General features: G+C 44.2%; 1 protein-coding gene across 1 annotated transcript; it reads right to left on the bottom strand.

The window, feature by feature from the left end:
* Positions 1-41,178: 41,178 nt before the first annotated feature.
* Positions 41,179-97,583, bottom strand: LOC147748246 (aquaporin-5-like). Its single transcript, XM_086959212.1, has 4 exons — positions 97,101-97,583; positions 95,473-95,637; positions 70,201-70,281; positions 41,179-45,527 (listed from the first exon to the last, which is right to left on the bottom strand). The coding sequence occupies exons 1-4, from the start codon at positions 97,461-97,463 to the stop codon at positions 45,345-45,347; spliced, it is 792 nt and encodes a 263-aa protein (XP_086815338.1). The 5' UTR covers positions 97,464-97,583; the 3' UTR covers positions 41,179-45,344.
* Between the last annotated feature and the right edge of the window lie 46,596 nt (positions 97,584-144,179).

The following is a 144,179-nucleotide window of genomic DNA, read 5'->3' as shown; positions in this document are numbered from 1 at the left end:
CAATGTGTTAAAACAAGTGCACTAACTGATTTTTCAGAAGCTTGCCCTAGTTGTTCGTATTGGCTACAAGCTACTCTTGTCTTGCCTGAAATGTTTGTGTCTAAATGTAATTGTTCTATGTTTGTGTAGGTTGCAGGACTGGACATCTTAAATATAGGGCTGATTCTAGTCTATATTTATCATACCTCTATTGTGTTTTGTAAGTAGCCCTCTGGGCAGGGAGCTGTGTAATTAAAAGGCAGAAAGAGTGGCTAGCCAGACTGCTTTGATTTACAATTAGAACCCACACAGCCAATGAGTGCTGCGTGACCAGGCCATTTGTTTAGCAAAACATTTATTTTTTGGTTCAAAATCAAGTTTTCAAAGTTCATAAAAATATGACATCAAAGGAGGCAAGTCAAAAGCAAAAACAAACAATTGTGTGCACCATGAATACGAAATATACAGACATGACTACTAAATATTCAAACATTAACAAGACACCAAAATACAACTTAGAATCCAATACATACGATCCAAATCAATTGTAAATAAAAAACATATAACATGAAAAGGCAAAGAAAGACCAGTCCATTAACTAAAATACCAGTGGACAGGCGGAATTCAGGGTGGAAAACAACTGCCTGCCTGTCACACAAGACCTGTGACTAAATATTCTGTCTGGTTGCACACAAGGGCCCACGCCAGTGGGGTAAATTGATCCCAAGTTGCACACTTCTTTCTTATCACAGGCTGGGGGTCAACGCGTTTCGAACCAACATAATTCAAGGTTCTCCTCAGGACAGGGACTGGGTACAGTATTCACTGTGGAAAAAATTTGAAAGGGGTGGTGTCAAACTAGTAGTGTCACAATTTAAGAGGCCTCTCTGTCTCACCATAAATGCATTAAGGGTGGGCGGCCCGCTACGCTCCGTGCACGGAGTGCGCTCCGTGCCGTCTCCTACGCATTTTGCGTAGCGGGCGTAGCCAGGCGGAACTACGCGCGCTCCGCAGACGGTGCGTAGCCGGCCGCCACCCACCTCCCTCCCGCCCTCCCTAAATACTTAAATAAAAGGATAGAAAGCTTTTAAAAACACTTACCTTGTCCGCCGCGTCCCCGGGCTCCCTCTCGCCGTCCCTGGATACGCGCCGCCCTTTCGGATACTAATGCGCATGCGCGGGCGACCACGCATGCGCATTTTTCACGAGAAATGCGCATGCGCGTGCACCCGCGCATGTGCATTAGTATCTGAATCGGTGGCGGCGCGAATCGCGGGACGGCGAGAGGGAGCCCCGGGGACGCGGCGGACAAGGTAAGTGTTTTTAAAAGCTTTCTATCCTTTTATTTAAGTATTTAGGGAGGGCGGGAGGGAGGTGGGCGGCGCGTAGTGGGGCTACGCGGAGTGCGCGGGTGGGCGTAGTTTTGTGCCCACATCGCGTAGCTCCGCGTAGCCCCACTCCGCACACTACGCCCAGGGTTAAAATGCATAAACGGAAAAAGTTACCTGCAACTCGTGCACAATGGGTTGCAGGGGGGAGGGAAAACTGTAAAGCAGGACATTTACCCTATAAGAGAAAATGAATGAAAGGAATAGCAGTCAGGGCGGAGGGATTGCAAACTAGGGCACACTCACCGAGTTTGTGGGTAAATAATAAAGCTCAATTACCTGAACGGAGTTATTAGGTGTCAGAAGTTCAGGGGGCCCGCCCAGCTGTGCGCTGTTGAAGGATGTGCCAAAATTCACATTCTTTTTATGTACTGGGGAAGGAAAGTGATAAGAATCGTAAGAGCCCGCATCAATCGGCGGACACCAGAAGGGCGGACACAAAACAATGCACTCGTGTGCGGCGCTTCGCCTACCTGTACGCCGTATGACAACGTAAACGGCTTCGGGAGTTCGGTATCGGGTTGGGCGGGAATTAATCTGCCGCACGGGGCCGCTGCAAAAGGCACAAACAAGGCACATTAGATATTGCCTAAAGGAGCGGGTGCTTACTCTGCAGGAGTCGGTTAAGGGTTTCGGGAATGCGACTTACATGCGCAGTGAAGATCGAATCAGCTACTGAAGGCGTTCAAGGAGTCCTTGACGCGGGCCCGGTAGCCGGATACTAAATGCTCACTCAGTCGCACCCACAAAAAGCGAGAAAGGACACCGCTGGGGTCCGAGGCTGCTTGTACTTGAAGTCCAGCCGATCAAGCTATTAAGTCCGAACCATAGAATGTTTAGTCAGGCAAATGCTGCGGGCATGACCTCAGTGTGATGAACATGGGCGGATGTGTTTTTGTACAATCGAACTTGAATATTCTGACATTACGTTAACATTGAATCAAAACCACGCTTTGTCATTATCCAGCACGAACTGCGGGCATAACCTCAGTGTGTAAAACGTTGAACGATGTAATTTTCAATGCAACATAATTTACATATTCTGACATATCATTTGTGTACATTGGAGATGCGGTCTCAAATACATCTATACATCAACCATTATCAATGATGCTTGTATAAAGCCTGTGACATAGCAACTGGCACATAAGTAGTAACGATTCCCAAATCAATTAAAAAATTATCATATATCTAGCAGACATTGCATCAGTGCATGGGACATGAAATAGCGTGTTTTGTACAGTAGAAAATGATTTAGATACTCTAACATTTCCTTAACATGAATAGACTGCTACCATTGAATGCAGTTTCAAATCAAAGTTAAAAGAAACATCTACCATTCTGGATAGTATATATGTGCACACATTTATATGGTTTCAATGTACTGGGACATCATCAGAATAATGCACACAATTAGGACTAGGCATCACCACTGCTAACGGAGAAACCACTTCCCAAAACTAAAAATTAGTGTCATGATAGGTGTTTTGAGGAAGAGCGCAAGGTTATGGAAATAGAACAATTCTGATTCATATTCCAAGCAGCACGGCTAGAGCTAGATGCAGAAAGAAAATGGAATTACAGATTGCCAAGTTCAGACATTTCATTCAGCCCGGAGTTTGAGGTATCAAATTTCAGAATGAGATAAGCCTCTTTCTGAGAGAGGCGTACGTCAGGGTCTCCACTGCCACCTCTGATGACCGCAAGCACGGTCCATCTTATATCATTGGCTGAGTGTTTGTGTTGTATAAAGTGAGAAACAAGGGGAGGTGTCAGAGTCTTATTATTTATTCTGGATCGATGTTGAATGATTCGTTGACGAACCTCCTGAGTGGTCTTCCCAATGTACACCTTTTTACAAGGACATTGGATGGCGTACACTATGTTTTTGGTTTTACAGTTCGTATGTTCGTCGTGTCTCCAAAATTTGTTGCCATCTGTAAAGAGAGATCCCTCCATAGTGAGGTCACAGACTGTGCATGTCCCACATTTCCGGTGCCCCTTGACAGGGTTGGACCCGAAGATGGTACTCTGGGGATCTCTTTTGGTAGGAGGCTGTGTCGATGTAATCATCTGGCCGATGCTCCAGTTCTTTTTGAGAGCAAACAACGGAGCTCCCACGTCTGGTAGCACTTCCTCCACCAGGTGCCAGCAACTCTTGATGATTTTTTGGAGCAGGTTGGTATGGGGCCCAAACGTGGATACGCACACCATCCTTTGGGTTGCGGAACTGGATCTTTTTTCTAAGAGGTGCTCCCTGGGCGTCCATCTTACTCTTTTCATCGAATGCTTCAACAGCTTGTGGGGATAGCCTCTTTCCTGTAGTTTGTTTGCGAGTGCTTGGCCATGGAGATCAAACTGCTGGGTGGACGAACAATTCCGACTAACCCGGAGGAATTGTCCGTATGGGAGGTTATCCCTCAGACTCCGGGGATGGTAGCTCCTGTAATGAAGTGCGTTGTTCTTATCAGTTTTCCTCTGATACAGGGAGCATGTGAGTCCATCTGTCTTAGCTGACACCTCCACATCAAGAAAAGGTAATGACTTGGAATCATAGCTCAGACTGAATTCAATGTCAGGGCTTCTATTGTTCAGCCATGTGTAAAATTCTTCAAGTAGAGCAGGGGACCTATTCCAGACACACCAGACATCGTCTATATATCTGAGTCATTGCTCAATATGGTCTCTATAGGGGTTATTGGTGTACAGTTTGGTTTGCCCTGTTCCCATCATGCACTGGGACAGGAACAGACTAATTTGCATGTAGCCAGGTTCTGAGCTGGGATGGTGCAGTGAGCTAAAAAACGGTGATGGATCAAGCCCTGATCTTTGGACTGGGTAAGAGTGGTCTGCTTAATTCAGACACTCTGTTCATCACCACCCCCTTTTCTGAATCATTTTGTCCACCATAAGCGTGGAAGGGTATACTCAGATGTGAGTCCCTTGCTCATTGCACCATCAGGATTCAAACAAGCCGGGCCGACGACGGCTGAAATGCCAGAAACCGGTCCCCGGAAGCTTGTTTCCTTCCCAGTATAAGAATTGGCTTGGTAGTTTGGTTTGCCCTGTTCCCATCATGCACTGGCACAGGAACAGACTAATTTGCATGTAGCCAGGTTCTGAGCTGGGATGGTGCAGTGAGCTAAAAAATGGTGATGGATCAAGCCCTGATCTTTGGACTGGGTAAGAGCGGTCTGCTTAATTCAGACACTCTGTTCATCACCACCCCCTTTTCTGAATCATTTTGTCCACCATAAGCGTGGAAGGGTATACTCAGATGTGAGTCCCTTGCTCATTGCACCATCAGGATTCAAGCAAGCCGGGCCGTCGACGGCTGAAATGCCAGAAACCGGTCCCCGGAAGCTTGTTTCCTTTCCAGTATAAGAATTGGCTTGGTAGTTTGGTTTGCCCTGTTCCCATCATGCACTGGGACAGGAACAGACTAATTTGCATGTAGCCAGGTTCTGAGCTGGGATGGTGCAGTGAGCTAAAAAACGGTGATGGATCAAGCCCTGATCTTTGGACTGGGTAAGAGTGGTCTGCTTAATTCAGACACTCTGTTCATCACCACCCCCTTTTCTGAATCAATGGTTAGAGAGGCAGACCCTGATGCAAAGGTCTGGCCCGGGACCAGGGTTCAATTCCCCGCCTCGGTGGGTCTTGGGTAAGTATGGGCGAATTTTGCGAATCTCGCGTTCGCGAATTTTGCGGATTTGCGAACTCGCAATCCGCAAAATCCGCGAATTCCTGCGAATTTGCAGATTTCTTTTTTTTTATGTTCGCACGGGTTTCTGCAAGTTTGCGAGGGTTTTGTACAATTTCGCAAATTGCGAAATTGTACAAAACGCGTGCGAACTTGAAGAAACCCATGCGAACACAATGTGCCCAGTAGGGTATGTGCCTCTTGTGTGAATAAAAGGTCAGAGAAAGATCAGTTCAGCAGATGAAGAGAAAGAAGCTCCTGGTCACAGGAACAGCACGGGTATTGCGCTCGTGAAAGTCAAGGATGCAAAGCCTATCCAGCATCACAGCTGATTTTCCACGGTAGATTTGGGAAGAAGGCACACCTGTCCAGCCTCGACGACGCTCACGATTGTTTTTGGGCTAATGAATGAGTCACTGAATTTGAGCATCAACTAGTTCGAGCGACCATGTGTGTGTTACTATGCAATCGCCCCGAAGGGCGCAGGGGTCCCTTGAGTGAGCTACAGACCTGTGCCCAGCCATGCAACTATTTTACAATGGCACCAGCAAGCTGCCAGCGCCGTTGTAAAATAGTTACAAAGTTAGCTTGCACAGGAAGCACTTAGATAAAATAAAGCAGCACCTGCTTCGTTTTATCTAGTGGTTCCTGTGCAAGCTAACTTTGTAACTATTTTACAACGGCGCTGGCAGCTTGCTGGCGCCATTGTAAAATAGTTGCATGAGTGGGGGTTCAACTTTTGAACCTGTTACGTTCGCGGATTTTGTTTTGCGGATTTTGCGGGAAATCCGCAAAATTCGCGGATTGCGGATTTCCCAAAAATCCGCAAAATCTGCGAGCGTAACGGATTTCCCGCTCACACCTAGTCTTGGGCTCAAAATTCCACGGACCTGATAATTCTCGCCTCGGTGCCTATTCCAACCATGGAGTCCCACTCTGCAACTCTGGGCAATAGCTTGCTTAATCTCCACAACGGCCCCCACAACGCTAAGGATGCCTGGCCTTCACCTTGGGAGTGCCCAGGAGTGGACACCTCACAGGGAAGTCAGGATGGGTTCCACAGCGGTATTCGTACAAGCGCCTTGAGACCCTTGTGGGTGAGTAGTGCGCTATACAAGTATCAATGTACATTTTACATTTACATAATATTCAAACTTGAAAAGTTGTATGTGCCAATTCGCTTAATGCAAAGAAGTTGAAGTTGTTTTCAAGTCCGTTTGTGGCCTAAGGCCCTGGGCTATACACACCCACGGGGTGGTTTTATGGTAGAAGACACTGTGGGAGATATTCTCAAGATCGTGGGATAATTATCGCAAAGTAAGCTTAAAGCAACTCTTCACATCGCAGTCTATCGTGGGAAAATAACGCTGTGTTAACGTTGTATTCTCAACACGGCGGTACCATGCGATAGTCTCACGATAATGCGTCAAATGTCCGTGATAAAGTCACCGGGATGGCGATAAAAAAGTAAACCCCAACGCGAAAAAAGCTGTGATTGACCCAACCGCGTTAAAAAATCAGTGGTAATCATCCCCAGTCCTGCAATTCACACACGTCAGGCGGGAAAAATCACTTTAAAAGTAGAAAAAAAGCATACAAACAAAAGCCAAACAAAAGCGAAGCACAATGGAGGTAACCGGAGCAAGTACAGAGGACAACCAGAACCCCACAAGCCCCCAGGAGGACCAGCTTGGGAACTCCTGGTCAGGGAAGGGCAAGGACAAGAAGAGTAGGAAGAAGTGGTTCAGTAAGCAGGAAAGCAGGATCTTGATAACAGAGGTGGCAGAACACCATCAACTACTGTTCATCACCTCCACTGTGTCATTGGCAAAAAAATGGAATATGGCAGGTCATTGTGGACAAGGTGAATGCAGTTGGGGTGCTGAAGAAGACAATGGAAGAGGTCAAGAGGTGCTGGAGTGATGTGAAGCGCAAAACCAAGCAGAAACTCGCCAACACCTGGAAAGCAGCAATGCAGACTGTAGGTGGGAGTCCTGGGCCACAGGAGGACCTGGACGAGATGGAGAAAATGGTGTCCACAGTCATTAGTGCGCAGACGGTGGCAAGAGTTGGGGGACCGGACACTGCTTAACATGATCGGACACAACAGCACCATGGTGAGTAACGACCAGGGACTGGGGGGACGGGGGAGATGGGCACAATGACACACATGCACAATTAAGTAGAGCACATCAGCAGACAAACAATGCCCCCGACCCCCAACTCCCACAAGAGACCAAGGTACTCAAGTATGCAACATCTCAGCACTAAGCATGGCCGTAAAATCTGTTCCGCTCGCGGATTTCGCGGATTTTCGGTAAATTCGCAATCCGCGAACTCTCGCAAATTTGCTGAAAATCCGCAAATTCACACGCGGCTGATTTTTTTGCTTGGTGATACAATATTGAGGCGCGGGGCGTTCACTTACCGTCATTCAGGGTTTGCCGAGTTGTTTTTCTCGATATTTTGCGAGTGCTGCGCCATTTTGGATCTTACTGCGGGATTCCGCGGGAGTTTGGTGACCACGATTATGACAGCGAGTACGCCGTGATCACGTATCGCAGGAGTTCGCAATTGCGAACATGTAAATGCGGCGGGCAGCAACAATCTCGCACTCGCGAAAATTACAAAATTTGCAATTCTGCACAAGAAATCCACCAGCAAGCAGCATAAACCTTCTGAAAATGATGATTTTTATCAGAACTCCTCAGGTTGACATTTGCCTGCACTTTTTTGGATTTGAGGCCTTTTTGACTTTCTTTGGATCACTTTTGGATTAGAAATCAACTTTCACAAGTAAGTTTGTTTGGGGAATTACAGTTGCTGTTCTGCAGAAAAACGAGTTTTGTAAAACTGAAAGCACTCAGCAGGTGCAAAAGTTCAAACTCATCATTAGTAACCATTCCCTGTAGTGCTTCCTGAGGGGCCGCTCCAGAGTTTAGTTGCCTACTTGCAACTATTCTATGACCCTGCTCTGACCCTAACAGCAGGCTCATAGAATAGCTACAAGTAGGCCACAAAGGTCCTGGGGAAAAAAATTGCACTGCAACAGAAAGCAAATTACAGATAAGGAAGAAGGTGCCAGACTAGAAGTTTAAATTCAGTAACACATTAATAAATCAACCATAAATTAATTCATGTCAGTTGAAGCAACGCAGGTGTGCTTGCTTTCCCCCCCCCCATAATCTACAGTGATGAAGCAGAGGGTGGCAGTGATGTACCAGAGGGTGGCATGGGTGAACCAGAGGGTGGCAGTGTTGATACAGAGGGTGCTGTGAACCTGTGATGATGAACCAGACGTAGAAACAACATAGTCGCGACAGTTGTGAGCCGACAAGTAAGTTCGCAATTGCGAACTGGTACAAAACCCTCGCGAACTGGCAGAAACCCTTGCGAACACAAAAAAAACAAAAAATCAGCAAATTTGCGAGAGTTTGCGGATTTTGCGGATTGCGAATTTGCGAATACGCAAATTCGCGAACGCCAGATTCGCAAAATTCGCCCATGCTTACTCAGCACTGTATTTGCACAGAAGTCAAAGGCACACCGCATGAAAGGGATAAGGGGCAGCAAAATAAGAGCTGAAGGGACGACTCACCAAAAATGCTGCACACACACACAACAGGCAGAGCACATCAACATTGACAACAATGTGGTACAAACCGCAACACGTCCCTAACAGGACAGAGGACACAACTGCTGCCGCTTGTGTATAGAAACTGGCCAATGACATTTGGCATTGCAGGGAAAGGTGAGATGATGATGTACAAATACAAACACACATTTGTGATGGTGTCGAAATGCCCACTATCCGGCATCAAATAGACAGCTCCTCCCAAACAGTCACAATGTACAATGTCATGCAGTCTGAATGTAAACATGTACACTGCGTCAACATACATGTGAACACAATGTTAAAATGCATCTCCCCTTCATATTGCAGAGGGAAATCCAACCCCTCCTGCAGAGCAGGCCGAACCTCTCTTCTCTGATGACGAAGAGGACCACCACACCTTCGACCCTGAAATCCTCCAACAGCTCGTGGACAGTTTCTGCACCCCACCTCCAGGAGCAGCGCAGCCAAGCTGCTACAAGGAGACCCCACCTGCACAGACCACACAGCAGGCAGCACCCACCACCATGGCTGCCTCCCAGGACCCCAACAAATACCAAATGGCCTTCCAACGCCATGTGTTGGGGTGCCAGGAGCAGCTGGCTGAACAGGTGTGGGTGGGGTTCGACCACATGGCACCCAAACTAGATGCCATACATGGGTGTCTAAGTCCAATCAGGGACCACTCACAGTCCCTAACGGACACTCCCAGTCTGCTCGATGCTCTCCAACGAACCATGGCTGACATCGCTTGAGTTCTGACTCAGAGAAAAGAAGTCTAGTCAGAGTGGCTCCAGCGATGTCAACCGGGAGTTCGGCCACATGTGGAGGATCATGGAGACTATGGAGCAGATGCAGGTGGAAAGGGCGGCTGCCACGGCAGCACACCAGCAAGAAGTAGCTGGGTTCCTCAATGCCCGAAAGACCCTCCTTATGGCATAGCTGCCGCAAGGCCTGGCGCTGATAAATGCTGCTGCTACCACTACATCCACATCTCCGCCCCTTGAGGTGTCAGAGCCACACAGTGCTGGAGACAGAACACCACCGCCCACACGTGAGGCACATGAAACAGCTGAGGAAGAAGATGCGTATGAATCTGCTTTACTGGTAAGAAGAAAACTGTAGCATTCATCTCCGCCATATGGCCTGTTTCTGTTTGGTTCTGCCATCTGCATCATCACCTTCCACTGTCCTCCGATACACTCTGCAACATTCACCTTGAACCTCGACATGGACTGCCATATTCTGTTTGGCACCAATGACACAACATTCAGAGTACGGACTGTGCTCTTTCACTTCTGTTGAACTTGTCATTCCCTGAAGGACTCTGGCTGGCCCTCTATGGGCCAATAATGTAAAGTGGGCTTTGCATAGCCCTGAACTGCACCAGCTACAACTCTCCACTGAATGTGCATTAAACATTCATATTCACACAGATGTGTCATGTCTATTATCTTTCTAGTGTGGAAGTATGGATGAATGTAGGGTCAGTGATTCCACCTTACGTCTATGTTGCTCATGTTGTGGGACTTGGGTCACAGGGTGCCACATATCTGATTGCGGTCTGGGTGGTGCCAGCACTACAACAGGGACACCATTAGTTACTGCCTTGTCCAGCCCAGGACGGAACCCCGTCCAGAGCCCTATGGTCATTGTTCACACCCTTACGCTGTACTGGCATACGCCAGGCCAGCCCACTCCGCTTACATTTACAGGGGTGGATGACAACCCTACATATCCCAGGTCTTCCCTTTAGTAATCTGCTGATCAGAGGTCTAGTTGTCAGCATGCCACAGCCACTCCCTCACGTCTGATTTACACCCACACCACTCACATCCAGTACACTCATCACAGGACATGTGACCCTGCCAATAAAAAGTGCCGAGCACACATGCTGGACGACATTTCCACTCTCTATCTGGGAATATTTGTCAATCAATCAATCAACCATTTGTAGAGCGAGCTACATACCCGTGAGGGTCTCAAGGCGCTGGGGAGGGGAGGGGCAGGGTGACTGTTCTTCTTGTATCTGTTGGTATCCACCTGTAGATCTTGCGGAGCATGCAGAGTGTGTTGAAGCAGGAGAAGGAGTCGGCGTTGACTTGCTTGGTAATGGATAGCATTCAAGGATGATTCCCTGATTGCGTGCATGGTCGGTGGGTGTCGGGGCTGCCCCTAGTGCAGTCGGTCACCAAGAGTCTTCCCAGGATGATGGGTTGGAGGCGAGGATGAAGATCTCCATTTTGTCCGAGTTCAGCTTCAGTCGGCTGATCTTCATCCAGTCGGCGACGGCCTTCATTCCTTCATGGGGGTTGGCTTTGGTGGTGATGGGGTCCTTGGCGAGGGAGAGGATCAGTTGAGTGTCGTCGGCGTAGGAGATTATGTTGAGGTTGTGCTGTCGGGGGACGTGTGCGAGTGGGGCCATGTAAATGTTGAACTGTGCCGGGCTGAGGGAGGATCCCTGGTGTATGCCGCAGATGATCTTGGAGGCTTTGGAACAGAAAGGCGGGAGGCGGACACTCTGGGTTCTGCTGGAGAGGAAGGAGGTGGTCCATTCCAGGGCTTTGTCTTAGATTCCTACGGCATGCAGGCGTGCACGCAGTGTGCGGTGGCAGATGGTGTCGAAGGTGGTAGAGAGGTTCAGGAGGATGAGGGCTGCGGTCTCACCGTTGTCCAGCATGGTCCTGATGTTGTCAGTGGTGGCGATGAGGGCGGTTTCTGTTCTGTGGTTGCTGCGGAACCCTGACTGGGAAGGGTCCAGGATTCTTTTTTCTTCAAGGTATCAGGTTAGCTGTCTGTTGACGATCTTCTCGATGACCTTGGCTGGGAACGGGAGCAGAGAGATGGGCCGGAAGTTCTTGAGGTCTCTAGGGTCTGCTTTGGGTTTTTTGAGTAGGGCGTTGATCTTGGCTTGTTTCCATCTTTGTGGGTAGGTCGCGGTCTCGAGGGAGAGATTGTTGACGTTGCGCAGGAGGGGTGCGATGGAGCTGCTGGCTTTGTTGAAGATGTGGTGCAAGAATGGGTCTGACGGGGAGCCGGAGTGGACTGTGCTCATGGTCTTGATGGTGTCATCGATGCTCAAGCTGGTCCACGCTAGCAGGGAGTCGTGGTCGATGGTGTACGGAGGGTCTGTTGTGTTGCTGTCTGTTGGGGCTGTCTGGGTGATGAAGCTGTTGTGGATGTCTGCTATCTTGCGGTGGAAAAAAATGGCGAGGGAGTCGCACAGGGCTTGCGACGGTGGGCTGTAGTTGGTTTTGGAGCTGGGGTTGGAGAGTTCTTTCACAATGTTGAAGAGCTCCTTGCCGTTGTGTGCATTGTTGTCGAGTCGGTCTTTGAAGGATGTCCTCTTGGTAGTCCTGATGAGGTGATGGTGGTTGCGGGTGGCGTCCTCGTGGGCTGCGTGGCTGTCCGGAGTCTGTTAGCTGTGCCATTTCTCCTCTAGTTTTTAGCAGGCTCACTTGGAGGCTAGGAGTTCTGGGGTGAACCAGCTGGCCCTCTTGCTGCTGTCTCTGTGGGGGGGGGGTTCAGCAGGGCCAGGGTGTTGGCACAGTCGTTGATCCAGCGTGTGAGGCTGTGGGCAGCATCGTCGTGTTAGAGGGTTCGATGGGTGGGCTGAGAGCGAGTTTTGCGTGTAGTTGGTCTTTGGTGATTTTTCTCCAGTTGGGCCGAGGGATCTGTTGGGTGCAGTGGTGTGTGGTTGGTTTCTTTAAGGAGAACTGGTTGCAGCGGTGGTCAGTCCTGAGGAGTTCAGTGGCTGAAGGAGACGTGGGGGCTAGCAGAGAAGATGGGGTCAAGCGTGTGGCCGGCGGAGTGGGTGGGTGTTGTGACAAGTTGCCTCAGTCCGAGTTTGGCGAGGTTATCGATCAGGGTTGTCGAGTTGCTGTCATTTTTGTTCTCAAGATGAAAGTTCTGTGTGGTTATTATTTATGTATAAGGGCCTAGGTCCCTGCCATATCACATTCCCCAGTGCTGGAGGTGACATGATGGTGTCCGCACCACAAAACTCAATCATAAAGGGTCCATGACTTGCGGGGCACAGACTTGGTGGGAACGCATACACTGCGCCCGGCACAGGCACACCACCAAGGGACGGTGATTTTCGGTGCACTGAGGTAGGGGCACCTTAAGTGCTGAGCGGGTGTGCAGCCTGCGATGATGCCCCATCCTGGTGGTCCGGACTGGTAAGGATTTGTGTGAGCCCCGCTGGACCGCAGTGTAAGCCTGAGCCAGCGGGCAGTGCTGGCCAACCGGCAGGTGGCCTTGCCTCGCAGGTCACAGAGTTAGTGGCACCTAAAGGGCTGAGTGGGTGTGCAGCCTGCGATGATGCCGTGTGCACTGATATGAACTCTGCCATAGTGAAATCAAGACCCAGAATCAAGTTTGTGACCTGGTGGCCCATGGAGCGGGGCTGCATGATGTGGAGGGTGCCATGTTAGCAGGCCCCGGGCTTGGGGCTTGCCCCGGCACGTGGTGGGCCCTCTTGAGGACATGCCAGTGGTGGAAGGTGATCATTGAGGCCTGAGTGCGCAGGGGCGGGCGGTCACTGCTGGACGGAGGGAGGGGCTTGGGTGCAGCAGCCTGGGTGCGCAGGGGTGGGCAGTCACCGCTGGGCAATGGGAGGGGCTGGGGTGCTGCAGCCTGGGTGTGCAGTGGTGGGCAGTTACCGCTGGCCAGTGGGTGGGGCTGGGGTGCTGCAGCCTGGGTGCCCAGTGGCGGGCAAGCAATGATGGCATGTGCAATGGTATGTACTCTGCCATTCATAAATCTAGACTCTGTTTCAGATAAGGGACCTGGTGGACTGCAATGTAAACCGGTACGTGGTTGGAGACACACCGGTGGCAGCAGGTGAGCAGTTTGGCCTGGGTCCGCAGTGTCGGCACTCCCTCTCCCTCTCTTCTTTTCACTGTCTCTATCTCTCCCTTTCTTTCTCTCTCTGTCCCTCTCTTTCTCTCTCTCTCTCTCCCTCTCTTTCTATCTCTCTTACTCTCTTTCTCTCTTCCTGTCTTTCTGTCTCTCTCCCTCTCCTTATCTGTCTCTTTCTCTCCCCCTCTTTCTCTCTCTCTCTCTCCCTCTCTTTCTCTCCCCCTCTCTTTCTTTATCTCCTTCTGTTCCTCTCTCTCCCTCTCTTTCCCTCTCCCTTTCTTTCTCTCTCCCTCTCTTTCTCTCTCTCCCTCATTCTCTCTCTCTCTCCCTCTCCCTCTCTTTCTCTCTCTTTCTCCTTCTCTTTCTCTCTCTCTCTCTGTCGCTCTCTCTCTCTGTCCTTTGATGAGCGCATGACACACCTTATTATCCAGAATTTTGTCTTGCAGGCTGTGACCTACAGATTGACTTGAGAGGACCCGCCATGAACCTTTATAATAGTTGTTTTGAGTTTATTGGAATAAAATATTTTTGTTCCGTGAATGAAAGATGAATGTGTCATTCTCTTTTTTCTGTCCACACATGCATGTTAAGTGTTGTGATTGTGCGACATCAGGCACATTTTTTGTTCATGGTTTCGTGAGGCTGATGTAACATATTTTTGCCCGGGGGGGGGGGGGTCGGGCGACCTGGGGTAGGGCCTATGGGGGGAGGGGGGATGTCCTGGGGGTGGTGGTGGGTGTTGTGGCCCCCTTGGGTGTCTGCGCTGCATGATCAGTAGTTCCATGGCATCTGCTGTTCTTCAGGTGTGGCTCTGGGCCCTTTGATGGTGCAGGTTGTCGTCCGACTTTACACTACGTAAGAGCAGATGTTAAATTCCTGCTGCTAACAGACCTTTTCGCCAGTTTTGGGATCTTATCGCCGATCTGGCTGGTCGTTGAGAATGTTGCAGAGTGGTGTTGTTGCGCCTTTTTGTACGGGAACGCCTACTCTGCATCTCATTAGCGATAGTTGCCCGGGTCATCTGTGGCGATGCTTTTTGCAGCTGCTATCGCAGGTAAACTGGTGATATGGGCTATTTGCAAAAGCTTATGAATAGGGCAAAAACTTTATCGCCACTTTGGCTGTGATAAAGTGCAGATAACTTGTCGATGTGTCCTTGACTATATGCCCCAGAGTACGATTTCTTCGATGCTGTGGTGTTTGTCATGAGGTGTTGTTGCCAACATCTTATGCATAGGGGATTTCTTACTTATGCTAGTGGTAAGCAATTGGTCTATTTGATCTCAGGTGCAAAGGCAATAACTACATCAATTCAGGTGAAATCCAGCAGGTCAAGATTTAATTTGAAGTGAATGATAAAGATAGGTATAGAAATAGGATTAATATATATTTCCTTTTGAATGGGAGACATCTGTTTCCTTTAGAGGAGCAGACAGTTTGATCTTTAAAATGCATGCATATTTTTCCTTGTGTATTTGCTCAGAAAACGCGCTGAAGAAAATTGTAAAGGAGGGTGAGCTGCTGCAAGGAGCGAGATTGAAGTCACTGTGAGTCGCACTATGATTGGTTGATTGGTGTAAAGCTGCGCTGAGAGCTATGATTGGTTAACAATGTCATAACTGTTGCGCTGTTATTGGTTATGATTGCTGATTAAGAGAATTGTGAGAGAATTTTATTTCCTGGGTTTTGTGGAAAATATTTGTGAAATACAAAATTGAATAAAAAGTTTTTCAAAGCTTTAATGAAAAAGAAGATGTGAGCATTACTGTTAGAGTAGGAGACGACATACCACCTGAGGGTACCCTGTATTCATGGGTAAAGGATTTTATCAATGTATTTAGCTTGAAAAATGGCACAAAATTAAAGTGAAAGAAGAGGTTTTGCAGTTTCCTCAATATGAGACATTTAATTTGAGAACATTGAGAAGGAAATTATATTAAATGAGACAACCTACCAGATCTGCTCAATTTGAGGCATTAAATACTTGGGAAGACATAGCTAATCAAAAAGAGAAAGAATAGCATCAGGGAAAAAATGGAAGAACCATAGATCAGTATGCAAAAGATAGATGGGATACACAACAGAAAGTGCGGAGAGCAGATGTTATTCAGGGAACAAGCATGTACTCGTTGATACCTGTCAAAGGAGAGATTAGATGAAAATGAAAAGAGAAAAGGAAGCATATCGAAGCAGAACAAAGTGATTCTGAAACAGACGGAGAAAGTAGTTATGTGGATGATGATTAAATGGCATATTGAGGATTCGGCTACCACCATAAAATGAATCTCACAGTGAAAGCAAGACAAACAGAAATAGAGCTGAGATTCCAAATGCCCCTGTTTTGTTGGAATTACCAAATGAAGCTACACTGATTTCACCTGTAAGGGAGGACAGAAGTACCAGATCCATTGACGCCATTTGAATTGAATGTTCCAGATGCTTTAAGTGTTCCTGTTACTATTGGTCCTGTAGTACCTCTTTATAAATCTAGGCCACAGATAAATCCTGTCCATGCTCTGACTATACCTGCAGGAGTAAATGCTGCAGCTAGTAATCCACTAGATTTGCCCACTATATATTTGCTTCAGACACTAATGGTTCAGACTCAAAGTAATATTAATGGTACTAACAGAACACTTTCCATTTTAAATACACTATATGATTCTAGAAGCAGAATGGTTCAGAGGTAACTACCTTTCTGTGTCCCCAGAACAAGTGAGCGTCCCGAAATAAATCACCATGCTATTGAAATGACTACCACAATGAGAATTTCAGTTCCTGATGCATCCGCATCAAACATGCAACCGGGAATATGTGGATATTTAGCAAATGGAAATGAATTGTAGCACATGAAGAGATGGGTATGGCCTATCTCTCTGATACACTGGCTTATCATCCCCATTTGCTGAGGATGAAGATTTGGTTTGGCAAGGAGAATACATTAAGTCAAGAGATTTTAAAAGAATGTCTGACCCTCGACCATTTTAATTATATCTCCTTATTAAATACATTAGGGAGTGCTTAATACGCTTAGGAAGGGCAGACCTATGTAATAATCCAGAACTAATATGTTGGAAGGATTTTGGTTGGGGGAAAAATGGTGACTGCTAGCTAGTAGCAGTCACAGGCTCGGCAGTCTATCCAGGGAATGCACTATAGGATTTGAATAAGGATGAAAGGATGAAAAGTTACGGAGGGCAAGAACAAAAGATCGCTGAACATTGAAGAAGGACCGAATTGCTCCGACTCACCATGTCTCTTGTTGGCTGAGGCGCCGGCGTGCTCAGGGACCGGGAGAGGAGTCAGGGTCAGCATAGGCACCCGGGGGCTGCCTGGGCCATCCGGTATGGCGGGCATCTGTGCGGGGGCCGGAGTGAGGTGAGCAGCCACTCGCGAGTGCCGGTAATTGTGTTTGTTGCCAGCGGCGAAGACTTTCACTTCCCACATTACCTGCTGTTTCTCTGCTGGTTTTCGCCGCAGCGTCTTGGGGCCCCTGGGGAAAGCAGGTTGGCAGACCAGTCTTTTCCCCGGGGTATTCGCGCGATAGGACGGGCGGGCAGGAAATTAGGTAAGGGGTGGGATTAGGGGGTGGGGGGTTTAGGAGGTTACTTAAGGGGACAGGAAGGGAAGGACTTCCTCTTCCTGTCCCCAGTGCCTCAGGGATTAGGTTAGTTTGTGGGTGCAGCGTTGTATGGTAGTTAGTGTAGGCGGGGAGTAATTAACGGAGGAGCACGTCGCCACTAGTGCCCTGGTGTGCGGCTTGTACAAGCCCCATTTAGAGCGTCAGAGAGTCGGAGTGTGTAGGCATGGCAACGCCCGATGCTGAGGCGGTGCGGGCGGCCTTACAGGTACTCGGCTGGGCTGGGAGGGCCGACCTCCTCCAGCCCGACGTTTTGGAGCAGGCATGGGTCGGGATGACCCGACCTCATACGGCTGCTTCAGCGGGGGTTTTCGCCGCCTTCGCTGCTTGCTTAGATGAGCCCTTGGGGGCTCGAGGGGGTGTAGCAGGGCGGGGGAGGGTCAAGAAAGAGCAGGATGGCCCCAAACGCGGAGGGAGGCAGCTGAGCCTCCCTGCTCGCGATGCTGACGGTAGTGTGGTGCTGGGTGGGGAGGGTGGCCCTGGGGAGGGGCTCACGGCCCACGGGCAGCCTGTGGGGGACACCCTTATGGACTTGGTCCCATTGCCTCCTCTGGTTGGGGGGTCAGGAGGGGGGGCCAGCTAGTGGAATATGGGGAGAGCAGTGAGGGCAGTGGGGAGGAGGACCTGGGAGACGGGGAGCAGGTGGCTGGAGAGGATTTCGCCCTCATGCTGACAGAAGGGGAGTCTGGGGAGGAGGGAGGGGGCCCTGCCGGGGGACAGCCAGTGCAGCCAGTGGGTCTTTCAAAGGGTAAGAAGGGAGTGGTCAAGGCGCAGGGGTCCAAGGGCAAGGGCCCACGGAAGGCACAAAAGTCAGGGGGTTTGGGGTCTGGGAAAGGGGCCCCCACGGCGCCCCCATCAGGGAAGAGTCCCTTTGGGGACATGGAGAGGCAAGGGTCCTGGTACAGTAGGTGGGAGCTCATGTCTGCGGAGGAGCGGATTCACGACCAGCGTAGCATTATTGAAGAGGCAGAGAGTGAATGGCAGCGCTTATGTGCTGCCAGGGAGGCGAAGGCGGGTGGGGTGCCCGGGGGCAATGGGACCCCGGCACCTGCGCGAGGTGGGAGGTCTGACACTGGCCTGGAGGTAAGGGTTCCTGGGACTGTTGGGGAGTGGGTCTGGGTAGAGGGGTAAGGGACTGCCTTGGTGGCGCAGAGACCTGGTGGCACTGGGGCCTCCCCGGGCGCATACGGCTCGGGGGGTGGGTACAGGCCAGCAGGTGCAGCTGGCAGAGGCCGGGGTGGGCCAGCGGGGCGCAAGACGGCCTCCAAATGCTGGGACGAAGCAGCAGGGGGGTCCACGGCGGTCTGCCCTCCACCGAGGGAGCGGGCACCGGCGATGTTGGAGTGCGAGTTTGTGCCTGGAGTGAAAGGAAAGGTGCGAAGAGGGTGGTGACTGAGGTGCGTGAGTTGATGGAGGATGAGGTGTTGGACTATGAGGATGAAGAGGATGAGTTGGAGGAAGGCGAGGTGCGAGTGGCTGTGAGTTGGGGGAAGGATAGAGTGGCAATGGATAAGCCGGGAGTTTTCCCGGAGACACAGGCTGGCACCAGTCGGGCTAGCAGAGGGACTGTGAAGCCGGCGGACGCACGGAGGATGGAACGGGAAGCCCCTGCAACTTTATCAGGTGAGGGCGCTTGGTGGGACGCTTGGGGAGATGGGGCGAAAGAAGGGAGGAAGAAGGCCTGCTGGTCGGTGGTTGTGGGGGACGGGTCTGTGTGGGATGTGGGGGCCTCACGTGGAGCGGGGCCGGCTACAATGGATGGTAAAAAGCAGGTCGTGACGGCCAGTGCACAGACGGATAAGACAGAGGACAATGGGGGAAAGGATGATGGGGTTGAGAAGGCACGGAAGAAGTCACCGTACATGGGTATGGCTAGGCCTCTCGGGTCTCATTTATCTGAGAAGACGAAGGAGCGAATTTGGAAACATGAATATGTTGATGTTTTTAAACTCTTGCACAGAGAGATTCAGGCGAAGGAAGGGTCTAAGGAGGAGGAGTGGGAGTTGACCAGGCGGCCGAGAGTGCCGGTGACGATTGAGAATTGGACGTCGGCCTTTTTGATCTATGCGAGTATCTATTGTGAGAAGCACGCAGATAGGGCGATTGCGCTGTTTAAGTATATGGACGTGATTCGGAAGGTGCAGCTGCATTTTGGGGGTTTTGCCTGGTTGAGCTATGACGAGGAGTTCAGGGCCAGGATTAGTGTTAACCCGGACAAGCCGTGGGGGGACGTTGACCAGGAACTCTGCGTTTAGTGGATGTCATCGACGCAGGCGGCGGCTTTTACGCATACGGCCAGTGGTCTTCCGGTTACCTATCGGTCTTTTCAGTCGTGCCCCGCCCAATCTGGGGGACACGGAGCTCAGGCAGTTTCTTTTTACAGCATGGTCTATATGGGTTTTGATCCAGCTAGGACGGATCTGCTGAGTCGTATGTTGAAAGGTTGGGGACGTGTGAGGGTGGAGGGGGGAAGGGGGGAGTTGCGTCGTGAGGCGATTACGTTTGAATTGTTGGGGGAGTTGCTGTTTTGCTGTTATGACAGGGATGAAGTGGCGTTGTTCTGTTTATGCATGGTGTGGATATTTTTTGGGGCGTTTCGGGTATCAGAGTTGTTGGGGGCGCCGGGGCGGGTGTTTGCAGATGTACGGTTGGATGGGGCCCGGCTGGGCATTTGGTTGGAACGTTCCAAGACGGACCAGGTTGTTCATGGTAAATGGGTGTGGTTGGCAGAGAGCGGTTGTGTGGACGTGTGCCCGTATGTGAGTGGCGTGGTTTCTGTGGACGAGTGCAGAGGTCGGATGGTGAGATCTTTGTGCGTACTTTCATGAAATGAAATTGGGTTTTATAAAGCGCGTTACTACCTGGAGGCCTCGTAGCGCTGTGGGACAGTAGGTTTTTTGGAGATTGCTATCTGGCTTTAATGGAAAAGAAATGTTTTCAAGCTTTTCCTAAATTTTTGTAAGTCGGGCTCGCTGCGCAGTGTGGAAGGCAGGGAGTTCCAGACTGAGGCCGCATTCTGAGAGAAGGAGCGTCCACCCCATCTGGCCCGTTTGATTTTCTTGGTTGTGGCCAGAGAGGCTGTTTGACATCCTTTCAGTTGCTGGCGGCGTTGAGGTTGGCTTGAGGTTGGCTTTGCGGAGGCTTGGCAGGGATCCGGCGCGTTTTGGCACACACTCGTTTCGAATTGGGGCAGCCACGGCCGCGGCGGGGTTAGGTTTGTCGTGGGAGGAGATTTGGCGGATTGGTCGTTGGCGGTCTCGTTGCTGTGAACGCTATGTGCGCAAGTAGAGAGGGGGCATGGGCTAGCCTTGGCGGCTGTGGTAGTTGTTTTCAGCTTGTTTTTACTGTGGTACTAATCTCTTTCTCTTTGTAGGTTGCGTTCGGGGGCCAGGGGCCAAGACGGTCACCTGGATCGTGGGACACTCTTTTGTACACTGGGCCTCGAAATATGCGGACAGGTAGGTATATGGTCGTACCCTGGGCCTGAGGAGCAGTCATCACGAGGTCCAATGGTGGGGTAAGAGTGGAATGAAATGGGACGAATTGTTGCCATGGCTTACGAAGAAAGTATCACAGCTGGGCTGCCCGGACATGCTGGTTCTCCACTTGGGGGAAAATGACTTAGTGAAACAGTCGGGGGTGTCTTTGTTAAACCTGATGCAGAGGGACTTGGAGGCAATGAGGAGCAATCTGGCTGGCGCCTGTATTGTTTGGACTGAGTTCATACCACGATGGATATGGAGGGGTGCTCCTAAGCCTGCTGCAGTTGAAAGGGCCCGCAGGAAATTGAACAGGGCCATGAGACTCTTTTGTGCTGATCATGGGGTTAAAGTGCTGGCTCATGTCGGGCTCAGGCTGGAGGAGCCCCTTCTCTTTCGCGATGATGGCGTGAACCTTTCGCACATGGGAAATGCGTACTATCTTATGGAACTACAGGACCTGATCAGTTTTCTGTGGAATGAGCCGATATGGTGTAGGCGTGACTGAGTGCAAAAGGTGCACAATTGGTGGGGCAGGTAACCGCCCTCCGGGGGTTCCCTGGGTGGCGGGACCTGGGAGGGGTGGGGAGCCCATAACGGGTAGAATTACCCTTCCGGGGAGAGGGTTACAGGTACAGGATGGGAGTGTGGTAGACGGAGTGCGATGAATGGAGATGATGGAGGAGTTTGGAAGTGAAAGGGGGAAGTGAATGGTATACGTGAAGAGGTCGTGGTGTGAATTGGGAGTGGCTATTGGAGTACATGAGTGGATGATGGTTGAGAGGCAGGATGTTTGGGGGGATTGTTAATTGTTAAGGACGTTATGGTAATTTTGGCTGTCATGCCTGTCCTAATAAAATGGTCTTTTATGCTAACTGATGCGTGGAGTGTTTATTGCGTGATGCGGCCCTCGGGGAAAGCAGGCCGGCAGACCAGTCTTTTCCCCGGGGTATTCGCGCAATATGACGGGCGGGCATGAAGTTAGGTAAGGGGTGGGATAAGGGGTGGGGGGTTTAGGAGGTTACTTAAGGGGACAGGAGGGGAAGGACTTCCTCTTCCTGTCCCCTGTGCCTCAGGGATTAGGTTAGTTTGTCCGCCCACCCACCCTACAAGGTTGAAAGGAGTGGAGATATGGGGCGTTTTTTGGTACGACAAAGTTGTGAGGCAAGCCAGTTTAGGACAGGATGGCCCGGGGAGTGTTTGCAGGACCTGGGAGGGGTGGGGACTCCATGACGGACAGAATCACCCTTCCGGGGAAGGGGTTACAGGTGCAGGATGGGGGTGTGGTAGACGGGAGTGCGATGGATGGAGATAATGGAGGAGTTTGGAAGTGAAAGGGGAAAGTGAATGGTATACGTGAAGAGGTCGTGGTGTGAATTGGGAGTGGCTATTGGAGTACGTGAGTGGTTGATGGTTGAGAGGCAGGATGTTTGGGGGGATTGTTAATTGTTAATGACGTTATGTTAATTTTGGTTGTCATGCCTGTCCTAATAAAATGGCCTTTTATGCTAACTGATGCGTGGAGTGGTTATTGCACGATTGTCGGAGCCGGCGTGTTGGGGGCTTAGCAGAGTGCGATGAGGCTCGGTACTGGCTGCTTGCCTGTTTGTCTTCGTAGCCTCTCGGCTGACTGGGTTCAGGGCTCACTTGCTGACTGTGTTGACCACCCTGCGCTGATCATATCACCGCATCCTGTGGTGCTGGTTCCTGCGGCTCCTCTGGAGTTTTGGGGAGGGGGAGCGAGGACACATTGCATAATTGGGTGCTGGGTGCTTGACGCCCAGCTCAATGCCCGGTGTGGAGAGGTGGCGGCGGGGAAAGAATTGGCTCCCGGCGGAGAACGATGGTCCGAGGCAGCTGCGAGGATCGCAATTAGAAGAGGAGTTTCGGCCAGAGTAGAACTGCGAACTAGCTCAGCACATGCTAGTGTGGCATTGCTCTCTTCAGTAAACAGCATTAACAAAAATAGGTCCTCCTTGAATCTGCAGGAGAAAGATCACCGCGTTTACTTGGATTTAAGTGTCAAGAAAGGCAGAGAGCAGGAGGCCGAACCGAGTGTATGGCGGACTTCATTTACTACAGTAAGACAAAAGAGGAGATACTGGGAGTCAAAACTACACTATGAGAGGGAGGCTGGAATACAGGAAAATCAAGCTAGAAACCTACTGACGGAGGAAGACAAAGGTAAATTAAATAGGTACACCCTTAGGAGTAGAGAGATTTGGGGGGGCGGAGAACTCTTCCTACGAGTCAGTAGGCATAGAAAACACACCTACGTTAGGAGAACTATCAACAGCAAAAGAGGTAAAAGAGGTGTAAGCTCCTAAAGTGACTAACTCTATCAGGAAAGCAAAAACAAAAGCTGCAAGCACTAACATTTATACCCCCCAAAAAAGAACGAAAAAACCTCTCTAAAAATAAAAAGAGGAGTATAAGAGTCACTCCATCATTAAGCTCTTTCTTCAAGGTCCAGAACATACTATAGCAGTAAGGGACACGGCAGTTGAAAATAACATGGTTGAATTTAAACACACTCAACCAAGTTGTGTTAATTAGGGGGTGATGGAGCCTCTGCCTCTAGAGAATAGGTATGAACCTCTGAGGCAAGAACAGAATGGAGATACAGAAGACTTGATACCTGCTCCACTACCTGTATTGACCCCGCCTAATATAAAAAAAAACACCACGAGTGAAAAGGGAGCTCTAGTAGTCTAATTAAATCCATTAAGCGCCAAAAATACAGTAAAGGACAAGGAGGCGACTTCACTAACTGAGGGACTTTTAAGTACACTGCTCACGAATATCAGGGTCAAGTTTGCAGTCTCGGAAAATAATCAGCTTGTGAAATCCTTGAAACTAAGATGAATGCAATCTCCGACAGAGTTGGCGCCATGGAAGTAGTTGTTGACAGTCTAACAAAACAAGTGGAAAAAAATACGCAAGAAATAGGGGCAATAAGAGGTGAGGATAGAACCCCAAAAGAAAAGCTGGAAAGTTTATTAAATGCTGCAAGAAGAAATAACATCAGACTTTTAAATAAACCGGAAGATGCAGAAGGTGAGGATATAAGATCTTTCACTATTAACCTCCTGCTAGAGTTACATCCTGATATTGATAAGAAGACTCTGGCGGAAGATATACAGATATACAGAGAGTAAACCGAGATCCCTACTTGAAAAATCCTGGGAAGAAAAACCTAGGAAGATCTTGGTTAACTTTAAGTCATACATGTCAAAGGAGAAGATCCTGGCAGGTGGTTTGAAGGCAGCGGTCTACTAGAGACCTGCCTGGTCATTTTGTATCAGATTAGATTAGATATATCCCATATAACCCAAGAAAAGCAATGGGAGTTAGGGAAGTCCATGCAGGAACTAAAAAAGCTAAGTGCATCAGCAAATTTACATTTCCCTGCATCCCTTAAGTCATGTGGAATAATAAAATGTACACCTTTAAAGACCCGGACGAAGCGAATACCCTGATAAATCAAATTAAGTGTGCTTCATCCAAATAGGTGCTTTTGAAAAAAAACCTGGATAGAAACAGAGCCTGAAACCGGAGGCTTCCTCTAATAGTAGAAAGGGAGGTTTTCTCGCGTGGTGGTGGAAGGTTTCTCTTTCTAAAAAGTAAACATGTCTCTTTTTTAGCTTTACACAGGATGCGGAGCATGTGTGAGAATTTTTTTTTAAAAATGTCCTCATTTGAAGATGTAAGAAAACTCTCTGGCCTTTTTAATAAACATAGTTCACAAAAAACTATTAATTCTCTATGTCTAACGTCAGAGTAAATGACCTAAAAGAAATAAGATTCTGGAATATTTGAGACTATCAGAGAGTAAGATCTTCCTTATTCAAGAATCGCATTTACTAGCGGAGCTTCGCGCGCATCCAAGATGGCGGCGTGAGCAAGGGGCTCCCAAGACCCTCGTACCCTCCCGCATATATCCTGTCACTGATCCTGTCAGCTGTCGACATCTCTGGGTAGATGGACCACAGGAGACCTGAAAGCTGAAAACTATGTCCCAATCGGACCCCGGAGACCGGAGTTGTGATGTGGTGAAGTTTGCGGCCTGTATCTCCTGGAGACCCGGTGCTAGAGTTGGCATGGTGCCCGGGGTGTAATTGAACAACAGCGGCAAGGCTCAGCGCGGGGAGCCCGGTCCGGGTACACTTTCACTTTCGATGTTGGCACTTGGACCATTCTAGACTCGGAAGACGCTTCATTGTTGCTGCGGCTCTCGCCCCTGGGCGGTGTCTACGTGTCCTGGACAATATACAACGTTTCGTGCATCAGCCTTGGGGACACTTCTGCCTGGGCTGATTTGAGTGTATCGCTCGGAGGTCATTTCATACTCTTGGTCCCTTACAACTGGGCAAATAAGAGACATTGGAAGCCAGCCTGGCATAAAGTCCTTATCTATTGCCTGCAGTATCGGAGACCAGCTCTCCCGGCTTGGACACCGACCATTGAGTGCTTTGAAATGGTGAGCAAACCGGAGAGAGACAAGCAGAAGTTTTAAAACCACCAGGAGGGGTGGGTATACCCAGTCCAATGTCATGGACCAATATGCCCAGGTTAAGGGGTCGCCCAGCGGATTTGGCAAGTCGCAGGAGGAAGCGAAGGATTCCTCGGCTCCAGCGACTGAGTTGACTCTGCAGGATGTTATAACCGCCATTGACGGTATCAGGTCGTCCCTTGGTAAGCAGATGGAGACCCTGGCGCATAAATTGGATACGGTGGCTATTGATGTCAATCTTATCCACACGGACCTTGCAAAGACAAACGAGAAGGTCAAATCGTTATAAATTAAGACATCGAGTCTAACTGATGACGTCCTCGAATTACAGACATAGGTGTGGAACTTGAGGGCCTCGAACGACTCTGTTGTCCGCTGCCTTGAGGACTTTGAAGGGAGGGCCCGAAGGAACAATGTCCGTGTAATCAGTGTTCCGGAAAAGGCGGAGGAGCAAACAGCTGATCTTTTCATTGAAAACCTGATCATGAACCATCTAAAACCCAAGGGCCGGAGTAAGTTCTTCACTGTGGAAAGAGCACACAGAGTGCCTGGTGGAAGACCGAAAGTGGGCGCCCCGCCGAGGCCTATTATAGCACAGATTTTTAATTTCAGAGATAGAGATGCTATCCTCCTGACATCTCGAGCAAGTGGACCCCTGAAGTTTGAGAATTCAACTATCAGCTTTTATCCGGACTTTACACAGGGGGTTCAAAAGCAAAGACGTTTTCTGGGGGTGAAAGGGAGACTGCGGGACATGGGCCTCAGATAAGCTATGCTTTTTCCGGCCAAGCTGAGGATTGAACATAAAGAAAGGACCTACTTCTTAGATAAACCCGAAGTGGAGGCCGACTGGTTAGACACTTTGCCGGCCCAGCAAGAGTCGGGAGGCCCATCTGGTGGGGCTGATGGCTCAGGAATGAATATCAAATGTCTTGTCCACGGGGTTGACAGGGTCTCTTCGAATTGTATGGTTCTGAACCAGAGTGTAGTTTTGTGCTGACTGTATATGGGAGTGGTTGGGTTACTGGAGGGTCTTTCTCTTCCATATCTTTCTTTTTGTAGATGTGGGGGTGACAGGCACACTGCAAGTTGGGGTGGCTTTATGGTCGTAATCAGGGGTGCAGGGTGGGGGGTGTTGTAACGGGGTGTTTGGGGAGGGGAGGTGGGGGGTGTTGTTTTTCAGTTTCGTGTTCCAGCAAGGCACTATATTGCAAGACATTTTCATGGATGTGAAGGACTGGGGGGATGGGTTTTCATACTGTTTCATGATGGGGGGTAGGGGGCTGAGGTTGATGAGTTGGAATGTGAATGGGCTGGGGGACAAGATCAAACGTGGAGTGGTGTTGCAACTCTTGAAGCGACACTCTCCGGATGTAGTTCTGCTTCACGAAACTCATTTAGTGGGTAATACATGTCAAGCCATGAATAGAAAGGGATACCGTCTGGTGGCCCATGCGGGATTCTCGTCTGGGTCCCGGGAGTTGGAATTCTCCTTAAGAACTCCTTTCCATTTGAAGTAGAATCCTCGGTCTTCGATGAGAGGGGCAGCTATGCTGCGGTTTCCGGAAGATGGGAGGGCCGTGTGCTTTCCCTTGTGTCTGTGTATGTTCCTCCTGGCCTGCAATCTACGACTTTTGCTGATCTGGGAAGGGCTCTATTAGATCTAACGGGAGGGTTTCTGATTCTGGGGGGTGACTTCAATGCGGTGTTATCTGGAGAATTAGACAGGCACCCACCTCGGGCTCGACCTTGCCCCGTAACTGTCCTATTCAAATAGCACAGGAGGGATTTAGATATCTGGGAATCTATATTTCCATTGACCCTATGATTCGGTACGAGAGGAATCTTCTCCCTCCCTTGATTTGGTTAAAGCGAGACATTGAGGGTTGGCGAAAACGTCCATTATCCATGCATGGACGGGCGGCTCTTTTTAAAATGATGTCGCTTCCTCGCTTTCTGTACGCCCTCCAGAACACGCTAGATATTGTTCTGTCTAGATACTTTAGTTTGGTGGAGGATTTGCAGAGGAAATTATTATGGGAAGGTAGACCGCGTATTGCACTAGCTAAATTAACGCTCCCATGGTATGATGGGGGCATTGCCCTCCCTGATATCAAGAGATATTTTTGGGCGTCACAATTGGCAGCCATCAACCACGGTATGTATGGACCCGTGTTGAATCCTGGTTTTGCCATGGATAGGTGGTTACTACCTGGTGGCAATTACTATAGAGCGCTATATTCTAAATCAGTGATGAAGACCTTGATGGGTCCAACTAGAACTACGGTGCGGGTCTGGCGTGATGCTACCAGTTTCTTAGGGTGGAGGGACCGCTTAACTTGGGCTACTCCACTTTTCAGCTCTGATCGGTTTGGCAAACTGTGGAACACTATAGGGTTCGGCAAGTGGGATCTTATTGGTATCTCCAGGGTCGGAGACATATGGGTGAAAGGACAGGTTAAATCATTTGCGGCCCTGCAGACAGAGTATGAATTGGGAGGGGTGGAATACTGCATGTGTTATTGTCCATGGTCTATGATTAGAATCATGGAGTTACAGAGTCGACCAGGAAATTGCATCATTTAATCCCAGTTGGTCACGTTTGAGTCTAAATACCCATTTTTATTCTTTTAACAAGAGAAATTTAGAAATGTCTGAGACTTGTTGTTGGATGAATGTTTGTTCTAGAATGGTCCAAGCCGAGATGGACCATGGACAATAACACATGGTGTATTATATTTGACTGGGATCGCCACCCCCTTTGAGGGTGGGGAACCATGAGGTTAAATTCACTCCATCTTTTCTAGTATACAGCACTTGTTCGAAATAACTATGTATGATCTTTGAGTTAGTTCAAGTCTATAGGTCACACATGACTTGGTACTGAGTTAGTTCAAGTCTATAGGTCACATATGACTTGGTACTGGACTTGTAATTATCTATAAATAAGCGCTAGTATGTCCTGTCCATTGCGTATCAGACCACATTCCCTAGCCTCCCATTTGCTTTTATTAACTGCGCGTTCTTGTTTTACCAGAATGCATAACACAAGGTGTATTTTGGCCTCGTAAAATATAAATTATTTACGAGTGGCCGCTGCTGTCGCTCCCACTGGTTGATTAAAGTTCATCCAACGCGAGAAATGTACGAATAAACTACAAATCCCTTAAGTCTGGGGTGGTTTTGTAGTTCTCGACGTGTTCTCGTGTGACTACAATCGTAGTCTCGCGAGATTGTCAAGTTTACGCGGAAGCAATCTGGAGTCCCGGTGATAATCCGAGGCTTCATATAAACAACAGAGACACCTCCGGGTGGTACCTCCCCGACGGCTGAGATGCACGCCTGAGGTACTGACGGTTAGGTGAGTAGAAAATCATATTTTTAAAGGGGTTTTGCTTGGCATGGTTGTTCGGTAACAAGGAACATTACAGCATTGTGACATCGTCATGCAAGCACCACTGCTTGGCAATATACATGGGCCAGATTGTATATTCATCAACAATCATGAATATGCAATCGAATAGCATTTGGAGATGTACACCAATGGACTTTAGGACATCCTGGCGTTTTGATATACCAGTACTATGACAACATATGTAGTATAAAGATCTATCTGTTTCAAAACATTTGGATTTCGGCCATCAATTAGTTGACTATAGATTCCTATCAAGGAACAACTTGTTTGACAGTATCGTTTTACCATGATGACATATGACCATATTATTTGAAGTGGTCAATCCATTGGTTTAGGAATGAGAGGTATTTTGGTCAGGAAAGGGTTGGGCAGTGGTTGTGTTTTTAACATGTAGAAGAGTGAAGTAGGACTAGTTGTTTTGTCTCTTTTAGAGCGGTGCCTCCTTTGGTCCTGAGCTGTTGCCAGGTGGGGTGAGGTTTTTTCTCCAATCTCTTGAGGTAAGACTTTATTGGAGTGGTTTGCGGATTTTCTGCACACGTACGATGGCTATTTTATGCTACATGTATTGATTTAAGACAATTATAGACTGTGCTCCTAAACTGTTTATATGCACCTCTTATATTTCTTTTAGATTTGTCCAAGAGGCGCGAGGAACGGAATCTGTGAAAAATCAAGCTCGCAGTGTATCCTTTCACTTTTTATTTTTATCACATCACTTGATTGCAGTAGCATTTTATATCCAAGAGGTCCTGATGAAAGCACTAGGTTATTTCTTTACCTGTAGGTGCTGAAACATGTCGACCTATTCTTGTTAATGGACGATTATTTGTTGAAATTCGTCCCTGCCCTGTTTTTAATATTTTTTCAGGGTCAGGCAAGAATAAAATCACAGTCTGATTCTGCTTCAATTTTAAATTCACATCACATATTTTTTGCACTGCACTAATTTCCCATACCTGTTGTTTACTATACTCGCTCACATCTGTAAGATACTTTACCTCAAAAAAACATTCTTGGGCTCCTCCATCATTAGGGTGGAGTTGTAGCATGTCACCGGGCTCGGTGAGGGATGGGAATCCGCACAAATGTTGCGTATTTTTGGCCTATCAGTACATGGATCTACACGGTCTCTTTTTTGTCTTGTTAATTGCAGTAAGCTCCTCGCCTGGAAAACAAAGACAGAACAGATGAGAAACTGGATAAAATATATACGACTTCCTAATAATGGTAGTATAGTCCCAGAAAACGACGAAATTGAAGAAGCTTTCGTCCAGTTTTTGAAAATCTATATACAAAGGATGAGATAATTGACGAAGCTTGCATGTAAGAATTTTTTTATCAGAAATAGATCTTAACACTCTCCGACAAGAAGATAGAGAACTTATAAATGGTCCTATACTACTAGAGGAAATATTTCAAGTAATTAAGTCCTTAAAAAAGGGAAAAGCTGCGGGCCCAGACTCTATTCCAAATGAAATCTACAGCACCTTTAAAGACGAATTAACACCCTTTCTACTACAATTATTTAACTCCTCTTTCACAGAAGTTAATAGTCCCCCAACATCCTGGGAAGAAGCAACTATTACAATCCTTTTAAAACCTAATAAAAACCAGCGAGACTGTGAGTCTTATTGCCCAATCTCACTTTTAAACTGCGACCATAAAATCTATACACAGATTATACCCAGAAGATTGGACAAAGTACTAGGCGCACTTATTCATCCAGACCAAAAAGGATTTATGAAGGGGAGACAATTAAGTGAGTGGACTCATGATCTTATTGGAGCCATAGATATGGCTCAGACGTACAAGTCTCCCTTGGCGGTAATGACATTCGATGCCGCCAAGGCTTTCAACCGAGTTAATTGGAACTTACTATTTAAAGTAATACAACATTTTGACCTGGGTGGAAAATGCTTAGCAGCAATTAAAAACATCTATAAAAATCCTTCTGCTAAAATCCTGGTTAATGGAAATCTGACAAGAGCGATACAGATCAAAAGAGGGACGAGACAAGGGTGCCCCCTTTCTCCAATAATCTTTAACATGTATATTGAGCTCCTAGCCTTGAAATTAAGAGTGTCACAGAAAATTATCCCTTTTAAATACAACGGATGGGAGAAAAAAATAGGTCTGTATGCCGACGATCTTGTCGTGTACACAGGGAATGTAGAAAAATCTTACCCAGAAATATGGCTAGAAATAGAGAATTTCGGAAAAGTTTCAGGGTACCATATTAACCAACAAAAACAGAGTTAATGAAGTGTAATACAGACTTTGAGAGTATCTATGAAAAGAAAGAGATAAGATACTTGGGAATTCAAATAGTCCATAATATCAACAAAAATGAATAAGTTAATTTTGATAAGGTAATAAAAGAAGTAAGCTCCCACTTACAATCTTGGGGGGCTATATCTCTTTCCTTCTTGGGTAAATCCAATTTAATAAAAATGGTGCTTCTTCCTAAACTCACCTTTTTATTTAATACTATTCCTTTGGAGTTTCCAAAAATTTGGTTCAGGAAGGCGCAGGGGCTTTTTACAAGGTTTATATGGGGAAATAAGTGCCCTAGGATTGCCCAGAAAAAACTTAGAAAGAAAAAGGAATATGGTGGGATCGCTAGTCCGGATCTTGACTTGTATATGTGTGCATTTCAGTTAAAAAAATTCCAACAATTGATGCTGGAAGACTGTATGTTCTCACCCCTCTTTAAAGCTCTTACATATGGTTCTTCCCAACAAGCCGGGGGTTTTCTTTTAAAATTTGGTAACCCTAAATTTAAAAAAAAAGTTACATTGAAGATTCTGCTAGCATCAGTAACACTCTGGTCACAAGTGCACCTTCTTCTAAATATTCCGTATTATAACAACATTACCCCGATCTGGGACTCTCCTGGGACACCATTATGCTTGACAGATGCATTGGCGCTACCCCTGAGAAAATGTGGAATAATCTCCTGGGGGCAACTGGTAATTGAGGGAGACCTCATCTCCTGGCCGCACTTATTAGCCATAACTGGGAACTTGATTTCAAAGTTTAAATACTATCAACTAATAAGTTTGACAAAAGCATTGAAAAAGAACTGAAAGGAAATTCGAATTTAGCACTGAAGATCTGTTTTGGCGGCACTAAGGAAAAAGAGGTGTCGATCTGGTACTGGTTACTTGCACAAAATGGAGAAGCGGAGCAGGCCTCATTTATGGAGATATGGAAGAAGGACCTGCCAGATGAAGAGCTCTAAACTATTGAGCAAGTGTCAATGTCACTTCTTTAGTCTTGTATAATTGCTGCACCATTTAAAAAGAATCACCTTTTACAGCTCATAAGGCCTATTGGACCCCCCAGAAAATCTCGAAGATGGGAAAAGGGGAGAACAAGAAATGTCCCAAATGTGGAGAAGATAGTGCTAATGAGGTTCACATGTTCTGGAGCTGTCCGGTAATTTCCAAATATTGGAACAAAGTGGGTAAGACCATATCAGATGTTATGGGGATAGAAATTAAACTAACTACTATATCCGTAATTGTTGGGTTACCTTCTAGTGAAGTGGGTGTACGAGAACTAACAAAGAATCACAAAACTCTATTCTTTACCTTGATTCTCCTAGCCCGTAGGGAACTCTATTAAATGAATATTATCATGTCCCCCCATGGACAATGAATGGAATCACTGCATTCAGAGGGTAGCACGGTAGGATCAAGCAGGCAATTTCACAAAAAAGTCTAAATATTGGGACATTTGGGATCATTGGGTCAAGACAGGGGTACGTCATATATAATGTATGTCATGGGTTTTAAATCTCCTAGTTTATGGTTTATGGTTTCTGATTTTTAAGTAGATTCATATGTTTCTGGGTCATGTGATTAATTATATGCTTTAGACATAGTCCTGGGGACTGGTCTAATTTGGCCACTCCTTTGAAAGTGGGACTACATTGGCCGTCTGCTTTTCAAGATTGAGGTTGAATGCCCATAAAAGTAGTCAAAGGTCTGGTTCTGGAGATACAAAGTATCCTTTCTCCTCTGTGGGGGTGAAACCGGACCGGTAATCTAATTCTATCCTTCAGACACTTGAAGGGTCAGAAAAAGCTTCTCTATTGAGCTTTTTGGAGCCTATTATCTTTAAATGAAGACAAAAAAAATAAAAGAAAGAAAGAAAAAAAAGGAAGGATTTTGGTTGGGTAAAGGAGACCTTTGTAAGAAAGCAGACGTTGGATAGGGAAGAGGTGGCATTAAGGAAGCCTAGTGCCCTTAGGTACATCATATTGAAAATGGTGTAATCAAACGATCTGTATCTTTTATGGATCATAAGTTTTTTGCTGACCAGGTTCCATTTACATCTCTTCCATCTTCTTCTCACCCATCCACGTGGGCAGTATAAGGGACAGAGGGGCAGATTTACAAGGAACTGACGCATCTGGATAGATGCATCAGTTTCCTTGCGTCACCTTCAAATGTCCTTGCACCACCATGGATGCGCTGTATTTACAAGACAGTGCACCATGGCGCAAGGAATTACAGAGCATCAGAAATTCTTACGCATCTGTTGGAGGAAAAGTGACGCATTGTTGGAGTTTGTCACAAAACTGACGCAACTCCAGCAATGCGCCAGAAAACATAGGTAGGTCCCATGTAAAATGCCCTGCGTCAATCCTTACGCCTGGTCTGAGCAGGCGCATGGATTTTGACACAGTGAAGGCGTAGAGTGACGCAGTGAAATCTTGTAAATTTCACTGTGCCAGTTCTACGTGGCTTTTTGCATGGGAACACCTACCCGGGTGCAAGTATAATGTGATGCAGGACTTTATAACGTGACGCATCTCCCTAGATGCGGCACGTTGTAAATGGGCCGCAACTTTTACACCGCCACTGCGTCACAAAAGTGACACAACGGCGGCGCAAAAGTGATGCAAGGGGCTTGTAAATCTGCCCCAGAGTCTTTTGCCCTAGGGCTGCGACAGAAAGTCTGCACAGGACATGCTCCATTTTTTTATGGTTTGTAGTTTTTATGTGGTACCTAGGAAGTCATATATTATCTCCTTTTAAAAGAGGCAAATTTTAGGCATGTTTTAACTAGCCTTTATATTCTTACAAATTAGCTTTGAGGATTGACATCGATCTGTGGTATGGTATTGAAGTCCATTAAATTTACTTGGATGTGACTTATGTGCAAGCTTAAATGTTCAGTCTATTGAACTCCAAAAGGTATTGAATTTCATACAAATGTTGAAGGTGTTGTTTTAAAACTTGTCCGACAGAGATCTAGCATGAGAATGTATCCCCTTCTGATCAAGGAGCATCCTCTAGTTCTGGTCCCTTGATATACCTTCATAAAAAAATAGTTGTTCAGCGCTTTTCAATTTTGATTTGTGTTTTAGTATCATTAGAGAAGTCATTTAGCTTGGGTAGACATTGCTAATCCGGGCTGGATTTTTCTGGACATCATTTTTTTTAAATGGCACTTGTGTTGCAGTGATAATGTAACATATCAGGAACCATGAGACCTGTACACTTTCATATTGATGGCAAAGCATAGGTTTTTGGGGTTAAACAGTCTGATAGAGACAGAAAATAACACCTCAGAGCAACCCTTCTGCCTTTTTTCCAAAATGGCGGCTCTATAATAATGCATTTTAGCCATCATATTGGTAATTTAATATTTCTTTTGTAAACATGAGGTAGGCAGGTGGTAATAGAGGATCTTTACCTCCTGACAGAGTGTTGCAAACTACAAAATCTGAGCACTCCTTCAACAAAGAAGAATGTGTCATATGCCAAATTAATCCAAAAGAAAAGCTAACCCACTGTGCTGGACAGAAGAGAGTGTGTGATGCTGCAGCAATACGGCAAGACAAAGTTCACAAAAGATTTGAACTGATGGGTGAAGAGATGAAATATTTTATCATTTTAACAACAAGTCATATGCAATAGAAAAAATAGCAGAAACCAGTGAATCACAACAAGCATCCGAGTCTTGTGAGAAAGTGATGACAACCAAACCCAATGCCCATCCACTTAGAAGATCGGTGGCTACCCCTCATCCACCTCCAACAACTGATCAAAAAGCGGAGGATCATCAATGTGTTATCTGTGGTTTAGCCAGAACAAGAGTAAAAAAGATTGACAAAAGAGCAAAGTGCAGAAAATGTGAGTCTCCAAGGGCGAACATGTTTTTATCTGCAGCTAGTTTCTTCCAAGATTAAGTTTTCAGCCGAGCAGCTGATATAAACAGGGAGGGGAATGTATTTGAAATGGATTTGTGTGCCCACCCGAACTGCGTGCGTGCATACATTAAAAAATATGAATGTACAACGAGTTCCCAGCAGCAACATAACTGCAAGTCTTCAGTTAAGTTTGCACTCGTTGTAAATGCAAATCAATTTTTAAAGCCACTCTTGAGTGCTGGCTATGGGTTCAAAATCAAAGAGATCAGAGAAATAATGGTCAACATTGATGAAACTGTATGGATCAATAATAATGAAATTAATCTGGTGAGAATGTACAATGACAAGATTAGTTTTATCAGCCTAACAAAAAGAATGAGCCATTAACCCTTTCGATGATGATGACGAGCTGGGCTCGTCATGGTGCACAGTGGTCGTGTGCTGATGACGAGCCCAGCTCGTCATGAACAATGGGAATCAAGAAAAGTCAGCATCCTGGAGGATTAGCTTTAGCATTCAAGGTGTTAATGATGTTCACAGCTGATTTGACTCCTGAAGTTCTTGCTGCAAAATAAGATCACAGGAGGCAGTAAAATCAGTAGGAACCATTTTAAGAAATGTTCTGAAAGAATTAGATTTTGGACTTAATGACAAATTTTGTGATGTCCCAGAGCGATGCAAATCATGGTAGTCAACAAGAATGTCTGGTGTTGTCTTAACACTTTTTACATCATTGTTTAACATCAGCACAGCAAAACTGTTACATATTAAAGTTCTTGAGTTTGGATTAGAAGTTGTCAATGCCAATATTGATGATGGCTTCGAGGACATAAGCAAAGAATTTCAGAAACAATCCCATGACCCGCCAGGCTTGTGCTGTGCAAATGTACTGTATTATTCCAAATCATGTTTCATGAATTACACCACAGTAAACAGAAAACTTCACTGCACATGATGGCTGTCCACGCAATCTATTACAAGTGGAAAAGTAGAGAACTAATCACTTCAATGAATAGGATTGGTGTATCAACAAGTTATAATGACATAGTACGGAGCAGGAACTGTTTAGCAGCTCATGCTGTAAAATATTGTGAATCCGATAGCACACAACTTCCAAGTCACTTTACCAAGAAAGGATTTACAATTGCTGCTCTTGATAATTTTAATTTTAAAAACAGCTCTTCCATGTCAGGAACATTCAGCACACATGACACTGCCATAGTACTTCTTTAAGTGTATACCAATGAAGTAGCTGCTGGAAAACAAGCTGTATCAGAGAATTATGGCCGATACCATAAATAGCATAAAACTTATAAGCTGGAATGTTAACGGGTTAAGGGACAGGTCTAAAGCAAGAAGGGTTATAGATTTTTTGTTCAGATCAGGGGCACATATTTGTTTATTAGAAGAGACGCATGTAGAGAGGGAAGAATGTAGTCAAATATTCGGGAGATGTGGATGGGTCCAGGATATCATTTCCTCGGGTCAGAGCGGCAGTACGCGGGGGGTGGCCGTGATTATTAGAGCAGGCTCAGGGATCAGGCTGATAAAACACGACACGGACATTTCAGGCAGATGGTTGATAGCCTCTCTGATGGTGGGAGGTTCCCCTTTGGTCTGCGCAGTATACTATGGCCCGAATCTAGATGCCCCGGGGGCTTTGATAAAACTCAAAACTAACTTAATAGAGACAACTGGCCCTATAATTGTAGGGGGAGATTTTAATCTTATTTTTGATAGAGATCTGGATAGAACATCGAGGGTGAAGTTTCCCCCCCCAAAAAAAAATAGCTTAGAACTTAAGAACATCATGAGGGATTTTAATTTGATGGACATTTGGAGATTTAAAAACCCAGGGGGAAGAGATTACTCTTTCTATAGTAGAAGATATGGGCACCATTCGAGGATAGACTTTTTCCTGGTAGATAAGAACCTCTCATCGGCAGTCGACTCTGTATCCTATGTCCCTGCAATTCTGTCAGACCACTCAATGGTGGAAATGGTAGTCAACATGACACAGAAAAAACTTTATAGGAGATGGACACTGGATCGGACGTTGCTGCTGGATGAAGGAGTGCGACAGGATTTAGTTACCCAGTCTGAAGAATTTTTCAGGGTCAATATAGGGTCAGCAAATAACCAAATTGTCTGGGAATCCTATAAAGCTTTCTCCCGAGGCTTATTAACAACCCGGATGATCAGGAGGAATAGACTGAGGAAAGAAAGAAGGGAAGCAAGGATCTCAAGAATCAAGCTTAAGGAACTGGAGTTACAGAGCGCATCGGCAGAGGAGTCGGACAATAGGCAAATACTTCAGAGAGAGCTCGATTGTCTCCGAGCAGAATTTCAAGCAGAGTTGGACAAAGATCTAAAGGAAAAGTGGGACACTAGTAAATTACAACAGTTTGCTTATGGCGAGAAGTGTGGACGTCTCCTGGCCTGGAAGGCCCGAGCCGACAGAACAAGAAACCAGATAGAAAGCTTGGTTTTATCGGGTACAGGGGAAAAAACTAACAAGGATGACTGTATCAGAGAAGAAGCAAAGAGATATATGCAGTCTCTTTATGGATCTAACTCCTCTGGGGATAAGCAACAAGCAGAATCCTGGTTTGCAAATGTCCAGCTCCCTAAGTTATCTGAAACTGACTGTTCTTATCTTGGCTCAGAAATCAAAGAAGGGGAAGTCAGGGCTCAGGTGTCAAAAATGGCTAAGGGCAAAGCCGCAGGCCCAGACGGGCTCCCAGTGGAGCTGTTTAAGACCGTTTTAGAGCAGATCATAGGGATTCTGACCTTATTATTTAACGAAGTCCTACTCAGGGGAGGACAGGTCCCCAGGTCATGGGCGGAGGCAACGGTTACATTATTGTTGAAGCCAAATAAGGATCCGAGCAGGATTGAGTCATACAGGTCCATTTCACTTCTTAATGTTGATTATAAAATATTCGCGGGGGTACTGGCCACGAGATTAGCAAAGGTAGTAAAAACTGTAGTACATTGTGACCAAAGGGGCTTCATCCCAGATAGGCAGCTCAATGAATTGACCTTTCAAGTGGTGGCTGCAATCGATGTAGCTCAAGAAAAAAAACTGCCTCTGACCATAGTAGCTGTAGACGCGGCGAAGGCATTCAACCAAGTTGACTGGAACTATTTGTGGTTGGCGATGGAAAAATTCGGCTTTCCGACGAACTATATAACAGCTATTAAGCATTTATACTCAGACCCAACAGTAAAGGTCCTAGTAAATGGTTCTTTGTCAGAGCAGTTTCATATTTCCCGAGGCACTCGTCAGGGATGTCCCTTATCCCCCCTTTTGTTTGACTTGTATATAGAGCCTTTCGTTTGTTTATTAAGAGCCGATCCTATAATTAAACCTTTTAAGATTGCGGAAGTGGAGTTTAAGTTAGCTTTGTACGCAGATGACCTGTTAATGTACACTATAAATCCGGATGTGGCAATCCCTAGACTATTAGATCTTGCAATGGGGTTTGGTAACATTTCGGGGTACGCTATCAATGCTGAAAAGACGGAAATAATGGAATGGAACCAGCAGTCTAGCTCGTTAGGGAAGAAGAATAAAATGAGGTACCTGGGAATCCACTTGGTTAATGAGATAGATGAAATCCCCAAAACTAATCTAGAAAGGATCATCAAGGATACAATTGCTTTATTGCAACGCTGGTCGTCTCTGCCTTTAAACATATACGGGAGAGTGAATCTCCTGAAAATGATAGTGCTCCCTAAGGTCACTTTTCTATTTAATGCCATCCCATTATCCTTTCCAGCACCCTTAATTAAAAAATTACAGGGAAAACTGGGCTCATTCATTTGGAATGCCAAAGGCCCTCGCATAGCGTGGAAGAAATTAAGAAGGGGTCTCAAGACGGGAGGACTCGCCTTTCCAGATTTAATGCTGTATTGCCACGCTTTTCATTTTAAGCATTTTAGAATTATGGCGGGTCATATGGACCAATCATCAATGGGGCTGCTATTTTCTGTTCTGTTAAAGGAGGTTCCTCAGGGTTCCAGTTTTTTTCTTTATAAGTTTGGAGACCCAAAATCTTTTAAAAAAGTGAGGTTGAAGATCTTAAGGTCAGCCTTGAAAAATTGGGTATTCGTAAGGACTAAATTAAACATCACCTATTACGCACCACAGGCACCCATATGGGACTCACCAGGCCTCCCAGCCTGCCTTAATGATCAACTGTCACTACCTTTGAAACAGGCAGGGCTGCAGAGGTGGGGAGATCTGCAGGGAGATGGCCAACTCTTAAGCTGGGACGCATTGTACAATCTAACTAGGGGGGCCCTGACGCGGTTTAAATACTATCAATTGTCAGGCTGGTGGACAACGAGATCTTGGACACCTAATGATAATAACCCCCCTAACCCTAAATTTGAGGCGGTAGCTAGAAGGGGTAAGTGGAAAAGCCAAATATCTTTTTGGTATTCGGCTATGTTAGAAGGGGATGATGTGACGGAGATTGAAATCAGTAAATTATGGTGTAACACTCTCACCCCGACTAATGGGCCTCTTTTGGATTCTTGGCGCGATTCCTTCAGGGTGTTGAATGCCATAATTAAGCCGGCTGCGTTGAAAAGGAATCATCTATTCACAATGTACAGGGTCTATATAACTCCGAAGAAATTGGTAAAATTTTCAAATATGAACTACAACTGCCCAAGGTGTGGCCTCTTGAAGGCCGACGATGTTCATATGTTTATGGATTGTCCTGATTTAACGGAATATTGGGGGAAGATAAAGGAATTTCTGGAAGAAGTCCTCTTAATGCCTATAGCACTCCCAAGGTTCACAGTCATGTTTGGGCTAGTGATGAACTATCAAGTTAATGATCTCTCCACCAAATTTGTATTTTTCATCATCCTTTTAGCAAGGCGCGAGATTTGCAGGGCTTGGAAAGATCCGATTCCCCCAACCTTTGCTAATTGCCTGAAGCAGATTATGTTGACTTGTAAATCAGATGTGGCATGCGATCCCAGAAGCTTGACGAATGTGTGGGCAGCCTTGGTGGCATGGCAAGATCGATGATTGGTTTTCCAATGATTTGTCTAGAGCCCTGCTGGTTCCCCGTACTCCTAAGTAGCAAAGGGCGCACACGGATCGGCGAAAGAAAAGGAGTTTGGAGGGGAAGGGAGTGGCTACTTGAGGGTGCGGGCAAACCAACTTGCATCAGGCCAAAACCAACGAGGGTCAGTACAGAACGGCCAGCAGTGCATGGAGGAGCCAGTGTCCCATCAAGAGTTCCATCTGTGATATATGAGGATTACCAAAAAAAAAAAAAAAAAAAAAAAAAAAAAAAAAAGAAGTTGTCAATGCCAATATTGATGATGGCTTCGAGGACATAAGCAAAGAATTTCAGAAACAATCCCATGACCCGCCAGGCTTGTGCTGTGCAAATGTACTGTATTATTCCAAATCATGTTTCATGAATTACACCACAGTAAACAGAAAACTTCACTGCACATGATGGCTGTCCACGCAATCTATTACAAGTGGAAAAGTAGAGAACTAATCACTTCAATGAATAGGATTGGTGTATCAACAAGTTATAATGACATAGTACGGAGCAGGAACTGTTTAGCAGCTCATGCTGTAAAATATTGTGAATCCGACAGCACACAACTTCCAAGTCACTTTACCAAGAAAGGATTTACAATTGCTGCTCTTGATAATTTTAATTTTAAAAACAGCTCTTCCATGTCAGGAACATTCAGCACACATGACACTGCCATAGTACTTCTTTAAGTGTATACCAATGAAGTAGCTGCTGGAAAACAAGCTGTATCAGCTGAATGCATAAACAAACACAGCTGCAAAATTATAATCCAACTGCATTGCCAACGTGTGCAAAATCACTGCAAGCCATCAACACAGCCCAGTCTATCACTTATTTGGTGTGGACTGAAGGATGAAGAACAGTAGTTTTCTCCATGGGCTAGAATTCATGCTCTGATCTCTCAGAGTACCTTTCCACTGACGGTTGGGTTTTTACCAGTAATGCCATCTCCAGTCACAAATTACACAGCAGTATACACAGCTCTAAAAAATGTCCAAAATGTGCATGATCAGCTTGAAGACCAGCCTATCCTGTCAATTTTCTGTGATTAAGGTATTTTCTGTATTGTAGTTGACATTTTTATGAACAATCTAGCAGAATTTGAGGATCTTTATCCAATGATGGCCATTTTCCCATGACAAAAGTTGCATTTTGGTGTGCAGGAAGTTATCTCAGTGGATGTGGCATACATAATGCACTTATTGAGGCTGAAATCTTTGAAAGCAAAACTGTCCAGGCAATATTGAGTGGAATGCATTATGTTCATTCATGTATGCTCATCATATCTGAGGCTATATAAACATTGTGTTGGACTGCTTTCTGGAACCAGAATGACAAATTTAGTTTTGCAAATTTTATTTCAGAAATCAGTTCAAAATCAGAAAACCAAGTTCACAGAATTTGTCACAGAATGTGAAAATTAATCAAAGTCAAAGTGTTTTTATTGTATGATTAATTAAAATCTTTACAATTAATCATAACTTTGCAGGTGCTGGGGAAATGTTTTACACATGATAGCTCTAGTGAAAAACTTGAGATATGCTGATCGGGGAGGTGATTGGGAGTGGCATGTGAAGACTGTGGAGTCACTGATTATTGTGTTTTGCAAATTCATATGTATAAACTAACTGAGATATTCGTCATGGTATTTGGAAAGAGTGAAGAAGCTAGAAGTAGAAACAATACCTCTACAGAAAATTCATCCAAAGACATTTTCTGGTGAAAGACAAAGAGGAAAGGTTCAATGCTGTGGCTTCAGATATGAAACTGGAACAGACGATCCAGTGATCACAGAAAAGCTCCAAGGGAATTGCTGGTCAGACACGTGAAAGTGAATATGTTGCTCAATGGCAGCTAGTTTGACATGAAGTCCTATCTATTTGCAATGTCAGAGAGATGACAAATTAAAAATAAATGTGCCATTGTGAAACTGTTCCTCACCACAAACTTGTGAGAAAGAGAGGGGAATGTTTTAATAAACATGTTGACAGCCTTCAACATTTCATGCAGCAGGAAACAAACCCCTTTGAAATGACTGAGCTTTTGCAACTACACAACTTGGTGACTAAACTATATGTGGATAACAATATCAAATCACTTTTCTAATGATCCAAAAACACAAATCAAAAATGAAATTCTCTAGAAAACAATTTTTTTATGGAGGTATTTCAGGGGCCCGGTATTATTTACTCTGTGCAAGCAGATTGAGCAGATTCTACCAAACAGAAGTTGCATCTAACAACAAAAATGTTATAGCACTGTACTTCTACAGTGAAAATAAAATTAATATTATCCTATTGTCCTTGTCTCTGTTTAATAACCAGTTCCTTTTTTTTCTCTCCTGCTGTACTTTGAAACCTTTCCTTCTATTATATCATTGAAGCAATGCAGTTGTATTGGAGACTAGGAATTAATAACTTGGAGTGTTACTTTCTAATGCTGAACAATGTGAGTTTGCTATAACAAACTCCATCACTTGCTGTAAAGATGATTATACAAAAATATCAGACGCTCATGTTTCTTCGATCCTAAATGGAGAGGAGGTGTGACAGCACAGAGCTTCCGCTCAGCCGTGCCAATGTCAAAAAACAGCCTGCCTCCATCTTGCATCCAAAAACCCACACACCTCTCTAAGCACTGTACATACCATATGTTATTATCATCCCCTTTATGCAAATCTCACTTAATTTTCACTACATTTGAAGGGATCCCGAGCAATGTTCCCTAATTTGTGTGGCAATGAAAGTCGTGTGTGCCTTATGCCAAGGATACACGCACTGAGGACATGCAGCAATTCTATATGCAGACAACAGCAGTGTCAATTTTCAAGATCAGCAGATTAGCTCACATGACAGGATGTTCCCAAACTCCCTTTCTTATTTTATCTAGTCTGCCTTACAATACTACACAGGTAATGGGGCAGGCAGTTTGGGCCTAGGCCCCTTCTCCCACCCCTGGCTGCCACCGAGAGGCCTGCATACACACCCCACTATTTGTGAGGGCTAGGAATGAGGAACACTGATTTGGTGTTCCGTTCTGTGTTTATATAGTACTTGATACGCTTGACAAAGCTGTGGATTATTCTCATTGCTATTCTGGGCACCATTGCGAACTGCATGGTTGAATAAGATGTTGGATGTAGTGTGGCATATATGGGAGGTTTATTTTCAAACATTGTGTGGTGAAAGTTACTTCACACAAGTATGAGGTGCTGCAGACAGTATGAGAATTGATGCAGTAATCTATACCTACCATGTTGTGTTTACACAGCCACCTTTTTGTTACGTCTGAAATTTGAGGTGATTGTAAATTTTTGTGATGGTGATTCAGGGCTATGCAAAAATTGTAAATAACTGACAGCTGTTAAGGTGGGTTCAGATGTTCTAAAAACCCTGAAAATGTCTGAAAAAAAGGAACGTCCTCAATTGTGGCAGCAAACCAATTTGTCTCACGATTCAGGACGCCTTCTCTATGGCTCTACTTTCAAATGGCCTTGCATTTGCTTACAATAGAATAAAAAAATCTTCCTAATAATCCTGACAAGTGCCCATTTAAAGAATTCCGCTGAACCAAAGCACCAAAGCTCCACTAGTGACTGTTTCTGCTCCTACATTTAAATCAACAGTTTTAGTATTTCAATTTCTTGAAAATCCATGTAGACTAGCCTTCCCAGTGGAGCTATAAACGTCTTTAGAAGTGGGATTTCACTTCAGGGGCAGTAAATCACTAAGGGCCTAATTTGGATGTCAGTCGGATTTGCCTCTGATTGACATCCCAGCGGTTTCGGAACCACCCAACCACGGGTCGGCGGTCTGAAAATGCAACTGCGATGTGACCACACATGGTGCGGTCGCAGACACCCATTTCTCCATAGGAGCTTGTGCGGCTTTCTGAAACTGCAGCACAAGCTCCAATAGAGAAAAGGGAATTACTGTAAATCCCACGGTGCATGCCACACAGTGCAGAGGTTTACAGGGGGGCAACATAGGTGCCCCGTTGCCACCAACCAGAGACCGCGGAAGAAGGGGGGCATGCTAGGTGCCCCCAAAGTCACTTTTCAAAAGACTTTCCATGTCGGAAAGCCCAACATGGAAAGCCTGTCAGAAACCAAAATCATAATCAAGACGGTGGAAACGCCATCTGTATGCGATTATGTGGTGATTCTGACTGGCCGATGGGCTCCTTGAGCCCATCAGTAGTCAGTTGGATTGACTGTCCCGTTTCAAATCCAATCACCCTCATTGAAATACGGTGGTCAGATTTGAAACCTTGGATGCAGTGGCTTTTTGACCGACATCTAAATTAGCCCCTAAATGTAATAATACAATGAAAACTGTCTGGTGCAACTGAGACCCAATGTTAAAATGGGCTGAGAATATGAGAAACGCTTTAACATTTATTTCTTCATGAGACAAGGGTTTGAAAGAGAAAAAACATAAAGGAATACAAATGAATGTTTTGTTTCCTTCAACAGCAGACTAAGATACAATACAAAGTATTTATTTCCATAACATTTCAGCAATTTAACCATTCATTAAGCATAATAATCCAGCTGAAAGCTTCATTACTGTTTGAAGGACAATCACAAGTATTTGTTTCTTTCTTACAGCACAGGGCCGGCCTCTAGCCTATCCAGACACTGACAAACACAATTTTCATTCCTAAATTAAAGGAAGTAGCAGTGTCTTCCTCTGTTTCCAACACAGCCTGCCACATATCAGAAGAGAAAGAGTAGTTTTCATGCCCATCGCATCTTATTAGGTCTGGAGTTACCCAAAAAAGTATGATTCTAGTAAAAATTCTTTCCATATAATACACTTACTTTCAGGAGCTTTTAGTCAGTCCTCTTCACCCATTGATCAGTTGTTGGGCCATGCACCTTTTTCCTCTACCCACCGTCCAGCATCAGGCAATGGGCCAGCCCACTTCACCCACTGTGAGTGACGGTATTCTACGCTATCACAAGCAGCACGGCTTCACACAGAGTAGCTCCTTTTAGTGCCAAGAACTACTATGGCATTGTTTGTTTTTTAATGGCCAAAAAACGTTTCATATTTTTATTTTGTTTAATACTGGCAAGGGCCAAGCAGCTCTCACAACAATGTTTTATGAAAACCATGACAAAACAAATTAAACATTGACAAAGCCAAAATAATTGGCAGCCAACACCAGACTGATTGGCTTTGCCAGTACTTGTTAAACTAGGGACAGGCAACAGTGAAATATCCCTTTGTTGTCTCTTTTGGTTCTGAGAGTGGTTAGCGTGCTCCCACAGAGACTGTGGGATCTGGGAAATAGAAGGCTGTACCCTCATGCAGCCTCCAGGAAACATACATCCCCAGTGTAAGAAGTAAATAAAGTCTTTTTTCTACATGTATGTCTCACACATTTACACGGTTGAGACCTTAAAATGTGGGCACAATGTAGACAATATGACCGGCTTAAACGTCTTAGATGGTTGGGTATGTTACTGGCCTACACTTTCTTAAACACTGTGAAAAACACTTTCATATCTAAGAGCATTCAATTGACTTCCTTCTTCGTTGGTCTTGACGTGATTCCCATTCCTCTTCTTCGTCATAAGTTCCTGTCAGAATTGCAATCTTTTGCGCGGCACTTCTCTTGGTTGGGTATAGAAGGTAGTTATAAACCAAAGCTGCCAGGATTCCCCCAACCAGTGGGCCCACCCAGAAAACCTATAGAAACAGAAACACAAAAATAGTGAGTCATGAGTAAAATGGCCTTGTCTGATTTTGTACACACTGATATGTGCTCCATTGTTCATACCTCTCCGACCCATACCCACCTCAAAGAAATCCATAAAGATTGCCAATTGTCCTTATCAATCAGTGGTCATGAAATCCCTCCGGCCATCCATCAATGTAATTAACCTCTCAAAATGTCCAGCAAACACTCAAACCATTCATAAAAATCACTACTCCTATCCGTGAAATGCTTCAACTATCCATCATCCACGCCACCTCTCACTCTGTCCAACAGACTCATTAATTATCCTTCAATCCCCACCACCTCTCTACCAGTCAAACCCCTCCTCCAGTTTCATGCAGATCGCATTCCTCTCCCATCTATCCATCGCTATTTATCCAAGTTATCCATCTCTCTATCTTTCCCTTTCTCAACCTACTTTCACCATCCATAAAAAGTAAAACATGGACTTCTTGTCTATCACATTTATCTAAATTAATCATTAATTACGTTTTTCAATTGTCAGCAAACCCTCCAATCATCCACCAAAATGTCCACCTTGCTAACCTTAAACACACTCCCCAACCACACCCCATATGTTCAAGCTCCTGCTGCTAAACTCTGCCAACTTTATCTTTTCCATCAGCCACCCATAGTACCTTTTTAAAAGCTCCAGTCTCCTTTAGTATATGTGATACAGTGACATCACCCATTAAAGATGCTAACTTCACTTGACTGTAAGGTAACCATATGCCTTGCTATGAATCCAAACCTTTTTGTAGTTTCTGTGCATACTGCTCTCCTTTACTTCTATTAAATTGATAAACACTCCCCCTAATTAGGTTGCACCTTTGTAGCAATGACAGACCAGCCCCCTCCTACCAATACCACCTCAAGCCTAATGCTAATTAAGTAAGGACTTTGGGCCTTATTTAGAGTTTTGCGGCTGGGTAGTCCTTCACCACATGGTGTATATCCAATCTCCTGTATTGCAGGTGCCATAGGCTATAATGCACTTGTAATGCAGCGGGCTGGGCATCGCCATGTTCGTGATGGAATATCCCTTCCTCCAAACTCTAAATATGTCCCTTTGTGTTTGGTGCATGAAAGATTATTGTTTCTGTACACCAGAATTCTACTTGTAGAACAATACACTAGAAACAAATGTAATTTCATTACAGTTTTAGACGGCGAGAACTGTATTTTAAAGATTTACGAGGTTTATGTAGGTTGCATGGATACTTTGCTATTCATTTTGCAGTTTTATATGTCTACATCGGTTTTCTTTTGTACTGGATTAGTTTATGGAATTCAGAAATCCAACTAAACCATTAGGGAATTCACGAACAGCTTTTAAAGGCTGCATGGCCTCCTCAATGAGAGATGAATAGAATTTAACATGCTGGTGAGTCTTCTGAAGACTACTTCACACTATTTATGCAGTTCAAGCCCTCTGTGACCCCCGACCCTGCTTGCTGGCCAGGTCGCTCCCCTACTGCTGCACAGCTCCATCTGTGTGTCTGCCCCCGCTGCACCTCCGAGCGCGAGTTTGCTCCTGCTGTGCCTCCTGCTCGCCTCTGTGCCCTTCTGTCCTGTTCCAGTTTTGTACTTTTGTTCCTGTATTTAGTGTATTTTGTGCTTTGTGCCATCAATGCCTTCGCTCTCTTGCCCAGCTCGCTCCCCCTCCACCTTTTCTATTTTGTACCCCGTTCTCCCGCCGCTGCCCCCTGCGGTCTGCCCCCTCACCGCCCAGCTCCCGCCTCCCAGCTGCTCCTCCCCCCTTCCCGCCTTAAATGGCGGCCGCTGCATGACAGTAGGAGTGACCCCTGACCCTGCTTGCAGGCCAGGTCGCTCCCCTAGAGCCGCACAGCTCCACCTGTGTGTCTGCCCCCGCTGCCACTCCGAGCGCGAGTCCGCTCCTGCTGTGCCCCATGCTCACCTCTGTGCCCTTCTGGTCTGTTCCAGTTTTGTACTTACTTTTATTCCTGTATTTAGTGTATTTTGTGCTTTGTGCCTGCCGGTGCCTTTGCTCTCTTGCCCAGCTCGCTCCCCCTCCCCCTTTACTATTTTGTACACCGTTCTCCCGCCGCTGCCATCAGCGGCCTCGCCCCCTCGCCGCCTCGCTCCTGCCTCCCAGCTGCTCTTTCCTCCCCCCCTCCCCGCCTTATATGGCCAGCGCCATAACCCCTGGACCCCGCGTACACCACCACGCCAGACTCCAATAGGACGCCAACACCCTTCACACTCTCAACACCGGCCAAGACCACCCCTGCTTCTAGGCCGCCCTGAAAAGCACCCACGGATGCTTCTCCTGCCACACCTGCAACTTCACCTGCGACAGAACCGCCAAACCCCCAAGGACTGGACCCAACCACCTCCACTGCATACTCCTCAACACCCGCTCCGCACGCAAACACGCCGTCAAGCTCTGTTGAACTCGTCACCTCCACCCCAGAAGTTGCCTTCCTGACCGAGACTTGGTGGAACGACTCCCCGGCACCCGACATCGCCATAGCAATCCTGGGTGAATACAAGATCCTCCGCAGGAATCGTACCAACGGAACTGGAAGGGGCCTAGCCATCGTCCACAAGTCCACCCTCCAGATCCACGCCCACGCTGACGACACCCTAAACACCGCCAAACACCTACACTTCCGGATCCACACCGACCCCAACACCACCCTCAGAGGAACACTTGTCTACAGACCCCCCAGACCTCGGACTCTGTTCAGCGACTCCATCGCTGACCTTGCCAGCACCCACGCACTCACCTCTATGGACTACATCCTCCTCGGGGACCTGAACTTCCACCTCGAGAACAACACCAACACCAACTCCACCACCCTGATTGACAACCTCACCAACCTCGGCCTCAAACAACTTGTCACGAAACCAACCCACGCCGCCGGTCACACGCTTGACCCTGTCTTCTCCACAAGCACCCACGCTGCCTTTAACCACACCACCGAACTCCACTGGACCGACCACCGCTGCATCCATTTCACCTTTAAGAAACCAATGACGCACCACTGCACCAAACAGCTGCCTCGCCGCTCCTGGAGCAAAGTCACCGAAGACCAGCTGACCTCCACCCTCGCCCAGATTCCACCCATCGACTCCACCGATCCAGATGCCGCCGCTCGCAACTTCAGACAGTGGATTGACGACTGCGCCAACACCCTTGCCCTGCTTAAGAAACTTTCCTTCAACCACACCAGCAAGAAAGCCACCTAGTTCACTGAAGAGCTCCAGACCTCCAAACGTACATGCCGGAAACTGGAGAAGAAATGGCTCCACGATCACACACCGGAAAGCCACGCAGCCCACAAGGACGCCACCCGCCGACATCACCAACTCATCAGAACAGCCAAGAGATCCTCCTTCAAAGCCCGCCTGGACAACAACGCACATGACAGCAAAGAGCTATTCAGCATAGTAAAGGAACTCTACAACCCCAGCTCTAACACCAACGACATAACGCCCTCGCAAGATCTGTGTGACTCACTGGCCACCTTCTTCCATCGCAAGATCGCTGGCATCCACGACAGCTTCAACACCCGACCACCCTGACCACGGCAAACTCTCCCCCCCCCCCACGGACACCACCTGCACCAACCGCCTGACCTCCCGGGCCTACGCCAACAACGACAAGACACGCAAAGTCATGAACTCCATCCACTCAGGATCACCGTCAGACCCCTGCCCATAACACGTATTTAACAAAGCAGACACAACCATTGCACCCCAACTATTGAAGATCATCAACATCTCCTTTGAGACAGCGACTTTCCGGAAAGCTGGAAACACGCAGAAATCAACGCCCTCCTCAAGAAGCCCAAGGCGGACCCCAAGGACCTCAAGAATTTCCGGCCCATCTCACTGCGCCCCTTCCCTGCGAAGGTCATCGAGAAAATCGCCAACATGCAACTAGCCCGCCACCTCGAGGACAACAACATCTTAGACCCGTCCCAGTCCAGATTCAGACAAAACCACAGCACCGAGACAGCCCTAATTGCCGCCACAGACGACATCGGGCGTCAACTAGACAACGGCAAAACATCAGCCCTTATCCTCCTGGACCTGTCAGCCGTCTTCGACACCGACATGGTCTGCTACCTCACACTAAGGACACGCCTCTAAGAAATCCACGAAAAGGCCATGGACTGGACCACGTCCTTCCTCTCCGGCAGAACCCAGAGAGTCCACCTCCCACCCTTCCGATCTGAGGCCACTGACATCATCTGCCGCGTACCCCAGGGCTCATCCCTCAACCCGACCCTGTTCAATGTCTACATGGCCCCCCTAGCACAAGTGGCCCACCAGCATGACCTGAACATCATCTCCTACCCCGACGACACCCAGCTCATCCTCTCCCTCACCAAGGACCAGCACATCGCCAAAACCAACCTCCACGAGGGAATGAAGGCCATCGCAGAATGGATGAGAAGCAGCTGTCTGAAACTGAACTTGGACAAGACGGAGGTCCTCATCTTCAGATCCACCCCCTCTGCCTGAGACGACTCCTGGTGGCCGACCACACTGGGAACAGCACCGACACCCACAGACCATGCACGCAACCTTGGATTCACCCTCGACTACTCCCTCTCCATGTCAAAACAGGTAAACACCATCTCCTCCTCCTGCTTCAACAACCTCCACATGCTCCTCAGGATCTACAAGTGGATCCCGACCGAAACCAGAAGAACGGTGACCCAAGCCCTTGTCAGCAGCAGGCTGGACTACAGCAACTCACTCTACGCAGGAATACAGGCCAAACACCTACGACGACTGCAACGCATCCAAAACGCCTCCGCCCGCCTGATCCTCAACATCCCTCGTCGCAGCCACATCCAGGCCCACCTAAGAAACCTGCACTGGCTCCCCGTCAACAAGAGGATCACCTTCAAGCTCCTCACCCAAGCACACAAAGCACTCCACAACACCGGCCCAGCCTACCTGAACAGCAGACTCAGCTTCTACACCCCCACCCGCCAACTCCAATCTGCCAGCCTCGCCCTCGCCGCCGTCCCCCGCATCCAACGAACGACCTCCGGTGGCAGATCCTTTTCCTTCCTAGCGGCTAAAACTTGGAACACCCTCCTGACCCTGCTGCGGCAGACCCAAGACCTGCTCACCATCAGAAGACTCGTCAAGACCTGGCTCTTCGAGCAGTAGCGGCACCCCTATGGATTGATTGATTGATAGTTCTTTACATGGTGGAGACCAACCCTCCTTGCTACTCAGCTACAACAGGAATCCGACTTCTTCTCAGCCTCACCACACTGGGGGGTCTTATTTATGAGGCCTTGCAGCATTTTTGTGCCTCCGTTGGGTAACTTTTTGTGACGCACCGGTGGCATAACAAATGCACCATGTTGCGCCCTATTTACAAAGTGACGCATCTAGATGCTATATTATACCTGCGTCAGGTATAATGTATGCAGGGTGGGCGTTATGTCATAGAAAAACCACGTGGAAGTGCGCAGTGAAATCTATCAGATTTCACTGCGCCACTTCTAGGACGCCACTGCGTCCAAATCTTATGCCTGCCTCACAGCAGGCGTAAGACTGACACAGGCACATTTAACATGGAACTTGCCCATGTGTAATGACCCATTGCTGAAGTTGCGTCACTTTCACAACACACTCCAGCAATGGGTTATTACTGCGCCTACAGATATGTCAGAAAAACTGAAGTATCTGTAACTCCTTGGACATGGAGTGCCGTACATTAACGTTGGCGCATCCATCGTGTCACAAGGAGAACTCAGTGATAATTGTTGCATTGTTGTTTTCACGCATTGATGAAACAATTTTCATAAATCAGGCCCTCGATCTTTATGAGGTACTGGAGAAATATTCTCATAGACAAAAAGGATCTCTAGCATAAATTGCGAGCTGCCCTCCTCCTTAAAATGACAGAAAAATACAGGTGAGAAGCTCCATTCAAGGAGCAGGGTGTGCAAACTTGTAGACAGGCAACAATATTGAGTCTAAACCCGTCAGGTCCTATGCTGAACTACCGGCATACAAAATGAGAAAAAATGATTAGCTGTACTGTAACATGAGAAATTGATCAGCGTCGCACATTAAGTTTAAATATTGGCACATTAGCTTTTTACATTTTTATTGTTTTTGCTAAACATTTTTTTTTAAATGATTTATTTATAGTTCCTTCACAAAATGTCATCTTTTTTAATAACTATGCATACATACAATTTACCCTACCTTAATGGTGAGATGTATGTGAAGACACTTCTCACCAGATGTTGCTGAGGTCACTTTGGTGTAAAGGTAGTGATAGATATGTATGCAATTCTCATTTTAAGTTTAGAAAATGCACCAACAGAAATCCACTTTCGTCTCTACAGTACCTTGCTCTGACCCACTGAGATTTTTAACTCCTTCGCTGCGGGGGTTATTCCCCCGCTGTGCTGGGGGGGAGGGGGCGCTCACAGCGCTCCCATGCTCATGACGAGCTGAGCTCGTCATGAGCTACGGCGCTCCTGTGCTCAGTCACAAGTGCATTGGCTCCAGTGGAACGCTCAGCAAAGCAGGGGAATTCTCTACGCACCTGAGCATTCCACGGGTCATGATGAGCTGAGCTCGTCATGAGCACCGGAGCGCCGTGGCTCATGACGAGCTGAGCTCGTCATGAGCACCGAAAAGGTTAAAGGTACCGTAACCTGAAATAACACCCAAACTTCCTGAGTGTTGCAGAAGCTTATTTCCCTCTACAAAAGGCCCTATTTGGACTGAGTCCTGTTTTCCAAAGTTAGACCAACCAACTCCCTATTGCACTGAAGGAGTTAGCGTGTCTGCATCCTTGCTCTGGTCGCCCGAAAAATGAAATTGCAGTGCTGGAAAAAAAGTGGTGGCTTTGTAGCTGGGAGACCCAAATGGTCTTGGAACCTGCATTAAATGCTTCTGAAGCTGGGGAGCTAGTTGGTGCTTCCTCCCTATTTCATGGTTGTGCATACACGAAGTAAATGATATGTGATTGGAAATGTCTATCCGCCAAACTTGTGATTCCCTTGTTCTCTTTAGAGTTGGAGAATCCCCACCAAATTTTCATCTTCAGAGCTATAATCACTCAGCTGGCGAAAACCTTTGACAGATGACCCCTCGGGTATTGGGCCACTGGTTAAAGTACCTCCACCTCCCTGCCCAATTTAGGGCAGATGGTCTGAAGTATTTTTTTCCTTTTCAGGACTGGCAGGAATATTCAATTCAATTTGTAATCTTTATTCGGTACTTAAAAAGACACCATAAAAGTACATATACAATATACACACAAATGTTATAAAAATGAGTTTCTGTTAAAAAAGAAGATAAAAGATGAGTTTAGCTAAAACCATAATTCATTAGGCTAATGGGGAAAGAAGTTCTTTTTTAAGGGGTCAGGTAATGTTAAAGTCCTATTTCTCTGGTGTTCCTTAGCCGCAGTGCTATCCGGATAAAGTTTATAGTGCAGAATAGAGTGTAAGCGTCTTCAGCTTCCTGTAGAAACTTCAGGGCCAATTTTGTTTGTCTAAACTTTGATTCTTTCAGAATCCCCACCAGGAACTTATGTCTTGTGACTGTATAAAATGGACACAATAAAACAAAGTGAAGGGTATCCTGCGGAGACCTGTTGTCGCAGCCGCAGGTACCCTTCTCCTCCACTGTGTGAGTGAACCCAGCCGGAACCGCGAATAGATGGTGGAGCATGTTAAGTCTGAAGTGAGTCATGAAATAACGATCCTGAGCATTATACTTGACCCTCAGGTATGGTTCCATTCCTTGCTTCGCTGTGAGTTTACAATAAGATAAAACAGTGGGTTTGTGACTTTCACTCTCTGCCCTAATTATCCGTAACCGTTCAGGAAAGAGTTTTTTTACCATTGTTTTACTCTTGACAGTTAGAGATTCTGGGGATGTGAAGAGGTTTATACAGTCAATCTCTGCTAGTGAGTTCTTAACGTACTTCAGCCAGGGTATATTGTGTCCTTTATCACGTTTGAGGCAATCCAATATAATTTGTCTTGTTAAAGCCGCCTCGGGGTTGGTCCATATTTTAACCCATGCCAGGAGAGGTTTAACTTTAATCCGGTCTTCTATAAAAGGTTCTCCCACTTCCTCATGGATAATGTAGGCCGGGAAACTCTGGGGCACTTTCAGGATTCTTCTCAGAAATGTATTTTCTTCTATCTGTATTTGCTGTGCTTTGTTGTCTATGAAACCCTATACTTCCGCCGCATAGGTTACCTTCGCACAGCAAATTGATCTATACAGGTTTAGTATTTGCTCTGGGGACCACCTTCCCAGTCTTTGGCCGTACCCCATGATGGCTCCTACTGACTAAGCATGGGCGAATTTTGCGAATCTCGCGTTCGCGAATTTTGCGGATTTGCGAACTCGCAATCCGCAAAATCCGCGAATACTCGCAAATTTGCGGATTTTTTTTTTTTTGTGTTCGCGCGGGTTCCTGCCAGTTCGCGAGGGTTTTGTACAATTTCGCAAAACGCGAACTTACCTGTCGGGTCGCAAGTTTCGCGAACTTGTTGTTTCTACGTGTCCAGCCTGTTTGGGACACTCTTCTTCATCACTGCCACTCTCTGTCACCACTGCCACTCTCTGACTACTCATGCCACCCTCTGGCCCACCCATGCCACCCTCTGTTTCATCACAGCACCCTCTGGTTGTCCAGTCAGTGTACATTATTGTGGCAAAGCAAGCACACCTTCCCTGCCTCAAGTGACCTGAATTAATTTGGGGCTGATTAATGTGTCACAGAATATTTTTTTAGCTGGCACCTGCTTCCTTAGTGCTTACTGATTAGTGATCTTTTGCACTTGCTAAGTGCTTTCATTGTTGCAAAATTAGTTACAACACCTGCCCTGCCCCAACTGACAATAATGAATTAGGGGCTGATTAATGGATTTGAACTTCCAGCCTGGCTCCTGCTTGTCTCCCTTAGCTGTAATTCAGGACCTTTGTGGCATATGTGTAACTATTCTGAGGTTCAGAGCAGGGTCACATAATAGTTGCAACTGGCAACTGAACTCTGGAGGGGCCCCTCAGGAAGCACTACAGGAAATGGCTACTAATGATGAGCCTGAACTTTTGAACCTGGTAAGTAGTTTCAGTTTTGCTAAGATCGTATTTCTGCAATTATGCGCTTATTCGCGGGGCGCGAAGTTGTACTGGGAAGCCGCGAACTCACGCGAACAGTGCGAGCAAGCCATAAAATCCGCTGCTCGCGGATTTGCGGATTTTGCGGGAGATTCGCGAATCTCGCGGATTGCGAATTTACCGAAAATCCGCAAAATCCGCGAGCGAAACGGATTTTCCGCCCATGCTTACTACTGACGCCGCCAGTTTCGTTGCGTGTTTCTCCGCCAAAGGTTTGAAATTAAGATGGTTATCGAACAGTACCCCCAGGTATGAAAAAGTCCTAACCTGATCAATTTTATGTGACCCAATATGGTAGGTAAAGTTCCCCTTTTTCATTGGCCCTGATGACATGATGTAGGATTTTTCCAGGTTTGTCGCTAAATCCAGCTTATCCATAAACTCGACAAAACCGTCAATCAGCTTTTGTAATCCTAGGGGGGTTCTGGCTAGCAGTACCGCGTCATCGGCGTAAAGTAGTACCGGCACTGCACGATGACCAATTTGGGGTGAGTCCACCTTTAGTTTCAGGAGATCTTTTTCCAGGGAGTTAATATATATGGAGAAAAGGAAGGGCGCAAGAATACAACCCTGCCTCACTCCACTGGTGCAAGCAAAGGGGTCGGTCTTATTTCCCTCTTGGTTATACCTCACACCTCAGGTATTGGGCCACTGGTTAAAGTACCTCCACCTCCCTGCCCAATTTAGGGCAGATGGTCTGAAGTATTTTTTTCCTTTTCAGGACTGGCAGGAATAACCTCGCGATCCGAAATGGGGAACCCAAGGAAATGCTCTAGACTGGCTGATATAAAACTCCCAGTATGTGAGAGATATTTTTTTTTTCTGTTTTCAGTAATATACTCCTGTTTTAGTAGTTAGAGTTTGAAGTAAGAAAATGCTTTGCTAAACAGCTTAACAAAACATGGCGTTTCAGTGCATTGAATGGGGCTGCCGCAAAAGCTGCTCTGCTTTAAGCACCAGCTGGTTGGCCCAAATGGCCGGTATAGGACAGAAAGCTTTCCATACATTTCTGATTCCAAGCACTCAGTGCTTGTCAACCACTGTGGAAAAGTTATTAGAATGAAGATCCACGTATAAATCTGTCTTTTCTGCTCTCATTAGTAGTACCTTAGGGAATGTGGGCGACAGTGGCATTTTTTAAAGCTGGTAGATATAAAGGTTCCAAAAAAGATCCATAAAAGGTGCCTAGATGTTAATTACTTATTTAGTACTTTTTTTAATTACTGTATCTTTCCCTGATAATGTTAAACTCTGAACAAGTAAGGGCAGGGAATCTAGTGGAAGGAACTGGAAGAGCAGTACTGAGATAGAGCATACATCTTCATGGATCAGGTGTAAGCCTACAGTAACTTCATCAAAATCACCCTTATTCTGACATTCTCTGCAGTAGTAAAAAGTTCTCAATTATTGTGGCTTTTACCAGAACTACATGAAATGACAGTGCTTTAAAACTGGAGCTTCTTCACTGTTCGGAATTAATAATTTTTTCTACTGTGAAACAACAATTCTGAAGGCAAGGTTTGGTGTTGTTGCCGCACATTGATGGGGCAATTCAGAAAGGTAACTTACACTTGTCATTTACTCTTACACTTTTGGGTAACTTTACTACTTAAGAGTTTTTATAAAATCCAAGTGTAAAGGTTCTCAAACGTGTAGACGTACACATCTCCACCATCTGAGAAAGGAGTTGGAGCCAGATTTAGTAGTGTAAGTTACTACTGACAAAAAAGAAACAGTAGTAAGCCCAGCATCCCAAATAGTCAACGACTGATATTACAGTTCTCCCCAAAATAAAATAATGGAGGTAGGGACTTAAAACAAAATTATATAGGATAAAAAGTAAATCCGATTAAATTATTTAAAATAGATACAAATATAACTCACATTTGTTAAAAATACTATTTAAAAATAATAATTTAATTATAAAATATTTTAGCAACATTTTAAAATGCATAAATTAATGTAGCAAGAATTTATGTTAGCATATAATATTACTTTTAGTTCATTCTATACACCACTTAACATTTAATAATGTGTTATTCGTTTTTTTTTCCGATAACTTTATTTCGATCACAATGGACCATAAAAGTACAGATAAAATACAGCATAAAAAACGGTAAAAATAGTTAAATAACATAGAACACTACAACACAATCAGAATCATATATATATACACATTATTCACAAAGATAAAACAGAGGAGTTATCCATCCTCATAAAAATGAATTAAACATTAGAATGGTTATCGTTTTTACTGCTGGTGGGAATTTATGTTTTTTTAAATTTCGTTTTAATCTAATAGATTTAAATTAGCTGACATTATAACTAAAAATTCATTTCATTGTGCAGTACCATATTTTATTTTGCTCTACATTTAAAATACATGTAAAAAGTTAATTTACATTAATGTTTAACATAAACTATTTTTACTAATTTAATATGGAGTTTAATAAACTTTTTAAAATGTTCCCTATACTTTGATATTGGAGAGATCTTCCTCTGAAAAGAGATAGGTAAAATAAATACGTTTCTTTAACATGAAAATAATTAGTAGAAATAAATTAATTTTAAATATTAATGCAAATACATTGTACATATTTATTTAAATGTAGAACACATTTTAAAAGAATGCTGCAGCATTTAACACTGTATGTTGAATTAAATTAAGTTTAAAATAAAAAAGTAAATTTCCTCCTACTTTAAATAAATACTTTCTTTAATATGCAATAATAATTACGAAAAGTGATGTAAAGAATTCATTAAAATTAATGTCATAATATTCTCATAAAAATAATTGTTACAATAATTTATGAATCCAGTCAAGTTTGTGAAATTATTTTGATAAATAAATTTGTACTATTTGGAAAATGGCCATTTGACTCTCCTCTTCACAAATTACAAAGGACAATGCACTTGCAAATGACAAGTGACGGCTACAATGGCCCCACCTCACACTTCAACAAGACACCCTAACTCTTATCCACTGAGACCTACAAGAGGCCATTAAGAACTTAAAAGGTATACAAGCAGGGATTGGAGACATAGAGAAAGCAATAATTATACATACTTGCCTCTTCGAGCACATTGCTCTGTATTTCCTAGAGCCTGCCACATCTGCCAAAAAGAATACCCGAAATCCCAAATTATGGTATAATGAGTGCATGACCCATAGAAATCAGCTGATCTTAGCAATAAGAACAAAATATGAGGGCCTAATAAGTGACGCAAGAAAGGTTTAACTGAAGATTCAGCTTAAGGCCAGAAGAGACTAGGATGAGGAGAGGTGGAGGGATCTTGTAGAAGCATGTTTCAATCAAGGACTCAAGCAAATTCTGGTCCTTAGTCAGTTGGGGGGGGTAACACCACAACCATTTAACCAACTAATCCTATCACATTGTCCGTCTGGACTGACCATTTTCAAAACATATAAAATGATACAATCCAGACTCCTGCACTGGGTCCCCCATCCCATTCTCAACATTTGGGCGGGCAGACCTGTTTGGCCTGAACACGAGCGCTGCGTCTTTGCTTGCAGAAATCTCCCGAGGCACAGCCGGGAGAAGGGACCCTCCACCACATTTTAACTAAATTGTGTGATTTACTGCTTTTAATAGTAACTGCCCCACCAAACACCTCGCACAGCGAAGAGAACGCTGACGAGGGCGGGGGTTTGTTTTGTGTTTGTGTTTGGTGAAGCGCGATTGGCCGGTACAGAACGGCACGCCCACCAGCCGTAGCCACGCCCCTTTCTCGCTATAGCGCGCGCTGAACACGAGCGCTGCGTCTTTGCTTGCAGAAATCTCCTGAGGCACAGCCGGGAGAAGGGACCCTCCACCACATTTTAACTAAATTGTGTGATTTACTGCTTTTAATAGTAACTGCCCCACCAAACACCTCGCACAGCGAAGAGAACGCTGACGAGGGCGGGGGTTTATGTTTGTGTTTGGTGAAGCGCGATTGGCCGGTCCAGAACGGCACGCCCACCAGCCGTAGCCACGCCCCTTTCTCGCTATAGCGCGCGCTGAACACGAGTGCTGCGTCTTTGCTTGCAGAAATCTCCCGAGGCACAGCCGGGAGAAGGGACCCTCCACCACATTTTAACTAAATTGTGTGATTTACTGCTTTTAATAGTAACTGCCCCACCAAACACCTCGCACAGCGAAGAGAACGCTGACGAGGGCGGGGTTTGTTTTGTGTTTGTGTTTGGTGAAGCGCGATTGGCCGGTACGGAACGGCACGCCCACCAGCCGTAGCCACGCCCCTTTCTTGCTATAGCGCGCGCTGAACACGAGCGCTGCGTCTTTGCTTGCAGAAATCTCCTGAGGCACAGCCGGTAGAAGGGACCCTCCACCACATTTTAACTAAATTGTGTGATTTACTGCTTTTAATAGTAACTGCCCCACCAAACACCTCGCACAACGAAGAGAACGCTGACGAGGGCGGGGGTTTGTTTTGTGTTTGTGTTTGGTGAAGCGCGATTGGCCGGTACAGAACGGCACGCCCACCAGCCGTAGCCACGCCCCTTTCTCGCTATAGCACGCGCTGAACACGAGCGCTGCGTCTTTGCTTGCAGAAATCTCCTGAGGCACAGCCGGGAGAAGGGACCCTCCACCACATTTTAACTAAATTGTGTGATTTACTGCTTTTAATAGTAACTGCCCCACCAAACACCTCGCATAGCGAAGAGAACGCTGACGAGGGCGGGGGTTTGTTTTGTGTTTGTGTTTGGTGAAGCGCGATTGGCCGGTACAGAACGGCACGCCCACCAGCCGTAGCCACGCCCCTCTCTACTCCCCATCCCACTCCTATGTAAGATGTGCCCCTACAGGAAGCGCAGCGGACGAGCGCAGCGGGCGCGACAAATGCGCGCCGAAGGCGCGCTTAAGGCAAGCTCGTCTGCGCTCGTCCGCGCCGAGTCCGGGCCTAGGGCATCCCCCCCTGCTCGAGCCCTCCCGCCCCACAAGGCAAATAGATATAGTAGAGAAACACTCATGCTACTAAACCCTCTGGCAGGCAGAGCTAGCTGCCCCCGCCTAACCCCTCACATTGAATCTGAGGTCAATAGTTCCTGTCCCAACTGCCTAGGGTGCCTGCCTCATATCAACCCCCTTCCACTTGATTCACAATTGAACCCTGATCAGACGTCAGGATATAGGCATATCCCGCCAACACACGCCGCCTCTAAACAGACCATTAAGGGAGAATTAGTCAGTGGTCTATTAAACGTCAGATCCCTGCCGAAACACGCCATCGAAATACAGTTATTGGTCGAGTCCAACAATTTGGACATTTTATTTCTGACCGAGACATGGACGGCTGCGGGAATGGAACTAGAGCTAGGGCCGGCCTGCCCACCAGGATACAAGATCATTCATAAGCCTAGGACCATAGGACGAGGATGAGGAATGGGGATCATCTTTAAAGAGGAGCTAAATATTGCAACCATAGATGTCGACACGGTTTCATGTGCTGAAATCCTCGGAATATCAATCAGACATGACTCAGGCCACTGCCTCACGAGCCTAATCTGCTATAGGACACCAGGACATATTAATGCAACACAACAGCAGGAATTGATTGCCGTTGTCAACAATATGTCAATCTCACATAGCAAACTACTGGTACTAGGAGACTTTAATCTATGGGATAATGACCAACTACACACAGCCTTCCACAATATCACCCATTCCTGGGAAAATTTAGGCCTGAAACAGTGGACAACTACCCCCACACACAAACAGGGAAATACATTGGATCTAATATTTGCTGCAGAGGATCTCATCACAATGAGAACAACGCTCCCAGTAGGTTGGTCAGACCACCACCTCCTACTATTCAACATCCACACCTTGATCAACACAGGACCTACTAATATACAGACTAGGTCCTTCATCGGACGCGATTGGAAAGGCCTGTTAAAAAGGAAAGAGAAAGGAAAGTTCAATTTCCGGCACGTCGGAGACTCATTTAACTTACAGAACGACATTACCACAAACTACCTCTCTCTCTGTAAAGAAGTAACTAGGAAGCTCGACGATACTGTTCCCTTGAAAGTAATCAGGAAAAGAGGAAGACCCTCCGCACCCTGGTATACGGATAACCTAAAGGCTTTGAAAAGGGCCTGTAAAAACGCAGAAAGGATCTCGAGAAAAAATTACTCGGAGCCGGAGAAACTGATATGGAGACAAACCATCGTACGGTATAAAAAAGACATCATCGCAGCTAAAGCTAACTATTTCGCCGACTTAATACTCCACAGCTCCAACAAGTCCCGCAACACCTTCAGGATAATCAGAGAGTTATCCAATCCGGATTGTGCTAATAGTCAAATCAAGCCCTCACAAGAACTATGCGATGACTTAGCATCCTTCTTTCAGGAAAAAATTACCAAAATCATTGAGGGAATGAAGGATGCCTTCATCCCCTCTGAGCAGGACATTAGTAACCCCGAGAATAGGGAGAAGAGCGAAGGCAATGTAGGACGACCCAACCCAAAGGTCACTTTAGAAAACTTTAAGGTCCTCACTGAACAAGACTTCATAAACACTGCTCTTAAAACAACTTCATGATCCCCTTTGGACCCTTTGCCTCACAAAATAGTAAAGGAGTTTAAGGGTGACCTTTTCCCTGTTCTACAACAGCTTTGCAATCAATCTCTCACTTCTGGCACAGTACCAAAAGACTGGAAACTGGCGGTTGTTACCCCCCTACTAAAGAAACCTAATCTAGACCCGAATTGCAATAAAAACTACCGTCCTATATCGCTCCTACCATACCCCATAAAGATCGTAGAGCGGTGGGTCAGCAGATCCCTTGCCCTCTTTCTAGAGACCAACAACATCCTAGAAGAGGAACAATTCGGTTTCAGACCAGCCCACGGAACCGAGTCAGCTCTGCTGACAGTCCTGGATGACCTACGAATGAGGGCGGACAGGGGGGAATTGGCAATCTTAATTCTGCTGGACCTGTCCGCCGCATTCGATACGGTGAGCCATGATATCCTGCTGACAAGATTAAAGAACATTGGAATCGGTGGAGTGGCGCTCAATTGGTTTCACTCCTACCTAAAGGACCGATGGCAGGCAGTAGCCATCCCCCCATATCAGTCGGAATTTGTTAAAGTCCCACATGTAGTCCCACAGGGGTCTGCAATCAGTCCGATACTTTTTAATATATATATGCAACCCCTGTTGGGCATTATCAAGGCCCACGGTATTAGCGTGATCAACTATGCGGACGACACGCAGCTGATGATTTCCATTGACGGTGCCCAGGCTAACTCACTTGAGACCTTCCATACCTGTATGGCAGAAATGACAATCTGGCTAAACCAGAACTCACTACAATTCAATAGTGATAAAACGGAAATAATGCACTGCGCAGTGGGCAGAATCACCAGAAGTCTACCCATCGATTTCTGGCCTTTAGACTCAGGGGAACCATTAACCCCAGTGAAATCGGTGAAGAATCTCGGAGTCAGCTTTAACGACAGTCTGAGTCTAGAGACCAATGTTAATAAGCAGGTGAGTAGCTGCTTTGCTTTAATGAGAGGACTGCGAAAACTACTACCCCTCCTACCAGCACAGGTCAGAACCACCATAGTTAGGAGCACCATTCTCAGCCGCCTGGACTACTGCAATGCTCTGCTTCTGGAATCCCCGGCCTATTTGATTTCCAGACTGCAAAGCATCCAGGCGGCAGCAGCGAAGCTGGCACTCTCCCGAGAGCGAAGATCCTTACCACCCTCGCTCTGGCCGACCTTCACTGGTTACCTGTACAACAAAGGATCTGTTTTAAATCCCTCTGCATTGTCTTTAGGGCAGTACACAGGATGGGCCCCCGGCCACTTCAAAAGAAATTCAAATGGTATACACCCACACGGTCCCTCCGATCCTCATCCTCCAATCTCATAAGCATACCCAGAATTAGGAAAGCCACTTATGGTGGTAGAGCCTTCAGCATAGCCGCAGCTCATCTGTGGAATAAAATGCCTATCGACATCAGGAAAACAGACGAACTGATGGCTTTCCGGAAAAAAGTGAAAACATGGCTCTTCCCCAAAGCGTAATCTCATCTGAACCTTGATACTTCTCCTCCCCTCCTCTGTTGCACAGCATTTCTCAGCAAATTGTACATAGCGCCAGGATGCCCGTAGGGTTGCAGATGCGCTTTACAAATGCTATAAATAAAATAAATAAATAAAATAAATTTCAACATCCATAGACACCATAGTATGTGGTAAAGGCCCAGGCCAGAACCAAATACCAGTGGATATATGTATTCATTAAAAAAAGATGGATCAAATATATACATATGCTGTCAAATGCAATAGCAAAGGGGGGGGGCAGCCCTGGATCCTGGGAAGGAGCTAAGGTGATCCCCATCCATAAGAAGGGTTACAGAAATGTACCCACCAACTACAAAGACATAAGCCTTATTGACTCTTTTCAAAAGGTATTCTGCCAGGTGATACTGTCCAAAACTCAAGAATGGATTGAGAAAAAAAAATCCCCTCCCCCGGCACAGGCTGGCTTCAGGAAAAAACGTAGCACAATAGATCAGGTGTTTTGGTCCCTTCTCTGTACCGGACAATAGTTTAAATCAACAGGGGTTCACTCTATGTTACCTGTGTTGATTTGGAATCAGCAATTGATTTGGTACCATGACAAAGGCTTTGGATCATTCTGCCAGATTTGGGAATGCCGCAGGAGATTCTGACTTTGGTCTTTTGCATCCATGAGAACAATTTAGCTAAAAACCGATGGGGGGAACAGGGGCAGCTCACAGATCAAATCTGAGTGAGCAAAGGTGCGCACTAGGGATACGTGCCTGGCTGACACAATTTTCCTTATCACTGAATGGATGTGTCCATTTTCTCTCCTGATGTCCCATGGATGTCCCCATTATCACTAAGGAAAAAGTATCCACACACCTCTTTACCGATGACACGTTGCTAGTATCTAAAACTCCAAGTGGCTTGCAACCCCTGATAAATTAGTTTGAAGACTTCTGCATTATACGTGGCTTAGAGATAAATACCACAAAGAATAAATAGATGGCCATATATCAGCATGAAACCTACGGGGAGAAGATCTATATGGTGGGGGCTTAACTTAACCCCTTGTGTGCTGCCGTCGGCCATTGGCGGACAGGAGCACTACCTCGCTAGTTCTGCCGTCGGCCAACGGCCAATGTGGCCCTCCCCATTTTGCGGAAGTGCTGCACTGCCGTGAAATGGCGGCTGCGGCAAATGGGTTAAAAGTGTGGAGGCCTTCAACTATTTGGGCGTCAAGTTTAGGGTCAACATATCTTGGAAGCCTCATGTTGACAAAATGGTTATGAAACACAGATAAGTCACATAGGTGCTCTACTGAAAGAGGATTGCTTATCTCACAGTAACCCAGTCAGAACTGCTTTAAAGATCTATGACACAAAAGAGGTGGTCACAGCATTATATGGAGCGGAGTTATGGGGATTTTTCAATACCATGGATCTAATCAGGTCAGAAAATAAGTACTTAAGGAAACTAGTTTTATTTCCATCTAGCACTCCGTTACACCCCATAAAGTAAGACATGGTTAGGAAACCAATCAAAGATAAAGCCAGGTTGTGACCACTCTTGTACAGCACAGAAATGTTCAAGGAATTAGTTAGTCTCAATACATCAAACAAAATAGCTTAGTTTGATAATATCAAAAAGTCCCTATCTGCCCTGGGCATGCAGGAGGCCTGGAATTCCTGGATTTCATTCCATCTAAAGCTAAATTGAAGAACACTTACTGGGCTTGGGTGAGCCCAAAATGATGAGCTGAACACACCACAAGAGTGGCACTGACAAGGGAGTTTATTGACTTCAAATCTACTAGTGTATACCAACAATATCTAGATATCTTAACAGACCTTATGGATAAGTAACTCTAAATCCAATTTAGGGTGGGATCACTGCCTTTGAAAACATTTACTGCCAAATGGAAAACATTGACAACCATAACATCCATCTGCCCATGCTGCAAAACCACTAATGATACTGTGGCACATGTTCTATTTGCCTGCAAGCTTACGCCCTCTCGCCATACACTTGGATCAAGCCGGTATGTAAACAATTTGACACCTATTATCATGATGTGGCCCTTAGAATACTGAGATCTGACCCAATCCCCTATATGCTTGTGCAGTTGTTAAATTTCTTGGCAGGATGTGGATCATATGGAGGAAGGCCCTATTGACTCTGTAACAAACCTGTGGGACATTGCCCCTTTAAATCACCACACTGAGTTGCACTTTGCTCCTTTTTTTCTTTTATTGACACCATCATCTGCATTGGCATTTTAATTGTCTTGGAAAGTTATAACACTCCATGAATTGAAGTGCTGGTAATTCAACATTCCCTTGTATAAACCATTTCAATGCCGATCAATATTCATTCCCAGATTCAACGATTCTCTGTGATGATGCTCATCTTACCATATTGGAACTCTATTGATTGTTCTACCTGAAAGATATGTTTTCAGTTTGTACTTTTTACATGCTCTGTCTGCCAAAAATTCCCCATGGCGAAATAATGCCCACCATCTTATCAAGCTGGCATATTTTAAACATTGTCCCAATGACACTATATTCCTGCCATCCTCACAGCAGACTCTGATATAGTAGGGTTCTTTTCCTAAGTGAAGCCAGATATTTAGATTAACCAATGTACTGATAGGAACACATAAAGGACCAAAACAAGGTTTTTTGTCCTCCTGTGTTTATTTTTACTTTTTTTTCTCGTTTGTGAGCTCCACTAGAATGCAACTGTTATTCAACCCCAATGGTTTGGGTTCATGTATGCCAATTTGCAGCAGTACTTTTACTTACTTTATGCCATTATCTACACATTTTAATCGTTTAGCCACAATGAGCCTTTTCTTATTGGAAAATCGAACATCTTCGTGCCCACACAGTGGTGACTGACTGACACAGCACCCCCTCCTAACACAGTGGATACTGTGAGGAACTTGGGATTTAGATTTTATACGGCACACTCTTTCCACCAGCAATCCCTCTCGGTGGCCGACACTTGCTTCCACATGATAAAAACCCTTAAAAAATGTTTTGGTCTACTTCCAGTTACAGCTAGAAAGACAGTTGCAGTTGCCTTAATCCTGCCTCGTCTTGATTACTGTAATAGCCTATACACAGGAGCTAAGAAGGCAGTCCTGAAAAAAACACAGATAGTCCAAAATGCTGCTGCCCGGCTGGTATTAAAACTTTCACGGGGTTCTCGGCTTCAGCAGCACTCAAAACCCTCCATTGGCCTCCCATACTTCAAAGGATTCTCTTCAAGATCCTAGCAATCATCTTGAGAACTCTCAGGTCAACGTGACCTAAATACCTCAAGGCCAGAATTAAACCCTATATCACCCAATGGCTTCTGAGATTATCCTCTGAAAACTTTCTAACACCTTCCTGCTTTCACCTGTCATCCAGAGGGAGAAAGTCAATAGCAGTCCTGGGAACAAAAACTTGGAATAGTTTGGCCACCCATCTGAGATTTGCGCAGTCAGAACCCATGTTGAAGAAACTTTTGAAAACCTGGATCAGACAATATAGTGCCCCAGACAATATAGTGTTGTCACTCATCTGATAATTTTTCCGACTGTGCCTATTTACCTTCATACCACGGACCCCCTGGTTTCAGCACCAAGATGCTCTGCGGAGTGAAAGCTGCGCTCTATAAATGCTCTCATTCATTCATTCTTATCTTAACGTGTGTTTTATTGAACTGTGGGCTTCATTTATGAAAAGTGATGCATCGCTGCGTGAAAACAGCGATACGTCACTTTTGATTGCGCCCTCCTTGTGACATGCTGGATCTGTCATATTTACAGTATGACGCATCATGTCGCAAGGAGTTAAAGATACGTCAGTATTTCTAACGTACCAGTAGGCGCAAAAATGACGCAGTGCTGGAGTGTGTCACAAAAGTGACGCAACTCCAGCAATGAGTCATTTCACATGGGCAAGTTCCATGTGAAATGTGCCTGCATCAGTCTTACGCCTGCCATGAGGCAGGCGTAAAATATTGACGCATTTGCGTCCTAGAAGTGGCGTAGGGAAATCTTATAGATTTCACTGTGTCACTTCTATGACCCTTTCTTGCGTTGGAACACCCCCCACATACATTACACCTAGCGCAGGTATAATGTGGCACAGAGGTTAACAAAGTGACACATCTATCTAGATGCATCAATTTGTAAATATGGTGCAACATGATGCATTTTTTACGAGCTGGTGCGTCACAAAAAGTGACGCACCGGCGGTGCAAAAGTGACGCAAGGGCTCATAAATAAACCCCTATTCAATGCTTTGAAAACACCTTCATGCGCTATTTGTTGGCAGTTCCTAGTTCTACCGCCACTTTTAGCTGTCAGAGGGAACTGGTCTCTCATATATTTCTGACATTATAAAGATCAATCCCCTTCTTTTATGGCATAAGGTATGGGTGTCTACAAAGACGGGTTTCAACAGAGACATAATCATGGATTGCCTCATGCTGGATAGGGTGGCGAATATGCTACGGATTAGCTATATAAAAAGAATGACACATGACATAGGCCACCTGGAATATTTTGATAAACCTAGTAGTTTGGAAACTGTATCCAGAAAATCTCTAAAGGCACACTGCCTGAACCATCTAGAGAATAAACGCTGGCTTATCAAGAGAGAAAAGAAATCGGTCATGGGCAATCCTTTGATGACCACGTGCATAGGCCTACAACACCACCTGGTATTAGTACAGAGTAGCTTTTCCCGCATGCTTTTGGCCCGTTTTTGTTGTGGGTCTTTTTTTAGATTGGTCACATTTCCTGAAACAAATGATTGGACAAAACATTCTACCAAATATGTCCATGTGAAGATATCTCAATACAAACAACTATGCACTGCATGCTATTCTGTAAATGCTATGTTGTACAGAGGAAAAGGTTTTTAATGCCTATTCTTAGAAGATGGAACCTAAGACAATGTAGAACAGCTTTTTTAAGATAACAAATGTTGGAAAATGAATATACCATCATGGTCATTTCTTCGTTCTTAAAGGCTGTTATCAGGTTCCGGAATACTATGTGAGGCTATTGTGAAAATCAGTGACTTTGTATCCATTTGTGTATATATATGGATTTTATCATGCCTCTTTTATATTATGCATCACAATTATGATTATATTGATTGCACTGCTTATTCCCCTGTATTTTGTAATATAATTCAGAATTTTTTTTCTTTTTTAACATTGTGCTTTTATGATTTTGCTGAACCAAAATCGAATAAAGCTGACTTGATTGATTGATTGATTAGGCCCCTAAGTTTTTAGGCCACTGGCATTTTATTGCCATTTGGGGCCATGTCACACATACTCATCTGAGTACTATTTGCTCCTACCTTTCAATGAATTTTTTCACCTATGTAATTTGCAGGTTCTACTCAACGTGATACTCAACGAGGATGCATACCTGCCTCCGAGTGATGTATCTTGTTTTCTTTTTTATGTTTCTACTTTTATGACCTAAAATACATTTTTACTACTACTCTACTACTTTATAACATTAAATTATATGTATTTATATTTAACCTATTTTAACTATTTTATTTTAATGTAACATTATTTAATGTGGGGATTTTATTTTCACTCACTACCTCCATTATTTTCCATGAGAGGAAGTTGCTGTATGAGTAGTTGGCCATGTGTAGGACTGGACTTACTTTACTTTCTAGATACAGTAATTTACTGCTGGTGTGGATCCTTTTTTAGCTGTAGGAACTTTAACAATGAAGATTATGAATAGCCTTTTTTTGGGTGGGTAAATATCCCGCCCTAACCTTTCCTAAACCCCTCTTGGATTTACCTAAACACCTCTCATTTAGTAGTAAGTATGCCCCTTTTTTCACCCCTCACCCTGGCCCCTCCACATTTACTGCCAAGTAATAACTCACATGTGTGAGGATCTCACCATAGAAAAACTAGGAGAGGTGGAGATTTACACTTGTAGGTTTTTCATCAGGATTTTGTAGTCGTTTAGTAGTACTATTTTAGTACTTCTAAACATAATAGAAAATGCAGTTTGTGAATAGTGCCCGGAGTATTCATTTAGCCCTCAGATTTTTTTTTCCTGTGCCTAAAGATGCATATTACCGTTTCTAGTTCCTTGGTTCGATGCTTTTCGTGCGGTTAAGTGAGCATGTTACTTTTATTTGTTTTCACAGTCCATAATTCTCAAGCTCGGGGCCTGTATCCAAGTACAGGTGTTATTTATTGCACCTGATAAATAACAATACCGCGGGGTACGTTATTTATCGGGTGAGATAAATAACAGCTATTTCAACTTGTTGGCCAATAACATGCGGATTTGGGGGCAGATTTATGTTAACTGGCGCATCCCGAGGGATGCGCCAGTTAACATGCGCCACAGTGCGCCACAGCTACGCCACCCATGGTGCGCCGCATTTATGATGCGGCGCACCATGGGGCAAAAACGGCACAGATGCGTGACGCATCTGTGCCGGAAATGTGGCGCATTGCTAGAGGTGCGTCGCAAGCGCGACGCAGCTCCAGCAATGCTCTGGGGGGGCCTATTCTTTCAATGTTGCCTCAAGCCTTACACCTGCTTCAAGCAGGCGCAGGGTTTTGACGCAGCATTGCCCTAAAAGTGACTGAGTGAAATCTCATAGATTTCACTCAGCCACTTTCAGGAGGCGTTCCTGCGCAGGAACGCCCCCCCTGCGCAGGAACGCCTCCTCATGGCGCAGTGCTGTACAACGTGACGCATCTCCTAGATGCGTCACGTTGTAAATAGGGCGCAGGGATGCGCCACGTTTCCATGCCGTTGCGTCACGCAACGGCGGCGTAAACGTGGCGCAAGCCCTTCATAAATCTGCCCCACGGTGTTTAACGCACCAAAATCCATGTGATACGGTAAGCACTGTTTGCTTTCCCCAGCTAAATTTCGGCAGGATTAACCTGTCAAAATTTAACGAAGGTTGAGGTATTTAACTCATCCAATAATAATCAGCTCCGTTAGATACCTAACAACTTGTAATTCCAACCCGTGCATAAACAGAAGTTTACGCATGGGTTCTAATATACAGACCAACACGTAATCATGATCTTAGATTACGTTTATCTTCAGCTGCATTTATCACAATCCCCTGGCTCAGCAGTCCTAGTATTCCACCCAGCATGCACTACTTTTGTCTCTTCCTGTGCTTCTGGTGCCTAAGACATTGGTTCCCTTTACCTGTATCTGCTTGCGCTCTTTTCATCTGGCTCAGTGTTCCATGGGTCTTGTTGCTCCCTTTTTATCCTTCTCTATGTTTTGGCCTCAGATTGAATACCTGAGTTGCTGCAGCCTATTTCTCGCTCTTGGTGACCAGTGTTTCTCTGGTTGGTGTCTGATTGTATCCAGACAGATCTGATGCCCTTGATGTTTGTTAGTTTCTACTATAAGAACTTACCCAGTGGTTATTGAATCGTTTCACAATGACTGCTGGTGATAGGGACCGGACAGGATTCATAGAGCAGCCAGTGTAGTATATCTGTGGAGAAAGAATTAAATACAACATCAATCATTGATATGTATTAGCTAACCTCATTGATTATTGAAACAATTATTCTGCATTTACAGCATTTGAGAAAAGACGGGAGTGCAGCAGTTATATGTTTTTATAACAGCCAGTATTTTTGGTAAACAATACGTTACACAGTCTGCTTCTAACAGTACAGGGACTCTGGGGGCTGTTCAGAAAGGTAATTTGGTGCTTCTTGTGCTTTCCCAGAAGACTCCTGTCACCTCTTGTATGAAGTCCAGTACCCTTAACTGTCAGACTAGTCACTCGTATTTATTTCAAACATGTGGCAGTGCGCACCTGGCCAAGCACATGCATATATGCAATACTAACTTACAAGAGTAAATATTAAGAAAGTAGTTGGTGTTGATTCTCTAGCAAAGCAACGTTGTAGAGACATAGGGCCTTATTATGAGTCTGACAGTCCACGGACTACCAGACTTGTGGGGGTGAGGCAGTGGTGGTCTTCCGACAACCCTATTATGACCAGGGTAGTTGGGCCGCCCTAGGACCATTGCAACCGCCTGGGATTAGAGTGGCATGGTGGTCTTGAGGCCCCTATATGCTTGCCAAGCATATTACAAGTTTCCTCATCACTACACTTTTAATGGGGATGCGAATGCCATGAAAAGTGTGATGCTGAGGAAATAAAAGGGGCCTTACAAGGCATCCTTGTGCCCCTGCGCCATAAGGTACATGCAGGGGGCACATGTTATGCCCCCCCCCGTGTGCATGCCCCCCAGTATCTGTATAATTGGGGAAAATGTGGGGTTGTGTCCTTTAAGGGGCCGGGTAGGACAACGTAACATTGTTTATAAATAAGGGGACCCGGTCACGTTTGAATTCTGCCACTTTTTTATTCTGGGTAGATTTAATACCCTAAAGAATTAAGCCTTGGGTATTTTAGTCGGTTTGTATGTCGTGTTTGAGTTACATCACTTTATACACTTTTCATTTGTACGAGGTTTACATGTTGCAATACAAAAACATTAATCCACTACATGCAAGTATATACACTTTTTACACACAAAAAATAATTGCACATTTAATAAATCACATTTCATCTTCTACAAACATATTCTGACTAGTATCCTGGTAATTAGTTCAACACCAGACCTGCATTGGTTTATTTGTATTAACTAAAGGAATGGTCTCACAAGGGCTTTGTTAGGAAATATTATTCTCTTAGCTGTATACACCAATAGGTGTGTACTGTTCTATTTTTTGCCCTTTGCGAGTGTAACGTTCATAAAACAAGCTGACGCGTTTCCAAGCCTGTATCCTTGATCTTCGGGCTTTTCTTCAGGGCTCTTTACGGGGTACCTTATTGGAGTTCGTGTACAGGTTTTTCATGCTTGATTGGAGCTCTTGACTGACACTTATATTTTTGTGGACGGGTGTCTTTTAATCGTGACTGTTGCCGCTTAGTGCCTTTCTCTTCTGAGGCACAGTGGTTAAAGTGATGGCGGTATTTGGAGTGTCCTCACACAGGCTGACCGCCGGTCTTTCGTTTTAAAGGGGTCGCCTCATTGCGTCAATGTTATCTCTATGCATACTGCATCTGTATGGCATGGACTGCAGTAGTCCATGCTGTCCAAGTACTGATTTTCATGTTCCCATTGCAGTGCCTATTTCATAAGCACTGCAGTGGGAACAACAAAGAACACCCCACCAGACAGAAGAAAACTCCTAATCTGGCAGGCGGTTCAAACATGGGTTTTGCGATGCTCAAGCTGGGCAGTACCGTTACTGCACCACTAAACCCATAACAAGACCCTTAGTAAAGTTTCACAGTAAGGGGCTTATTTACAAGCCCCTTGCGCCGCTGGTGCTCCACTTACCCCCATATTAAAAGTGATGCACCAGCAGTGCAAAAGGCTTGTAATTAAGCCCCTTAATGTTTTAATTTGATGTTTAACATTCTGAAAGCAGTAAAAGGTTAACAAGCAAATATATAGGGCCTCATTTATGGATTGTTTGCTGGCACCTTTGCACCACGGTGCAAGGGTGCGTGCATTGCAGGGATGATTATGTTTGTGCAGGAAAGGAAACCTACCTGTACAAAAACTATCACAAGAGTCTTTTTCCTCCTTCATGTGTGCTGCAGAGTACAGCACACATAGAAAGAGGAAAAAATAGGAGAAATACAGATGTTTCTCCTCGTTCTTCCTCCCTTACGCCTCCCCTGGGGAGGAATACGTTTTTGGCACTGCCTCAGACTTACGACTTCTTGTAAATCTGCAGCAGTGTCAAAAGGCCATGGATGTTGCTGAGAATGCCCCCAGCAACACCCATGAAACACCGATTTCACCCAGTTTTCTACGTGGAAGGAGCACATATTTATAGGGCTATGAAAAGCCATGTAACGTAGGTTTACATGGCCTCATAAATGTGCCAGAGGCACATTGCGCCACCGGAACATCAGAAAAGTCATAAATGAGACCCATAGAGTGCAAAACATATTTTGCAAAAGCGTAGACTTCAAAACATAGACAATTTGTACCAAACATGAATATCTGTCTTCAAAAATTTCAACTTGCACCGAATTTCACTATCAAGTACTTGCTGGGAGAGGAATTGGAATACCAGATTTATTTAGTCAAATTATATTATATGTGGTTAAAGAGTTTAACTGGATTTAGGCATTAAATAAAGTCGGAAACTTTTGTTTCAAGAAATTTATACAGGATTGAGATTTTGTGAATTTTTTATTTGAACTCCATTGTTCTTATTGATTGCTTATCCCTATTGTTCCTCTTAAACTCAAGAACTTTGAAAATTGAATTGAAACTAAGCATTTACCAACCTTCACCTCTGCTCTATTTTAAAAACTGTTGCCTACAATTTTTCATAGGAACATGAGCTGTTCAAGAACCCAAATCCTCTGCAAAGATCTTGCACCCCAATGTCAATCCTGGTCTCTACTGATCACAGCACCACTGACAGACTTAGAAGTACAATTAGTATATTGGGCAGCATGGCATAATCAGTTGCAGGTCCTACATAGAATAATAACATGGGTAGAATATCTTCCTCTGTTCAAACAACCAAACTATCGAATTTGATATCCACATACACAAAATCCACTGACAATCATCTTAGCTTCAGAAGATTAGTCAAGAGCTGGCTTTTCCCCAAATGAGGACTATACTCAGAATACAACAGTGGACCACAACACATCTAGAAGAGTGGCACTTAATAAACAACAGACAAATGGGTCTTGAATATTGTTCAGAATGGATATTCTCTTTAATTCAGGCCCCTCCTCCTTCCAATCCACTAATCAAATCATTGGCACATCAGAAAGACCTGTTACAGAAAGAAGTTAACATTCTGTTACAGATGCATGCTGCAGAGGAGGCTCCCTTCTACCAGAGAGGAATGGGGGTATGGTGTGAAAGAAATGATCAAAACAAGAATTCAGATCCATTTGAAATCTGTGAGTACTGAACAAGTACATAAGAAAAGAAAAGTTGAGAATGCTGGAATTACATCATATTTATCCTCACCTGTATCAAGGAGACTGGATATGTTTGATATATTTAACAGATGCTTTCTTTGACATCTCAATATATGTAAAGCATCAAAAATGTATTTGATTCAAAGTAGGATCTTGACACTGTCGATGCAAAGTCCTACCATTCAGCCTAAAATCAGCTTCACAGACGTATGCCAAACGTATGGCTGTAGTCGCAGCTCACTTCAGGAAACAAAAGATATTTGTTTATCCATATCTGGATGATTAGCTGATAAAGAGCATGCCACCAGCCGAGACAAAGAAACATTACCAACTTTGTATCAAGATGTTAACCAATCTGGGTCTCCAGGTCAACCTCAGAATGTCAACAGCCTGTCTGGTCTAAAAGCTGCAATATCGGGGAGTAGTACTGGATACCCAATCAGCAAACGAGTATCCTTCGGAGGAGAGATTATCATCAATCAATCAATCAATCGAACAAACTGAAGTGTCAGAATCTCTACATGTTCGCCTTCCATCAGCAAGACAGATTGCATCCCTACTAGGCTCGATGACTTCTGGCATCTTTCTAATTCGTCAAGCAAGACTTTTCCAGCAATGTCTAGAAGTCCAGTGAAATCAGATATCGAACTGCTAATATTATCTATCACATGCTGTAATTCAGTCTCTCCCATGGTGAACTCAAACGAAAAACCTTTTGGTAGGAATATCATTCCATCAGGATCTGACATTGATCACAGATGCTTCTCTCCAGGGATGGGATTCTCATATGGGTCACTTGAAAACCCAAGGAATTTGATCAGACAAGGAAAAGACATCACATCAATATGCTGGAATTGAGAGCAGTCCATTTGACCCTCAAATACTTTCTCCCAACAATAACAATAACCTCCCTTCTTATTCAGAGTGACAACACGTTAACAATGCATTACCTGTACAGGCCAGAAGCTAGTCACTTACGCCCCCTATCTATTGAAGCTCAAGCCATATTGAAATGGTTAATAGCCAGAAACCTAACCACAACAGCTGTTCATCTTCGAAGGGTTCAAGATATCCAAGCCGGCTCTCAGTCAGGTTTTTCAGGAAAATCACGACTGGATTCTAAACGACAAAGTCTTACAAGGCATTTTCCAAGACTGGGGATGTCCACAAATAGATTTGTTTGCAGATGTAAACAACAAAAAATGCCAGGACTACGAATCTAGGTACTTCCAAACAGAGTTGAAACTGAATTACTTTGATAAATTGGTCAGGGAAATTTCTCTGCGCAATTCCTCTCATACCGACAGTAATCATCAAGCTCTGCAGGTCCGAGACCAGGATGATACTGATAGCACCACAAAGGCTTCATCAGTGGTGGTTCACGGACGTTCTTCACCTATAAGGATGACCACACAAGAGATTGCTCTGCAAACATGATTTCCTGTACCAGTTCAGAGGACAGATACTCCATCCCAACCATCCATCACTGAACTTGACAGCTTGGTTACTGAATTCCTTAAATATGGACATTTAGGCATTCCTCAAGATTGCATGGACATTTTAAGAGGAGCTAAAAGACCTTTCACAAGAAACTCTTATGCTTTTAAGTGGAAGAGGTGTTACTTATGGTGCATTCAAAACAAACACAATCCAATCTTGTGCCAAGTAGAAGTGGTTATACCCTATCTTCTGCATCTAACTAAGTCTTGGTAACAGTTTTCTTCTATTTAGATGAATGCTGTGACCATAACAGCCTATAGAAAATCTCGGTGGCCAAAATGGCAGTGTGTGCAGACACGCATTGCTGAGCTTCGCATAACGCCTGCCCAAAAATCCTGTATATACCCTGCATATGCTTGCTATGTGAAGTGCAAATATCATGGAACGCTTCAGGAGACCCTCGTCTGTTGGAGCTTGCCTGCAGCAAATGATGCAGTGAAGGCATGACACCGCGATGACCTGAGACCGCGGACCTCGAGTGAGGGCGATCCGCTCGACCACGGCTGTGCTCGGTGAGTGAGAGGAGGGGCGCCTCGGGCGTAATCACTCAAGACAACGGATGACTGTGCTACTGGCGGCATGCCCGCTGGTTTAGAGTTTGCACCACACACCTGGCTGGAGCAGTGGATCCCGGGACCCGTAGCAGCTCACACCCATGAGGTACTGGATTATTGCCTGGACGGATGTCGTTGGAATGCCCCCAACTCCTTTGTTAACTGAATGGTCTTCGGCCCTGGTATTGAAGTTCACATGGCATGTGTGTTGGGCCGTGTGAGTTCCGGATGCAAGTGCCTCTGTCGATGGGAGGATTGCAGTAAGGGGTGCACACGAGGCCTAGCCATTGCTATTGCTGGCGAGCTTGCATCATGGTCATGCAGATAGGGATAAACATCTGTTTCCGTGCGTAGGGCACCGGCAATCAACAAATTGAAGGCCATGCGACTTACCCCCTTGAGAGGGACTTCGTCATAGGAGCACCTTCACCAGCTGTGCCTGTGACCCATTGAAGATTGCTGCCGAGGGTCCAGAGATGACGGTGACCCCTCCTACTTTGAGTGTGTCACTGCAGGAATGAGGCGTGGCCGAGGGCTCTACAGTAAGACCGTGACACCTGTGAGGTAATGTGACAATCCCTCCAGGGCCTGCTTTGTTCTGTGGTCTTTCACCACGGGAACTCCCACCATTGCTTTAGCATTGGATTGCTGGACACTGCAAACGTAGACACGTAGACTTTATGCCTGCCTGAATACCAATCGCTTTGTGGTCCCTCCGGAGCTGCTGATCGGGTCACAGCAATGCGGCTGATTATAATCCAGTGGACCACCACCCAACAAGAATTGACATCGCAGCTATCCTAGCAATACACAATCAAAGGCAGTCCCAGAACTATACAACCCTCAGTGCTACCGTAGTAGACTGCCACCTGAATAATAATAGCAGTCAACCAAGTAGGTGTGTTTTATACACCCTCCGCCAGTGAGTGTCTGCACCATATTTGATAATCACCTACATTACACCACCGCAGCAGTAACCTGAGACTCTCTTGTGTGCTTTGTAAATCTGGTGCACCACCCCAATTCTCTCTTTGTGTAATAACACCACACAGGTACCTCTTAACGCAACGTTGCAAGAACAATAAGCAGGATGGGGAAGCCCTGACTAGACAAGGCGCAATCCCAACCGACTGATGCAACAACTTCTGCTACCGGTGGGGGAGATGCCACACACCACGCTACCTTAAACCTGAATGCTTCATCCGACCATTCACATCAGTTCGATGAACTGATGGCAGCAAATTAGACATTAAGACTACACTGGGCCCAAAAATTCACTCACTATGCGCAGAAATTGGGTTTTTGAGAGAACATCGTATAAAGCTTAAAGACAGGGTGGAGAAATTAGAATTCACACTACCATCTGTGTACCCTACTGTTTCCACGGCCATGGATCAGATAAAATCCCTTCAACAAGTGGTGGAATACTTGAAAAGCCAAGTAGAGGAACAGGAAGGGCGATCCTGCAGAAACAATATCCGCATCATGAGGCTGCCGGAACGGGTGGAGGGGTCCAGCATGGACCAGTACCTAGAGACCTGGCTCTCCGCAGACAGACGCCAAGGCACTACCGCAAAAAACATTTCAATACAGAGAGCACATAGAGTACCAGGTGGTCCTACATGCCTGGGCAATACTCCTAGGCCAGTAGTAGCAAGATTGTTCAACTACTGTGACAGAGACCATATCCTCCAGGTGACCACAGCTCATGGTCCCTGGCAGATTGAGAATGCAACTGTACATATTTACCTGGATTATCCCCTGACGGTGCAACACAGCAGATCATCCTATATGGAAGTCAAACAATGCCACAAAGACCACGAGATACAATATGCATTGCAGGACCCAGTCAAACTGCGTATTCAACACAAAAACAGCAATATATATTGCTCTACTCCTGAGGAGGCATGGTCATGGCTAGATCAAAATGGATTTGCACATCCTCCACCCACTACCTCAGCAGATCCCCAACAGGCTTGGAAACATGTGGGCGCGCGAAGGGGCCGCAGATGAGGCAGAATACAGGATCCTACAAAAGCCGAGTTAACAAGAGAACGTTCGCAGGCCATAAAGATGGCGGAACATCTGGGTGACCCTGTGACACCCAGCAGATCTGACTCTGACTCGGAAGTGGTGCAAGATTAGTCGCTGTCCCTTACAGACTCACAACATGCAGCATTGAGGGGGAGGCCTGGAGATTACCCACAGATGGCAGATGAATTGGGTGACACCCTGATAGACACTTTGAATATCTGGAGACAATGCATTGATGGATCGTTGCCGGTATGAGGGTCGGCTTGTTTATCTTTGTTTCTCCTTGTGCGATAACAGAGTCCTGGAACCAAGGATACTGCAGTTGTGATTCATACAAGGCAGCCAAACTTCAGTCAAAACACAGTATTTCTACGCCCCCTAGTAATGTTAAGTGGCTGTTACAGCATCTTTTCTAAAATCGGTTTGATTGCATTTCAGTGCAGATGGCCAATTGCCCATTGGCAGGCCGGCCTGGGGTGGGGAGTTGAGGAACTGTTATTGTTTAATACGATCCATCTCTCTTGCTATGTCAAGTATAAAGTGCAGGATGGTTGTTATCATGACTATAATTGTGGTCGAGTGGTGGGGGGGCAGAAATAATGACTTCACAGTTGGAGAACCGCATATGGTAGTACTCCTTTTCTTTCTCTTACTGTTGATCAGATGGCAAACAGTGACTATACTTTTATAACTTGGAATGTGTGGTGATTGGCAGGATATAATAAACAACATAAAGTCTATTAATATCTGCATAACCATAAGATTTTAGTTGCATTAATACAAGAAACGCATCTCACTACATAAACGCTCACTTCACTTCGTAAGTGTTGATGGGGCACAGTCATAGGGACCCCATACTCCGAGTATGCCATAGGCACCGTTATATGGGTGTCGCCAGGTACACCTTTAAAAATTCTACACACACAGATTGATGTTCAAGGTCGTTACGTAATCTTGGAAGGTCTCTTAGATGGTCACCCATTAACTTTAATCTCCCTGTATGCCCAAACTCAGGGTAAGAGTTATTCCTACAGACACTAAAACCATCCCTGCTTTCTGATCCCACAGCGCCAACATTCTTGGGGGGAGACTATAACTTCATCTATGATCTTGCCCCAGATTGCTCATGTCCGCTGCTCGTGGGGGAACAATCCATTCAGCTGACATGACACATGAGGGACTGGGCCGTTAATATGCAATTAAGCAACGCATGGCAGAGTAAACACCCTGATATTCACATTATTCCACGCTACATGATTGTTATACGAGGATAGATGCAATATATTGCTTGACTGATGCCTTGTCTAGGGTATCGCACACAGAATACCTGGGGCACACAATCTCTGGCCACAGCCCACTACAATTGCACCTTTCGTGGGGTACGCACAGTGCCAGGCTTCTGACCTGGCGTCTACCTATTGCTGTGCTTAAGGATATGGCATTCCGATCCTCTCTCTCACAATCTTTCACTGCATATTTCCAGACCTACAATGGCACCGTCTCCAATAGAGGTGTAGAATGTGATGCATTTAAATCGGTTCCCAGTGGACACGCCATTAAATTAACTTACGGCACCTGCATGAGACTTACATCAGAACTGAAGTAGCATGAGATGGAAATTCAAAGATGTGAGTGATTGACACCTACAGAACCCCATCTTATTCGTCTGCTAGCTGAGGCATGTCTGTCGTACAAGGAGACATTGGATAGTCTCCGTGCACTGGATTATAAACAATATCTAGCTCGTCGGCATTTAGAAGGTGACAAAGCAGGCAAAATGCTGGCTTGGTTATTGAAAAATGATACTTCACAACCCCCAATCACAGCGATATATACTAATGAGGTCGAATTGGTGAACACACAGGAGGCGATTAATGACTATGACCTACAGAACCCCATCTTATTCCTCTGCTAGCTGAGACATGTCTGTCGTACAAGGAGACATTGGATAGTCTCCGTGCACTGGATTATAAACAATATCTAGCTCGTCGGCATTTAGAAGGTGACAAAGCAGGCAAAATGCTGGCTTGGTTATTGAAAAATGATACTCCACAACCTCCAATCACAGCGATATATACTACTGAGGTCGAATTGGTGAACACACAGGAGGCGATTAATGACTATTTTCATAAGTATTGCACCTCTTTGTACAGCACTCCTAACACTGATGATCCCCCTCACATTCAACTGGCCTCAATCAACCTTTGTCACTGTTAAATGTCGACTATAAAATGTTTGAGAAAATACTGGCCAATAGACTACTAGAAGCAGCACCCATACTGGTACATGAAGACCAACATGTTTTCATCCCAGGAAGAAGCACAGGCCTGAACCTGCGCCGTCTCTTTGACTTAGTTGATTGGGCCCATACAGAACCTCAAACTCCTTAGTTAGCAGCCTTAGATATTGAAAAGGCGTTTGATACTTTGGGTTGGCATATTTATTGGGTGTGTTTGGAAAATTTGCTTTGGCCATAAATACTTGCAAAGGGTGCGAAGATTATACAAGAAACCGCATGCGAGAGTAAAGATAGGCCGCGTCATCTCCCCACTGTTTGTAATAAGCGGGGTACCAGACAGGGCTCATTTTATTTGCATTGGACATGTAGTCTTTGGTGTGCAAACTGTGCCAACGGGTGGTGGACTGGGGTCTTCAGGCAGCCAGGCAATGGCATATAGTATCACTCTATGCAGACGATGCACTAATCTACCTGCATGGCAAGGTCACTGTTCTGCAAGTGCTGATGAGCCTGTTAGACACTCATGCTCAGGTCTCAGGTCTTCGGGTCAATTTGTCCAAGTCTGAAATGTTCCCAATGAAATCGCTTTCACCAGAACAGAGACAGACTATGCCCTGTACTCCACTGGAATGGCCATTTGACACTTTCAAATATGTAGGTGTACAAATCTATCACTCTCGTTCAGATATCATAGATGGGAACCTGGGTAAAGTAAATACGACAGCTTGCATAGCCCTTCCATTTTGGCGGAGCCTGACCTTGTACCCTATAGGTCAGGTGGCTATTTCCAAAATGCTTTTACTTCCACGGCTTTTGTATTTCTTTGCCGCCCTCCCTCAGAAAATACCACAGAGTATATTTAAAGATCTGGAGTTGCTGCTTGTTTCTCTGATATGGGGGGGGGGTCGAGATCCAGGCTGGCACTCCATAAACTGTACCTGACACTTACAGACGGGGGCTTGGGTGCACTGAAGTTTTGGCATAAATACACTGCAGTGCAACTGCAATGGCCGAGGAGGTGGCCTGCGGGTGATAGCATTACCGAGCTGACCTCTTGGGTGTAGCCACTGCAACAATCAGCAATAATGGAAAGGCTCTAGGGACCCACAACTATACTGCGGAGGAAACAGGTTAACATTTTATTTATAAAGTATTATATAGCGCGAACTTGATCCGGAAGGATATCAGAGCGCTTTACAATTTGAGGCAAATTAACAAATCAGAACATTAGTCTTACATTGGGAAGCTAATGATGGTGGCTAGGCGCAGCTGGTTAAGATATGTGTTGTCTAAAGGCTCATTTACTTGTCATAGACGTCCGGAGCTAAAAACCTGGAAAGTGGTGGAACTAGACACCCTGGCAAATTATTTGCAGGCTTAGAACTGCAGAATCTCAAGGAGTTAATAGAAGACTTTGGGATACCACAGGGGACTTTCATCCTCCATGCGTTATTATCGCAACAATTCCTCTAAACGTGGGGAAATAACCATACAGGACCCACCACATCACAGATACTGCAGACTCTACTCAAACATGGAAAGGGCAAACATGCAGTGACGGCGATTTATAACTCTCTCAGACCCGACCCTATATCCCTATCAGTATCACTTCGCATTTATTACACTGTTGATCACTATCCGCGATAAGCAATGGTTACAATGTATAGGTTATCCTAAAATCATATCCACGAATGCTAGGCTGAAGTATACGCAATTAAATTACTTACACCACACATATTTAACACCACATAGACTGCCTCGCATGTGCCTTACGTCTACTGATGCCTGCCCTCGCTGTTTAGCCTCAGAAGCAACATTTCATCATAAAGTTTGGACTTGCCCTCGCCTCAGTACATATTGGAATGAGATAGCGGTGATACTAGTGGAAGCGAGGGACACATTACTAACTGCTCAGGGTAAATGTAAATGTAAATGTATAGGCATTTATATAGTGCACTACTTACCCGTAGGGTCCCAAGGCGCTTCGACCGCTGCGAAACCCTTCCTGGCTTCCCTGAGAGATGGTCCCTTAATGGGTATCTCCAGGGTGAGACCAGGCATCCCCGGCGGTCCGGTGGGGCCGTTAGTGAAGATGAGGCAAGCTAATGCCCAGAGTTGCCGAGTGTGATCGCTGATCAGAGTGGGCACCGAGGCGAGAGAATTATCGAGTCCGCTGACCCTGGTCCAGAAACCTGCCGCGCCGGGAATCGAACCCTGGTCCCGGGCCGTCCTCTGCTCTCGGGTCTGCCGCCTCTAACCAGTGAGCCACACTACTTCACTACTTCAGGGTCCGCACTTCCTACTTGGTATTATTAAACGCTCTGTCGCATGTAAGAACCTTAATAAATTTTTAGACTTGGCCCTGGGTTTGGCACAATGTAGAATAGCTATGCCACGGAAGTTGCGTACTTGCCCTACTACAAGCACTTGGCTCCTGGATCTCAGCAGGGCACTGGTTGCGGAGAATACAGCACAATCACTTAATACTCGATATTCACCTTCACAGACTAGTCCTATACAATGAATTGAGTATCTCTTGTTCATAGAGGCTAGCTTGAATGCATCCAGTTCAACCATGTTGTGAGGCATGTCCTCACTCCGCACACCCAACACAACATACAGTCAAATGATTGCATATATGGCATGCCTTGCAACAGGTATAGCCAAGTCCAATATGGACTCGGATAAGCATATATCCACGTTTAAGCAGTATACGCAGTACCCCATCTCATCCTTTCTGTATCACATACATCCATACATAAATATTTACTCCATTCCACATATGGCCAAATCCACAATACATACGTAAGATAGATAGGTTCGAATCATTTTAGGTTGTTTGCAGTTTATGTTAATGGTTCTAGTGTCAATAGCATGCACACAATGCTACTTCCATTTTATGACACTTGCATAAAGTACTGCTTGGTACCCCGCCAAGAGTTGTTCTAGTAAATGGGACTGTGATACTTTGCATAATAAAGCTGTCAAAGTTTAAACTATGTATAAACTGCTGACAATCAATAAAGACATTTTTTTTAAACAACTGATAGAAAATCTTCATCACAAACATCTTTCTTTAAAATACCAGTAATCAAAGACTTTGTTTGAAGGGCTTAAAAAAGTGGTCTCACCAATTAGTTCACAGACCCCTCCATGAGAACTTAACATTGTTCTCTCCAAATTAATGGGTCCCCCCGATTAAACCTATCCATAAAGATTATTTGCAGCATCTGTCATGGAAAGCATCTTTCCTAGTGGCCATCACTTCAGCATGTAGAGTCTGTGAAATTCAAGCATTATGCTGTGTAAAACCATATATCGTTTTTCATACTACTAGCGTGGTTATGAGAACTCATCCCAACTTCCTTCCTATGGTAGTTTCAGATTTCCATATTAACCAAAACATCTCATAGCCAACTTTTTTCCAGAGTCAATCTACTCCAGCGGAAAGGTCTTTATACTCCCTTGATAAAAGGGTTCTGAGGTTCCACGTAGATGGAACCAAACAAATAAGAAAATCAGATTACCTTTTTATTAACTATGGCCCAGTGAGAACAGGCTTGACATCATCAAAACAGACGATCTCTAGGTAGATAGTTTCCTGTATACTTCTATCATATCAGTTAGATAACAAAAATCCTTGCCTAGTAGACCTAAGACACACTCTATAAGGGGAACAGCTGCAACTGCAGCTCTCCTGAGAAATGTTCCCATTTAAGCAATAAACAAACCGCTATATTGAGCTCTGTACATACCTATACTTAGCGTTATTGTCTAGATTGAGACTCCAAAGCAGATACTCAAGTAAGACAGACTTCATTGAGGAATTGGTTTGGGTAGTTGCTAGAGCTGTTGTTATTTCATGTGTGCTTCTTTTGGGATGTGCTTGCTATTCTATATTCAGTGCTTATGACTATTGATGAGGATCCCCTGGAAGAGAATAAAAATATGTTTACCTGTAATCCAAGTTCTCTTCCAGGGGAATCCTCATCAAGGTCATAAGCAACCCTCCCACCTCCCACGCAGGAACTATTACAGCTCTCAACAAAAAGTTCACCCAGGATTCCTAATCACCCTACAAATGACCTGTCATAACCGTCATCTGTAAGGCATGATGAGATATAGGGGGTACTGTAGGGTTTTCAAAGGCACAGGGCTAGCTTTCTCTTCCATTCTCTCTATGGCATTCTATGGGCTAACAATGTCTCCTATTCCCTTACTTTGTTAATAAACGTTTGGGAAAGATGTTTTAAAGTATTTCCTTTTATTAATAACATATTTCTATGTGATTAGATTCTTTTTTCAAATGAAAACTGCCCAGTTTTAGCCTCTCTTTAGGCTGCAGATATTTTTATATATTCTGCTCACAACTTCTTTCACTCCGGTAAAAGAATGGACGGCACTCAGTGATTCGAATTACATCAATTCATTAGATTTATTTAAATCAAAAACAGAACGCGTTTCGGCATAGCGCCTTTGTCTGCTGCTATATATTTATATATATATATATATATATATATATATTGTATTGTATTGTATTGTAATTGCATTTATATAGCGCTTACTACCCTCTGACGAGGCGTCAAAGCACTTTTTCGGCGAGTAGCACGCTACTCCGGGACCCATAGCGGATTAGTGTTGAATTCAAGTACATTTTAAGTGGTGGATAGGTTAGTCAGTTAATTGGATTTGGAATTATAGCAGAAGGATAGAGGAGGACAAAGGTTTGTATTTATATAGCGCTTGTTGACGCACGCTATTCAGGAAGCCTACAAAGGATTAGTGGTGAATTAATATGGTGAAATATGAAGTAATTTCAGTGGTGGATATTAGTCAGTTACTTGGAGTGAGAAGGATAGCGGAGGGATAAAAGGGGAAGAAAGATTTGCATTCATATAGCACTTGTTACCCCTGATGGGTGTTGAAGCGCTTTTCTGGCGAGTAGCACGCCACTCCGGAACCCATAAAGGATTACTGTTGAAAATTAGTATAGTAAAAAAATATGAAGTAATTTGAGTAGTGGGTATGTTATTCAGTTATTTGGTTGTATATTAGTATAGTTTAATATGGAATTTGAGAAGTGAACATGTTAGTCTTTTAATTTCAAGTGAAAAGGATAGTGGAGGGATAAAAGAGTGAAGGATTTTTTTTATTTTATTATTTAGGTCTTAGCAGTAGGAGGAGGCTTTTGGATGAGTAAAAAGGAGTTTTGGAGGGGAGGACTCAGAGGAAAGAGTTTAGAAAGGTTTATGTTAGGGGATCGGTATAGTAAAAGAGGTGTCAGATGATGCAAGGAGGGGTAGAGTAGGAGAGAGTCTAGAAAGGGTTATTTTGGCAATCATAGTAGTGGTATGGGGTTTGAGATAAATGAGAGAGTGGATGTAGAGGATATATTGACAGATGTATAGGATGAGAGATAGGGTAGTGCATTAGAAGGAGTAGTAGAAGAAGTTTGAGATGAGTCAGAAGGTTGGGCTAGAACATATATTGAGCGAAGTATAGGCTGAGAAATAGGGTAGTGCATGGGAAATGCTAAATTAGAAGAAAGTGATAAATATATAGATCCGTAATTACATTGAAAGTATATAGATACATAAAGGAGGTAAGTATATGCAGATTAAAGATATTGATAGAGGCACAGGATGAGAAAGAGGGTAGTGCATTGGAAATGCTAAATTAGAAGAAATTGATGAATATATAGATCCATAATTACATTGAAAGTATATAGATACATAAAGGAGGTAAGTATACGTAGATTAAAGATATTGATAGAGGCCCAGGATGAGAAATAGGGTAGTGCATTGGATATGCTTTTTCAGGAGAAAAGTAACAGACACACAGATCCAGGTACATGGAAAGTACATAGATGCACAATGGAAGTATGTACATGTAGACCAAAGATGATTTTTATTTATTAATTATTAATATTTTCTCTCAACAACATAATTATTTTGCCTGTTTATACAAAGTAATACACAAAGATAGGAACATATCTATAGTGAAAACATCCTTGTATACAGAGGGATATGCTGTAAATTTCTGTTTGTGTATGGTGCTTATGTGAGGAAGAGCCAAATCTTGAGTAGTTTTCTGAAGATAAGGTCGGTGGATCATATGTTGGGGATAAAGAGTTCCATAGTTTGGCTGCTTGAACAGAGAAGGATGTGCCACCCGTGTTTTTTTTCTTGTATGGTGAGATTTTGAGGCAAGATGCTCCTTTAGAGTGGAGGTTCCTTTGTTGAATGCGTTTGGTGATTGTATTCCTGATGAAGATTGGTCCCATTCCATGTATTGCTTTGTGGGTGATACAAAGCAGCTTGAACATGGATCTTCTGGCAACCGGTAAACAATGCAGGGCTTTCAAGGCAGGGGAGATGTGGTCTTGTGGTTTGTTATGCAAGAGTAGTCTGGCTGCCGAGTTCTGAATCCGTTGTAGTCATTTCATGGTCATTAAAGGTGACCCGCGATAGAGGCTATTGGCGTAATCGAATTTGGACAGAACAAGGGAGATGGTAGCTTGGACCTTGTTTGGAAATCCCAAATGATTAAAACTCATTGCAGCATTTTTATAGTAGCAAAGCTTGATCTTGCTAGTTTATTCACTTGGAAATTCATCTACAGCTTGGAGTCAATGGTCATTCCGAGGTTTCTTACTTCCTTCAAGACTTTAGGCAGTGATCCCAGTTCATCAATGAGAAAAAGGGCAGCATTTCTGGCCCTAGTCCCGACAAGTCTCGAACAGGTTCAAACAGGCAGCCGCCCTTGTCCTCTCTGCCCTTAACAGGCCCAAACAGGCATCAGCCCTTGTCCTCTCTGCCCTTAAGAGGCTCAAACAGGCAGCTACCCTTGTCCTATCTACCCTCAGCCTCGACGCCCGGGCTGAGATGCCCTAAGCCTGGCCTTTTATAGCTCTAGTAATCAGGTGACCCCTTCAGCCAATGGGAATCCTACCCCTAACACTATCCAATCACAACACTAGCCCTAAAATCTAGAACCAATAGGAGACCAGGACCTTACAGCCAATCTTAGCCCTAGTCCAAGCACCCAATCAGTTCAAAAACACGGATATCTACGTCCAATAAAGGCCCTATCCCTACCATTAGTCCCAAAACTAGTCCATGCAACCAATGGCACAGGTAGCCCTAGTCCCTACTTCCAATAGAAAGCCTAACCCTACTCTAAGTCCCGCATCTAGTCCAGCAAACAATCACATCAGAAGCCCTAATCGCTACTTCCAATTAAAGGTCTAGCCCTAGCCCTAGTCCCACCCTGCTCCCAACAGCCAATAACATAGGAAGCCCTAGTCCCTACTTCCAATAGAAATCCTAACCCTAGCCCTGGTCCCAACACTACAATGATTGAATCACAGACCCAGAAACCAATCAGAGCCGCCCTCAAATACCCAACCAAAGAGGACATTACCCTAATCCAATAGAAACACCAGATATAACCACCAATCAATGTAGACATGTACCAACCACTAGCAGACCATAGAAGGTCCCGGCAACCTCAGACAAGGTTTGCTGGACAGGGAGTTTGAAGCTTCTTCTCCTGTTTAGACATGCCTGGTAGCTGAATACCCAATGGTCTGCTGGCCTGGGGGTGGGGGCTGGGCAGCTGCTTCTCCTGTTCAGAATCTCCTAGAAGACAGACAGGCTCAATCCACAATTTGGACTTCAACAGGTAAGGCTCTCACTAACTTAAAATCTAACAATACTGTTTGAATAAAACTTTACTCCCTCTGCTGGCCAAAAAACGAAGTGCACAGGCCCTAGTAAATACAGTTTAAACAGCTCACAGAAGCACCCTCTAATGGAGAAAATCCCTGTTGCTGGTGGGGAGGGGAGGCAGGGGGACTGGAAACTGGCTTGTGAACACAAAATGGTGGCTGGGGGTGCACTGTTTTAACATACAGGTCTTAGCATAGAGCAAAGGAGAAATTTGGAGGGTAAGCAGAATTGTCACCAAGGAATGAGTGGGACAAACTACAGAGGTTAGACTGCAAATCCCACAATTCAACACGCTAAATGGAGGCAATCATGAGCAGGGAAAACCACAAGTTTAAAACACAACAGAGGTGATCAAATATGCAATTACAGTCAGGCTAAAAGTACAATTTTTAACTGTAACAACTACAGGCAAAAACAGTAAAAACAGAAAGTGAATTTTCTTTTTAAACAACTTTTTGTCTTGGGAAGAGTCAGCATTAGCCTGTCTCCTTACCACTTCCTGGACTCTGCTCACTGCAATCTGGGGCAAAGGTAGGCTGCAACTTACAAGATGGAGGAGAATGATTTGGGGTGCACCCAGCAAGGCCTTAAGGGGCCTGGGCATGTGTGAGAGGAGGGCCCACACTTGCCTGGTAGCTGAATAGCCAATGGTCTGCAGGCCTGGGGGTGGGGGCTGGGCAGCTGCTTCTCCTGTTCAGAATCTCCTAGAAGACAGACAGGCTCAATCCACACTTTGGACTTCAACAGGTAAGGGCTCACTAACTTAAAATCTAACAATATTGTTTGAATAAAACTTTACTCCCTCTGCTGGCCAGAAAACAAAGTGCACAGGCCCTAGTAAATACAGTTTAAAAAGCTCACAGATGCACCCTCTGCTGTAGAAAATACCTGCTGCTGGGAGGGGGGGTGGCAGGGGGGCTGGTCTCACTGGCAGGACTATTCAGTGCATATGACTCTAATGAAGATTACCCGTGAATAGAACTAGGAGTACAGGTAAGCAACTTTTCCTTATACATGTTTCATTGTAGACTGAACTATGCTACCTGTTGTAAGCAGATACATTTAAATAAGGGGAAAATGCATATTACATCTCAAGATACATGTGGATACCAGACCGTTTCACAATTGTTGCATCTATGTACATATAGATGTATATATAGAAAGGTTTATGCCTGCTTCTATAACTTTAAGAAATGTCATGAAAAAATCAGCACATTTGACCATGTAAATAATATAGTTTCTATTCATATATGGGTATTATATAGAGGGGTTATATAAGTGTAATTTGGAAATATTGTATAAGTTCATTTCAGTCTATTGCTATATATTTTTTCTTAAGTAATACTCCTTTCACCCTTTCTCCCATTCCTCTTCTATGACTCATCTCATACCTTTCTAACACCTATGAACTGCCAAACATCCTTCTCGAACTTTCCCTTCCTTTTTAGGTTCAAGCCTGCAAGATCATGCGCTAGCGCATGCGTATCACTTTCAAGATACTATTGTTTCCAAAAATGAGGCATGTAGATTAGTTGGGCATGGAGGGAAAGGAAAATATTTTGTAAACTGACCAAAATGTTCAAGACTTTCAAAACAGAGTGTGTGTGTGCATTTTTATCTGTGTGCATGTCAAAACTTCTGGTACAATTCAATAGATTCATCACCATTCCTGATTGACAGCACCCGTGCCAACTATTTAGCAGATAATAAATGTATTAGGGGAGTGTAACACCGCAAACGCCACCGCTGCAGCTATGCCCCTGCACACACATGACCACTACTTACAAAAACAAATTACTATTTCACCTTTCAAAACCATTCCCATCCTTATTACCCTACTCTAAACTCTACTAAACACACACGAAATCAAGAACACAAATCTAACACAACTAAGCACTATATAAATAAAATGTACCATTATAATCAGGCAGGCTCAGACATGCCCAACAACAGCAGTAGCTCCAAATGTTCTTTCCAAACAGATAAGTATGTCTCAAACCAATTAAAAATCATAATTTTTTATATCAAAGATAGTGATATGCAGGTGTGCAAAGCCATTGTTAGTTCTCCGGTAGAAACCAAATAAAAACACAGCCAACCCTTTATTGAGTAACACCAGCAAAACAACCATCAGCAAAATAGCATCAGTCCTCAATAACAATCAAAAATATTTTACAAGCATACAAAGATGACTCTGACAACTATTTACAAATCACTATTCCTAAGAGCATCACGGAAGCCAAATGCAAACAATAAGACGATTCGGAAAAAACATTCAACAGCAAGGTAAACAGACCATTAGCAACAAGAAAATGAACACATTCCCTCACCTTTTCCAAGCTTTGTTGAATATGAAGAAAACAAATGTACTTGCTGCTTGGTCAGGCTTACTTCATGTATGAGACATGAGACATGGCCCATTATTCACCAGAGTACAAACCAGGCCACAAACTCCAACGGCAAAAAAAGGATGGCAATGTGTAAATTCATTGAAAACCATAAAGGAAAAGAAACAAATTTGCAAGAAGCTTAATAGTAGAAGTCCATTTAGCAATTTACAAAAGAAAAGTAAACAGTATACCCCACTGCAAATTCCAATTAATGAACATACCTTTCAAATTAAACCAGAAAGAAAGTGGTAAGGAGACAGAGATGAGTCCGAATAGGCAATGGCTTGAGAGGACGAGGAGTGAGGGTGTAAAAGGGGGCCCTCTCAGCAAAGGAAAAAAATGAAGATTTATCGAAGAGGGTGCAATGCATTTTCTAAATATTAGAAACGATAGGGTTGAGAAGATACCTCATCAAATCAAGACACTATTATTAAAAATATATATTACATTACATGTTTGGGGGTATTGTTTTTTATGTACTACTATAAAAACATATATATGTGCGTGTGTGTGTGTGTGTATATATGAATAATAATAATAATATATTGGGAAGAACTATTTGTTGAAAAAGGAATAGGTCTATTTATGAGCAAAAATACAAAAATTCCCTTTTCCTTTTTTGTTGAATTGGGAGACTTATGTCTCAAAAAGATCTTGGTTAAAGGTAATAAACAAAAAGGTTTCTCCACTCTCATTGTTACCTTTGATGCCTGATGTTTACAACTGAAATATCTCAATATTACAAATATGTAAATTTGTTAATCTGGTTGCAACTCTAAGAGACCTTTTTGTTTATTACCTTTAACCAAGATCTTTTTGAGACATAAGTCTCACAATTCAACAAAAAAGAAAAGGGAATTTTTGTATGTGTGTATATATGAACATAAAAAATATTAACAAATCAACTGCAAAACATTAAATAAATTACCAAACAATAAATATATATTCATATATATATAAACAAGTTATATCAAATGCACTAAATAACAGAATAATAATAATAGATATGTCTAAACAATACAATATTAAGAAAAGTATTGAAGTCTGCCAATAATAGATTTACTAATTTACTATTCACACTCCAGTCTGTAAATAAAAATTACTATTCCAACGCCAAGCTATGCAACAGTAGGGAAAGCTTGGATTTCGGAGGGATTACATTTACTATTACCACTCCAGTCTGTGCAACAATAAGGCAAGCATTAGACACCGAAGGGGCAAAATTAACTATTCCCACTCCAAACAGTAGGGAAAGCGTTAGGCTCTGAAGGGGTAAAATTGACTATTCCCACTCCAGTCTGTGCAACAGTAGGGAAAGTGTTGGACCTCAGAGAGGGATTACATTTAATATTCCCACTCCAGTCTGTGCTACACTAGGGAAAGTGTTTGACATTGGAGGGGTAACATTTACTATTCCCACTCCAGTCTATGCAATGGTAGGGAAAGCGTTGGACTACAGAAGGGTAAAATGTACTAATCCCACTCCAGCTTGTTCAACAGTATGGAAAGCATTGGACTTCGGAGGGATTACATTTGCTATTCCCAATCCAGTCTGTGCAACCCTAGGCTAGAGAAAGCGTTGGACTTCAGTTGGGTTACATTTACTATTCCCTCTCCAGTCTGTGCAACAGTATGGAAAGTACTTCACTTCAAACACATAACATATTTGAATAACCCTATTCATTTACAACGAATATAAACTTCTTAATATGAACATTATTAACTAACCAAAAGAAAATCATATATATGAAAATAAAAACCAATTAAAGAATTTACATGACTATTCAACAATGTATTAATTATTTTTAAATTTGGAGAAATGTTATTTTTTACTTATTTAACTTCCCACACTATGCACCCTCAAACCTTGCAGCCCACACTTAAAACTATAACTACTATAAATATGTATAACACAGGCATCATAATTAATAATCAATTAAATAATTATTAACAAAGTAATAATTCTTTGTTGATTATTATTTAATTAATGTTGCACTTTATACCCCTACAAACCCAGCAGCCCGCCCCGAATTTATATCTTAAAAAATATAATTATTACACAATTTACATAATTGATATTTTTAAAAAACTAAGAAATTATTAATTAGTTATTACTTAAACAACGTCCCACCCAATGAATGAATGAATGAATGAAAGTGAATTTATAGGGCGCGAATTGCTGCCCTGAGGCGTCCAAGCGCTAGAGGAACCTGTTGAAAGGGTGAATGAGGTTGCAGACCAGGAAAAGAGGGAAGGAGAGCTGAGTTTTTATTGAAGAGAATTGAACAGGTGTGTTTTTAGTTGTTTGCGAAAAGAGGCGAGGTCAGGGTTGGATTAATACCTTCACAAATCCAGCACCCGCAGCTAAATATAGCTAAAAAGTATAAAACTATTGTCCAATTTTCATTAAAATTCATACTTAATTTTTAATTATTACATACCTAACTTTCCATCCTATACTCTTACAAACCCATAGACCGTGCCTAGTACATAACAAAAAAGAATACACAATTTACATATTTAATAACCAATTTAATAATTAATAATGCAGTAATAATTCAGTGTTAATTAATGATTGCTTGATTACCTTTCCACCTAATACCCCTATAAACCCATCAGCCCACACCTTATATATAATTTAAAAAATATAAATATTACACAATTTACATAATAGTCAATTACATAATTAATAATAAATAAGTAACTAATTGTTATTTCATTATACTTAATTAACTTCCCACCCTGTACCCCTACAAACCTAGCAACTTGGTATGACAATATTAATTACTAAAAACAATTAAATTATAAATAAAAATTACAAACTTATTTGTTTTAAATCATAATTATAAAAACAATATAAACACATAAAATTAATATATGAACTAAAGCACATAAAGATCATTTATAAACAATATTTTTTAACAACTGTAGTATTGAAAACGATATTATCATCAACGATAATCTTGACAATAAAATTTCTTACCTGAAAAAATCGAGATTCTTGACAACAATATTTCTGCATCACTATATTTTGGTATCACAATATTTTTTTCCGATATTTCTGTAAGTGAATATTTAAAACTCAGGGCATATTTACAAGCCCCTTGCACCACTTATGCGTCATTTTTACCATGGGAAAAGTGATGCAAAAGTGGCGCAAGGAGCTTGTAAATATGCCCCTCGATATTTTGTCCAAATACTGAATGTGACAGAGTAGCCACTCATTGGTAGAAGTTGACCCTTCAGTGTGGATGCTGTGACGCTCCCCAGGTGGGAAAAGGTGTCTACTCAGTAGTGAATACATGTTTTCCCGTGCTTGGAGCAGCTCTGCACGAACCTTCTCCATATTGAGTTGGATGACCTCGGAATATACGAGAGATTTCAGCATACTACATAGCCGATCTTCAGCCACATAAAAAATACAAATACTTACCTCTATTAGCATTCCAAGGTATCCCCAATGAAAAATAACAATTCCAGGAAAATGCTTTCTTCATTCAGCTAGGTAGCAATAGTTAAAGAATTACACATTTTCTTTTTTTGGGGTGTGAAAGGATCCCGACTTCCAGACCAGATTCTTGACAAGGATGTTAATGACACCCTGCAGATGTATTAAAATTATTGGTATTTAGAGGTCCAGTGACATGAACAGGGTGGAGAACCCTTGACCTTGGCAAAGACTGGTAAGAAGATATGTGAAATCGCTGACACCAGATACAGGCACACCAGTGTTCCTGGAATGAATGGCTAAAGCTGGAGTCTTTTTAGGGGCCGTGTGTCAATCCAAGAGTAGGCAACACAGTCCTTTATATGCAGCCCAATCTTCCAAACAAAGGTAACAGGTAGTGGAATGTTAAAGGAATAATTATTAAATGATGTGGAGCACATCAGAAAAAAAGATTATAGGAAAATACTAGATTAAAAAATCACCAGCAATACTGACAAGAGGAACAAAAAATCGATTCTGGGCTGTGTAAATATACATAAAAAAATACGACAGGTGGCAGGAAAGGTCTGAAAAATAGGGAGTGTAGCAAAGGAGTAGGTAAAGCGATGAAAAGAAAAAGCTACAGAGCGAAAGTAAACAGCCCTGAGGCACTTCTTCAGCAAGATAAGCCGAGGTGCAATCAGAGAGGCACGGGAGATTTAAGAGCTAACAATCGACCCTTCATCTTTACTGCCAAGATAAAGAGCGCTTAGAAACAAGCGAAATAGATTAAAAACTATTTGTAAACAGAAACCTGGCATCTACATTATTCCCTAAATGCTCTCAGAGATTGGGTGAAGGGGCTGTTCCACCGTAGCTGAGGAGGAATGAAGCCTCTCAACACCAGCCATTGTCATTTCATATACAGTCCCACCTGCTGGGAGATTAAAGTCTGCGGGAACTGGAACTGTGAATGCCTCGAAACCTAGAATGGCAACCAGCATCCTTGCTGGACCTCTTTATGAAAGAGAGGGAGATTGCAGCCAATTTGCTGAACTTGCAAACAGACTTCCTTTCTACAATAGTATGTGTATCCCCCTGCCGGAATGTGGTTGGGCTGAAGGAGCACATCTGTCCTCTGTTCCTGTGGTCCTAACCATTCCCTGTAGCTCCTGCTGTTTAATTAGTAATGCTTGCTGAGAATGTCTGCTGCTTCCCATTCCTCGCCACTTCATCCTTTCTCCATATAATGCAGTTCATGCATAGGGCCTGATTACGATGTCAGTCGGAGTTGCTTCCGACCAACATCGCCGCGGAGACGGAACTGACTGACCGTAGGTCAGCAGTCCTGATTACGCAAACTCAATGCAGGGATTAATGAGGGGGAATTTATGGTGCCACCAAGGCCCCCAACGGGAGGCTGCTGAGGCAAGGGGTCCTGCCAGGGCCCCCTAAATTTGGTTTCTGACCAGCTTTTCATGTTGGAAACCCCGACATGAAAAGCCTGTGGGAAACCGGCATTATGATTGCGATGGTGGAAACGCCATTCTTAATGAATTACGTGCTGGTTCTGACTGGCCGACAGACTCCTTGAGCCCATTAGAGGCAGTCAGAATGACCATCCGGTTTCAATTCCTACAACCGTATTCGTAATATGGTGGTTGTAATTCAAACCAAAGATGTCGGTCAGAAAGCCTCCAACCAACCACAAAATCAGTACTAATGTCTATATTATTTTAAAAGTTTCCTAATAGTCAAGCCACAAAGTGAATGTATAGTGACTCCAGCTGGGGTTTTAGGTTCAATAGTTACAGAAAACTTACATACCCCAACTAGATGTCCCAGAGTGACAGAGAGGCCAATAGACAAAGACGGAGATCCAATATTGTCTGATCTGCGACTATCTGTAGAAGCAAAAATGCAAAGAACCAGTTGGAAGGTGAGCATAATCTCGATCGCGACACCTTGTCCTGGAGAAGTGTTGTTGCTGAGCTGCAAAACAAATACATCAGTGTTAGATTTGAAATACTCATGAGAACTGACCAAGGACAGTGGATGAGCTAGGCATAGCACTCATTCCTGTAAACTCCTTTCACAACTTTCCTCTTATATCCTGCCATATGTTCCACACATCCTTAACTTTTTTCAAGGTTTCCCCCATTCTCATCCACCTTCATTTCATTCTGCTTCATCTGTGGTACATCACTTACCTTCCTCGTTCTCTTTGCCCACACATCCTTCCACATTGTTCCCTTCTACAACAGTTCACTTCAACTTCATCTTCATCACCTCCCATATACATATTACTCATCACTGTCCCGTCCACTGATACCCTTTTTACGCTTATCCACCTTTCTCTTTAGCATTTAGCACTTTTCATGACACCCAGCCCTATTCGTTCCTTCACATCTCTTGGTCCTAGCCCTTAACTCATTCTTGTTCATCTACTTTCTCAAGTTCTTGTCCACTTGTCAGCTCGTTTGATGACTTCCAAGTCAACTTTTTGACAACTAAGCCCAGTATTTATCCCATTTGTTAAAATCTCGATTTTGGCATATGTGGGCACAGTGGCAGTGGGAGATGGAGTGACGTCCCTACCATCACGTATTTTTACTAAGCGAAGCAGGCTGGACTAGAGTTCTTGTCATGTTACTCTTTAGTGGCCCATTCAGTGGCTCGATATTTTCTCCTTAAGGCCTTCAAATAGTTTAAGAACTCTCACTTTTATAGCTCTTTCCTGTAGAGATAGAAAATGTTGCCAAGCTGTCTCTAGGTCTCTGTTCTGCTTGCCAGTCCAGCTCTGCCACACTTGTGTAGAACAAAAGACAGTGAAGCCTGAAAGAAACTTCCTTGCACTTTGGAAGTGAGAACCTAGTTATTTCTTCAATTGTCAACAATGTCTAAAAATTGAAATAGTGTGATTCGATGTTATCAACTGAGCCAAATTTAGTCTTCGTATGTTCACATCTTTTGATGTAGGTTTCCATTATTTAAATATCAGCACATATCAGTCACCAGAGATTTCGAATGTCAGACAAGAGATGTTCCTAATTCTTTGCCTGTACACGTGTAAGCTACACTTAGGTGGAGAAATGCCAACAAAAGGTGATACAAGGAAAACCTTTCCACAATGAAAGCAACAATTGGTTTCGTTGCCTGGCGGAGTTGGGGTTCAAAGTTCAAAGAGCAAGCAGATCGTTTTAAAATCTCAGTTCAGGACATCCACCCATCCCCACCCAAATGCTACCCACATAAAATGTCTTTCATAGACTGAAATTGAGTCAGGGACAAAGCTTGGCTCAAATCCAAAGAAGCTCTGAGGTCATCGAACCCTCGCGGTAAGGCAGGACCTTTTGGAGAACATTGGGTTAACTGCCTCGTACAGCCTTCTCACAACACGGGAAACACACAGAGAAAGAAACGTGGTGTTAGTCACTAGGAAAGTAATCACTTACTGCATTAATCGCTAGGTGTCCCCTGATATTTGCAGGAACTACTGCGTAGAGGATTCCGGCTCCAACCAACCCTCCGAGAATCTGTGCCAGGATGTAAAAGAGGGCACGCAGGAAGGAGATGTGAGAGCCCACCAGGAAGGCCACTGTGACGGCTGGGTTGATGTGGGCACCGCTGACATGGCCCACAGCCTGCACCATAGTGGCAATTGCTAAACCGAAGGCCATGGAAATTTGCAACACGGTGGGAAGAGCCGACGGCCATTTTAGAGCAGAACCCAGTCCAAAGAAAAGAAATATCAGGGTGGCGATGAATTCGGCTAAAACTGCCCGGGCAAATGCCCACGTGAAAAGCTCCCGCCTCATAGATCAAATGGGCAAAAAAACGAGCCAGTGAGAACCTTCCGTAATGGTAATCTGCAAGGAGAGAATGTAAGGATTTATATACCGGGCGAACAAGTGGCGAGTTCAGCCAGGGGTGGAACTGAGACAATTTCCTAGTCCACTCCTCCCCTTTATAATACCAGCCAGAATTCATTAAGCTCAGGACATACACCTCCTTCAAAAGCATTTTGGAACAGAGTCACATATCTCAGTGAATGACGCATAAGACATTCCTTTCAAAGACACATCAGATAGCCGTTATTCTGTCTTTATCGGTTTCATAAGCTCTGTCTCTTGTCTTCAAGTGATATCTCTGTCCTGAGAGCTTTCCATATGATGCTATCATGGCTCTCTGGCAGCCTCTCTGTGTACCTTCTTTTCCGACACGTGCTCACTCCATTTGGCCCTTCATTTCCCTGACAAACCTTAAGTTGTTGATGAATATGACTAATAACGTCAAGATAGTAATTGTGCGGTGTACAGATTCAGGGTGCTCCTGAGTACATTTTGCGGCACTGATTTAATAATAATTAAAACAAACAGGTGCACTCAAAATTGTGCAGAATATGATAATAGAGCAGTGGCTTTCTTTGTCTTCATAACAACTTTTTGGGCCTTATTACGATAGCGGTGGGAGCTCCACCGACAAGACGTCGCAGTCCTATTGCCGACAGACCGTCTGTCTGGCCTGTGCATTTTAATTCATATTCATATACTTCATATAATCGTACTGTCAGCAGTCAAGTTAAAGACTGCTACCTCCGCAGTCATGGCCGGCTTGAATTGCGGGTGGGTGGGGACACACGGAGGGTCGCCAGGGGGGGTTAATTTAAAAATAAAATAAACTTTCCTTCCTGGGTCCCGTCTCTGCTCCTGACTTGCTCTCCTGCAGTTCTGCCTCTGGCAGGAACAGGAAGCAGCAGCCTCCCTCTCCTCCCCTAAGCCAATCACAGCGCTGCAATAGCAACGTTGTGATTGGTCGGGATGGTGCCCTATGGGAAATCCATTTTCTTCATGTAAGCTGCATTGCAGCCTACATGGAGAAAGGACAGAGTGTGCATGGCTGGTCTGGGCGGCCCCAGAGAGCCGACCAAACAGTCAGCGCCCTCAGCACTGGGCAAGCTATTCCTCTCCTGCCCTAAAGCAGACCCGTCCGCCCCAACCAAACCCTTCTGCTTTCCCGCAGTGAGAGAAGCAAAAACATAAAATGGTAGTTATTACCATTTTATGTTTCTGCTTCTCACACTTCGAGAAAGAAGCAGGACGATGTGCCTCCGTCCCAGTGGAGGAGCCGCCCCTGCGCCTCCAACAAGATCTAGGACCCCGTTCTGGTCAGAATTGCATCCCTGTATGCTGGCAGTGCCTGAGCAGGCACCGCCATAGGAATTACGATGTCCATTTCCGATAGCCTTTTCATAGAGGTCCGGCGGCCATGAAAAGGCCAGGAACGTAACTTGGGGGCCCCAAGCAGGGCCCCCGTCCCTTATGGGCCACTGTAAAGTGGCCCTGGGGTCACATGTAGTGCTCCCATGCACATTCATGCACTGTATGCCAGGCACCACGTGGTGCCAGGCACACAGTTCATGTATGTGCACAAAGTGCTCTTTCACACTTCAGCTTGTGCTGTGGCCCTTTTTCTGGGCTTAGCACAAGCAGCAATGTAAAAGAGCATTTTTCCGACCACCAGCATGGTGATCTCATCCTAATTCCGCGGTCATACCACCGACTGCGTGTCGGGCGGACTCAAGACCGCCAAGATAGCGGTCGGCGGACCAACCGCCCTGCATCATAATGATGCCCTTTGGTCAAAGCTTCTTTTCTATTCCCTCTAAATTTTGAAATATGTTCTATATTTTAACCGCACATCAAACACTAAAGCATCAGTTTCCAGTATATATTAACGTTCCATTCTCAATCTTGTGCACCACCTGCAGAGTATGTGGGGCAAAGGTCATGCATACCTTCATAAATAGACTCCTCACTGTGTCCCAGCCACTGTATACCCGTCACGCAATGCCCGCTCTTCTAATTTAGCCAATGATCCTTCAGAAGTGGATTGAACTCCCTATTACGGTCTAAAGTCAAACCAATTACATTCATTCTTGACTCCCTCTTCATCCTCAAGAAGCACGTCCCCAGACAGACCAAGATGGCCTGGTCCCAGCTACAACTTTTAAAAGTTTGTGAAAAAAGTTCCTTTCAGAAAGAGACCTTGGCACAGCAGTTCATGGCCTTTTACTTTTTCATCAGGATGGTGGGGCTTCCCTGTTTCATGTCTTCCCAAGCTCCACTCTTGGCCCTTGTAAGGCTTCCTTCAGGGTACATCTTGCCTCAGTAAGGCCCTGAAAAAATTCAGCTATATCGCCTCTACCCTGATGAAGCACCACTGGCTCCTCTTACCTTTCCAGACCATATTCAAGACAATATTCAAGACAATCTGTATTGCCAATAAAGTCTTCAAAATTGGCACAGGTATAAGTTGCTGAAAAGTTCACCAACCCTGGTGGCCCTCAACCCACATGCAGCCAGGATATCCCCAGAGTGAATATGAAGAAGTCTAAAAATAGAAGAAAAAAAAATGACAACCAGGACTTCTCTATCCATGCACTGAAGATCTGAAACAACATCCATGAGCACCTGCCAACTCTCCTTCAGCTCTGTTAAGATCTTAAGACACCTCTTAAAATAACACTACCTCTCGTGGGTTTACCTCATGCAGAGGACCAGATCAGCATAGCCCCACTCCTCTTATGGATAAAATGTTGCAGAACCTGGAGGTGGCATTAATAACGTCATGCATCACCGACTGCTTAACACTAGATAAGGCGATTATGCCACCAATCATCGCACCTATACAAACTCCTGTGCCCGGTAACAACAAGACTAAACGACAAAGCAATAGAATACTGGAAAACCCAACACAATAGGCGCCTCAGCAAGAAGGAAAAGCTTCGCCTGTAGACCTCAGTAGCCAAAAATAAAGTCACCCCAACCCTAGCACAAACTAAATACTGGCTCCTCCACAAAGCGTACTGGACCCGAGGACGCCTGGCGGCTGTCGGGCTCTGTGATAGCGACCTATGCTGGAACTGTCATAAACAAAAAGGAGACCTAGCACACCTTATCTTTTACTGCCCCTAAGTCAAGACATTCTGGGGTAAAATAAGAGAATTCATAAACAGCATAATTGGGTACTCGCTACAACCAGACTTCCTAGGGGTAGTTGCCGCCTTCATGGCTCCAGAAATTCAGTCCAAAGACGACAGCGAACTGATCGACCTCCTGCTCACAGCGGCTGTTAAAACTATCCTAGCTAACTGGAAAGACACAGGGAAGGCAACCTTTCAAAGTTGGCTCAATTGGATCACCTTCCTAAGAGGGGCGGACAACATAACATCAAAACACTCACCCAACCCCACCCCAAAGGGCGAGATGTGGCACTCCTTGGACAACTACCTGGGCACGCACAAACCTCCATAGGAAGGTCACAGGGCTCGGTACCCTCACACCCAGCTTCACACCCAGCCTCCTCACATTGCAAACTCTGGAAGTATGGCGGCTAAAGACCCCGATACCCATCCTGTCCTCTTCTCCTTTCTCTTTTTTCCCGCTTCCATTTCCTACCTTCGAAGGGAATACATAGGACCACCAATGCCTCATACGCCAAGGTCGTAATTGCCTATCTAATGTACAAGTGACCAATCATGTCAACAATGTGCCTACTGTAACCCCAACGGCGTATAACGACACCAGTATTGCCTTCACTATATCTGTACTGTACATACAACATTTTCTAATAAAATCTTTTGAAATAAAACAGCTCCAAAAATCTAGTCACAAACAGTAAGGAGATTGTAAAGCAACTTTTCTCTGAGTCCCGTCTGAATTATAGATTATTGAGAGTGCAAACAATGTAGACTATCAAGAAATACCTATAGGTGTCAACTGTTAGAAATATTTAACCCTATTTACTGTGGATTGATAACCATATGTATAGGTTGTACCTTACTTTTTTTTAGATTAATTGTAATTCATTTTAAAGTTACTTTTCTGTCTCAATGTGTCTAGTGGTACCATTTATGCCCATGTCATTGTAAGAACTCTGTGAAACAGAGCACATGCCCCTTTATACTTTTCTGTCCTTTACAGTCCTAAAATCTTACTTTTTATGCTGTGTAAGGTAAATATTAGACATTTCCACTTACGACTGAAATATTTAGAAAAGCTGCCTTCTCTAGATATCTGTCATACAGCGTTAGATTGCATCAAGAGTGCTCCGGAGGTAAGAAAACGCTATGAAATTTTACACAAATGGTGATATTACTGTACAAAATCATTGCAGTGTACTTGATATTGAGATATTTGTAAGAAGACTTACATTTCAAGGAATTCACAAGTTGTTTTGCATTGTGAGTAAGCTGCATGTATTTTATGGTTTTATGACTTTCCTCACTTGTATTTTATGCCTTACGATCTGTTGCTTGGAATGAGATTTACTTTTTTCATCAAGGTTACTGAAATCTTACATGTAAATTTCCCCTAAGATCATTGTTTATAGAAATATTTTTAAATTGCTTTCTTGGCATATGCCGAATAAATATTTTAACCCTGAACCACTACATATAAACACCATTAGTACCTTCTGCCTATTTCAGAGCTCCGCTCCTCTCTTTCCCAAGAAATGGTTTCGATTTCTATTCTTTTGCCTTTGACCCAGTACAGTGCTCCATTGCGTTTGGTTAGTCTTGCACTTTATAGATATATACACACAGAAGTACATGTTTGGGTGCCCAAGAGATGAGACTCTGGAATGCCCTTCACCTTAACTTGAGTTCTGACCACAACTACAAGCAGTTCGGCAGATGTTGGGTAAGTGAAGTGTTCAGACTTGCCTTTAACTGAAATAAACACTGAACAGGAATTTCAATGGAAGGATATTGGACGCCATTTCCAGTCAGACCTCATCATCATTGCATAAAGCTATGTTTATGTGCCTTCTGTCAGTTTTCTGAAATAACTAAAAGGTGGCAGGTAATGAGGTACAACCTCCTTAAAAATATATAAATAATGACGATGTTGATGCTGATAATTTACTGATGTTGGTACTTTTAAAACTCCAAATATATATATATATATATATATATATATATATATATATACATATATATATACATATATTCACTGAAAAAACCATTGGTTATAGACCATATATAGTTAGGGATTAGCATTTACAAAACCATAATTTACTCGCACAAAACCATAGAAATTCGCATATATAGTTAGTTGCAATAACTATATATCGCGCACCCGCAATCCACTGCTGATGATGTCACATATTACATCATTCATGACATGGTCAGTGACATCACTGATGACATCACTGATGACATCATCAAGTGACTGTGTGTTTAAATATGTCTTACATATTGAAGAATGAGAGGATGTATAAGTGTCTGGATGAAGAATTTAGTAGGTGCATGACTGACTGTATGAGAGAGTGATTAAATGTGTCTCACTCAGTGCATGGGTTAGTGAGTAAACTGTCTTAATTTGTGCATCATTATGTCTGTTGTTCTGTAAACTGCTGAATGTGTTAATCAGTAGCTATATGAGTAACTATATGGGTTATTGATTGGTTGCCCAAGTATTTGTATGGGAGACTGAGTATGTGTATGAGTGGCTGGGAGGTGTATGACTCTGTGCAAAGATGTGTGAGCAGTTGATTCACTAGATGTATGGGTTCAAAAGTGCATGTGGAAACAGCTGCATGGGCGGTTGACTGTGTGCATGAGTGTATTGGTGAGTGAATGGATATCTCAGTGCTACATGTCCAAGTAAGTACATATGTAAAACACAGTACATGTGAGAGTTGATATATATAAATAACTGTGCATAAGAGCCAGTGAATGTGAGAGTGGCTGTATGGATCATTGTGAACTTGTATCAGTGATTGTATAAGAGAGTAAATTTATGTGAGAATATGTTTGAATTAGTAAGGTGTGTATAACTGTATAGTTGAGGAAATGGAGGTGTGATTGATTCTTTGCATGACTGACTAGATGTATGAGTAACTCCATGGATGAGTGACAATCTGTGAGTGTCTGTTTACACTGATTGTATCTAAGGTTATATTAGAGTCTGAAGAGGTTCATCGTATTATCACATGAATTATATTATCAGTAATGTCAAATGAGATGTCATCAGTGATGTCTTCAGTGATGTCATTTGAGATGTTATCAGTGATGTCATCAGTGATGTCATTTGAGATGTCATCAGTGATGTCATCAGTGATGTCACTGACCATGTCATGAATGATGTAATATGTGACATCATCAGCAGTGGATTGCGGGTGCGCGATATATAGTTATTGCAACTAACTATATATGCGAATTTCTATGGTTTTGTGCGAGTAAATTATGGTTTTGTAAATGCTAATCCCTAACTATATATGGTCTATAACCAATGGTTTTTTCAGTGAATTTCCTTGGTTTTGCAAATGCTAATCCCTAACTACATATGGTCTATAACCTATGGTTTTTTCAGTGAATTTCATTGGTTTTTTAAAAGCTAATATCTATAGCTGTAAAATATATTCTTTATTACGTGACGTATCACGTAGCCACGTGAGACGCCTCATGACGCGTCGCATAAACGTGACGTATCGTCTCTGCAGCGCAAACAAAACCCGTAACGTAAGCGCGCCAGAGCACGCTTACAGATATATATATTTTTTTTAACCTTAATTAGACAAAATCCACACGTGTACATATCTTGAGGCCTTGCAATTTTGCCAAGTTTGGTGGAAATCTATTCCTTTAAATTTTATTTTACTGTTTCTCTTGGTTTTCCCCTTGTTACGCTTACCGGAACGCTACCCGGTACGCAAACCGGACGCTCCAAAAACACAAGATGTCGGACTCCCGTTACGCTGCCGGTTAGCTGCCCGGTTGGCGTACCGGGAAGCGCCTCTACCGCGAAAAGTCGCAATTTTCTTTTTTTTTCTTTTGCCCCGCGGGGCACTTTAATATCCCCCTCATCAATCCTAGGGCATCAGGAGGGGTCTACCTTGCCCCCTTTCCTTCATTTCCCCCTTCGTTTTTCACCACCTCTTGTCTCTCGATCCTACCGAGAGACAAGATGGGGGCCGCTCCGGACTGTTTACAATGTTGACAGCCAATCAGCTTCTCCTCAGACTCCCGTTATGCTGCCGGTTAGCTGCCCAGTTAGCTGCCCGGTTCGCGTACCGGGACGCGCCTCTACGGCGAAAAATCGCAATTTTTTTTCACTTTAATATCCCCCTCATCAATCCTAGGGGGTCAGGAGGGGTCTACCTTGCCCCCTTTCCTTCATTTCCCCCTTCGTTTTGGCCTCCTCTTGTCTCTCGATCCTACCGAGAGACAAGATGGCGGCCGCTCCGGACTGTTTAGAATGTTGACAGACACCGGACAGCCAATCAGCTTCGCTTTGCAAAGCTCCGTTACGCGAATAGTACGCGAACTAGTCCGCTATCCAGGAAGCTGTCACAGATATATCTGTTTTTAAAACGTTAATTTCTCAAAATCCACTGGAGCACATATATTGAGACCCAGCAAAGGCACATAGGGCTAACAGTCCCTACAATTTTGCCAAGTTTCGTGAAAATCCATTCAGCCGTTCGAGCTAAAAGTGAGGCCGAACGCCCTATGGAAAAATGAATGGGAAAAACGCGTTTTGGGACCCCCCTTTTTTCTCGCCCCCCCCCTTGACGAAACCCCCCCTAATTTTCCAGGGCTGATCAGAAACAAAATGTGCTATTTTCCTGAAAATTTCAGCCGATTCCGTCCACAAACGCCAAAGTTATTAGACATAGAATTTTCAAAAGTTCCATAGAGAAAAAATCCTAACTATATATACCTACTTGCATATAGGCAAGCAGCCTATATGCAAGAATAAACTTATTTGGAATCAACCAAATTTCACGGAGTCAGTGCCTTACTTGGATGAGAAAGTTTGGAGTGTTCCAGATATATATATATATATATATATATATATATTATATCACTCCAACACGCCTTTACTTCTTTCTGTGCTCGAAAACAGCATGGACCCGGTCTTTCAGTGCATTATTTTATTTCGCCAATGCCGCCATTACGCGTTTCGGGAGATCCCTCCCTTGATCACATGACCACTCTTTGGCTTTTTGCATCGCTTTTTAAAGTGCAAGTGCAGTGCAGCAATTACATAAACATAGAGGAAATACTACAAGTTAATACATTTCCTTCTGGGTTCAATCCATCATATATAAATGAAATATACACTAGCCCAGTATCATCATGATTCCTCAAAGCTATTAAAAAAGGGGAATCTTTGCATGAAATACAATTTCATATCAAAATAGCAGCATAAATGCTTAAAAGAACATGAGTTTCCTACTATGTTAAAAAATAGTGAGACCTATCCAAGTGCTAACCTAAATCAGTGCAATATATATCAAAGTGAATGAAGTAATACTTTTTAAAAAACTTGATCAAATTTTTACGGTTCTCAGTAAGGTGACATCCTTATGTGCAAAGCAAATTTTAAAGTGCAAATTTAGCTTCAGGACATAATATATACATTCCATACCATAGGCTGATCCTTTCAAAAATCACTATTAATAACTAGAAGTATAAAAATATACTTTCTACTTAATGATTTCTAAAACCAAACCTTAATATAAGAAATATCCCCGTCCTAAAATCTATTCTCCAAATTAAAATATCATATCAGGTGGACATTATGAACGTTCAAAATTTCATTAATTACAATACCCACAGGCAGTTTATTTCAGAATCAATAGATGATTATTTACAGAAAAATATATTCATTACATATTCCAACCTTATTCAGTTAACCTACATATTTTATAGGAAGGTGTACAAGTCTTCACTGGTATTCAACCCATTCAGGTATGTGGAGTCAAATCGCAGAATATATGTTGTTTCTAGACTCCTCAACTTTACCTCCCTGTCACCTCCTCTTCTCTGCAGTGATATAGCATCAATTACATAATATTTCAGATGTTTTGAAATGCCTTGCAACTGGGTAATTCTCATCATTGTTGCAAATAGCGCGAATATGCTGCAAAATCCTCTTATGTGCTGGCAATTTTGTGCTTCCTACGTATTTGAAATTACAGCTACAGGTAAGCACATAAACCGCAAAACCAGATTTGCACGTAAGGTGTTGATTGATTTTTCTGACTGCAGGATCAAATGCCGTTATGTAATATATATATAAATCGGTTTAATCTCCAAACTGCTTCTCAGGCAACCACGGAGAAAACGGACACTTCAATGCGCTCAAAGTTGCAGGTGATATTTATTTTATTTGTTTCAATGAATTGCTATGTGCAAAGTGGAAAGACGTGTTTCGGCGATCCCAGTCGCCTTGTTCACAAAAAAAAAAATATATATATATATATTTGACATATATATATATATATTCACTGAAAAAACTATAGGCTTCACATCCGTTATAGTTAGGAATTAGCATTTAAAAAACCTATTAAATTCACTTAAAAAAACATAGGTTTCACACCAGTTATAGTTAGCTTTAAATTTTACTGACATAAAACCATTGAAATTCCCACGTTATAGTTAGTTGGACTCACTATAACTTGCGCGCCTGCAATGCACTGCTGATGACGTCACATATTACATCACTCATGACATGGTCAGTACAAAATGTTCCAAAAACACAAAAAAAATATAAAACAACAAAAAGAAGAAAAAAACAGTTCTTTTTAGAACTACCTCCAATTTATAAAAAAAGGCTATATTTTTTAAAAACTCTGTCATTCTTCTTTCCCTATGGGCCGCTCCCCGGTCCGCTCCCCGGTGCGCATACCGGGCGCTCCCCCCACGCAAATAAAAAAAAAATTTATTTTGCACCGCAGGCCCTTTTATAGCCCCCACATTAAACCTAGGGGGTCAGGGGGGTCTACCCTGCCCCCTTATGGTCATTTCCCCCTTTTTATTTCCTCCTCTTGTGTCTCGATCCTACCGAGACACAAGTTGGCGGCTGGTCCGGACTGTTTCGAATGTTTACAGACACCCGAGAGCCAATCAGCTTTCCGTGCGCACCTCGCGGGTTGCGCCCGCTGCGCTCCTCGGTGCGCGTACCGGGGCGCTGCCATAGATATATATTTTTTTAACCTTAATTACTCAAAATCCACTGGAGCACATATCTTGAGACATAGCAAAGGCACATCTGGCTACCAGTCCCTACAATTTTGCCAGGTTTGGTGGAAATCCATTCAGCCGTTCGGGCTAAAAGTGAGTTTAACCGCCCTATGGAAATTAACATGGAGAAAACACGTTTTGGGACCCCCCTTTTATCTTGGCCCCCGCTTGACGAATCCCCTCAAACTTTCAAGGAAGGACCGGAGCTCCACGAGGCAAATTTGAGGAAATTTTCAGGCAGATTCGTCAACCGGCGCCAAAGTTATTCACAATAGAATTTTGTGAATATGTATTACCTACCGCCAGTAGGTAATATATATATATATATATATATATATATATATATATATATATATATATATATATTACCTACTGGCGGTCGCCAGTAGGTAGTTATAGTTAGGATTTTTTTCAATGTTAATTCTCAAAATTCTATTTGGAATAACTTTGGCTTCGGTTGACGAATCTGCCTCAAAAAGTCCTCAAAATGGCCTCCCGGCGCCCCGGTCCTTCCCTGAAAGTTTGGGGGGGGGATTAGTCAAGCGGGGGCCGAGATAAAAGGGGGGTCCCAAAACGCGTTTTCCCCATGTTAATTTCCATAGGGCGGTCGATTTCACTTTTAGCTCGAACGGCTGAATGGATTTACACCAAACTTGGCAAAATTGTAGGGACTGGTAGCCCGATGTGCCTTTGCTATGTCTCAAGATATGTGCTCCAGTGGATTTTGAGTAATTTAGGTGCAAAAAAATATATATATCTATAGGCGCACTCCGGTGCGCGCACCGGAGAGCGCTCCAGGCGCGACACGCGACTTGCGCGCATAAAGCTGATTGGCTCTTGGGTGTCTGTAAACATTCTAAACAGTCTGGAGCGGCCGCCATCTTGTGTCTCGGTAAAATCGAGACACAAGGGGTTTGAAAAAAAAAGGGGCAAATGACCATAAGGGGGCAGAGTAGACCCCCTCTGACCCCCTAGGTTTGATGTGGGGGCTAAAATAGAATCCTGCGGGGCATTACATTTTTTTTTTTTTTTCGATTTGCGCCCGATATGCGTTCTGGGAAGCGCACCGGGGAGCGAAGCACGGGGAAAATCCAGGACCATATTTATGAAGGCCTTGCGCTGCCAGTTTTGCGCCGCCTGTGCGACACTTTTTGTGACGCACCAGCGGTGTAAAAAAATGCGCCTTGTTACGCTATATTTAAAAAGTGACGCATCTATCTAGATGCGTCACTTTTTAAATATAGCGCAACGAGGCACATTTTTTTACACTGCTGGTGCGATGCGTCACTTTTCTGTGCGCACTCCTTATGACATTATAGATGTGTGATATTTAATGTATGACGAATCATGTTGCAAGGAGTTACAGATACATCAGTATTTCTGACATATCTGTAAACATAAAAGTGACGCGAGGCAGGCGCAAGATTTTGACGCAACAGCATCCTAAAAGTGACGCAGTGAAATCTCATAGATTTCAGTACGTCGTTATTACCAAGCTTTTTGCGGGGGAATGCCCCCTCTGCATACATTATACCTGACGCAGATATAATGTGGCGCAGAGTTTTAAAAAGTGACCCATGTACCTAGATGCGTCACTTTTTAAAAATAGCGCAACAAGGTGCATTTTTTTACACCGCTGGTGCGATGCGTCACTTTTCTGTGCGCACTCCTTACGACATTCCAGATGTGACATATTTAATGTATGACGAATCATGTCGCAAGGAGTTACAGATACGTCAGTATTTCTGACATAAAAGTAAACATAAAAGTGACGCATTGCTGGAGTGTAATGCGTCCTTTCACAAGGGGAAAGCACCATCGCACCAGCGGTGTAAAAAAATGCGCCTCGTTGCGCTATATTTAAAAAGTGACGCATCTAGGTAGATAGGTCACTTTTTAAAACCCTGCGCCACATTATATCTGCGTCAGGTATAATGTATGCAGAGGAGGCGTTCCCCCGCAAAAAGCTTCGTAATAGCGACGCATTGAAATCTATGAGATTTCACTGCGTCACTTTTAGGATGCTGTTGCGTCAAAATTTTGCGCCTGCCTCACAGCAGGTGTAAGACTGACGCAAGACCTTTCACATGGTGCTTTTTCCATGTGAAAGGACACATTACTGGAGTTGCGTCACTTTTGTGACGCACTCCAGCAATGCGTTACTTTTGTGTTTACAGATACATCAGAAATACTGACATATCTGTAACTCCTTGCGACATGATTCCTCATACATTAAATATGACATATCTGGAATGTCATAAGGAGTGCGCACAGAAAAGTGACGCATCGCACCAGCGGTGTAAAAAAATGCGCCTCGTTGCGCTATATTTAAAAAGTGAAGCATCTAGGTAGATGGGTCACTTTTTAAAACCCTGCGCCACATTATATCTGCGTCAGGTATAATGTATGCAGAGGGGGTGTTCCCCCGCAAAAAGCTTTGTAATAGCGACGCAGTGAAATCTATGAGATTTCACTGTGTCACTTTTAGGATGCTGTTGCGTCAAAATCTTGCGCCTGCTTCACAGCAGGTGTAAGACTGATGCAAGACCTTTCACATGGTGCTTTTTCCATGTGAAAGGACACATTACTGGAGTTGCGTCACTTTTGGGACGCACTCCAGCAATGCGTTACTTTTGTGTTTACAGATACGTCAGAAATACTGACATATCTGTAACTCCTTGCGAATTGATTAGTCATAAATTAAATATGACATATCTGGAATGTCATAAGGAGTGCGCCCAGAAAAGTGACGCATCGCTGTTTTCACGTAGCGATGCGTCACTTTTCAGAAATGAGGCCTCCAGTTTATTCACTGTGTCCCCTCTATGACCCTTTCTTGCGTCAATACGTCCCTTTTGCATACATTACACTTGACGTAGGAATAATGTGGCACAGGGGTTTACAAAGTGATGTATTTACCAAGAAACGCCACTTTGTAAATATGAATAAATAAGGTGCATTTTTTATTGGAATGTTGTGTCACAAAAAGTGATGCTTTGGTGGCGTTAAAGTGATGCATGGCTTCATAAATGAGGCCTTCTACCTTCAACTCCAGCAATGCATCTTTTCTTACCCTTCCACACCCCTGTTCCTTTTCAACATTTTCTTTGAATATCAACATTCCCCATATTCACTCTTCTTCTCATAACTTTCTTTTCTAACACTCACCTTCTTTCAGTCCTCCTACTTCACTTCTTTTTTCCTCTCATACCTTTCTGTTCTTTCTTACTCATTCTCCTTTCAATTATCAATGCACTATATTTCACTTACTCTTCATTTTTTTAAGAATATAGCTCTTTGATGAGAATTGGAGGTAGTTCTGAAAAGAACTTTTGGTTTTCTTCTTTTTTCAAAACAGGAACAAAAACAGGGAATGGAAACTGCTCAACAGGAGCAAAATAAAACAAAAAAAATTAGGGGTGGGAAGGGCAGCAATGGTTCTCCAATGCTCGAACCATGAGCTGGACACTTTGCTCCCCATAGGTGAGGAGTTGATTGCAGTATCTGCATCTGAGGACACCATGGTTAAATGCAGGTTGCATGTTTGGCACCTGCTCCTGCGATTGCCCCCTCCCAGAAGAAGTTGCTCCTCCGGTGGATGTAGAGGCCCCATCACTGGGAACCTCTTGTGCCAGAGCCCTTACACTTTCCCGGGCATAATTCTGGGGGTGCCTCCTCTCCACATGCCGGATCATCGTGAAGTTCCCAAATGAGTATTTTTTTGGGGGGTCACCCCGTGACAGGACCTGTTTGCAGATCCTGCACTCCACTTGGAGCATTCACCTTCTTCTGGTCAGCTGGAATCTTAAAAAATTTCCAAATAAAATGTTCCTTCACCTTTGGGGTAGGAGGTTCTTCATTGATGAAATCAGGTTCATCCTCACTGCTGGATTCTCTGGCAGCCATGGTAAATCAAGAAAGATCCAGGAGCAAAAAACAGGTCTTTCAGTCACAAAAGTGAAAGTAGAAGTGAAGGAAATGGGTGGGGATTTCATTCTTTGTAAAAAAAACTGTTAGCAACCAATGAAAAGTGTTATTTTAGGGTCACATGACCCGACGCGTTTATGCTGCGCGCTCCGGAGCGCTTCCGGGTGCCTTTACGCGGCGCGATCGTAGGCGCTTCCGGGGCGCAAACGTGGCGCGAACGTAGGCGCTTCTAGGTGCGTTTACGTGGCGCGAACGTAGGCGCTTCTGGGTGCGTTTACGCGGCGCGAACGTAGGCGCTTCCGAGGGCACTAACGTTGCGCGCCGAAGTGACGTCATCAAACTTTTACAGAAATGCATAATCATTTTTCTTATTAAAAAAACTGATTTTATTTGTATGGTACGAAATGTTTTGCATTATTATTAACTTTTCATTCATATTTTTTTTCACGAACGACAGTAGCGCTCTGGGTGCGCTTTCAGGTGAGCTCACCGGTTAGCTTACCGGAAAGCTTACCAGAGAGCTTAGCTGAAAGCTTCCCGGAGCGCGCACCCAGAGCGCAAAAGAAAAAAAATATATAAAAAAAAAATGAATACTTACAAAAAAAACAGCAAATTGTAAAAAAAAAAAAAAAGGTTCGAAACTCGATATAGAAAGGAATTAGCATTTAAAAAACCTATGAAATTCACTGAAAAAACCATAGGTTTCACACCAGTTATAGTTAGGAATTAGCATTTAAAAAACCTATCAAATTCACTGAAAAAACAATAGGTTTCACACCAGTTATAGTTACCTGGAAATTTTACTGACATAAAACCATTGAAATTCCCACGTTATAGTTAGTTGGACTCACTATAACTTGCGCGTGTAATGCACTGCTGATGACATCACATATTACATCACTCATGACATGGTCAGTGACATCACTCATGACATCACTGATGACACCATCCTTGTGACAGAGAGATTGACCTACTTTCACTGTAAAGTAACTCTTAAAACACATTTTGAAAAATAAAAAATAACATTTAAAAAAAAGTGGATATACTTATACCAGATACAACAACCAATTCAGTAATTCCACCATTTATATACATATCCACTCGCTCACCAACACTTCTGTATAGTCACTCATACATATACTCACTCATCATATGTAGTGAGACACCTATACATCCGTTAACACACTGACAGTCTTCAAAAAGTTGCTCACACACATACTCAAACATGCAAATAAACTATTGAACATCCATTTATTTGCATATACAGCTATATATACACTACCACCTTACTTCTAAGGAAACTTACACATACTTACTATCTTAAACAATCACTTATAGAAACACATACTTATTAAAACAAGAACTCTTTCAATCTCTCACTCTCACATATACTCAATTATATACACCAATACTCGCATATACTACATTAAAACATATGCAGTTACTGATAAAGACACTAGTGAGACAGTCATTCACTTACTAACACATAAATATACACACTCATTCACCCTTACAATCCTACACATATGCTGTCTTCAAAACACATACAAACAGTGAGTCAGTCATTGATGCATCTTTGTGCTAAGTAACACCCCCACCAAATCAAACAGACAATTATAAAGATACTAAAAAAAACATCTAATAACCCATATACACAACCCATGCAGCCACTTATACACAAAGTGAAACACTGATACATATATTTAAATATTTACACATTACTCGCTAATATATGTATTCAATAAGATACACTTAATAAGGCAGTTATCCAATCATTTTTTTTTTAAAACATCCATTAAGACAATAATTTAAACAAATATTCTTCCATCGACCTTAACATACATATATAAAACATATTTATTTATCTGAAAGACACACATTCACTGGATGGTGTCATCAGTGATGTCATGAGTGATGTCACTGACCATGTCATGAGTGATGTAATATGTGATGTCATCAGCAGTGCATTACACGTGCAAGTTATAGTGAGTCCAACTAACTATAACGTGGGAATTTCAATGGTTTTATGTCAGTAAAATTTCCAGGTAACTATAACTGGTGTGAAACCTATTGTTTTTTCAGTGAATTTGATAGGTTTTTTTAAATGCTAATTCCTAACTATAACTGGTGTGAAACCTATGGTTTTTTCAGTGAATATATATATATATATATATATATATATATATATATATATATATATATATATATGTTCACTTCTACTTCAAAGCTGAGTAATTTTGTTACAATTTTTAACATTAATGCTTTAGCAACGGGTGAGTCTTTTTAGTTCGTACTGGATTCAGTTCACCTTGAAAGGATCAGCAAAAGCACAAAACACGATCTAAAAAAAAAAACTACTCAAGTTTCAAATGCCAAGATTTACACATGGATGCAAAATGCAAGATCTTTGCAAACTCGCCAAGACGACTGTGATATTTTCAACAAGTCACACAAGATCTCTGGGGACAGAGATCAAGAACCCAGCCGTAGTCTATGACTCTATTCCCATAACATACAATGGTGTTGGAATAGTGCCAATAGTTCCAAGAAAGAAAAAAAGGAAAAATATTCCTTTTTTTAGGTGTCCCCTCACTCACCAGGGTTGCCCCACGGTGACATGCTTCATTATAGGGGCCATCCCAGCCCTCTACGGACTGGGGCGTGCTGCGACTTGCGGAATTACGTAGGAACACTTACAAAAGACTATGTGTGGTGCAAGGAATGTGATGTGAAGGAGTGGAGTATATGTGATTAGTTAAAATTACCTGCCTAGTGAGACCGGAGGGGTTTGCTTAGGTGAGACCGATTGTGGTATCCCGGCAGCAAATCTACCAGGATGGGGCACAGTTAAGCCTTTTTTCATGACCACATGATTAAGTTTGGTTGCGTAGGTACCAGATGCATGCCTTATTTATTTGCAGCATTGAATGAATTATTAGTATTTCGTATTTAATAGCTTTTTAGGCTTTGGATAAGGAGTGGCGAACACAAGGCTGGTCCCTGTGTAGCCCTGTGGAAGTGCTAGGGGGATGCACAAAACATGTTGGCAGACAGGAGTTGCTAGGTACACCTAAACCCATTATAATTTAGGTATCCTACCATTTCTACCCCATTTTTAGCTTTACCACCTAGGAGCCAGAATAAAGTATTTGCAACTCACTAGGCAGGTAATTTTAACTAATCACATATACTCCACTCCTTCACATCACATTCCTTGCACCACACACAGTCTTTTGTAAGTGCTCCTACGTAATTCCGCAAGTCGCAGCACGCCCCAGTCCGTAGAGGGCTGGGATGGCCCCTATGATGAAGCATGTCACCGTGGGGCAACCCTGGTGAGTGAGGGGACACCTAAAAAAAGGAATATTTTTCCTTTTTTTCTTTCTTGGAACTATTGGCACTATTCCAACACCATTGTATGTTATGGCAATAGAGTCATAGACTACGGATGGGTTCTTGATCTCTGTCCCCAGAGATGTTGTGTGACTTATTAATACTAGGAGGGTGAGCCCTAGCCTTTCTCCCTCTACCTCCCTTTTTGTTTATATATTTTCAACAAGGACACACATCCCAACCCCAGAATCCAGAGATGAATGCCCACACACTTGCATGCACCCACTTCAGTGCCTAGGCAATTTCAGCATAAAGGACCTAACACTTCGGCGTTTCTTGCCTCCTACATATGGCTTCATTTAAGTGGCGCTCCCCGTTGTAGTTAGGTAGCTGGTAGAGTTGTAGGCTGTTGAAGAATTAGTTTTCCCACATGGTTTTGACATCCAGGGGGTGGAACGTTTCTCGTTTGTCTGGAGGGTCCTTCACTTTGTAACATTAAGAAAATGTCTACTATAATTGTTTTTTGAGTAAAAGTACAGCTAGGCTGCTGTCCATGTCTCTAAATATGCCAAACAGGTGTAGACCGCAAGATCGCCGACATACACAACAGCTTCGACGCACATGTCACGCACCCTACCACCGAACCAACGCCCGCCACCACCACCCTCTGCAACTGGACCCCGAGCAGCACCGAAGACACCACCCGCACGATGAAATCCATCCACTCCGGATCACCAACCGACCCGTGCCCACACCACGTCTTCAACAAAGCCGACGCCACCATCGCACCCCATCTCGGAGACACCATCAACTCCTCCTTCCACACAGCCACCTTCCCAGAGAGCTGGAAGCACGCCGAGCTGACCGCCCTCCTGAAAAAACCAACGGCGGACCCCACCGACCTCAAGAACTACCGTCCCATCTCACTCCTTCCTTTTCCCGCCAAAGTCATCGAGAAGACCGTCAACAGACAGCTGGCCGCCTTCCTCGAGACGAACGGATCCCTCGACCCCTTGCAGTCCGGGTTTCGGGCCAACCACAGCACCGAGACCGCCCTGATCGCAGCCACCGATGACATCAGAACCCTGATCGACAACGGGGAAACAGCGGCCCTCATCCTCCTGGACCTCTCAGCGGCATTCGACACCGTCTGCCACCGAACTCTAGTGAAGCGCCTCAGCAACATCGGAATTCGAGAAAAAGCGCTGGAATGGATCATCTCGTTCCTCACCGGAAGAACCCAGAGAGTCCGCCTCCCTCCGTTCAGATCCGAGGCCACCGAAGTCATCTGCGGCGTACCACAAGGATCTTCACTCAGCCCAACCCTCTTCAACGTCTACATGAGCCCCCTCGCAGCCATCGCACGCCAGCACAACCTCAACATCATCTCCTACGCCGATGACACCCAGCTCATCCTCTCTCTCACCAGCGACCCCACCACCGCCAGAGCCAACCTACACGAAGGGATGAAAAACGTCTCCGACTGGATGAGGAACAGCCGCCTCAAACTGAACTCGGACAAGACAGAAGTCCTCATCCTGGGATCATCACCCTCCGCCTGGGACAACTCCTGGTGGCCCCCGGCCCTGGGCACCGCTCCCAAACTGACGGACCACGCACGCAACCTGGGCTTCATCCTGGACTCCTCCCTGTCAATGACCAGACAAGTCAACGCCGTCTCATCCTCATGCTACAACACCCTGCGCATGCTCCGCAAGATCTTCAGATGGATCCCCACGGAAACCAGGAAGACCGTCACCCAGGCACTCGTCACCAGCCGACTGGACTACAGGAACACCCTCTACGCCGGACCCACAGCGAAACTTCAAAAAAGACTCTAACGCATCCAGAACGCCTCCGCCCGACTCCTCCTCGACATCCCCCGACACAGCCACATCACCGGACACCTGAAAGACCTACACTGGCTCCCTGTCAGCAAGAGGATCACGTTCAGACTCCTCACCCACAAGGCTCTCCACGACCTGGGCCCCAAGTACCTCAACAACCGCATGACCTTCTACACGCCCACCCGCCAGCTACGATCGACCGGCCACGCTCTCGCCACCGTACCATGCATCCGCAGAGCCACCACCGGAGGAAGATCCTTCTCCTAACTGGCAGCCAAGACGTGGAACTCCCTCCCCACCCACCTTCGGCGAACCCAAGAGCATCTCGCCTTCAGGAAGCAGCTCAAGACCTGGCTGTTCGAGCAGTAACTTTCCCCTGCCCCAGCGCCTTGAGACCCTTCCGGGTGAGTAGTGCACTATACAAATGACGTGATTGATTTGTTGATTGATTGATTGACCTATCTTGCCATGTTTACAGGAGAGAGCACATGCATTGATCAGCAGTTGTAAAGTGCCCAGAGTCATATATTCAGCCAAAGCAGGTCAGGAAAAAATACAGGAGGAATGCAAAACGTTTGGGGATAACAGTGTAAAAAGAGCAAGGTTCACTGGAATGGGAGATTTTATTCAGATTTCACGGACTGAGTAGCATTGCTGACTCCACCTTCCTTGGCATTATTATCCTAATGTCACTTCTGTTATGCATTGCATAAACGTGCCTCTATATGCCAGGCAGCAGGGCCAGGTCTTTTGTTTTTTCCTGTGGCTGTGCAATTTGATAAGGAAGAAAATTCTTCAACCATGAACAGCAGAATGGGAACCTTCCCCAAGCTATGTTTACATTGCCTTTAAGCAGACAGAAATCTGCCTTCAGCTCTTTATGAAGGAAGATTTATGAGTGAGATCTGATGAGTGCTGTGATGCAAACCTTTATTGGCAGAACCGCATGCCAGGCTGAATTTGCGCGCACTGAGAACAATGACAGTGCCACTGCTGGATTAAAGCCGCCTTCAATGTATGTCAGTGCTTAATTTGTAAATAAATAAGTGCCAGAGCTCTCGTTAGGAGGCCACTACAGCCTGCCCCACACATTGCCCTGCCATGCTGCCAGTGATAGTAACAACACCACTGCTAACCATCACGCTCCTACAAGTGTGACAATTCAGACTATTCCAGGACCCCAAAGCTATAAGAATGGTTTAGACAGCAGGTAATAATATGTTTTGATGTATATTGAATTAATGATTGACTGGCTGAATGAATAAATGAATTTATTTGTGTGATTACTTAAAACCATTACAAAATACAACTTAAAAAACTTTAGAAGGTCAGAAAATAAATATATGAGAAGGGCGTTATTAAAATCAGTTCTTCTTTTGTATAAAAACATAAGACATAGGGACAGGATTTAAAACTAAAAAATCCCAGAGATAAATCACTTGTTCAGTGATGGCCGGACCTCCAGGATGGTGACCTGGTATTTTCACACTCTGCCCGTGGAGACTTGACCTTCATAATTGTGCGAGTGTGATAAACACATTTCCCAAAGTTGGCCATGTGCTTCACAGTGTCCAAAGTATAGAGCTGTTGGACAGCCTCCTTTGCTGCATGGGTGCCCTGTTGAAGAAGAATAGGTCTGACATGGATCCCATGAAGTAGCCGCAAAGCAGGGCAGCAAAGTAAAATGTGTGCCAGGGACTCTCTTTTATAGTTTCAGAGGCGACACTCCGTAATGCCCAGCCATGCTTTCCCTGTTGGATATAATTCTTTTAAGGGGAGTGGATGTAGTTTGGCTGCAAGGATCCGAGGTACAGCTTGTCTCCCCACGGGCTGCTTGAGGTGGGGTTTGTGACTGAGCAGAATGTGGGGGAGACTTTGGGTTTCATGAAAGTCTCTGGCTGCCAAGGATTCCTTGTCCAGCCTGCGAGAGCGTAGGCATAGTGGCTTTTTTATTGTTCTTTTGATGGTAACGTAATTGATTATACTAGGATCCCAGACACTCTGTCACAAGTTGCAGAAGATCTTCGGCTGTAGCAAGGCAGGCAAACCAAGGGTTACTGGGTTGTAGAAAAATTGATTTATGACGGCCTTCATGGTGTTCTCTGGAGGAGTCATTGTTAAGTAAAAGTATTTTGTCAGGGCAGCCAACTCTTCTCATTTTTGTTGGTTACAATCAAATTCAAGGCGAATCAAGATGTTCCTGGTACAGGCTGGTAAACAAAATATCTTTTTATATGCTGTGCACTGTATTTTTTCCAACTCCTGCGCAAGCCTCCCTGGAAATGCCTGTTAAGCGTTTTTTTAGGGCCTGTAGTAATACTCTTCGAATGGCCGTAGTTGTTTGAGTATCTAAGATGGCAAATCATTTACAGAGGGCATAGATGACCATCTTTCCTTTCTGCCGCAGTTTACGTAGGTGGACCCATGGGCTGCCTGTTTTACAGAACCAGGCCCCAAGGTAGTTGTAGGTTTGTACACATTCCAAAACCACCAGGGGACTCAACCTCCATATCTTGAGTTTTTTCTTGGGGTAGTAGCCGGAAATCACTATTTTGTACTTGCTTGAGTTGGCGACCAGCTTGTTTTCGACGTTATATTCAGGGAGGGGGGTGAGCGTTGTTTGAAGTCCTATTTTGGTGTGATCCAAAATAACAAAGTCATCAGCATATTGCAACAACTGGATCTTTATGTGGCCGATTTTAGGAGTAGCTTGAGTAGCTCTGTGCAATGCTCGACTCATGTCGGCGGTGTACAAATTGAAAAGCATCGGTGCAAGGACGCATTCCTGCATTAGCCCCCTATATGTGTCAATTTTCCTCGTGGCAGACTCCCTGTAAGGTTTGACCCTTACCCAGGTTCGAGTTTACAATGATCTAATGGCTTGAAATAGTGATGGGCTGATGTTCCAGCGTGCCAATTTCTGCCAGAGGTTGGTACGTCTACCCCATTGAAGGCTGCTGTGTAATCAATGAAGCAGGCGAAGAGCGGCACGATGGGCCACCGCTTGATGGACTAAATATGACAAGGCATTGATGTTATCTACGGTGAAGCCCCCTGGTCTGAACCCGGTCTACTAAAAGGGCAAAAGACCTTCGGTGCAGACCCAGTCAGCTAGTTCCTGCAATAGTGTACTTATGTAGGCTTTACCCTCAATGTCCAGCAGGGCAATCAACCTGTAGTGCCTAGGGCCAGCGTTTGGACCTTTATTGTATATTGGTTGCAGCACTGAACCCCTCCAGGAGTCTGGGATGTCCTCCATAAGCCTACATTCTGCGAATAGTTGTGCAAGATTGTGGGACCAAAAGTCCATGTCCTCCCTTCAGAATGAGCCGGGCAAACTGTTGGGACCGGGCGCTCCGTTATGCTAAATCTTTTTTAGGGTGGTACGAACTACTGCTTTGCCTGGAAAAGTTAAGTCAGCTAGGGATCCGATAGGCTCTGCTCCGATGTTTTCCACTCTCCTCTATGAAACTGTAGCACTTTTTGGAGAAGATGCTTTTAAGTCGACAGTGTACAGGAATTTCAAAAAAGCTACCCAGGTATCCACATCAAGTGTGTTCTCTCTGGTGAAAGACCCGTGGATTAGATTATTTAGATATTGCCTGAATTCCTGGGACTTGCATGTAGCGAATAGCGCAAAGATCTTCAGCAATTTTGCCTGTGTGGATTCACGTTTTACCTTCGAAACCTGTTGGGAGTGGATCTTTGCTACTAATTTCAGTTGCTTTTTGGCAGACTTCAAACCAGTTTTTTGGTATTCCCTTTGTTTGGTGTTTAGTTGTTTAGCACATTGCATGATCTCTGGGACTTGACCCAGGGTGTGTTTTGGATTGTTTATAAATCTGTTGGTGGTGCTCCCTCGGAGCAACGAAGCTAGCTCATATGCAAGTTCGTACCATTCACATATGAGACCCCACTTGTTTGTGCCGGTCTGCCAGCCAGTCCATATCGATTTCCATGAATCGAATTTGATAGTTGCCATCTGCCCCCATTTAATTCTTCTAAGGAGCCTGTGCTGTTCTTCACTCTTAGACGCTCCAATGAGGTAGAGGATATAACGGGATTCCGATGAGAAAGTTAAATGCAGCAGTAAGGTGTCATGATCGCTTACCTCAGGGGGAGTTCTGCATAATTTAGCATGTGTTTTCGTAGCCTCTCACTTAGTGAGATATAATCTATAGTAGTCTGATTGTTAAAACTAGGAGTTTAGATTACCCGTGGCTTAGACTCTGTAGATAAAGAATGAATAGTTACCAAATTATATGTCCGAAGAAGGTCATTAAATCTTCCAGTACTCCCACACGGGTTACCATCAGATGGCTGCTCTCCTATATTGTGCGTATTGAAGTCCCCAAGAATGATGGATTCCATGGATGCAAATTGTGTGAGCAGGGTTTGAATCTGTGTAATCAGCCGGATGAGCTTATCCTCAGAGCTCTGTCCGTGGGGATTATAATATACATTAATTAAAAGTATTAGTAATGGACCATCTACCGTATTGAGGCCTTTCAGAGTGCCAGCTAGGAACATGTCAGAGGGATTCTTTATCTCTGTGAAATGTAGTTTTAGGGCATGCTTGATGTATATGGAGATGCCCCCGGAGGGTCTCCCGAATGAGTTCCCTTTGTTTGAAGGTTTGAAGTATTCTGCATAGCCTGCTAATGGGATGGATGCGGTTGCCCACGTTTCTTAGGCACAAATTAAATCGGCCCGTTCAAGGAATGTAATCGCCGATGGGCTTTGCAGAACCTTGATCACCCCTGCAACATTCCATGTCATGATACTTAATGGTTAGGCGCCAACTGATGTGCATCTATAATGGACAGACCCATTACTTAGAGAGGGTCTGGATTTTGACGGCCAACACACCTTACTTGATGGGGGCCTGTATGTTGTCAGCCAAGTTTGAGGCTACCATGCCCCAATAGGCTGAATCTGGTGAGGGTGGATCGCAAAAGGGGGAGAAGGTTGTGAGGATGGAGGCGACCCCCACACGAATCATCAACCCTGGACTGGATGTTCATGTTTGCTTGTTCGAGGATGCCTTCTCCTCTGCAAATCCCCCTCAGTATGCTAACCATGGGCATGTTCTTTGTGGGTGCCTGTAAAATGAATGGATACTTCTTGTGCACCAGCCTCTGAATGTCAATTCCCCTTTCTGCAAATTGTTCTTTTTCCATATAAATGCTTGCAGCTATGTCCGGGTTGGCCCAAGTAACAATGGTTTGTTCCTTCTCTGATTGTTAGGGCAAAGGGACAAATTGCACCCTGCCGATGTCCTTGCTTGCAATACTGGACAATTATTGTGTATGTTGAAGGGTTGTCAGAATATTTTTTCTATTAAGAGTATCAAGGTTGCCCTTCAAGATGTACAACGGAGCCATGCTCAGTTTTGCCATGTACCCTCCCTCTGGTGCTAGCGTATTTGACTTGAAGATGCAGTCATTGTGGAGAGGCTTTTCTTTTGAGTTGTTAAAGTTTTGTCAACGTGGTCCAACGTAAACTGAGAAACATGCGGGAGGCCTACGAGGTCCACTTCAGTCCCTTGTTATGATCTTGTAGGTTCTGTTCTCAAGTGGGTAGCATTAGCCTGATACCGCTGTGATGTTGATTTTCCATTAATGTTGCACAGGCTTTTGGTTTGCTTTTTCCCATGCCCGGTAACACTCTGAGTTCTAATGGGGCTTGGAGACGGGATTGAGGGCCAGCCAGGTAGTAACGCTATTCCCAATCGAAGGGCAACCCCCAAGGTCAACCCCTGCCGCTGGTCTCCCTATCGTTATTTGAAGTTGGACTGGAGGGCGTAGTTGGAGGGTGCTGGGGCAGTGATGGATCAAGCCCTGTTGGGTAATACCTTTTGTTGCCCTTCGCTGAACAATATGCGCTGTTTTTTGGCTTGAGCGATTGTGGACCAGGATTGAGCCTTGTGAATGATAGATGTTCCCGACTTTGTGAGCACAGCCTGTGTTGCTATGTCCCCGGGCGTGCTTCTCCCTGTCTGCCTGGAGAAGTCCCCTATGATGGCCTGTGCATTTGAGGTTAGAGTGATTGTTTGCGTAGCCAATAGGACTGGTACTGATTGAAGTTTAAAATGTGGATTCTTGCCGAATATGGAGAAAGAGGTTGATTGTTTTCAGATTCAATCGCCCACATAGCTGAGTCTTTTTTTTGTTCCAAGGCTATTAAGTTTTGCTGGGGGTTTCTTGATAGTAGTCTATTGGCATGCTTTCTTTGATTTTTAAGACATTTCTTCTCCCTCCTTGTTATTGGCTGGGCTGGCTAAGATGTTTCCAGCGAGCACAAGGGCCTATTGTGTTGGGAGCGAGGTTCGCTGTGTAGTTACTCCCCCCCGTTGTACCCTCTAGGTATGATGGGGTAATGGCCAGGTTACTATGGTGGAGTTGAATTGATTCTGGGTCTACGTCCCTGGCCACTGCAGTGAAGTCATATGCGCTCTTCTCTGAACTCGTAGGGTCTGAGCGCATTCTAATGCTGAGTTTTAGTTCCTCCACCTTTGAGGAAAGTACAGTCGGAAGCGGTGCCAATTTGTCAATTAGATCTGGGCACAGGCATTCGGTAGAGGCAGATGAAAGGGTTGGGTTGCTACTGGTAGCAGCCCGTTTATCTATTTTCTTGGCCACCTCGGCCATTTTTGTTGTCATGGCTTAGAGGCGTATCCATTTGTAATTCGAGCTTCTCCAATTGCCATGTTAGAGCATAAATGGCAGTGGAGAGGGAAGCACTGACTGACCTTAACAGATTGTCCTGCGTGCAAGAGAGTTCAAACGGCAAAAGCGATGGTGATGTGTGTAGGTCACTTGGTTTGTGCTCAGGCTCAAAGGAGAAGCCTATTGTGATACCCAATCCATTTTTACTCTTGTGAGTGGTTGCGACCTGTGACACTGCAGTGGTGTCCATGTCTTTTTTTGGGGTATGGAAGTTGTCAGCCGAAGTTGTTGGACTTTTATACAGACTACCAGTGTCATCCAGTAACCTTCCAACTGTGGCAGCGACCAGGCCTCCTCTAAATGTGTTGCAGAGTTTAATGTATGAACGTTGAATAGAGCTGGGGAATCTCCCAAATTGTGGCAAGACTGGTTACTTTTCTTCCTCCCCCTAGGCAGTATAGATGTGGTGGACCGGTGGGGTGGCACCATTTCCGTTGATAGGGGGACTGGGTCTGACTCATCCTCGCCTGTCTCAATGGTAACCTTTGGGCGTTTCTCTTTTATGGTTGTAGAGGTTGTGGCAACTGTGAAAGGTTCGAAACCCTTGGAGAACTCATCATCCTTGTTTATGAGTGTGGAGGTCATGATGACTCTAAGAGGTTCAGGACCGTTGGAAATCTCATTGTCCACGTTTTCGACATCCACGCTTGTTCACACAGAGCTGCTCTCTATAGAGGAGGTATTCTGGACCCATTTTCATCATCTACGCAGATCGTACGATTTCCAAACCTTGGGCTGGTCCTTGGGGTGATCAGATGCACCCGACCCCCCCCCCCCCCCCCCAACATGGCAGCCTTGTTTATAAGCATGTCCACAGCTGAGAGCTTAGGGTTCTGTTTTAATGTTGGCAAGCGGGCACTTTTTTTGGACACTACGTTACCTGTGAACGACCTCAGGGAGAGGAAAGGAGGAGGAATGCTGGTGGTCCAGTGTGGAGGGATGTGATGTGGAAGGATGCTCAAGGGTCTTGGAGAGGCAGACCAGGGGCCACAAAGTGGAAATATCGTTAGAGCAGTACAACATTGGGGCCTCTTTTTTGCCTCTGATGCTCTCTGCGGCAGCCTCTGTGGTCTTGCTGCTCCTATCTGTTTGTTGTACTATGCTGCTTCAGGTTAAACGGGACTCAGGCAGCGTTTTAGGAGCACCCGGCTCTTACACCTGCCCCCATGGGCTCTTAGTGCAAGCTATATTCTGCTGTTGTACTTTAATCCCAGACAGGAACTTTAATAGTTGCCTCTGATAATTGCCTGCGTGAAGCTGAGTAGGTCCAGTTGGGCAGGAGGGCAGATGGATAGGGAGCAGGGCACACTGGTGAGCCGCAAGCCCCACCCAACCTAGTTGGGCCGCTTCCACAGACTCCCCTGATTAACACTCAGTGGCCGCTGCTAATGGCGGCCGCGCTCTCAGCTCACTTGCTTACCCTCCGCTGCCATTGTCACTTTCACTTCCCTTCGGGGTTCAACTTAGAGTTTTCTCTTTGCTCTTTGAATTTCAACCAGGAAGTCAATGACCGCAGTTTAAGACAGGGGAGTGACCTACCAACCCATGGCTGAGCCAGTGTATTGGATGGATCGACTTATGCTGGGATCCGGGGGTTACCTTCGGGCCCTCTTCACCCCCCCCCTAGAGACTCCACTTGATGGGCCCTGCGGCCCTGAGGGTCCAGATCTGTCATTCTACTATGGCTGAGATGGGATGGAAAAACAAGATCACACAGACAACGCCACTGTGGTAGTTCCACCTCCTGAACAGGTTGAGGGTACAACAGGGATTTGATAGATGGGAGATTCTGGGCATATCAACAGTTGGAGATGTGTGGAAGGCAGGAAGGGTTAGATCTTTTACGGACTTACAGAAGGACTACATTCTCACTCCCATGGAAGCGTTTCGGCACATAAAGCACAGGCATGACCTGCAGGCTGTGTTGCCTAAAGGAGAATCCCTTCCAGAGTCCTCCCCTCTACAGTGTAGGTTACTGGAGGAGCACATTACAAAAAAAGGCAATCTCCCTAACCTACAAAAAGTTAATAAATAACGTACCAGACCAGCTAACTAAACTAACGGGGAAATGGGAAGTTGATGTTCCCGACATACAAGATGAGGAGTCGACCGAGGCACTCGCCTCCCCCCGGAAGGTATCCATCAGGGCCCAGTTCCGGCTAGTGCAACTTAAAATCCATCATAGGGCCTACATCTCATGCACCACATTAGTAAAGATGGGAAAAATGTAGAAGCCTTCTGTCGTAGGAGATGTAGGCTGGAAGGTTCCTTTTTTCACATAATGTGGTCTTGTCCCAGGATTCAGGAGTATTGGGCAGCTATAATCTAATGATTAAAAGTGGTATATGGGAATGAGCTGCCCCTGACTCCAAAGTGGTGTCTCCTGAATGTTTAGGATCTGACTGACTTGGGCAGAGCTGACCATATAGGGGTGACACTAGCACTGATGATCGCCAAAGGAAATGTAGTACGATTATGGAGGGCGGACTCGATCCCCACCCTGAGGGACTGGAAGAGGGATATGGACTGGTGCATGGTGGCGGAGAAGGCGGTCTATACCAACAGGGGATGCCCCCAAAAATGGGGGAAGGTGTGGAATAAATGGAAAATGTTCAGAGGTAACCCATGTAGTGCTCCAAAGTCACAAAGGTGGGGGAAGGAAATAGAGGAGCAAATTAACTGAAGGGGGAAAAGCGATGTGACATCCCAGGGGTGACACGATGTAAATGTTAAGATTGCTATAAAGGTAACCAGGAGAGATGGAAAATATTGTGCTGTAATCATGGTGACAATGTATGTATTTTGTGCCTTGAAATAACAGTATTTAATAATAAAAAAGAGGTCAACGACTCAGGTGAAAATAAAGGTGCATAAGCCTTGACTGTTGTTGTGGTCATCTGAGACTACGCCACCTTGTAGCAAACTGTCACTGTTCGATCAATCAAACAGGGGTTTATAGAGTGCTCTACTCACCCGTGAGGGTGTCAAGGCACTAGGAGGGGAAGGAAAACGCAACTCCCGATCAGTCGAACAGCCAGGTCTTGAGACTCTTACTGAAGGTGTGCAGGGTAGGTGAGCATCTGATGTTGACTGGGCGCTCGTTTCCGGCCTTTGCCGCGACATAGGAGAAGGGACTTTCACCTGCTCTGGTTCTGCAGATGCGCGGGTTCTCTGCTAGGGAAGGTCGGCGGAGTTGAGATTTCTTCTGGGTACGTGGAAAGAGACTCTTTTGTTGAGGTATTTGGGCCCGATGTTGTTGAGGTATTTGTAGGCATGGGTGAGTAGCTTGAAGGTTACTCTCTTCTTGACGGGAAGCCAGTGGAGGTCTCGCAGGTGCTGGGTAAAGGTGTTCGTGTTTTGGGGTTCCGAGGACAAGTCGGGCTGTGGTGTTCTGGATGGTCTGGAGTTTGTGTAGGAGGGATTTGTTGATTCCAGCATAGAGGGCATTACCGTAGTCAAGTCTTCTAGTTATGAGTGAGTGGGTGACGGTCTTTCTGGCTTCAGGGGAATCCACTTGAAGGTCTTGCGGAGGATGCAGAGGCAGTTGAAGCAGGTGGAGGCGACGGTGTTGATCTGCCGGCGAGAAAGGAGTGGATCCAGTCGAGGGCGGTACCCCCGAATGCCGGCTTGGTGGAGTCTGGCTGCAGGAGTGCGGTGGGAGATAGTGTTGAAGGTTGCAGAGAGGTCTAGCAGTATGAGGGCCGGGGTATGGCCCTGGTCCAGTAGCATGCGGATGTCGTCAGTCGCGGCAAGGAGGACTGTGGTTGTGCTGTGGTTGCTGTGAAATCTGAACTGGGAGGAGTCGAGGACGGCATTCTCTTCGATTAAGGCAGTAAGCTGGGTGTTGACAAATCTTCTGGTGACTTTAGCTGCGAAGGGATGGAGAGATATGGGCCGGTAGTCTGTTGGGTCAGCAGAGGGTTTCTTGAGGAGGGGCTTGATATATGCCCGCTTCCAGTCATCAGGGAAAAAGCCGGATTCGAAGGAGGCGTTGATAGTGCAGCATAGTTCAGGTGCTATGGCGGTGGCGGCTCTGTGTTAGATGTGCGGCGGGCAGGAGGCCGTGGGGGCTCCTGAGTGCGGGCTCTTCATGGTTGTGGTGGTATTATCTTCAGTGGTGACCAATGTCCAATTGGTGATGGTGGGCTGGCTGTTATTGCTGGAGGTGTGGGTGGTATCTGGAGTCAGATGTATGACGTTACAACGCGTTATTTTACAACGCAGACCGTTACATCGCAATTTTTACAACGCAGGATCCATTACAATGCATGCCTTTACAACGCATGTCATTACATAGCAGATACTATTACAACGCATGCCATTACAACGTAAGTATAGGTAAGTATATCTTTTTAAAAAAAATGTAATTAAGTTAATTTTATTAATTTAATTTAATTAATTTAATTTTATTAATTTTAAAAAAGTAATTAATTTAATTTCATTTAATTATTGTAATTAAATTAATATTAAAATTGTAATTAATTTAATTTAATTTAATTTAATTAATGTAATTTAATTAATTTATAAATTGTAAATAATATAATTTAATATAATTAATTTAATTTTAATAATTTTAATATAATAATTAATTTAATTTAATTAATGTGATTTAATTATTTTTAAATTGTAAATAATATAATTTAATTTAATTAATTTAAAAAATGTAATTAATTTAATTTAATTAATGAAATTTAATTAATTTATTAATTGTAAATAATATAATTTATTTAATTTAATTTAATTAAATGGAGATACGGCTCTCTCCCTTTAAGGTCCTTCACTAAAACTTGGAATGGGAATCTAGATTTGAGCAATTGTCCTGCGTGCAATTACAAGCTGGAAAGTGACCTACATGTGGTCCTGTTTTGCAAAGCCTATAGCAAAATCAGGAGCCATATGCTGGTCCCCTATTTAAAGAACCGGGGCTTTCGGACTCATGCCCCAGCCTATAGAGTGCTCAAAACTGACCTTGCAGCCCCAACAGTCTTTGTAATGGCGAAATTCCTGATGGCAATGTGGAGACTAAGGGCACGAATCATAAAGGACTCCAATGCATCACGATCTATAAGTTCTTTAATCTAAAAATGCTCTGTGTAATTATGAACTCTGAACTCTGATTTCTCGAACTCTAAAAACTTTTTAATGTAGCCATTTTAAACTTTTTAACAATTTAAATGTTGTTTACTTGTATATCTTTTATGATCGCAATGATCGAAATAAAGATTTTCTTGAACAATTAATTTAATTTATTTAAAGTCGTGTTTTTAAAAAAAGTGAACCCTAAAAATACCCCTGTACCCCAAAACACAAAACCAAGCCCTAAAACCTAAAAATACCCCTGTACCCCAAAACCCAAAATCAGCCCTAAAACCTAAAAATACCCCTATACCCCAAAAACCAAACCCAGCCCTAAAACCTAAAAATACCCCTGTACCCAAAAACCAAACCCAGCCCTAAAACCTAAAAATACCCCTGTACCCCAAAAACCAAACCCAGCCCTAAAACCTAAAAATACCCTTGTACCCCAAAAACCAAACCCAACCCTAAAACCTAAAAATACCCCTGTACCCCAAAAACCAAACCCATCCCTAAAACCTAAAAATACCCCTGTACCCCAAAAACCAAACCCAGCCCTAAAACCTAAAAATACCCCTGTACCCCAAAAACCATACCCAGCCCTAAAACCTAAAAATACCCCTGTACCCCAAAAACCAAACCTAGCCCTAAAACCTAAAAATACCCCTGTACCCCAAAAACCAAACCCAGCCCTAAAACCTAAAAATACCCCTGTACACCAAAAACCAAACCTAGCCCTAAAACCTATAAATACCCCTGTACCCCAAAAAACCAAACCCAGCCCTAAAACCTAAAAATACCCCTGTACCCCAAAAACCATACCCAGCCCTAAAACCTAAAAATACCCCTGTACCCCAAAAACCAAACCTAGCCCTAAAACCTAAAAATACCCCTGTACCCCAAAAACCAAACCCAGCCCTAAAACCTAAAAATACCCCTGTACCCCAAAACACAAACCCAACCCTAAAACCTAAAAATACCCCAGCACACCAAAACATATACCTCAGTACCCCAAAACATATACTCCTATACTCATACTTATTTTTAAAATTACTTAAATAAACATATTTGATTTATAATATTAAAAAACATAAATAAATATATTTATGTATATTTAATATTAATTAAATTAATTAAATAATATTAAATAAAATAAAAAAATATATATACTTACCTATACTTACGTTGTAATGGCATGCGTTGTAATAGCATCTGCTATGTAATGTCATGCGTTGTAAAGGCATGCGATGTAATGGATCCAGCGTTGTAAAAGTTGCGTTGTAATAGAAGTCCGTTGTAAAAGTTGCGTTGTAACGGTGCAATACCATCTGGAGTCTGTTCCCTGAAGTTGTCGTAGAGGGCCTTGATTTTTAGGTGGAAGTAGGAGCCAAGCTTGTTGCAGAGGTCCCTCCTTGGATGGCGTGACATCTGTGGCTTCCCTGGGGGTGTCTGGTGAACTGCTCAATGACATTCAAAAGTTCATTTGCTTTACTGGTATTGGTGTGGATTTTGATCCGGATGAAGGTCCTCTTGGTGGCTCTTATGCATTTGTGGTATTCAGTCATGGCGTTCTTGTAGGTGTTCTGATCTTCGGTGCTTTTGCTGTTTCTCCAGCATTTCTTGAGGCATCTGCAGGAGCGTCTGGCTTCTTGGAGGTCGGTGCTGAACCAGGCGGCCTTAGGGGGGCATTGCCTGAGGGGGTGGCGGAGGGGTGCGAGCATGTCTGTGCAGTGGTGATCCAGCAGTGAAGTTCTTTGGTTGCAGAGTTGGGTCAGTCGTGGTGGTGGGGAGGTTGTAGATGAGGGTGGAGTTGAGGTGCTTCTCTGTGACCTTGCTCCAGTTCCTTTGTGGCGGGCGTGGGGCTGGCTTCTGTGCGGTGGTGGTGTTGAAGGAGAAGTGTATGCACTGGTGCTCTGTCCAGAGGGGCTGCGAGGTGAGGCTGAAGTGGATGTTAGACCCTCTTGCGAAGATGGGGTTGAGGATGTGTACAGCCTTGTGGGTGTGGGTTGTGACGAGCTGTTTCTGTCAGAGGTTGGCGAGGTTGTCCAGGAGGGCAGTGGAGTCAGGGTCGCTGCCGTTGTCGAAGTGGAAGTTCATGTCTCCAATGAGTATGTAGTCTGTGGAGGCAATGGTGTGGGGTGCAATGAGGTCGGCAATGTTGGTGGAGAAGGAATTGTGGTGCCCTGGGGTCTGTAGATGAGGGTGCCGTGTATTGTGGTTCTGGGGCTGGTGTGGATCTGGAAGTGGAGGTGCTCGGTGTTGGAGAGGGGGGTCGCTTGTGCTGGAGGTGGAGAGTCAGAGAGAGCTCTTCTGTGCGACGGCGAGTCCTCCTCCTGAGTGGTGGAGCGGTCCTTCCTCTGGATCTTGTATCCATCAGGAATTGGGGTGGCGATGTCGTGGTGGAGGTGGTGTTGGTCGAGTTTTCTGTGAAGAAGGGGACCGGCGTGGGTGCGGCGGTCATGGGGTGCTATCGCTGGTGAAGGATTGTCTGCAGTGTAGGCTGGAGAACTGTCCGTGGGTGGAGTTTGGCGTAGCTCGTCGGCAGTCTTTGTACCTTCCGGGGTTGAGTGCGAGGAGGGTAGCTTAGTTGTAGCGGAGGGTGGTCGGAGATCCGGGGGTCCTGGTGCTGGTCACGGTCGGGTCACAGACCGGCGCAGATGGGCTTCCCTTTGGCGCGCCAGCAGCGTGGCCGTACAGCGGCCACCATTCAATAGGGAAGGGAAGGGAAGGGAAGCGCAGCTGGGATGCAGGAGCGTAAACTGGCAGGGGGAATGGGCAGAGGGGGTAACAGCGGCAGGAAAGGAGGCAAAAGTGGACACAGAGGGAACAAAGAAGGGGACAGTGACACAGAGAAGGACCAACAAGAGTGTACAAACAGGAAAACAGACAGTCAAAATAAACAACAGACAATATTCAAAAAGCAAAATAGACAGGCAGGAGGCAAAAAGACAGACAACATACAGAAAAGGAGAAAAGGGCACAAACACAGGACGGGCAGCAGCGGACCAGCAGACGAGTTAATAAATAAATAAATATCTCTCCTCCATCGTTTCTCACGTCGAGCCAAAAACAGGAAGCTCCCAGGCTCCCCTAGGCCAATCGCAAGTCTGCAATGCAGATTTGGGATTGGTTTGAGCACCATGGTTGAGCTCTCAGCCAGGGAATGGGAGCCTGGGCATGTTCTCCACCCAGGCTGTAATGCAGCCTGGGTGGAGAACACGCAAAGAGCGCATGACTGTTTGGCCAGCCTGAGATTGCCGGCCAAACATTCATGCGCACTTAACAGAGTCTGCCCACCACTCCTCCCCCTGCTCTGAGAGCGGAGCAGCCTGAATGCTCCACAAAGTTGCCACAGCAGGAAAAAATAAAATGATAATAATGTTGAGCTATTATAATCTTATTTTTCCTTTTTTTACACTGCGAAAAGCAGTGGGGCGTCGCTCCTCTGCCTTAGCGGAGGACCGCCACTGCCATAATGTTTTGATATGGATGATTTGTGGGAGCAGGTAGCACTACAACAGGCTGCCACAGCACTAGAAGGAAAAGTTACTCCCATTAGCCCTAGTTCCCCGTCAAATGTATCTTAATTGAATTCAAAAGCACCTAGGGCCAGATGTGCAACCTATTTTAAAATGCGTTAACGGATGAGCGACCCGTTTGCGCATGCTAAAATTGATATGCCATGTATTAATACAATTTTGCAAGTCGCAAATGAATTGAGACTCGCAAAAAGTGTTTAGAGACTCGCTATTTGGAAGGGGCGTTACCTTCCAAATAGCCACTCTCTAACCCATGTATGAATGTTTTGCGGCCGCAATTGCGGTCGCAAAACACACGCAAATTATCACCCTCTCCAAGAGGGTGATAATGGAGTCACAAATGGGGAGGTGTCCCCAGGGGACCCCTTCCCCTTTGTGACAGACTTTGAAAACATTTTTTACGGGCAGGCAGTGGTCCCAGGGACCACTAGCGGCCCATAAAAAAGGAAACGAAAACGTTACATTTTTAAAATTTTATTAAATGCATCCAGTTTTCTTTTAAGGAAAATGGGCTGCATAAAAAAACTGCTTTATTTCAAAGCAGTCCCAGACATGGTGGTCTGCTGAGCTCAGCAGGCCACCATACCTGGGAGGGCCTGCCATTCCCAATAGATTAGCAAATTTCGAAAGGCTAATTAATATTCATGAGCCTCCCAATTTGCGACCCCATTGGGAATCGCAAACAGTGGTAAACACACTGTTGCACATCCAGTTTTGCAACTTGCAAATCGTGAATCGCATTTGCAACACAAGTCGCGAGTCGCAAAATTGCTGGTCACTACATCTGGCCCCTATTATCTTATTCTGTGTGCTGAGCTGGACAACACTTGTAAAATCTGGAAATACTCAAAATAGAAAATAGCTCTTTTTTAAAGTCACAGTGTTACCCAGACCTGCCTGCTCTCAATCGATACCTCCCATCGACTTCTCCCTTCATCAAACTCTAATTACATTTGCTACTGCATGGTATTTCTCCAGACCTCTGGTAGTTTTCATGGGTTTCTCATTCCCACATCTCTGGGAAAGGAATCTAGGGGCATATTATCAAGACAGGGGATAAAATTATCGCCATTTTAGTGGCAGAAAACTGCCGCTAAAATGGCGATAATGGGCTTAATAATATGGTCTATGGAATTCCAATTGAAGCCCATGTTAAATGTGAAGGACATCTAACATGGGCTTCAATTGGAATTCCACAGAGCATATTATCAAGCCCATTATCGCCGTTTTACCGGCAGATTTCTGCCGCTAAAACTGCGATAATTTTATCGCCTGTCTTGATAATATGCCCCATATTGTTTTATTCCCTTTTCCTGAATATCGCTCATAAGGTTTGAACTGTTCAACTATACCGCAGTCTTTTTTTATTGGTTTGTATCTCTCTCTGAGCATGAATCCCTTGCCATCATCCTAGACATCCTGTTTTTGTGCTGTCTCCAAATGAGGAGAGAGGTCATTCCAACTGCTTAAACATTATAATAAGGTAAATTATATTAATATTATTATTTATCAATTTTAACCCGGGTGCTGCATACAGGTGACCTCGTGTCATGCTCCAGCAGAAACAAAGGCCTGATTTAGAGTTAAGCAGACAGGTTCTCCTCCACGAAAATAATGGATTTATGTAAGGCAGACAATATATTTGGGGGTACCTTTCCACTAAACTCGAAATCTGGCCTAAAGTCTGTAGATCTCACGATGGTACTTGGAAGCAAGCAGGGCTCGAGCTATCATCTTATGCTGCATCTAGATGTTTTAGGACAGAGGCACGCTAAATCGAGTGGGAGTGATGCCTACAGGCTGCCCAGAGCTTGTGAGAATCTCAGGATAGCTCCAATATATTTCTAACTTTTATGCAGTTTAAGTGTTTGATCTGGCTGTAGCCACCCGTGGAGATCTGGAGAATGTTTGGTGCCATAAAAGGAGGCAATAAGTGTGCAAACCCAGACACGACACTCCCCTTCCGCTTGCCTGGGTGCTCAAGAGGGTGGGCAGTCAAAATGTTGAATTTAAAATATAGACCTACATTAATATCAGGTTTTTAATATCATAGGGACAGAATATCAAAGTCAAGAATATCGCTGACCAGAATATCGACCCCAAGGTAAGTAATATCGATTTTTTAAATATCAAAGTAAGTAATATCGAAGTAAGTAATATCGTAAGCAAAAATATTGTTGTTAACAATATCAATTTTTTTGTAGTGTTATGTATTTTAGTATGTATTTCAATGTATGGTAAACATTTTTTTAATATATTTTTATACATTTTAAAATAAATGTTTAGAAAACAGTAATTTTGCCAAAGTAAATTTTGCGTTTTAGTATCAGAGCGGGTTGTGGGTTTAAAGGGGAATAGGGTGGGAAGTAATATAATTATAATTAATTCATTATTATGTTTTTATTAATTGGTATTGATTCTTAATTAATTGCTAATTGTTATTTGGAAATGTATTTTTATTAATTAGTTAATTATAATAATTAGAATTGATGTATTAATAATGATTATGTATTGTTATTGCTATTTAATTCATTGTTCATTAATAATTAATTGGTGATCAATTTTAATTAAGTGTTTAATTGATAATTACATACATTTTTTTATTTTTTATGTTTGGTAGGTTGTGGGTTTATAGGGGAATAGGGTGGGAAATAATTACATTAAATGAATGAATTAAATTGTTTTTATTTAGTGGTATTTATTAATAATTAATTGTTAATTACTTATTAATTGGTAATTATGTTTTATTAATTAGTTTATTATACTAATTAGAATTAATGTATTAATAATAATTATTTAATGTTATTGTTAATTCGTTTATTGTTTATTAATTATTAATTTGTGATTCATTATTAATTGGTAATTAGTATTTATTAATTAGTTAATTTATAATTATATTAATGCATTATTAATTGTTAATAATTGATCAATTGATAGGTTAATTTAATTGTTTTTTGTATGCATCGTGTGTTGTGTGTTAAAGGGGGAATAGTGGGGGATGTAATTTAATTAAGTAAATATTAATTGTCCCTTATTGGTATTTATTAATAAAAAAATGGAAATTAATTAACAATATGTTATTTTTTTTATAAAAAAATATGTAATTGATAAGTATGTTAATTTAACCCTTACGCTATTCAGCGCTTTCCCTACTGTTGCACTCTCTGGAGTGGGAATATCAATTTTTACCCCTACCCTATCCAGCACTTTCCCTACTGTTGCAGTCACTGGAGTGGGAATAGTAATTCGTACCCCTATGCTATTCAGGGCTTTCCCTACTGTTGCACTCTCTGGAATGGGAATAGTAATTTTTACCCCTACGCTATCCACGCTTTCCCTACTGTTGCACTCAAGTCAAGTCATAAGCTTTTATTCGATTTGAAAAATACAAATCATACAAGCAAAACAACTAAAAACAATTCATTGCACATGTAATAATTCTAAAAATGACTCAAGTACTCAGGAGTAAAGAAGGGAACATATACTAACATACTCTGGACAACAATATATAATTAAAATTATAGAACATAGTTAAAAAACTGTAAAAGATCATGTATGTACAGACAGGAATAATTATATTTATCACACCAAGTGCTATTCCTGGCAGCTGTACATTTTAAGTTAGGAGATCAGATGATCAAATGATCAAATATGGCTCGGAAGACACGGGAAGGTTAATTTGATATATGAAAAAAAGACCATACATTTGCATACTGTGGGCATAAAACAGGATTAAAATTCTATATACAACATAAACAAAGACATTTATGTACAGACAGGAATATATAAAGTTATAGCAGCATTATGCTCTTCCTGGCAGCTGTACATTTCAGAATAAATGTAGCAACAAAGAAACAAATATCCACGTTCTCTAAGGAGGATAATAGTATCAAAGCGCTCTTTGAAGATCGAATGTTATATTTTAAAAAGATGGGTTTTAAATACTTTACCCTTAAAAAGTGATAAAATTTACAAAAAAGTAGAAAATTATAGCAGCTCTGTCGTGAAGTGTTGTCACACGGGCACGGAGTATCAGATCTTAATTTCTGTTTTGGGAATGCAACAAGGTGGTGTACAATACCCAGTCTGACTCGAGTTAGCACAAATTGATGGGAGGGACGGGACACATTCGCAAGATAGGTTTGAAGCCCCGGAGTTAAGTTCAGTTCCTTGTAAAACTTCACGGTGGCTAACTTACCATGCACCTTATCTCGCTCATTCTTTTTAAAGTTTAAAAATGTTTGTTTGATTTCTTTTTTGGGGATTGCAACTGCCAGTTCGGGGTCAAAAAGAACATCAATTTCAAATAAGGTTTTATACCAGAAATGAATGTATTTCAACCACTGTATGCGTAATGAGTGATCCAATCCTATACAGTCAAGAATAATCTCTTGAGTGAATCGAGTCTCTGGCTTAGCCCAAATAGAACGCCACAATAAGAGTGGCCGAACGGCTGCTAAGTCAGAGATAAACTCGATCCCTACCTCATCGTGAATTCTTTGTACAGAGGCAGAATGAGGGACACATAACAGTCTCTTTAAAAACTTGTTTTCATCTTTTTGGAGCAAAGGGCCTTCTATATGGCCCCACACACCCGCCCCATACAATGCAGAAGAAACACAACAGATGTTATATATGTTGATCATATCTGGAATACTTCTCGATCCTAGCTTGGATGCAAATCGGAATATACTACTGGTAGTCCGCAACATTTTCAGTCTGATGTTGTCGAACTCCGTTGTCCATGACCCGTCATTAGTAAATGCAATTCCCAAATAACAAAATGATTTAACGTGTGTCATCTTATCGCTATCCAAGAAAAAGCTATGTTTCAGTTTGTTTGCAGCCTGCCCGCACAACATCACATAAGTCTTGGATTTATTCACACAGAGCCTCCTGTTTTGAATAAACAGCATAAAACTATCAATTAATCGCTGTAACCCAATCTGTGTGCGGGATAAAAGAACAGCGTCAATCGCATATAGTAAGATCGGGACAGGTTTACCTCCAATCAGGGGAGCGTCTGCTGGGATAGCGGCCAGGTTACGATCAATACAATTAATGAAAAGGGAAAATAAAAGAGGGGCCAGTACGCAGCCCTGGCGAATTCCCATTGAAACTTTGAGGAACGGCGTACATTCGCCTAGGGTGCCATAACGTACCTTACAAGAAAGTTTCTCGTAAAGCCTGGCCAGAAAATGAACAATTTCCTTCGGTGCCCCTGACTCTAACAAAACCTCCCAAAGAATAGCGTGATCAACTAAATCAAACGCGCTGCTCAGGTCAGCAAAACATAAAAAAAGATTGCCCTTTTTAGCTACAGTATATTTATTAAAAATGAGGTCTAAATTAACACATTGCTCCAAAGTGCCCATGCCGTTCCTAAAGCCATATTGCACTTTTGTTAAAATGTTTGAATCTGTTGCCCAGGATTCTAGCCTTTTGAGCAGGATTCTGCTCATGACCTTCACTGAGGCGTCCAATAAAGAAATAGGACGATAATTAGAAGCCTCAGATTTGCTACCTTTTTTGAATAGAGGAATAATAACTGATTGGCCCTAAGAGGGAGGGATGTTGCCTTCTGCCGCACAGTTAAAAGTCCTCACCAAAATGGGAACCCACAAGTTCGGTTCTGCTTTTAATAGATCAATGGGGACCCCGTCTGGGCCCGGGGCCTTCCCCCCTTGCTTTTTAAGAGCCCTTCATGACCCTCATCCAGGGTTATTCCCAGGGGTAGAGGTATCCAAAATGAGGCCTCGGATGCTGATACAGTTAGGGGTGTCCCTCCTGGGTTAAAAATATTAGTAAAATGAGTAATCCAATCATTGCATGCAACATATGAAGTTATTTCCGGGATACCATCAGTATTTAGAAAGGGGCTGTTAATTGTTTCCCAGTAAAGTTTACTGTTTTTGGTCTCCGCAGCTTCCTTTAACTTATCCCAAGCTTCATTTTGTAAAGCCTTTTTCCTATTAGAAATAGCCATTTTATAGTTGACCCTTAATTGTTTTATCCCATTACTGTCTCGGGGTTTGATACCTAGAACCTTCTTCAGTTCCCGTAGGGCAATTGAGCAAGATTTATCAAACCATCCCCGCTTTGTAGCTCTATTAGAAGGGGATGTCTTGGTAAAAATACCTTCAATAATGATGTTAATATTGATAAATTGTGACAATAAGAAGTCAGGGTTAATAACATTTTGTAAACAGTAGCTGATTTCTGTTTTACAGGTAATTATGACCTCTCTCTGTTTGGCCAAGGAGTTTGTTCCAGACCATCTGATCCTCAGACCATTTGGTCTAATGGGTACTAAATCAGTGGAACATGTTTCTCCAATCACTGGTGTTGCACCTCGTCCCGGAAGGGTAACGCAGATGCTATTGTGATCACTTAGACTTTCCTCTCTGATACACAGGTTTAGGAAGTCTCCTGTACTGGAGAACAGAATATGGTCTATGAATGTCCCAGCATCCCTCCCTGTAAAGGTAGGACAAGTAACATTCAGACTGTTTTTGTTACAGCTTAGCAGATGTAGGTCTAATTTAGTTAACAGTTTATTTAAGATTGAGCCATAATGGCAATGTGGGAAGTGAAGGAGATCCTCACTCTCGTCCACACTCCTCCAGTAATTAACCGTTTCCGTTCCAAAGCCGCAGGGATTCCCTTTAGAGAGATTGCATGGCTGCAGATTAAAATCCCCTGCCCATAGAACATCTGCCCTTCTGTTGGAGATGCCCAGAACCCTTACAATTTCCTTTTCCAGGGGGAATAAGATATTCCCTCTGGAGGCATCAAAGATGTTATTGTAAAAGTTTACAAGTACCAAGTCATTTCCCTTGCTACATTCAACCCTCACTACCTGGCTATGGGTTCCCACAATTGAGCTACTTCTGACTACACAATTACTCAGCTTATTAGACAGGACTAACAAAAGGCCCCCCTTGGCCCTGCCTGAACTGGATTTAGTAGCGTTAAGACAGTGGGATGAGTAACCTTCTATATTTATTTGTTCTTGGCACCAGGTTTCTTGGAGGAGGATTATATCAAATCCTTCCCCCATGAACTTAGACCAGAAGGGGGTGTCTAGTTTCCCTGCAATACCGGCAATATTCCAGGAAATAAGGGTAAGGCCGATAGACTCAGTGGGACCATAAACAGCTTGCCCCGACTGGGAGGCGCGGGGTGTAGTCAGGTTAACCTCCTTGATACTCTTGCCTACGACAATTCTGGGGGCATCAGGGGACACATGCGCTTCAATACTGGTACATGAAACACCTTTCCGTGGATGCCCAACTGTAGGCCCACAGCTAGGGAATTGGGTATTACTTGGGTTAGTATTAGGTGGGAGAAATTCTGCGAGGCTGCCTTCCTGTACACAATCCTCCAGTAAGATCACATGTCCACTAGGGGGTACATAATCCAGAGAGTGGACTGCTAAAACACTATCGTGGACAAGTTGCACAGGTACATCAGACCCTATCTGACTAATGGCGGACTGGCTTGAGGATGGTGAGGCATAAAGTCAATCGACCATCTCAAGACAGTAGAATCTGATGTTAGTATGAATACCTTGTTAAGGAAAAACAACGGTTTTGGGTGGCCTAAGAAGGTCCTAGTAGAGTAAGATATAATTTTTGTAAATGAATTAATCTTGGGAGACAATATTGCAAGGTAAGGTAACAAACATATAAAAAACTTTATTTATGCTTTCATAATTTATGTTTTGCGTTTTTCAGGTGCTCACACTTGTGACAAGGTGCTTATAGTGACTAAGTGAAATATTATTAAAAAACTATATACAAAGTGTCACAAACAAGGTTATTCCCCAAAGAAATATGTACAGTAGGTTAGGGGAGTTTCCTTGCATGGGTCGACGGCGTTTCGGTCTAAATGATTTTAGATCATCATCAGGACGTGAGCTTTCTTGCTTATTTTGCACGAGGTGGTAGACTTATTTTCTGACTTGATTCGCAAGTTGCTTAAACTGTGGTGGCTTGATCCAACTGTTCAGCTTAATTCTTATCAAGAATTATTTATTTATTCTTGAATGGTAGCTCTAGCTCAAAAGGTGAGGGCGCGTGGTGGTAGAATTATTTTCCAACTCGGTGTTCAGAATTGCTTAAACTGTGGTGGCTTGGTCCACTCAATGTATTCTTGTTAAGAGGTTAAAGATAGCTCTAACTCAAAAAGGTTCATCATAGTCAATGATAGTCCATTTACTGGATTACTGGTGTTGCAGAGGTAGGTATACTGAATGGGAGCAGGATTATTTTTCCGGCAATAGTTAATGTGCAGCGTTCCGGCGGGAGTAAATCTCCGCGGTCCGCGGCTCAACTCCCTCTGCTTCTGCCTCGCTGCTACGGCGTCCAGTAGCACTACCCAATGAATACCTTGCCACCCTTCACCCATAAAGTGGCCTTTATTGGGATACCAGGGACGAGGGACCCATTCCCTTCTCCTGCTCTTTTGGGTCAGCCAAGGACCTCCATAGTTCCATACTTGTTCAGGAGGTAGAACCCAATTTGATGGTGGTATTGGAGGGTGATAATTATATACCGGGGGGTAGAAAAAAGAGAGTCGGTGGGTATCAATTCCCCCTTTCTTCTCCAAATCTGGCCACGAACAGATATGATTCACGGTGGATGCGTCTTCACAAGAAACAATAACGCAATCCCCCTGAATACTCTTAGTACTCGCCCCCACCCATGATACTCTACGAACAGATGATATTCTGCAGGTATTTGGGGGCTGTAATGGCCTATTGATACTAAGCCATTGAAGAATTTTATTCAGGAGTGACCAGGATGGTTCATCTGTTCCTGCTGCTAGTTCGGGTACTCCCGTTAGAATTACCGTAAATGGGGAGACCTCAGGTGGCAGATGAACAGGGCGTTTAGATCTAGGCCCCCTCTTGCCCTCTGAAGGATTTGATTTTTGGGGCGCAGAGGGTTTAATTTGAGATGGCTGTGAAGAGACCTTAGCTGTGTTAAGGTTGGCAGCTGTTGATGGAGCTACAGGGGGAGGAAGAGGAGGGTTTTGCTGACTAGATAAAGGTGACTGGGATATGGATTTGGTTTTTGACTTAGAATTTGCACAATTATTTAAAGCTGGTAATAGGGGGGTTAAAGGTTCTTTTGTTTTTGCCTGTGCTTTGGACATAACGGGCGGTCTAACTGGATTGGCTGGTATAATCCCAGGATTGACCACTGCCGGGGCTCGCCCGGGATTAGCCGTTCCCGCCCTGGTCTGGTTGGGTAATTTGGTAATGAGTATGGCAAGTTGCTTTTCAATTGCCATAATACTCCGTTCCAGGGGTTGAAGATGGTGTTTTAGTAGGTCCCTAAATTTAGCGAAAAGTTGTGAAGTATCGCAATCAATCAGACTGGGGTCACCCTCTTGAGCGTTGTCCAATATGGGACATTCCAGATTAGGTATAACAGGTGGTGCACAATTATTAATAGACGGGGCTTTGTTGGATGGTGGAGCGGTAGACCCTTTCTTTTTATTGGTGTTGTGATGGTGTCTGGTGTTGTTCCCCTTTTTTGGGCTTCTGGCTATTTTGGAACAGCACCTTCTCTAACTCCCCTAAGCTGGGTTAATTGTACAGGATCTTGCACAGGGTCTTGTACAGGAACTTCAAGCAAAATCTGCTCAAGGTCCGGGGTAATCTCAAGACTCCCAGTCGATTCCAGTTCCAATGACAGATTGGTAGCTGATAGGTCAACGGCACTTGGAATGGAATGAACTTGGGCTGTTGTACCAGACTGTATTAGAATTGGTATAGGAGAAGCTGATGGAAGTGGGGTTAAGGCTGCTGCTATGAGGCCCATTGAGGATCTCCGGGCGATCGCAAGGTCCTGGGACACCCTACGTTCTAACATAGAAATGTTTTGATTGATAGCCTCAGTGGTTTTTGAAATAAACAGGTCAATAGGACCTGTAAACGAAGCAGTTTTGAGAGCAGTCTAGCTTCTGGAGCCCCTGGTCATTATTGAAAAGGTTAAAAGTCTGGGTCCCAAGTACTCAAATGTCAAAAGTCAGTAAACAAATATCAGTACCTTTATGGAAAGAAGGCAGCGTCTAATAGGTAACAACCAAGGGGGGTGGCCCAGCCCAGCCTGGTACAGTCTGGAACAGGCTGAAACGGGCCCGCCCTTGGCCCGGGCTTTGCCCGGCGTCCCGCTCGCGTCCCGCGAGGGAGACTGTGCGCGACTTTTATGCGCCTCCTGGCGCTTCTTGCTGGTGCTGTCGCAGGGCCTGTTGGGGGATGTAGTTCCCCAGCCCCCGCTCTCCTCTCTGCGGCAGTCTCCCTAAACCAGCGGGAGTTGTGCGGCGGGAGGCGGGGCTTCTCCTGTGGCGGTACGGCGAATGCTGAAGTTGGCGGTGAGTTGTGTGGACAGCCAGGCGGTTTGCAGGATACTTAGCCAAACAAAGGTTGCACTCACTGGAGTGTGAATAGTAATTTTTACCCCTACGCTATCCAGCGCTTTCCCTACTGTTGCACTCTCTGTAGTGGGAATAGTACTTTTTACCCCTACGCTATCCACCGCTTTCCCTACTATCGCACTCTCTGGAGTTGGAATAATTTTTACCCCTACGCTATCCAACGCTTTCCCTACTGTTGCACTCACTGGAGTGGGAATAGCAACTTTTACCCCTACGCTATACTGGTTCAATATGTGGATTAAGTATATATATTACTTTATATGTAGATGTTTAATTAATTTTAAAATTATATGTATTAGTTATTTCCCTACTGTTGCACTCTCTGGAGTGGGAATAGTAATTTTTACCCCCACGTTATCCAACACTTTCCCTACAGTTGCACTCGCTGGCGTGGGAATAGTAATATTTATCCCCACGCTATCCATCACTTTCCCTACTGTTGCACTCTCTAGAGTTGGAATAGTAATTTTTACCCCTACGCTATCCAACACTTTCCCTACTGTTGCACTCACTGGAGGGGGAATAGTAATTTTTACCCCTACGCTATCCAGCGCTTTCCCTACTATCGCACTCTCTGGAGTTGGAATAATTTTTACCCCTACGCTATCCAACGCTTTCCCTACTGTTGCACTCACTGGAGTGGGAATAGCAACTTTTACCCCTACGCTATACTGGTTCAATATGTGGATTAAGTATATATATATTACTTTATATGTAGATGTTTAATTAATTTTAAAATTATATGTATTAGTTATTATTTTTTAAATATGTTTTAATGTTTATATCTATAATTTTGTAAATTATGTTAATTTTTGACTTATTTTTACATTATTATTAAAACATTTTAAAAAACGTTATTTTTAACATCGATAGTTTTTACGATATTTTTTTCTCAATATTTTTGTACTTACCTTTATGTAGATAGGACTTCGATATTTTTGTTGTCGATATTTTTGTAGGTCGATTTTCTGTCTTTCGATATTGTGTCATGCAAGCGCTCAAGAGATACCTCCTTCTCCCGTAGCCAGTTTCAAGAGATTGTGGACAGTGGTAGCAGCACTGCAGTTCTAATATATATTTAAAAGACCTAAGGTGGAACTTTGTCATTTGGGGAAAGCTGATGAGGGTGAAACGGAACCACATACAGAGAAACTGATTCAGGGGCCTCCAACGGCAAAAGTGCTACAACATATTAGAGATACATTCAGATTTGAGCCGCAGGATGAAGATACATTTTTTCATCTGGTCCCTCTGCTTCTGTTACCTTAACTCTGCACAAGGTTATTCGATCCATCCCACAAAGGCAAGGGACAGACGTTGAAAAATCTGTTTTTTCCATGTTGCTGGCTATTTTGGAAGGTTTTGAGAAGGAATTTCAATGGTCTATTAAAACAAATTATGCACTGGCCACAGTGTTTTCCAACATTGGTTCCGATGACGTGTACCTCCAAATTCTACAGACAAAAAAGTACAGAGAACACTGAAAAGAGGTTATGTGACTTCATACTTTGGGTTCAGAACAATGACTTATCCCGCACAGACCTCGCAAGCCCTCCAAATAGACTTTCAAGCGTTTTTGATGGAGGGCAAAGGGAGAATA

Source organism: Lissotriton vulgaris, chromosome 1_1, assembly GCF_964263255.1.
Source record: "Lissotriton vulgaris chromosome 1_1, aLisVul1.2, whole genome shotgun sequence".
NCBI classification, from domain to species: domain Eukaryota; kingdom Metazoa; phylum Chordata; class Amphibia; order Caudata; family Salamandridae; genus Lissotriton; species Lissotriton vulgaris.
This window is presented reverse-complemented; position numbering and strand designations above follow the sequence as displayed.

Excerpts from the sequence above, each read along its gene's own strand:
- LOC147748246 (XM_086959212.1), bottom strand. The coding sequence starts at position 97,463 with ATGAGGCGGGAGCTTTTCACGTGGGCATTTGCCCGGGCAGTTTTAGCC. Across the intron at positions 70,282-95,472 it reads CTCTGGGACATCTAGTTGGG|ATATACTACACTGGCTGCTC; the intron begins GTATGTAAGTTT and ends CTTTCTCCACAG. Across the intron at positions 45,528-70,200 it reads AACGATTCAATAACCACTGG|GTTTTCTGGGTGGGCCCACT; the intron begins GTAAGTTCTTAT and ends CTGTTTCTATAG.